The 106,517-nt window shown below is 40.8% G+C and overlaps 2 protein-coding genes across 3 annotated transcripts; one reads left to right on the top strand and one right to left on the bottom strand.

Moving 5' to 3' along the window:
- Nucleotides 1-21,875: 21,875 nt before the first annotated feature.
- On the bottom strand, nucleotides 21,876-27,813 carry olfml1 (olfactomedin-like 1). The gene is made up of 8 exons (XM_076106604.1): nucleotides 27,685-27,813; nucleotides 25,965-26,068; nucleotides 24,996-25,186; nucleotides 24,735-24,838; nucleotides 23,599-23,790; nucleotides 22,478-22,658; nucleotides 22,234-22,393; nucleotides 21,876-22,032 (listed from the first exon to the last, which is right to left on the bottom strand). The coding sequence occupies exons 1-8, from the start codon at nucleotides 27,811-27,813 to the stop codon at nucleotides 21,876-21,878; spliced, it is 1,218 nt and encodes a 405-aa protein (XP_075962719.1).
- Nucleotides 27,814-63,074: 35,261 nt separating this feature from the next.
- On the top strand, nucleotides 63,075-103,510 carry syt9b (synaptotagmin IXb). Of its 2 annotated transcripts, XM_076106582.1 has the most exons (9): nucleotides 63,075-63,222; nucleotides 77,839-78,014; nucleotides 78,702-78,919; nucleotides 79,176-79,716; nucleotides 94,766-94,886; nucleotides 95,052-95,223; nucleotides 95,953-96,082; nucleotides 99,476-99,482; nucleotides 103,449-103,510. In XM_076106582.1, the coding sequence occupies exons 1-9, from the start codon at nucleotides 63,075-63,077 to the stop codon at nucleotides 103,508-103,510; spliced, it is 1,575 nt and encodes a 524-aa protein (XP_075962697.1). The 2 variants fall into 2 exon arrangements, with proteins under 2 accessions (XP_075962697.1, XP_075962696.1); XM_076106581.1 differs by lacking the exon at nucleotides 99,476-99,482 and having other exon boundaries at nucleotides 103,433-103,510.
- The last annotated feature ends 3,007 nt before the right edge of the window (nucleotides 103,511-106,517 follow it).

Here is a 106,517-nt window from a genome sequence, read left to right as displayed (position 1 = left end):
AATCTGCAATAGGTAAGCAGCTTGGTGTGAAGAAATCAACTGTGGGAGCAATTATTAGAAAATGGAAGACATACAAGACCACTGATAGTCTCCCTCGATCTGGGGCTCCACGCAAGATCTCACCCCGTGGGGTCAAAATGATCACAAGAACGGTGAACAAAAATCCCGGAACCACACGGGGGGACCTAGTGAATGACCTGCAGAGAGCTGGGACCAAAGGCTACCATCAGTAACACACTACACCGCCAGGGCCTCAAATCCTGCAGTGCCAGACGTGTCCCCCTGCTTAAGCCAGTACATGTCCAGGCCCGTCTGAAGTTTGCTAGAGAGCATTTGGATGATCCAGAAGAGGATTGGGAGAATGTCATATGGTCAGATGAAACCAAAATAGAACTTTTTGGTAAAAACTCAACTCGTCGTGTTTGGAGGAGAAAGAATGCCGAGTTGCATCCAAAGAACACCATACCTACTGTGAAGCATGGGGGTGGAAACATCATGCTTTGGGGCTGTTTTTCTGCAAGGGGACCAGGACGACTGATCCGTGTAAAGGAAAGAATGAATGGGGCCATGTATCGTGAGATTTTGAGTGGAAACCTCCTTCCATCAGCAAGGGCATTGAAGATGAAACGTGGCTGGGTCTTTCAGCATGACAATGATCCCAAACACACCGCCCGGGCAACGAAGGAGTGGCTTCGTAAGAAGCATTTCAAGGTCCTGGAGTGGCCTAGCCAGTCTCCAGATCTCAACCCCATAGAAAATCTGTGGAGGGAGTTGAAAGTCCGTGTTGCCCAGCGACAGCCCCAAAACATCACTGCTCTAGAGGAGATCTGCATGGAGGAATGGGCCAAAATACCAGCAACAGTGTGTGAAAAGCTTGTGAAGACTTACAGAAAATGTTTGACCTCTGTCATTGCCAACAAAGGGTATATAACAAAGTATTGAGATGAACTTTTGTTATTGACCAAATACTTATTTTCCACCATAATTTGCAAATAAATTCTTTAAAAATCAGACAATGTGATTTTCTGGATTTGTTTTTCTAATTTTGTCTCTTATAGTTGAGGTATACCTATGATGAAAATTACAGGCCTCTCTCATCTTTTTAAGTGGGAGAACTTGCACAATTGGTGGCTGACTAAATACTTTTTCCCCCCACTGTGTATATAAATGCTCAAGTGAAGTCCTGAGTGCTATCAGTCTAAGTTGAATAGTTAAGTCTAAAGTCATCAATTTTGTGACTCAAGTCTGACTCGAGTCCACATCTCTGCTGCATTTGATCTGCAAGGTAAAAAGGTTGTCAGTAGGTTCTTTATTAAGCTTATTACAACAAACGTTTTCTGGTTAGCACTTACAGCTAGCTATATACAGTATACATTTGTTATATATAGACTACACAGTCAAACAACATGTTCTTTAGCTTTGACTCCGGGTCGGACGTCCGTTATAGAGTAGCTGCTGTGAATTCCAGCGGACTACAGCTGCCATCCTCCGTGAAGGAGCAAGGAAACAAGCTTTTGGAGGCAAGTTTAAAACCTACAGAGTTTAAGATTTTAAATAGTAAGATAGGGCAATATGATTATACTGTCGGAAGACAGAAATTTGTCAACCATATGGGAATTTGACAGACCTAAGCACGTCATCTATTCCCTTGATATCTGTGGTTCTGTTAGAACATTGTGGCAATGTTGCAAAACAATGAGCAGGACTGATATATGAAGTGAATTTGAAGAATTTATTTGTGTCAATGCGATGAAGGGCTTGGATTGGTCAGGAATCCCACTGGATTAGCCAAGGACAGGGTTCATACACATTTTGACCAATTGATTTCCATGACTTTTCACCAAATTTCCATGACCAAACATTTTGTGAAATCTCAGTGTATACATGAAAAAGTGAGAAAATGTAGTATTTAAACTAACAATGAGAATTCCAAAGCATACAGTATACCTTAAATGACACAAACGAATGAGAGACAATAGTTTGATTAAAAGAATAAACATTTATAAATATACTCTGGTTGACACTGACACATCAATAAGAGCTTTAGTAGGTAGCAGCATCCAGCTAGTGCACATATTGCTTTCCCTTTTGTAGTGCAAATTTTTCATTGAACCCTGTTACTGTATGGCTTAATATTAACTTCCACTGTTACTGTACAGCCGTTAGAATTGTGGCCTATCTTCTATTTGCAATTAATATGCATTCAATCCAGTTCAATTATTTAAATGAAAATGATAATCTACTCTGGCTATGGTAACTTATCAAGAGTAAAATAATAGCTGTGATCTATACACACCTCTGCATTAGCAACCCGCTGAAATGAAGGTACAGGCACCTTAACCCTCTCATTACTTCAGGGTTCTTGAGAGCAACTGCACGTGGGACTGTTAGTACACTGGCTGTGGTCATTACAGTGAACAGTGTCTGGCAGTGTGATGAGAGGACATGTGAGCCCTTGTTGCTGTAGTTCATCTCCTTGGAGCAGAGGCTGCATTTAGCATACCCTGCCTTATCAATGTACTTAAAACACTGTGACAGCAGGAAGCTGTACTCACGTCTGTTTAGACCTCCACCTTTATCCAGGCCCAGCTCCACTCACAGCTCAGCCCTGCGTCAAGCTGCGCTACACAAACAGCCTCCTCTTCCTGAAGCTCTTTGACCTCATCATCTCATCAGTATCTGGGCCTCATGTTTCGTGGTCATGAAAGTTATTTTGACCACGAAATCATCCTCATTCTACTTTGAGTTAAACAAAACAACCTGCAACCAGATGCGCCGCAGCTCCGTCAACACTCAAAATAACTTCATCTAGACGTAAATACGGCAGCGTCTTTTTCACTGTTTGCACAATATGGTTTACACACACACACATTTATACACAGTTTCGTCCGGTCTCTACTAATATGAGGTATCGTAGAGCTCTGGGTGAACACCTACACCTACCTTCCTGATTCAACAACATCAACGCTGATAGGCTTTAAAGAATTTTGCATTTTTGCGTTAATCGCTTCACACCATTCAGGTATGTAATCTACTCGTGTGAAGAATTCGCGCCGCATTTGGTTTGAACACAGCATTATAATGCAAGTTTTTGGTTTATATTGTTATGCTTTTACTATTTCTGTTTTACCATGTAAAGTGCCTATGAGTACCTTTTAAAGTGCTGTATAAAATAAATGTATTATTACTATTGTTATTATTCTGATAGCCAAAAAAGACAAATTAGCCTCAACCTCTATAGCATTCAACACCGTCTCTCTTTGGAAACAGCCGGCTAAGAGTGCCAGTGACAGAAATGTTGATTCCTCACAATGAACAGCTCTCCAATTGGCCGCTAACAACATGCGTTTGGTTTCAGCAGCAGAGGCCCTAAACTGTCGATGGGAGCGTGGAACACAGCGCAAGATTTGTAACACCATGATGGTGCTCGGTGTCGCTGACACAGGGAATGAGTGAAAGTAAGAGAGAGAAAGAGAGAGAGAAAAAACACAGCATCGTGTCGGAGTGGCAGGCGGCAAATGAATCAGCTTGTTTCCCCCCGCTGCCTTGAGGCTTAGACAGTCTGACAGGCCAGCAAATAAGGATGACTCATCCTGACTCACACACCCACCCATACAGGTGGACATGCACACACACACACACACACACAGGGTTGACGGATTATTCCCACTGTAAAACATGCTTTCGTGGCTTCCAATTGCCCTGAAAGGAAACCTTGCATGCTCCTCTCAGATCTTCTTCCCCTTTCTCTCTCACTCTCACTCTCACTCTCACACACACACAGGCACGCACACGCACCTTCCCGGCTGCATTGACAAACAGCCCTACAGCCACCAACCTGTTACTCATCCTGGTTGTTACCCTTTCTAAGTCTTGTCGCGTTGCATGCACGCACACAAGCATTTGTGCACACTAGCAGCCACGCACACGCACCGCATTCCGATCTTTTGTGAAGATGAGACTGCAGTGGTGAGGGGTTTCCAGATCTTAAGGAGCTGATACGTGAACGACCTTCAAAAGATAAAAAGCTGCTTTGATCTGTCAAAGTTATAGTAGGCACGGACACACGCGCACACAAGCTGCCTGTTACATGAACTTTGTCAGAGGTGCAGGCTGAAGCTGAGATTGTCAACTGATGCCGCAGTTTAGTTGTTTTTAAGGTCCATCTATTGTTGTTGAGCCAGAATAAAACAAGACAAACTCAGCGTGTCTGAACAGAATCACAAAACTATTTGCTTTGTGCTAACTATCGCCAAAGCATCAGCTTCAAAATGTTACAGTTCCTTCTAACATTTAGCTCTTTAGCTTCCAAGATGCTAATAGCATCTAATTATGTGGGAAACGCTGTCCTCCTTTTGTTACGGCCCTCTGAGGAACAAGATGGAGACGCCTTCCCCAAGGTCCACCAATCACCGTGCAGAACAAAACGGTGTGTGTGTGTGTATCTGTGTGTAACAGGATCAGCGTGTGTGCCGAGGGTTAAGTGATGTGAGCCTGAATGAGTTAGCGGAGTTGGAGCGACTGTGTGCCGAGTGGTCCCCGGTGTCCCTTGGTATTGTTAGCTTCTGCTTGAGAATGACGGCTTTGTGAGGGTAATGTGCGTGTGTGTGAGAGAGTGTGTGTGTGTGTGGTACCTGGTCCTTGGAGGCTCTCGTCCAACACCAGACTGTTCATACATTTGAGCTCCCAGTCCTGGACCTCAGTATTCCACAGGGCAGGGATTAAGACGGCGTACTGGGCTCTGCGGGAGGAAGTACAATGAGATTTCACAAAAAAATAAGACAGAATTATTGAACCACCTTTGACCCCGCTTCTGTATTCATCAAAGTGTGGACATTCAGGTGCAGATAATGCAACATTGATGGGAGGGTGATGGAGGAAGAGCAGACAGAGACAGTGGAGGTGATGAAGAAGTGACGTGTAATCCAGATCGATCACACGGTTGAGCTATCCATCCCAGCATATGATGATAAATGGTTGGAGACAGCAATGGATGGAGCGCTTGGGAGTGAGTGAAAATCAAGCGATCGTGGGAGAGGAGGAATGAATGATGTGTGCGAGCTTCCCGTCAGCTCATTTAAAAACGATCCCAGCGAGCATTTCACAGAAGATGGTGACAGTAAACTATTTATATAAGTAGATGCAGGCAACAGTTGGGGAAACTCTAGATGGCGTCCCACTTCTCTCATTTTTTTTTGCAAAAAACTGTATTTACATCAAATAGATTCTCATTGCTTGTGATGGCTGTTGTACCAACCTACTCCAATGATGGCTCAGACATGAATCACACCCTTTATTCCTTAAAAGGTGCTAAATTTGAAATTCAGAGCATATGTAGTGCCTCAACACGACTCTCGACAATATATCTGCTTTTCCACGCAACAGCTTTCTATCCATCTTTATTCATAATTATTTTAGGCTACAAGCAGGTGGCAACCTCTGGTCTTTCTACTGTCCATCAGGGGGCGACTCCTCTGGTTGTATAGAAGTCTATGAGAAAAAGGACTCTACTTCTCTCTTGATTTATTACCTCAGTAAACATCGTAAACATGAGTTCATGGTCTCAATCTCTAGTTTCAAGTATTCTTCAATACAGCATGATGTTCATTTCGTAAATTATGGTCCATTTAGAGTAAAAATGACCATAACGCAGAGTATGCTTTAGGGCGGGGCTAGCTTGTGATTGACAGGTTTGCTACCAGAGCCGTATATGGTGTCTCTATGTCACTCCTCCACATTCCAAATATGGTAACTTACATTCATGGTTTGCAAAAAAGGCAAGATGGTGACGTGATGATGACGTATGATGTATACGTGTATACACTTTAAGGGAAGTCAGTTGCTAGACTGAACGAATGTGCTTTGTAAAACGTAGAGGTAGGTCTACATTATTAAATGTAAAAAATAAATTAAAAAAAAAGAAGGTTCAAACTGACCATCTCAAACCAATTTTCTGGATCGGATCGCAGAGGGAAAGACATGGAGATGGCAAAATCTAAAATGCGTATCGTGTCAAAAAGAGAAAGACCACAAGCAAGCTGGACCCGCTGAGTGTTCCTCAGTCCACATGCATTTGGGAATGTTTGAAAGAGAACGAAAAAAAAAAAAAAAAAAACTAAAGCAGAGACTTGTCAGAGTGAAGTAAACAAATGATGTGTGGACCCCTCTAGCTGAACGAGGGTGTCAGTGTGTCAATGAGGATGAATGAAAGGAGGCATATAGGAGGAGAGGGGGCGCAGAGGAGGAAACACGGAAGGAGGAGGGACAGCCCGGGGGAGGTTTATGGGAATCGACTGCTGCGAAGGAGGGGGGTAAACAAAAGAGAAAGAGGCATGACTGGTGGAGGGCACTGAGAAAAAACTGTGTATATTCCCTATACACACAGTGAGTGGGATGAGGGGGAGACAGAGAGAGACGGGGCTGAGCACAGGAGATACTGACGGGGGAGACAATGGAACATGGGTGGTGAAAGAAGCAACAAGTCAGTAGTGTGGCAGTGGATGCTGGAGGTCGGACAGGGACTCGTGATTAAAAAGGAATTTACCATAATATTAATATCAAATTAAGTTTTAGTCTATATCTTCATTAAAATGTAAGATATGATGAGTATTTCTCAAGATGTATCATCACAATTCTAAACAGCCAACAACATTATCTGGAAAACGATTTCTATTCATTCTTATTAATAGCAAATGCAGAATTATAAGGAATGCATTTTTTTTTACCAATTGTATTCCTTAAGATGGTGCTAGATTCAAAGTTAATGGGTCAACAAAGTAATTACAATTTATTCTGAGGGGGGAAATAAATGTGTGCGACACAATTTAATGGCAGTCCATTCGATAGTTGTCAAGACATAGAACTATTCATCCCCTGGGAGCGGTGGGTTCCTGCAACAAATATAATGGCAAGTCATCCAATAGTTGTTAATAACAATAATAATAATAATTTACATCAGGACCATAGACTGTATGTAAGAAGTGGACGTAGTCGCCCTGACGTCACCCACTGGTTTGTGGACTGCGGTTCTGAAGCCTCGAGATCGGCATTTGGGACGTCGGCGAATTTTTGCAACTAGTGAAAGGAAGTGACCACTTTTGGATTGCGGAGAAGTGGCGCCGTGGCAAAGACTCCATATACGGCTCTGGTAGAGACCCGTCAATCACAAGGTAGCCACGCCCTAAAGGATACTCTGATTTATTGTCCCGTTTCCTCTAAATGGACCATCATTTACTAAATGAACATCATGCAGTATTGAAGAAGACTTGAAACTAGAGCTTGAGACCATAAACTCATATTTACTGAGGTAATAAATCAAGTGAGAAGTATAGTCATTTTCTCATAGACTTCTATACAATCCGACTTCTTTTTGCAACCAGAAGAGTCGCCCCCTGGTGGATATGAGATATAATGCAGGTTTAAGGCACTTCAGCATTGGCTTCACTTTTTAAAACCGGAGGTTGCCACCTGGTCTGGACCAAAATGTTGGACCGACCCACATGAAGCATCCATAGAGCCACACCGATAGGATGGCTCAAAACAGACTAAGGGATGCAGTGCGGGTTCTATCACTGATTAAAGACGGGGGGAGGGAAGTGAAGAAGCAGTGGTAGAAATTCCAGCAAGAAAATCGACTAAATCCATCCACTGTGTGCGAAGCTGCTCTTTGACTGGTGATGCAGGGTATGCTGGGAGCCATCGTTGCAACCTGTAACGGAGGTGACGGCTGACTGACGGCCCGTCGTCGACAGACAGACGGACAGACACACTCCCACACACACACGAGATGGATGAGCCCCTCCACCAACCATTAATCAGAATGGGCTATATGGGTGGATGACAATTACTATTTATACCATTCACACAGAGTAAAAGAGCAGAAAGGTTGAAGATCTCGCCCTCCTTCACTTCTATCTCTTTCTCTCTGACCCAGCATTCATCTCCCTTCCCCTCACTCCTTCAACAGTATCTTCCCAGCGTAAGGGGATCCTGCCTTTGGGAGACGGTCAGACCACTTAGTGCTCTCGTAAGGATGCCAAGCGGGCAACAAGGACTCTTCAATGCGACGCGGTGGCAGGCTGCCCACTGAACGCCAGCACATAAAGGGACTGTCAGCGCTGCCCTTGGTGCATGCATACACAAACAGAGGAAGAGTCTCGCACATTGGATCGCTTCGCTCCTCGCAGCGCAGAAAGCATCGGTTACCGTGGTAACCGGTCCTCGCTATTAAGTGGTTGCAAAAGCAAGCTGTAAAATGTTGCAAATAAAGCAATTAAAAGAAAATGTAATGGTCAGTTTAACAGTTGTTTAGCGGTTCCCCTGCAATAATCCTCAAGATTTGTTCTTCATAATCCACTTTGCAAGTCATTGGTGCGTACCTAGCACACACATCCCCCCCCCTACCACATGATAATGTGCTTTATCACTGCCTGTGACACAGCTACGTTTATGGAAACAACTTGGCTTCAATTCTCTACTGCACACATCTCGGTCCTAAGTAAACAGACTTAGGTCTAAACGGTTGAAACCTTTTCTACAATGTGATCACATAGGAGTGTGAATAGTTGAAAGGAGCTTATCTATGAAAACAAATATGATAAACTGGATAACTGTGCACCAGTCCGTCACTCACACACACACACACACTGGCTGTATACACAGACCCAGTGACCCTGCTGAGTTGCCATAACTACAGCACCATGTCAACAAAACACGTCCGCCGGCATGTGACGTTTTTTTTGTATTCAACGTAGCGAGGGACAGACAGAGGGGTCCCGCTGAAAGCAGCATGGACTGCCATTGAGGAAACAAATTTAGCATAAAGGATGTTTAATCCAAAACATGTAACAAAGACAACCACAGTAAAAAAACAATGATGCTCTACATTTGCCCGGAATGCTTGGTGTCAAAATATGTCCAGTCCTGATGAGCGGATTGATATTCATGACCTGCCTGGGTTTTTGTATTTAGCCGAGTCGAAAAACTGAGTTCTCAGCTCTGAGAACTGTGCTGCACATTCTTAAGAGGGACACATTCATGAGCTGGTCTGGGACATTATAATATGACAACATATCAGGGCTTGAGGGTCCTAAATGAAAAATATAGGCCTCTTAATAAATAAATAAAATCCACAGAGATTGGAACAAGTAGATGAAAAAACTAACTTTGTCAATGTCTTCTATAGTGGTTATTTGCATAAAAACACAATTCAAAGAACAAGGAAATAAATGATTGTAGTTTTCTTTGAATATTTGCTGTAATAAAAAAATGAGTAGTTATAAGCTGCATAGAGCATATTATTGTGTAAAACATTAAATGTGGATTGTGGACAGCCACACAAATGTCAGAGAACTAAATTGTTAAATGTTATAAGCCACTCAGTTGTGTGTGTGTGTGTATATATATATATATATATATATATATATATATTAATCGCATTGTTATGGCAAAAGTTCAATAATGAATTCAAAAGTAGTGTATTGCGCACTTTTATCTTGAAAGTACTGCTATATGAACAAAAGTGCAATAACATTTGGTTTGCAAACACTTTAAACAAATAAGGTTATTTTTAACAGTAGTATTCCCTTTACACAGTAGCAGTTAAAATACAGTTATGATTCTGATAATAGATATTCAGCCGGTGTTCACAACATTATCTTCATGTGTGTAAGAGATGCAATTTAAATATACACCTTGAAAACTGCAAACATATCTACTTCTTTTATTTATGTTTGTTCAATTCTCAGTAGCGATAACTAAGTGATGCTTATTATACATATTACAAACAAAAACACTTTAAAAACTCGACAATATGTATTTTAATATTGTCACTGTTGTAAATTGTTTGATTGCATGATTTACTTTTATTGTGAATAGCATGAAAACGGAAGTGCTTTTACTTTGAAAAGACAGGAAGTAGAATGGTACATGTTCTTGACGCCAACAATGTTGATACTAGAAAACCACATGTCGGGTGCAAGAGCGTGTTCTGTTCACTGTAATACTGCAGTTCAGACAGTAGTGTTCCGTTCAAACAAGACGTGTCTTAGTCCTCACTAGAAGCTCCACTTCACAACAGTCACGTTTGATCTGTAACGAGACGATCGCGCTCGCGTGTGTGTGTGTGTGTGTTTGTGAGACAAGAGTGAAGGACGGTGACGGAGTGTAGGAGGGGTTCCGGACCCGGGGGGAAGAAGGAAGTGACGCCACACGAACACAGCTGTTCACTGCTTGCTGCCTGGTTCTTGTGTTAAAAATGTCGCTTAATAATAAATAAATAAATAAATAACTGCGTTAACGCGCGATAATATAATTGTCGGCGTTAATTAATTAATGCGTTAACGCGATAATATATATATATATATATATATATATATAATCTATCAATAATGCCGTTCCATATTGGGCCTCACTTTACTCACACATCAACAGGCACTCTCAACAGCAGCGATAACACTGCTCCCTCGTCATTCAGGTCCATCAGTTGAGGCTCCAGGAGCTCGACGATGATCAGCGCGGTACGGAACATAGCCGACAGGCCTGGTGAGAAGAGAAGACATCGGGGTTTCCAAAAAACGATCGCTGTACATAAGCAAAGCTTTGTACATAAGCAAAGCTTTGTTTAATACAAAGTAGATGTAAAAGAGATAAGATAGTCGTAGAGAGGATAGAAAACAATGAACGATGTGAGGTATCGAACCATGAAACCGGTTCGAATGGCCTGCTAGTCTTTTCTCTGCCGCTGGACCAAATGCTCACATAATAATAAAAAAGTCACAGTAATAAGATAACTATTGTCTTAGTCGTTAAATACTATGTAATTAAACTATTTTATTGCCCCCTTCCCCACTAAATGAATGTAAGCAAATGATAAATCTACAATTTGCTTATACATTTGTGCGTGTGTGTGTGTGTGTGTGTGCATACCGTGCAGAATGATGAGATCCCAGACAGCCAGGACAGAGTCCCAGCAGGGCAGGGAAGTGAAGAGAGTGAGGAACCATGGCATCACAAAGTGGACTGAAGAGACTCCCACCGACTCCTGCGGGGAGGGTAGATTTGGCATAACCAAAACATGTATAAAAGACTCATTTCACTGCCAATTTCTGTCAACTTTACTTATTTACTGACCACCGAACTGAAACATTCATCCAAGACGTATGCAATTGAGATAGTGTTGAAATTTTAAAAAGGTGCTAAATTCAAAATTCTGAACATTAAGATAGCAGCAAACAACAACCTGAACTGAGATTGAAGTCGCTCTCCCACGCCCACCCTCCGGTTCCCCCTCAGGATAACACTTGTTAGTTCTGTCAGCACTGTTAGCTTCTAGCCACCGGCTCGGCTGTCGCCATCTTGAGAGCAGTGTGGAGTTAACCCAACAATCATAGATGAGCTCTGAATTTCAAATTTAGCACCCTTAATGAATTTCTTAAATGGTGTTACAGACAAACCCTGATGTTTTATATTAACTGCTTGTAATAGCGACACATGTCTCACAAAAGGAGATTATAACATTAGGGGTCCTTCGTGTTTGCTCAGGTCCGGTGGGTACAGCCAAAGCCCAGAAATCTGTGTACAGCTCGCTTGCCCTACCTCTACTGAACAGCTCTATTACAAAAGAAACGCTGACCACTGATCTGTAATAGGACTTTTCTGTAAGGGCGGGCAATTATTGTGCCTACAATAAGCCCCTGTGGTGTGTGTGTGTTTGAGTGTGTTGGCTCCTAAAGGGCAGCTTTTCTCCCAGACCTGCTGAGTCGACCTGAAGTATAGCAGTCTCTTCAAAGACACAAATGGCAGCAGTGATTGATCGGAGGGTGCAAATACACTTCAACTGAAGATTTTAACAGTCCGACTGCAACATGGCAAAGAAGAAGGCTCACTATTTCCACACCTTAACAGGACTAAGGGCATAAACGTTTACTGTGGTCACCCCAGTTTAGCATGTTAGCATGCTAGCATTTGGTAATCAGCATTAGATGCAAAGTACAGCAGAGTGTGATGGTTGTGTCATTAGTTTTGCAGGCATTTGGTCATTTATAAAACTTTTGGACAAATTAAAATGTGAAAAGTTAAAAGATCACTAAAGTTATTGAAATTCATCCTGTGGTGGATATGGATATCGGTACCACATTCTATGGCAATGCATCCAGTCATTTTGTATTTTATAAAAAGTTTCTGAAAACTACAAATGTGAACAAAACTCCAATGCAATCTATCCAGTAGCTGTCAAAATATGTCAGTCCGAATTAAATTGGTGGACCGAATAACTGCTCTTTAGCTCAGCACTTAACACTTCATTGTCAATTTTCCAGAACACATCTTCTGGGCAATCGTCATCACAACATCTTGTTTCCTGTAAAATTCTGAGAATAGTTTTTTGAGCAAAACATTTTTTGGTTGCAAGGGGCTATAAAATCCAGTTAAACATCACCTCTGAACTAGAAAACAAATGGCAAGTTTTAAAAACATCTTTCCATACATTTTTTTTAATCATTTATCATAAACAGTAAAAAAAAGTTCAACTTTGTGACGGTCCTTGAACACATCATGTGGGATGAATATTTTCCTTAGCAAAAGCTTAATATCAAAGTTTAAAATTGTGATATTTCATTGTGTCCTTTAAAATTTCACCCCAAATAAAACGTTTGAACTAACCAGATAAATGTAAAAATAAATAAATGAAGTATTACTGCACTCCTCAGAGCAACTGGGAACCCACTAATGACTCGGCCGAGACAGAAAGTCACATGACAAAAACTAAGTGGAACTTAACTGAACTGCAGGCTGCTGAACACAGAGCAGAGAGGTTGTAAACACGTAGATAGCACATGGAGCATCAATTGTTTATCACAACATTGATATCACTTGGAAAATTGTTGGATATGTAGAATCCATTGTTTTCCAACTTTTGCAAAATACATTATCAAAGGAATTCTACCTGGGTTTTTTCTTTTTCATGATTTATGGCATCATAAGTGTGTAATACTGTTTGACTTCTCTCTACTTCCTGCCAGGATTGAACTGTTTCCACAGCGGTGCAGGACTTTTATTATTGCAATTAAAAACAACAACACAGAGAGTCAAATGTGACGGGAGCAAGAAACGCCCCGACACTGTTCAGAGGGTTCACCTGCTCTGCTTCCCGATATCATTTGGGAGATTATGCTAAAACCAAACGTGCCCTACCTACAAAAAATATGCTTTTAGGATTTTGCCAAAACATAAACTTCTGAGTGCTAAATAGCTTTGCTTAGGCTTTACTAAGCAGACGAGAAACAGGAATAGTTTAGTTTGAAAACACTATTTTCAATAGCTTATATAATGTATCAAAATCACAGTAACTCATCTCATTATGAGGTCTAATAATAGCGCAGGTGTCACCACAGGTACCAGAATAGGCCTCTCAAAATTCTCATACCGCTTATAAAGTATATAGTTTATAGAACACACGCTGTCCTCTTACAAAAAGCAGCTGGATTAACACTGAATGACTGGTTTTATGTTTGTGTCATCTCTCATGGAGTCATTCACAAACTATAAAACAGCAAATCAAATATTCCTGAGTGTAAACCCACTAGCATCTAACAGTGCACTGACCTATTAAAGAAATGAACAACCTACATACTGTATAATTCCCCATGAGATGTCCAGCAATAGAAATGAAATAAATATATACACAGAGTCGCACAAGTAAGCAAACATGACCGAAACAAAACCAACATTTATGCTGAGGATGGCCCGATCAAGTTTTTCTTCTAGCATTTAGGATCCTGATGTGATACTTCCATTCTCCTAGATAACACAGCATACAATTGACAATTGAATAACCTGCATTCAATCTGTTACTTCAGGCTTTATTTTTCCTTTATTTTCTTTAAACTCATTATACTTATACTATACCAATCCGATTTTTTTTTAAATCCTATATTTATACATTAGGTCATGTCAGATGAAGCTTTGTACATCATGAAATAAACAGCCCGTAATCCATCCGTAAAATAAAGGATTAGGATTGTATCCATCGTTAAATATTTCTCTCTTCCTATCTCATGCTTTAGATTTAAATTCAGAAAAAACAAACAAAGACAAAATACACAAAAAACTCTATAAAAATCTATTAAATTTAAGATCCATCCTCAATTCTAAAGAATCGAATTCTGGAAAATGAGCTGCTTGCTGCTTTTTCAAACAATGTTGGTCGCTAAACATGATATATAGGAGAGTAGAGAATAATCTACTAATTCACAATAATCTTCAGACACACCTCTGTACCTTCCAGTTTCAATATGTATTGGCAACATGACGCCACGCCTGTCTGTGGACAGAGATCTCCACTTACTTTTTGACCAATTACAACATTTTGCACTATTGCAAGCTTTCTTAAATCAACAAGTTATCAAATTTGGCATTTTTTTCCAGGTTTCTATTGCTCTCCTGCTTCCATGTTTGTATGCATGTAGGCCTGATGTGGTGTTTCAACCCCACTACTTCTGTTTTTTGTATTTATTTTAGCTAAGACATCTCCTTATCCATAAGATGACATTTCTTCCTTTTTTTCCCCTCCCCGTTAAAGGTTGTTTTTGGGATTTAGTTTTTCCTGTTCCGATGTGAGGGTCCCGGGACAGAGGATGTCGCAATTGTACAGATTGTAAAGCCCTCTGAGGCAAATTTGTGATATTGGGCTTTACAAAATGAATTCAATTCAATTTCTGTTCACGTGCAGCTGTAGGTGTTGCATGTCTGCTGGGAGGTTCACCGAATGCATTTAGTAAAAAATAGATAAATAAGAGTCGGGACGGAGGCAGGAAATCACACAGCCGTACTGCCTCTCCTCTGTGCAGCCAGTAACGCTGCTGAACATGACAAGCCTGGAGCCTAATACAGTGAATGACAGAAGAGGCCCGTTGCTGATGGATACCTTACAGTGGCCTCTGCCTCACAGATGAACTACTCATCACTTGGCCATATCTGGCCTGAAACACACACATGCATTTTCCTTGTCAGTCAACTATAGCATTTCCAGTACAAACAGAAGCACCCTACTTTCCTCACAGTTTTCCGTGACCACTCATGATCAAAACGTGATCAAATTCTCACTTGTTTCTTAGTCAAAGTGGCATTTTACAGAGAAATAAAGTGAAAATTCACAAAGCACTCACCAGGTGCTGAGAGAGCTGTGGTTTCCTGTGTTTCAGGAACTGGTCGAACACCTTCGCCTGATGCTGGACCCTGATTGGACCAAAAATAACAGTTTAGTTTAGTGTCTGCCAGATAGCACCAATCCAAGGAAACTGCAATCAAATTTGGGAATTACATACGGTAATTCGGTTGCAATTGCAAAAAGTCGATATTTTTTGGAATTTCAAACATAAGACATACAGGTATATACCACTGTCATGTGGCCACACAAATGGCACCATCAAAGTGTTTTTTGTCGAGTCCTAAATCCCAGAAATGAGTCAGCAGTTTTGAACTTCAGCTTACCTCGTTGTACAGAGTTCTTTGGTAGGATAAACTTTTTTAATCTAATGTACCTCTGCTCTTTTCTAAACATTACCAACACTAGCTTTACCTATGAAGTGTACTAAATCCATGCTGAATTCCAGATGCATTTAATGCCGTTCATAAAACAAGACAAAAATAAAACAAAAATACTGGAGCCTACCTCACCCTTTTGGCCTTTCATCTATTATGTACTTTAACCCATTCTTACTTTGTGAGGCTGAGGTCAAACAGTTCGGTTAGATATTTGGGTTTATCCAGCAAGGCGGTCAGAGCCCAAAATGCCTCCTCCTCCCCCAACTGCATCAGCAGCACCGCAGCTAAGTAGGACATCCCTGTGGCACACACACAAACACACAATTAAAAACATTTAAGATACAGGTTCAAACATGTTTAATCAGACGGCTGAGACAATAAAATAGCTTGTTAGCAGCAGCAGTAAGGTACACTGCTGCGCATGACCTTAGCAGGCGTACTATAGCCGACTCAGAACTAGCGCAGCTTTCCTCTGAAATACAGAAAGCAGCGCACAGAGCAGGATATATACTGTGATGCAGAGGCATCGCTGGAAAGTGGAAACCATGAATGAGATAATAAGATCAAGAAGTAAATAGAGGAGGTTCATTTGACTTTTCCTCCATGCTATCACAACTGAAGCACTATTTTCTAGGAACAAAAATCTCTCACACACACACACACACACACACACACACACACACACACACACACACACACACACACACACACACACACACACACACACACACACACACACACACACACACACACACACACACACACACACACACACACACACACACACACGTGTGTGTGATGTAAAATATCAAATGTATTGAGGACTTCAGGAATTTCTTATTTGACAACTGTAGTTGACAGTGAACATTATTCCATGGTGAGAACAGCTTAGTACATTTTTCTGAGTTCCAGCAACAACTACAAAAAAAAAAAAAAAAAAAATGATTGTGGTGCTCATAATATTTTCACAATCAGATATTCACTCACATTTTTGTGATTTTATTAATCCAAATTCCCACATTTATTAAATAGTTTAAATAAATCTAAATATCTCATCAAAAATAAATAAATTATAAATCTGAAATATTATTATTGTGTTAAGAGTAATTAATAATGTAAAAAAGAGGTTTTCATTTCACTGAGAGCAGAGAAGATGATGATGAGGTAACTCTTGATACCAGCAGTACTCTGCTTCCACCGAGTGTTAACCTTAAGTACTACAGATATTTTCATTAAATTACTGAAGAAGTATTTATAAAAATAAAAAAAACAAAAAATAAATAAAATAAAAAAAAAAACATGATGAGTGAGAGAACAATTAAACTCAGATAAAAAAATTGCATTTAGAACAAGGGCAACAAACTGATTATAATCACATAAATGCTCTTTGAGGTTCTTTATACTGTTTTAAGACGGTATAATGTTGGATATAAAGGAATACAGTTAAATCACATGATCCGTTACCTTGGCTGTATCCAACCTGCGGGCTGTATTTGGCATAAGCGATGAGGACCCTGAAGAGTTTAGCCTGGCCCTCAATGGCTTCTGGGCTGTCCCCCATCAGAGAGCGGTGGGTCGGGAAGGAACGTTCTGTGGAACAGGTCAAATTAATATGACATGCGTCTACTTTTCCTCTATTCTCTGATGTCACATACTAATACTAAAAGTCAACATTTACTCATTTTTATAACATTTGAAGGACTGAAAAATAGCCAAAACCATGTTTTCCAACAAAAATCGACAGTCATTGTTCTTATAATGAAAATAAAAAGTCTGTTTGAGCTCACGTAGGTCGAGGGCGATCTGTCTCAAGACTGTGATGTCGTCCACAGAGTATCGGGCCTCGGGGGAGCTGGAGGGCTGCCCATGGTTCAAACCCAGGTGGTTTTGGGTGTCGCCGAGTGTGGCGATTGCCGATAGGATGCCGTACTCGCTCACTCCCAAGTCCACCAAGGGCACTCGCACCTCTAACAGACACTTCTGTTGTAGAGAGACCAAAACACCCCGTTGTTACGAATCAATCCGTAACATTTCTGTGAATGATGACCAGGGCCCTGTTTCAGAGAGCACGTTTAACAGTACAGAGCCTAACCCTCAGATAGAACAGCTGATCAGAGTTTGTTCAATCAACTCAGAGTCTATTCACTCGCAATTTGGCTCATGTGCGGTGAATGAAAAGAGCGATCATCAATGGATCTCTGATTCCACAATTCACTATGGAAACAGGTGAACAAAAGGCAGGCCTCCATTTGAATCCAGTGGAAGTAGAGTTATTCATGAATGTAAACTATGTATGGACTGTGCTCATTTATCTTTAAAAAAGAGCCCGAGTCAGAGGGGGGAAAGATTCAATAAGTTTACACAATTCAGCTTTATTCTGACGGGTAAAAAACACGGGAGCCAACAACTGAGGATGAAAAACATAGTTGACAATTAGAAAAATATATCCAGTAATAATGTGTTTGGTGATTAAAACTGTGGATTTTTAAATGTGAGACATCTATTTGGATTATGACTGAACAGCATTCATTGGCTATATTTCAGCTACTTCAACAAATGTTATAGAGTCACAGTCACAGTCACTATACGCAGCCTACCTAAAAAAAATAAAAAAAAATTAAAAAAAACTACATTCTACAGCTGCTCCTCGATCCTGCTCACTTATGCAGAGGTTTTATTTTGAGCCGAGAGTATTGACTATGTAATATTTGAACATGAGGGGGGGAAAGCGCATTAACTTTAGATTTTCCTGTGTAACAAACCAATATCCAACCAGGAGTTACATTCTAACAGACTATAGACCTCCGGCTATTAATACGCTGCAAGACAGGCTTTAGTACGGACTGAATGAAGAAATAAAACAGCATGTCTGGCCCTTTAAGAGAGAAGAGACAGAGAGAACACTAGAGTTTAAGTCATCTCTTTGCCTGGAACTGAAAAACCCAGAGTTTCCCTCATCTCAGGGTTAACTAACTCAGAGTTTTCACTAAGCCTGCCTTCCGAAACAGGGCCCAAGGTTTGGTCAGGCAGCAAATTAATGTACAGCAAGCCTGGATTAGTTAAACTGCAATAAGATCATGGGTAGTGACAAATAAAAACCTTGTAACCTTGTAATTCTACCGAGATCTGGTCTGGTTCTACCCACATCTGGTCTGGTTCTACCCACATCTGGTGTCTTTCTACCCAGATGTAGAAATATTTCTTACCCAGATCTGGTCTTATTCTACATAGATCTTTGACCTCATTTATAACCTTCTGCAGCGATTTTACTCACAAACACTTAATGAAAATTACTTGGTGATATACTGGATGCACAGTATTAGACGATTGTTGCTCTGTTCTGCAGTTGTTTAACGCTATTTGACGTTATCTGCTCCACAGCTGACCACAAGTGTCGGTAGTTCGGTCTCTCCTCTGTGCTTCGGGGTGCAGACAGTGCTGATGAAATGTTAACCGAAATTTGATTTGAGGGTTTTAGTTGGTTTGTATCTTTTACAATTGAAATGTGCTCACTAGAACAAATAACACTGCTGGTTTGACTGTTTATGATGAAGAGAATGTATAAGTGCAAAGCAACGTGTGATGAAGTGAAATGAAATGTGGGAGACATCATTATACCTGCAATGATGCCTCTCACATTTCATTTCTACAACCCTGCTTCAATTCACCACCCGTGACAATAATCCCATAACGCCAACAAGACGTCCTCTCCGGTGCACGTCTCGTACCTGATAGCTGAAGTCACTGGTTTCTCTCAGACCGTCGGTGGCGAGGAGACACTTCCACACTCTGCCACGCAGACTTGGAGGAATACCCATACGGATGAAGCGCTCGATCTGAAAAACACAGAAAGAGTGTAAAGCAAACAAGCCGTCTGATGAAACAATTAACGCATGGTTATGGTTCTGCAAAATGAAGGTACATTTTTTATAATAAACATTTAAAAGTTTTTTGTTAAGTAGTTTGTAGAATCTCACTTGGCTCTTGCAGATGAAGCTGGCTCCATTCCAGTAGCTGAGCAGCTCACCCAGCTCCTTCACCCTCACTGAGCTCAGCTGGGGGAAGCTGACAGAGACAACACCACATGGTGAGTTTGGGCTCATCCAGTACTGTTCTTTTGAAGTGTTCATGAATAGGATTTTAAATTTTGCTTCTCATCATGTGAAAGCATAAATTCCTTTCAGTGTGGTCTGGGGGACTTTGCTTTAAACAGTACATACAACCTACAGTTAAAGTTGTACTTTATGTAAGCAACGTTAGTTACGTACCGTCATCCACATAACATAATTTGTGAGGCAGAGGAAACATTTATACTAACCCTCGTGAGCAGCAAGGGATAAGAAAGCTCCAAATTAATTATCAAATATATAGTATTGCTACTTTATTTGGTAGCCACTTACATTTTTTTAAACTTAATTTTAAATGAAACCTGGAACAATAAAGTTGGCGACATAACGTTACTTTACTGCCGTACTCATATTGGTCCCACGTAATGTTTGTTACGTCAAATATTGCTAACGTTAGCAAGATACGCAAACTTAGCAAGACATCACTTGAGACACATTTCAAACGACACAACAGTCTAATTTAACAGCATAATTAACGTTACTGACGGTCTGTTACGCAAATATATAACATGATATAAATTAACGTCAACAACCGAATGAAAAAGAATAAAATAAAACTAAAGTAAATACAGCTAACTAGCTAGCCTTAGTTAACGTTGACGTTACGCTGTCCCGCACCTGTAATCATGACATCGGTGATGGAGTTTCTGGTCCTTTCGTTTAGTAAGAGCGAAGCCGAATTCATCAAAGCGCAAGTTCTCACTGCGTCTCCTTATTGTTGAGCTTCTCCTGCCAGCGTTACTGCAGTTTCTCCTCCTCATAGTTTTAAAAGACATTTGTTTTGAACACAATTTCGTCCCGTGTTCCCTCAAATCACAAGCAGCCTGTTGGGTGAGTCGCTCCTGTCCTGTCAAACTCAACGGTCACACTCGACCCGCCTCTTTTCCTCGCGTCACCACCAACCGAAAATGGGCGGGATGAATCAGAGTCCATTCAAACAAAGGAGAGTGGATGTCAGCCGCGGAGCCATTAGACAGCGAAAGAGATACATTACAGCATGGACATTACAGGGTCATGTAGTCATATAGAAGAGTAACGCGGACTGACTTATAGATTGGTGATCGAAAAGTGGGTGCATTCCAAACACTTTGACGCTTTCCAGATATCTTTTTTATTCATAGGCTTATTTTAAACGCAGAAGATCAAATAGTATCTACACGTGCCTCTGACTATATACCATTAAAATGACGCCATTATCCTTCTTGCTGGGACATTTAGGAATTGTTTTAACCTTATTAAAGACACCTTCTCTACTGCTGCCTCGTCATCACTTTTGCAGTTGTATGCTTTGTCACCGATGATACATTTCGCACTCATCACCACTCTCTTTGTCATAATATGTGTATAGGAAGGACTCCTGATGTCCATCTACAGTGTAAAGATATTCTGTTAAAGCTTCCAAACTACATCACATCTCTTCTCTCGCTTAAGTCCAGTAACTATTAGATTTCGTTTTTATTCCCCCTTTCAGATTTGAAAGATTCGCTATCTAATGTATTTTTTTTACACTCTTGCTCTTGTTTCTATTGCCTCTATTTTGCTGCTTGATTGAAGGTTGTCTGGCTTATTTTGTATCTGGTTGTCTGACTATGAATGTTTCTAGTTCTCAGGTTTATTTAAAAAAGAAAGAAAAAAAAGAGATCTTTAATGCGACAACCTGATTAAATAAAGTTATAGAAGTAGTCACATTTAATCACAGCTTTGCACAGTCGGCGAATAAGTAACAAACAACAGAGGAGCATCAGTTCCTGTTTTTTCAAAAACAATTACTTTGATATAATCTATTTTTAAACTGTGAATTTACCTCATAGAGATTTATTTTACAGTATGCTAAATGCATTATCAGATAATCCAGTGTGCCACATCTGAACCAGCATATCACAGCCAATTTTACTGTAAATACTTTTAAATCATTCATTGAGGGCAAGTGAAAACACACACGACACTTCAATGTTCTTTATTACGATGATACAAAGTAAAAAATGCCAACAAGATGTATAAAATGCCTTTGGTTGGACATGATCTTTATGTCTAGAAGCACTAATAGTGATGAAGGTATAGCATCCATTGCCAGCAAATGATCACTATACTGAACAACAGTAGATTACAAGATACTCATCAAAAGTATGCTTTTATTGATGATAGTTAGTGCATTATTCTGGTGATAGCACAAGTTTATGAAAGGGTAAACACTGTAGAGCATCGTCACTCTGCAGTGACTTGGTCATTTCTACGCGTCTCCACTTTGTATATCGTCTGGTAGCTGTCGTCCCAGGCGTACAGCTGTTTCTCTACGGGGTGGTAGTGGATGCTGCTGTGGCTGGTGTAGCGCTTCGGGAAGAACATCACGGGACTCTCCTCACTGCAGGCGGGTGGTGCAGAAAAGGGAAAATAAAAGTTGAATCAAATTAGGACGATCGCTTTAGTTGTAAATGTGCTTGAGTGAATCTGGATAAAAGATATTTGGTGTCTGTTTTTCCTGTGTTTATACATGTGGATGGTTTAGGAATGCAAGCTGGCGTGAGTATTTTGGGCTGTTGTTTCCTCCTGTGTGTAATCCAACCTGTGGATGGTGTCATGGATGTCGTAGAGACACTGTATGGTCGAGCGACCTCCATAGCGTGTGTTGTAGACCACATAGAGGGTCCCGCATATCAGGAAGGCTCCTTCAGCATCACGGCTTCTACACTGAGTATCCCAGGTGTACTCTACTGCCAGACTTGCTGAGGTGAGGAACAAACAAAGTGTTAAATTATACCAGGTTACTTAAATATGTATGCACATGCATAGATGTGTGTACTCTCTACCTTTATCCAGTTTGGTGATGACCAGGTTTCCTCCATACTCAGGGTCGGCATGGATGACCCAGAGGCCGAGTTCATCCACAGCCAGGTCCAGGTAGGTGTTGGGGTTCAGACTGTAGACTGGTAGACGACCCGCTCCTGGTAGCAGTGTACTGTCCACTACGGTACCATTCAATAGGTCTACCTTTATATGGGGGGAGCAGATGGAAATAGACAAATTCAGAAATGCTACCATTATGGTTTTGTTTTCTCTTCAGTTGTGTCAGAAATGTTTCCTACCCCAGAGTTGGATGTGTAAACTAACAAGGTTTGGGTAAGCAAAGGGTCCTTATTTTACACCCACCACCAAAAGTCAAAATTGACTGAAAAAAAGTATATTTCTATTTTACGAAATATTCTGCTTCAATCCACTGTTGGCGTTTAGCTTTTCAAAACTAAATTTTCCCTGCAGAAAACTGCTCGCTTTTCCAGTCCGCCATTTAAATGGCAATGCCTCAGGTAAACAACCTAACCCTAACTCAACCACATGGAGGTGCTATAGAAATAGCCCAGAACCACCGAAGTATATAGGATTCATCCTCTGGTAACTACATATAGTAGAACAAAATGTCATGGCAATTCATTCAATAGTTCTTGAGACATTTCAGACAATCCTGATACAATCCTGTTTCAGTATTAAATACTGTAGTTAGGCTTTGTGGATATGGTTCTATAATACGTACTTTCAATAGTTTTCTACTGCATTTCTTTAAAAAACACTTTTCCCCTGTAAACTTTCTGCTCCAAAACACTAAAAGTATCTTGAGAAAAGTCAGCTCCTTTCACCAGAACAGAATTGTTTATTTTGGCATTGTTAGCTCACTGACCTCAGCTAACAGGAAAAAAGAGCAAAAAATAAAAAAGTCCAATGACTAAGTGCCTTTGAAATGATCTGAAGTCAGTCTCCAGCCAAAAGCTGCACAGAAGTTTGCCAAGCAATGTGCTCCTTCAACGTGACCACTGACTGAACACACTGTTTTATTCAATGCCTTTTGTATTTTACAAACATAATGCAAATCAACAGAGCAATGCCTTGATGTGAAACACACATACTCAGTACAGTATAAGGATTTGATTCAACGTACCTTCAGGATCTGGTTGGGAGTGTCTGCCTTGTGGTAGTAGAGGAATCCGTTGTAGACCACTTGACCTGTCCCCTGCCAGTCGGAAGGCAGCTGCACCACCTTAACTGGTGGTGTGGTGGTCCTCTCTGTGAAACTGTGCAGAGAGACGTACTCCAGCACAGTGTTGTTACGAATTCCACTGAGCAGGTAGACCTGAAAGAGAGGAAGAAGAAGAAGAAGAAGAAGAAGAAGAAGAAGAAGAAGAAGAAGAAGAAGAAGTGAGTGGAAATAATTATTGTGGAACTCAGGTTTGACATCCCATTCTTGGTTTAAATGTACTGATATCTATATAACGATATATGTGGTGTTCATGCGATTGGCAGCTTTGCTTTTTTTGCACCCATTTATCACTTCCATTCTGATGCGTTGGAAGTCAAAGTGAAACATAGCAAATGTAGGTTAAGGCAACAAAACGAATTGGTTTGGATTCAAATAAGTATGCTATTTTACGTAACTTGTCGTAAATGAAGTACATAACTTACGTAACAAAAGTACGGTAAATCACATCAACGTTGACTTTTGGTTTCACGCGGGACAGCGGTCTCCAGGGTGCAAAATTTTAAATCCTACTATGGCGAGGACATGACCAGCCCTACTCTGCCTGTGATTGGCTAGTACTTATTGCCTTTGTTGGTTGGATTGCTTAGGTTTAGGCATTTAGGAGTGCAATTGGCGGGGTCGGTGTCGTCATCTTTTATTCGTATCGCTCAATATTGATGACTGAATTGATAATAAGGTACTTCTGAACCTGCTAATAGGCATAGCAGGCCCCTTCTAACCCACTCTGGGCACACACTTTTAAAAAAAATGACAAACCATCCTGACCCAATTTGGCATTAACTAGGCAAACCAGCCATTTCAAAGAGATACGTAGTGCCCTTTCAATCAACTATTAACAGCAGGTGTGTTTTTATACATTACATATCTCCGTTCCTGATGAATCTTATTGGGTGAATTAGCCCCTAAAAAAGTACAATTAATTTACATCCGTCCACCAGCAGCTCTACGCTGAGAAAAAGATAAACACAATTTGCTGGCCAGAAAGAAAATCAGCCATCTCTTACCGTAATCACGTCATCGTTAAAAAAAGAACAGACCTTAGCTGATCCTTCGGTGGGGTCCTTGAACCAGGAACCGTAGGTATCTCCTGCCTTCTTCACAATCTTGAGGGACTTGATTTGACTCAGCGCCGTTCTGCAGTCTGGGGATGTTGGAAAGAAAAGAATAAACTGTAGCACAATGACCTGCATAGTACATTTTGTATCTTGTCTTTTTGCTCTTTCCTTTTCCCTCCTGTAATACATAAGGTAAACAGGTAAATGCCGTAATCGTCATCTGTATACCGGCCCACATCCTACCATTCTCCACTTTGATCTTGGCTTTCTTTTGCAGCTGGTCCAGCTCAGCAGCCTGTATCTGTTGCTCCAGCAGCGCCTCTTCAATCTCGATGTCGGTCTGGGGGGGAATCTTGTTTTCAAGATATTCCAACTCCCTCTCCACCCGCTCGACACGCACAGACACGCTGTCCACCTGGTTCCTGACCTCTGATCTATGGAGCAAACAAAATTAAGATTAGATTCTTACAGTTCTCACGCACCTTAAAGCTGCTGTTGGTAACTTTTATAAAAATCATTTTTTACTGTCACTATAAAGTAGTACGTGAGACAGATGATCTGTAAAAAAAATCAGGTTCCTCTGCCTCCTTATAGTGCTTCTAATGGCATTTTGCAAGAGTCCACCACGCCCCAAAGAAAAACAACCAATCAGGGCCGAGGAGTCACAGCTGTCAATCAATGCTTTAATCAAACGTTTCTGCATTGCGTACTTCTCATAGTTTTCAGAAACATATCTTACTAAACTTAGCTTTAAAATGAAACAATTGTGACGCAGCCGCCATATTGAAAACAGTTGAGCCAAAACCAAGCACCGCCCAGCGGCCCGGAGCAAACCTTCTAATTTTACAGCTAAACACTAACAAATGTTTCTGAAAACATTTGAGGCCAGAAATAGGCAATGCTGTCATTGAGTCATATTAGATCAGCGCTGCCAAGTTTCACAGTTTGATCGGAGTTCAAGCAGGTGCGTTAGAAACTCCTCAGCTCTGATTGGTTGTTTTTCTTTGGGGTGTGGGGGCACCAAAAGAAGTCAGGGGAACCTGATTTATTCACAGATTATCTGTCTCATTTACTACTGCAGTGTATAGTCACAGTTGGAGCAAATAAGATAAAAAGGTATTTTCATTGAAGTTATCAACTGCAGCTTTAAGTAACTACTGTAGTTCCTTCATTGAGTCACATGATGAAGTATTTTTTTTCAGACACGCCTACCTCAGAACACTGAGAGTGGACAGATAACCCCTGATTTCAGAGGAGAGGTCATAGGTCTTCTGGGTGACGCTCACTGTCTTTTGCTCACATTGATTCAGACGCTCCTGACGTTATTGACACAGAGAAAAAACTGTTGTGAATACAGGATTAAAGCAAGAATACATGTCTTTTGAGAGAAAAAAATATTTTTTACTTCGGGATTTATTAACAGAAATGGAATATAATATTCACAACTATGTTTTTATTTGTGTATTATCACCTAAAATTAAGAATTCCTGAGTTATGAGGTTTTAGCTTAGAATGTTTCGACAGTAGCCCAGAGCGGACAAACCAAACACTGGATCTAGCAAGAGCCTTTCACGTTTTAACATTACCTGCAGGCCAACTTGGTTCTCTGACACACTTGTGAAACGGCTGTGCATGAGCCCCAGAGTACAAAACTGGGATACTGCAGGAGTGTTATTATGGTAAGGATGGCTTCTGAGCGAGGCGAAAGGCGTTATCACGGTTTTGCACGTTACCGCACTCTTGGAAAGGGAGTATTTAGTTGGTACCAATCTGCAACCACACAGATGCCACTAAATCCTGCACACTGTGCCTTTAAGTAACAGTAGAGTATTAGCATCAAATTACACTTAAAGTATAACTTCACCCCCAGGTCTGAGCCATAGATATATAAGAAATGTAGGAAAGCCTATTGCCATCGCCAGATAAACACTGATTCACCAGACTTGTAACGGGCTGTTAGCTTAAATTCCAGTACACAGAAAGGCGAAAACAGACTTGTGCTGTGTGATTGTAAAGCTACACAGTGGTTATTATTAAAGGACATTCGTTCTTCTATTTCATGACGTAGATTAGTCCCAAATGGTTGACTCCATCTCAGGCCTTGAAAAATTCAAGCTGATTTAAAACATCAGATGGCATTTTCAACCATGCATTTAAAAAACTTTATTTGGAAAGCAATGTAACTATTAACACTATTAATGATGTGTTCTATCACAGTACAGTCATATAATATAGTATATATAATATATAGTTTACAACTTTAAAAAAAAACGTTTAAGTGGGCAGTTACTCTTTAAAAGTGCCAATAGTCAGATTACTAATGCAAAATTGCCCATTTAAGAATATGTTATATTACTGTATTATAATTAGTGATGAAGTACTACTTTAATGTTGCATAATGTTGTTACTTTGTGTATTACTGGGTAGCTTAATCTATTCAAAAACAATTACATATTAGTTTTGCATTAAAAATCTAAAAGCTGTAAAATAAAAGTAGTAGGGTAAAAATTACATTTGCAAAAAAACTGTAGTGGAGTAGAAGTATAAAGTAGCATGTGAAAATACTCAATTCAAGTACAAGTACCTCAAAAGTGTACTCTACATCAGTATTTGAGTTAATGTACTTAGTTACATTCCAGAACTGGTTACTGTTACACTTTGTTGTGTTCATGCTGGTACCGGACAGCACTGTGAAATGAAGTACATTAAAGTACATTACCTTACTGTGACATTCAGTACCTCTACAGATCTGTCTAACACATGCACACATATTTACTAGACATCTGTCGCCAGATATCCCGTCACAGGAGGACGTTTGGCAGCCAGATGATCTGATCCTTGTGTAACTCATTAATCATTATTATTCATTTTAAGGCCGGATGTCTCTAGAAAGAAATATTATCACCTGACGGATGCGGCACGGGAACCTTACCTCCATCTGAGACAGTCTCCTCTCCAGGTACTGGATTATAAAGGCATCCTGGGACGAGCCCTGGCCCTGGACTGAACCAACAGTCAGACAGAGACACAGGAGAAGGACAAGAACCAGTCTGCCTGACATCGCGAGCACTGCTGTCGACAAGTCACAAGCTAAAACTGCAGCTGCTGCTGTGACAACTCCACTATTTCTGCGTATGAAAAGTCTTGTCAACGACAAAGAGACTGTTTCCTGTATTTCCTTTAAGCACTCGTGCAGAGAACAACTCACTGAAACATTCCTCCACACTGAAAATAAACCCCAAAAAGATCAATTCGTGTTCAGTCACAGTTTAAAATAGTCTTTGTCGTGTTGAAAGAAATCCCCAATGGTCCTTTAAGTCTGTTTTTTCTGTCTTGCTTCTCTAGGTGGGTTTGGATCCAAGTGAACCTCACCCTCGCACAGTCCCTCCCAGCCCCTCTCTCTCTCTCTCTTTCTCTCCCAGTTTCTCTGACTGTCTCTCAACCCACCCTTTTCCCTTCTCTGGAGGTTGTGTACTTGAGTTCTGAGAGAAAAAAACAAAAGAGAAGGGGGAAGAGGGAGAGAGAGAGAGAGAGAGTGGGGAACCAACCGAGACAGTTCAGACCCTGCTGTCCAACCCTGCAGTTTTCTATTGTAATAATCTCCAGATGGCCCACTGACACGTCCCCTAGTCCTCACACGGGAGCAGGAGCTGGTTGATAAAGTTGTAAAGTTGCACCACATTAGTGTGAAGAAATACAAACTGTTGATAATATCTAAATCAGAAAACTTCCACCCTCTTGCAAGACACATAGGGTGTTTCCAGCCGGCAGGATTACAGGCTGTATTTTTGACATTATATTATACAGCAACAAAGCAAATATTACACAGCTGCCTTGTAATTTCTTGCTCCTATAATTCTAGACTACAATGTAAGAGACACGCTATCATCTAATATCACCACAGCCTCCCAAAGCAATGCTTATTTTGACTGAGGAGACTGCAAGTCAGAACAGAAAGAAATTAACAGATATCTGACTTTAAGAGTCTCAAGAGTTTATGGTTTTATTATCTGATCCAGATGATATTTTGAGTGATTTCGGTCCAAAAAGTTGTCACTGCCATTTATGGATAATTCCTGGTTGGCTGCTGTCGGTTGTCCATCTGGTGCTTTTTTGTATTTTGTATTTTTTTTAGAGCCACCTGGGCCTGTTTCCTGTTCTGTTCTGACAGACAACATCTGTCTGTTAGCTTTCAACGCTGTGCTAGAGATCTGGCGCACGTTGAACACAGAGCTTTGCTTTAAGCTGCAGCTTGATGTGAACACAACAAGGTTAAATAGAGGACACGACGCTAACGTGCTAACAAAGCAAAACACAGTAGATCCGTCCTCTTCCTTAATATCTGCTGTTGAGATCTTTAGTCTTTATCTGCTGTCAGGCCTCAGTGTGTTACTGGGTTTCTACCATGAGATGGCGCCACATCACAGCAATACCACCACATACATACTACAGGTCTTTTTAGGGCGCAGGCCTTCATTCAACGTTCATATGCATATGGGCATCCTGACTATTTCTTCAAGACAGACTAAATTTTGAACTCGTCCTTTAAGTAAAAGCAGAAAATTGTCTTTGCATCCCGACAGCAATCAATAAATCAAATGCTCTGACGAAGAAAGAGAATATTAGATTTAGCACCTTTTTGTTTCACCTTTCATTGAAAAAGAAACATTGGGCTGGGTTTACACGGTTGGATCCTTTTTTATTTTCTTTTTTTTATTCAGTGTACTCTTGCTAGTTTCTCAATATCACCAAACCTGGCTTTAATTAAAAATACAGAAGTATTATTCACAAAAAATGTATTGAAAGTATGAAAAAAAGTACTAATTAAAAAAAGTTGGTGGATGTAAGTGTTACTGGCTCAGAGTCTGACAAAAAACTCTTTTAGAGAAAACGGCCTTTAAAGATATGTTTTGTAAAATACATACATTTAAAAGAAAAGTTAAAAAAATGAAGAATAGATATCACAATGGAACTTCTCCAGTTGATTTCTTACATTAAATAGGAGGAAAACAACGCACCCTTGACGTTGGACCACGTTTTTTTTGGCCAATGGCGCAATCACTTGAGCATAGATGAGTGCAAGTTACACAACATGAGCGTGGGGTGTGAAAATGTCAACTGTGTCGGTCTGAAACGAGCAACGGCAGTTGTGCCGCTTTGTTGTGTGTCTTTGCACTGCGGCTTTGCTGCGCTGCTTTTTGCGCCGCTTTGCACCAGCTTTAAGATTGGGCCCAAAGTGTTACTGTTGAGAGACAAATGTCAATGTTCTGGTGCCAGAGTTGATCCCGAGATGTGTATCACATGTTTTGATTGCATTAGTGTATTTTGGATGTTTGATAGACTGGTTTGCTGAGCTGCATGTCGGTAAAGAGAACTGTGGTAAAAAACAACAACTCAGAGTAGAATAGAGTAATGTGGGACTAGCAACTGTAAAAGACAACCGACTAGAAAGCATTTCTTTTCAGCGAGGCGGTAACCGTGGGAAGGTAAAGTAATTTAAGGATTTTGTCTTGTTTTAGGGGATCGTATTACTCGTAAGCACCACTTTGTAATCTTCTGGTTGCGTGCCACACACACATGTTAGCACACAAACGCCCCAACTACACACACCCTCACAATGCGATGTAACCTCATGAAAGATTCATACAGTTTGTGGAAGAGACCTATAAAATATACATAGAGTCTCAGCAAGACATCCGACTGGGTTCACTTTCAGAACTGACGGGAGCAATCCATGGAGCTTTGTGTGTGTGTGTGTGTGTGTGTGTGTGTGTGTGTGTGTGTGTGTGTGCATGTGCATGCAAATGTATATGTGTGCATGACTATTCAAGTGTATAAGTGTGTGTATGATGTGATTGAATGTGCGCGTGTTCGAGTGGTCGAATAAGCGATGTCTACTTCCCACCACACTTTAGAATCTGACATCATCATTGACCTTTCCTGCCAGTCTTTGTTTTTGGCAGATGATGAGGTTTTAATGCCAGTCAATGCAAACAGGTTCCGCCTGGAGACGGCCGACTCTGTAGAGGTTGAACCATCAACCATGGAAGAAATAACCACTATTTCTGCTTAGTACTTGTTGTGGAAGTCCCAGATATCCCAGGAAACTAAACGCTGTCTTGTCTGGGTTTATAAGATCATCCGGAGGAGCTCCGTGGATTTCATCGAGGTGTATTCACTGTGTCTAGCAAGCCACACGTCGGCTGTTTACTACAGCAGTATGAACCCAAAATAAACAGATTTTGCTGGGAATTAACTGCAATAAACGGACAAAAAGGGATGCCGAAATAACTACATAATGATGCCGATTTGTAAAAAGTTTGAATTCATGTTTTGTTAGTTTTTCTCTGAAGACGACAAGCAAATAACTTTTAAAATACTTGTTTTCTCAATGGCGCTTGAATCGATCGGTGCTATTCTATGCTTACATTGCCGAATTTGCGTTACCCACATCTATTCGTGTCTGTGCATTGACTTTGTATGTAATCTACTCTATTTGCACCGCGTTTGGTGTGAATACGCCATTATAGTTAACATACAGATGAGAGTGGTATCTTCTCATCTAGCTCTCTGCAAGAAGGCAAATGACCACATTTACGAAAAACGGCAAACTGCTACTTAACTTTTCCTGCACCGCCACAATGACATTCCCATCAGCCTTAGCTATACTTTGTGTTTAGCATGCTATGGCGCTAAACTAAGATGATGAACATGGTTACCGGCTAATCCTGAGCATGCTACGTATCACCAAGGCATGTTTTAGCTACTGATTGAGACGCACCGGGCTTTCATATAACTCCAATGGAAACCCATTTCCCTCAGTATTTTACCTTACTTTTGTTACGTAATTTACGTCTAACGACGAGTATGTGAATTACGTAATAAGCGTAGGCTAGTTAATTTCAGTCAAATCACAATCTTTCCTAAGCCTATAAGTACTTTTGTTACCTAAACCTAACCAAGTATTCTCAGTTGGAAATTTATTTTTAAAAGACACTGTGTTTTATGAGAGTGACAAGTATGGGAGTGACAACCAGGCAGCAACATCCGGTTCTGCCGAGTGAAGCCAAAACGGAAGTGTCTTAAAACTTGCTTTCTCTCTACTGACCAGCAGGGGGCGACTCCTCCGGTTGCAAAAAGAAGTCTGATTGTATGGAAGTCTATGAGAAAATTACTCTACTTCTCACTTGATTCATTACCTCAGTAAACATTGTAAAAATGAGTTTATGGTCTCAATTGCTAGTTTCAAGTCTTCTTCAATACAGCATGATGTTCATTTAGTAAATGATGGTTCATTTTGAGTCAAATATACCATAAAGTGGAGTATGCTTTAGGGCGGGCTTACTGTGATTGACAGCTCTCTGCCACTACCAAATACGGCGTCTCTACGTCACTCCTCCACATCCCAAATATAGTCACTTCAGTTCATTGGTTGCGAAATAAACAATGTTCTGCTCCGACTCAATGTCGACTCTGTGTCTTGTATTGGGCTTTGCAGTCAGCTAAACTCTTCGTCATAATTTTCCTCCAAGGAACAGACCAGCGTGTTGTATATGGACAGGTTTTAATATGAAGAAGTGTGAAACTACAAAACAGGTAAAAAACATACACTCACATATTAGTTTTGATCAACTTAAATAATGTGTATAATAATAATGGAAACATAAATTGCTGTGCCATCTACGTATATTCAGCAGTTACATGTTGCACATGTCATCAAACTATTTCTAATAATAAACTAACAAAATGAACCCTCAGAAATACCTAAAGCTATAAAAGTAAATTATACTCACTGGCATTGCCACTCAGGGGGCCAGAAAATGCAGGATGGATAAAGATTCTATTGCACAATCACTCCAGTACAACAGAGCCATGTAGTGACAAAACCAGGAAATGGAATACGTTACTTCCTGTCACATGTGCCACACATATAATACACTGGCGAATAACCGTAACACTTTAAGTTAACACCAGGTGGCAGTAATTCCCACAACTAAAATACAAGTCATTACACTCCCTGCCTGGCGTCAATGGTGATGCCAACCAATCATCTAGTCTTCTGGGGACAGAAGGAGTATACACTCTGTGATAGGCCTGAAGAAGGTTTTGATTACTTTGTTTCTGACTACTTTGATCTCTACTTTTCGGACAAGTCTGTCTTCACTTGGTAGAGCCTTCACAATAACGCCCATTGGCCATTCATTCCTTTTTGCTATATTGTCCTTCATCAGAACAACATCTCCCTCCTTAAGGTTTGGCCGGTTGTGAAACCATTTCTGGCAGCTTTGAAGTGTGTTCAGGTACTCTTTCAGCCATCGAGCCCAAAAGATCTCAGCCAAGACCTGAACTCTCTTCCACTGGTGTTGGAACATATCACTCTTGGTGAAATCTCCAGGAGGAACTTCAGGGACCCCTTTTTTCTGAGTGAGAAGAGTAGAAGGGGTCAAAATAAAAGGTGCTTCTGGGTCGCAAGAGACAGGCACGAGTGGTCTTGCATTGAGGATAGCTGAAACCTCTGCCATCAGAGTTGTAAGGACTTCGTGGGTCAACTTTGGATTTCCAGCTTGCAGGAGCATGGAATCTAGGATACGTCGAGCTATCCCAATCATTCTCTCCCACACCCCACCCATATGGGATGAATGGGGTGGATTGAAAACCCACTGACATCGCTGGCTGAGCAGGTAGTCCTCAACACTAGCCTCTCCTGGGTGCAGATGGTCCAACTTCAGCTCCTTGGATGCGCCGACAAAATTTGTTCCACAGTCTGACTTCAGTTGTTTTGCAGGACATCTAATAGCAAAGAATCTGCAGAGGGCATTGATGAAACTGGAGGAATTCATACTCTCTATCACCTCAATGTGGACTGCTCTCGTTGGCAGGCAAGTGAACAGAACAGCCCATCTCTTACTGTAGGCTTGTCCACCTCTGGTGCGACGTGCAGCTACCTCCCAGGGACCAAAAACATCCGGCCCAACATATGAGAATGGGGGATCCATCTGCAAGCGCTGTGAGGGTAGGTCTGCCATCTTGTGCTGCTCCATCCGACCCCGTAATTTCCTGCACAATACACATTTGTGTATAACGCTACTGATACTTCTCTTGCCTCCTACAATCCATAAGCGACTTGATCTCACTGCTCCCTCAGTTATGTGCCTTCCTTGATGCTTCACTGATGCATGGTGGTGACGAATGAGCAACAAGGCCACATGATGTTTGCCCGGAATGAGCAGTGGATTTGCCTCGTGATTCTGCAGCTTAGCCTTTGCAAGGCGTCCTCCCACTCGAAGCAAGCCATCAGAATCTATGATTGGATTCAGTTTTCGAAGAGAACTGTTGGATGGTAAGTCTTGTTTTGCATGCAGACACTTGATTTCCTTTGCATACTCCTCATGTTGTACACATCTGATGACAACATGCTCCGCTTTGATTAGACCCTCCTCTGTGAGCGCCTTCTTACATAAGTGCCATCCAGTGCAACTGCTGTCATCCTTAGACTTTGCATAGCCGTGAGCAATGTGACGAAGGTGAGCTACCACTTTCACTAGAGAATCCCATTTGGAAAAGTGCTGAAAGCGTTGTGTTCCTAAAGTTCTTTTTGACACTGTGGTAGTGAGCGTGGTCACTTTAGGGCGTATTTCAACGTCCGACTCTGGGTTGATGAGAATTGAATTGGGCCCCTTCTTCATCTGTAATGTTCTCATTTTTCAGCAGGAATGCTGGACCAGACAGCCAATTAGTTTTAAATAGGTTACATGCAGCCACTGATCGCGAGCCATGGTCAGCTGGATTGTGCTCGGTGGTAACATGGTTCCACTGCTCTGGCTGTGAAGACTGTTTTATTCTTTGCACACGATTGTTGACGTATACATAGAATTGTCTGTTTTTATTATGAATGTATCCGAGCACAACCTTGCTGTCAGTGTAGAAGGTAACTCTGTCGATATGCATGTCAAGTTCTCGCACAATGATCTCAGACATCTCCACAGCAAGTACTGCAGCACAGAGTTCGAGTCGGGGAACAGTAGGCTCTAGTGCAGGAGCTAGCTTGGCCTTACCTAAAACAAAACCAACATACGACCAGTCTCGTGGGTGACCTTCAGGTAAGCTACAGCAGCTATAGCTTTTACAGAAACATCTGAGAACACACAGAGCTTGCTGTACTTGGCTTGTGAAATGGAGAATGATACATATGTGCGAGGCACAAACTGCTCTTTAAGATCTTGCAGAGAATCTTGCCAACTTCTCCATTCATTGTACATGTTCTGAGGCAAGGGGCTGTCCCACTCAAGGGCACTGCTGCTGAGTTCCCTGAGAAGAAGTCTTCCCTTTATTGTCACAGGGTCCAGGAAATCTAACGGGTCAAACAGGCTATTGATTGCTGAAAGCACTCCACGACGTGTAAAAGGCTTCTGATTCTGTGGAACTTGGAATGTGAAGGTGTCAGAACTGACATTCCAGCTGACTCCCAAGCTACGCTGGACTGGAATCTCATCTTCCAACAGATCCAAGTCTTTAATGTCCTTAGCCCGGTCTTCAACGGGGAAAGCATTCATCACCTCCAGTCTGTTGGATGCGATTTTGTGAAGACGAATGTTGGATTGAGCAAGCATTTTTTGAGCTCTTTGCAAAACATCAACAGCTTCGGTTTCAGTTGGAAAAGACTTCAGAGCATCGTCGACATAGAAGTCCCTTTCAATGAACTGCACTGCATCACTACCATACTTCCCTTCTGTTTCCCTTGCTGCCTTTCTCAGTCCGAAGGTTGCTACAGCTGGAGAAGGTCGGTTACCAAAGACATGTACTCTCATGCGGTAGTCCACCACATCCTTGCTGAGGTCATTGTCTTTGTACCAGAGAAATCGCAACACGTCTCTGTCTTCCTCTTTGATGACAAAACAGTAAAACATTTGTTGTATGTCTGCTGTGATGGCCACTGGTTCCTTTCTGAAACGGAGGAGGACCCCTAAGAGGCTGTTATTAAGGTCCGGTCCTGCAAGTAACACATCGTTCAGCGACACTCCTTCGAACTGAGCACTTGAGTCAAATACCACACGTATCTGTTCAGGTTTCTGTGGGTGGTTGACTCCGAACATCGGAAGGTACCATCTTTCTTTTCCTTCTTCGATCGGTGGTGCCAGCTCTGCCTGGTTATTATGCAACATCTTCTGCATAAACTCAAGAAATTGAGCTCTCATGTCTCCTTTCTTATCCAGCATGCGCCGAAGAGACAGAAGTCGTTTGTGGCCGTAGTCTCTGTTGTTTGGAAGAAGACACCTGGGTACACGAAACGGCAATGGGGCAACCCAGCTATTTGCGTGGTCTTTGATGAAGCCTTCCTCCATCTTCTGCAAGAACATCACGTCTTCAACTGATGGTGCTAACTGGTTGTCCTTGTCAGTCTGGCAAAAGACAGTTTCTCCTAGTTTTTCCAAAATTGACTCTGTAGCAAGAGCTGAGACATTCAGCTGTGAGGGAATAGCTCTTGGAATGTTCTTGAAGCCGAGTTTCTCCTTCACACTGATGTGACTAAAACATGGGGGACAGAGGCTGGGGCTGTTTAATATGTGTGTTTTCATGACACTAACTTCTGTTGGCTTGTGACTGTTGCCAAGACACACGTCACCTACAATGACCCAGCCCAGGTCCAGTTTCTGTGCATATGGGTCATTGTGTTTTCCATTTAACTGCTTCCTGACCTTGTGAACTCTCAGTAGGTCACGGCCAATGAGCAGAAGGATTTCTGCATCTGGATCCAAGGGTGGTATGTGTTCAACTATAGGCCTCAGATGTTGGTGATGCCAAGCCGCTTCAGGAGTAGGTATTTCCTCTCGGTTGTTGGGAATAGCACTGCACTCGGTGAGGGTGGGAAGAGAGAGACTAATTGTCTTATCAATGGCTTCCACAGTGAAGCCGTGTGCTCTTCTGCCAGATATTTCCACAACCCCAGCACAGGTCTTCAGAGTGTATGGTTCAGGTGTGTTATTGACATTGAACATGTCGAAAAACTCAGCTTTCGCGAGTGAAACATTGCTTTGTTCATCCAAGATCGCATACACCCTTTTGATGTTCTGTCGCTGGTGAGAAGCTACTTCCACAGACTTCCGTGCACATGGTTGTCGCATCTGGCTTGTCTTTGTCTTCCTCCTCCCCGCCATACTGTCTAGGGGCGCCAAAGGTGCTGACTGACTGTATTGGTGGACCTGGATGAAGAGCGGATAAGTGCCTGTCACTCCCGCATTCAAGGCACTTGATGGTGACCTCACAGTTTTTCGCCTGGTGAGTAGAAGATGCAAGACAGCGTAGCAGATGTCATTTTCCTTAATAAACTTCTTTCTATCCTCCAGAAGCATGTTTCTGAAACCCTTGCATTTTTTCAGTGGATGCGGCTTGTGATGCATGGGGCACATCTTGTTCAAATCCTCCACTGACTTTTCTGTTTTTGATTTTGCCTCTGCACAGACATCGGTCTTGTGTACAGTGACTGATTGCTTTGTATTGGAAAAGCGTGAGAGACCTTCTTTCTTTGGGATGGAGTAGTGAGAAGCAGTAATGAAGCTTGGATCATTCCTTGCTTTGGCTTCCTTCCTTACAAACTCAGAAAAGAACCAGAATGGTGGAAATGTCACTTTATGTTGTTCTTTAAATTTTGACCCAACCATTGTCCACTTGTCTTGCAGGGGAAAGGGAAGCTTTTCCACAATTGGACCTATTCCTCTGGAAGTATCTAGGTAACTTAAACCTGGTAAGTACCCATCAAACTTTGCAGTCTCCACTTCAAGCAGTAAATCTCCCAGTTCACGGAGCTTGAGGTAGTCTTTGCTGCTTAGTTTTGGGAAATTCTCTAGTTTCGTGAACAGCGACCTCTCTATCGCCTCGGGAGAACCATAGCATTCTTCTAGTCTGGACCAGATCATTTTTAACCCAACAGATGGCTGACGACTGTTGACTCCCTTAATTCTCCGAGCATACTCCACCGACTCTGGGCCCAGCCACTTAATAAGCAGACTCACTTCTTCACCGGCTGTGAGACCCAGTTCTGCTATGACGTTCTGAAAGGTGGACTTCCAGCTGAGATAGTTTTCAGGTTTGTCATCAAACTTAGTAAGTACTTCTGTTACCAATTGGCTCTTTGCCAGAAACCTTGCAAGCTCGATGGTTGCGATGTTATTGGCAGTAAGTTGTGGGTTGTTTATCTGTTTTGGGTGTGGACCATAAGATGAATAACCGTGTTGCTGTTTACTTGTGTCTTCACTCTTAAATCTTGTTTCAACATCCCCTGCTGGTGAGAAGCCAAACTGCCCCTCTAATCCACTAGGGTGAGTTGATGTGAACTGCCTCGTAGGCTTCCAATGCTGGTGTGAAGCTGTGACATCATCATGCAGCACATGCATATCTGTCCTTTTATCAGCAGGCTCCATGTTGGAGTGAAGAGTTACATATTCACTAACCTTCTGCATTGAGTTCGTTTCCATAGGTAAAAGATCGAAACCTTCACTTTTTCCTCCCGTGTCAAACCTAGCAGCAGCAGATTCCATTACCTCTGCTTTTGCATAAGCAGCTTTAGCTTCCCTCTGTAGTTGAAGTGCATCAAGAGTTGCTTCTAGGCGAGCCTTTTCTAATTTAATTTCAATTTCTTTGTGCGCAAATGACGCTCTTGTTTTCGCAGCTTGTGCTTCTGCTCTTGCCTGGGCTGCTGCCATACTAGCCCTGGTTGATGACCTCACTGATGATCTAGTACTCAGCTTTCCTGAAGATCTTGAAGAATTTGTAGAGTGAGCAGCGAGTGACCTGGTCTCCTCTCTGTCTTTTTCTGTAATCTCTGTGCTCTCCATGTTTTCCGTGATGTCGGGTAAACTGACGTGAGGGAAGATGGAGTACCTTACTTTACTTTAAGTTGTTGCTATCCGTTGTTGACTTCTGCTGCCTCGCAGAGTGCTGCCATTTCACTGTTCTGCTCCGACTCAATGTCGACTCTGTGTCTTGTATTGGGCTTTGCAGTCAGCGAAACTCTTCGTCATACTTTTCCTCCAAGGAACAGACCAGCGTGTTGTATATTAACACCAGTTGGCAGTAATTCCCACAAATAAAATACAAGTCATTACAAACAACATGGCACCGGCTGTAATCCAAGATGTCGATGACAAAATCGCCAAACTCGAGACTTCAAAACGGCAGTCCACAAACAAAATGGGTGATGTCACGATGACTACGTCCTTCTTATATACAGTCTATGGTGACAACGTGTTGACTACCCCTCCAACTCACGGCTACTCATCCTATTCTGTCTGAATCACCTAATCTTTCCCATTAAATACGTTCAAATGTACAATATCTGCTGTGTGACAAATTGCCCCCTTGTTCCTAGTATTGTTTCACAATTGCTCTCTGACCTTCTGTCTCTGTTCCCCCCCTCGCTCCTTCACTTCATCTGTCTCTCTCCCACTCTGTGGGTCATCAGACTTCCCGTGGCTCCGCTCTTGAAAATTTAATTACCAGGACGCTCCCTGGGGCAGCAAGCCAAGGTGAATGCCAAGTCAACCCCAGGTATAGAAATTAATTAGGCTTAATTCAAGTGAATTCACTGCAGCGTTAACACTGTGGAACTTCCATTCCTTCGCCTCTTTTTCTCATCCGCTGTTGTATTTGGCAGTGAAGATGTAATTGGAGCAGATATGAGAAGACTTCAACATTGATCCTTTAAACTACTTTTCTAGGCATTAGTGTGCAAGATGTTTTTTAATTTGATGCAGAATTCACAAAAGTATGAAGACATGTTTTTAACCTGTCATCTCTCATATCCTGCTTTTATTAACATTCATTGCAAGCATATTTGAAAACCGATTCTGCTTCATTTCCCAGTGAAATTACTGGAAAATTACACATTTTTTTCTTTGTTATTCACCCTCCTCTTGCTACTTCCATAACGTTTCTGTTGGCCCCTTGTGACATGCACTCTATAGAGACATGCGTTATATCACACTGTTAGAAATCTGAATGAATGCTACAAGTCCGTAATCATTTGTTCGATATTGAATGACTGCATCTTCAACAATAGTTGAAATGTGTGTGTGATGTTGTAGCTCATAACCCAATAATTATCACCAGTGCTTTAGAGTCGTTCAGCTTTGTTTTGATTTTACGTATAACAGGGTGGACAGATCTGGTTCGTTTCGTTCACCCACAACTAGGAAACCGTCTCACACACAACTCTTTTGGTTCTGTATAGATGGTGGTAATACAAACCTTTTTTTTTTACCAGATAAGGCCTAAAGTTTATGCATGTGACATTTCTTTCAAGCATTTTGATTAGCCAACTTACTTCATCTCACATTAACTTTTAATACTGAAAGTAGCTCATTTTTAAAGCTGCGACAGTCAATATTTTATGTCATGGATCGAATATGTAATGTGAAGGGGGGCCACTCATACTGCAGTGACAAACTCACTGGGAGTTGCCACCCAACTCTGCAGTTCCTCTCAGTTTCGGCATCTTTCAGCATTGTTTTTCTTTTGTGGCCCACAAACATAAATGTTTAGGTTCCCTCTCAAAGCTCTTATTTACTTTGTTTCCAGCAGCAACCCACTGTACACTCCCTGCCCGGCACCAAATAACAGAAAGACAAAATTGACAGCTAGCTGGTGAACATAGTGGAGCATTTACCAGCTAAAAGCCAGATATTTCCCACAGGGGACGGTGGAGACCAAAAACAGAGCTAAAAGGAGACATTTAGAATATTTCCATTATATTCATACAGTGTACAGTTGTACAACTTCATACAAATACTAATGTTGCCCAATGTCTGCTGGATGTATAAATTAGAAACCGCTTGCTAACTGTTTGCAAGTTTGATAATATGTCAGTGTGGTCTTAAAAGCTTGGCTAAAGTGATCAAATAATAAATAATGCAGATTTTAAAGGAATGCTTTGCCCCCAAAATGACCATTTGTCTATCAATTACTTACTTTGTCTTACCTTGATTATTTTAAGACAACTTCTTGCATGCCTCCACGGTGAATGACGAATCCAAAAATGGAGAAAAGTCTTGATGTATTGAAGTAAATGGGGGCCGGGTATAAAAACAGCAAAACTATATCAAAACATTGGTCTACAAACTCTTTCATGCAGCTCGTGCAGAATAATCGAAGTCTCAATTATCCAGCCTGATGCTTACTGCTTTACAAACACATGCATCTTCGCTAAAACCTTACTATTTAAAACACATATGCATAAATATAGTCTCACGCTTGGACAGACGCACTACCCATCCGTGTTTTAAAGTGTGGGGTCTTTTTGTGGGTGAAGTATCGCTTTGAAGAAAAGGGTAACATCTCCCAGAAGCTCCTTATCTCCAGAACGATTAGCGCCCAAGGCATTTCAACTAAATCACAAATACACTCTCAGACAGGAAATAAGAGTCGTTTATGACAGGCAGCGGAGAGAGAAGGCACAAACCGTATTTCTGATACGAGTCATTCCGTGTTTAAAAAAAAGAAATCAGTGACTGGATCATTTGTCATTGTAGTTTAATGTTTCCACGCAATCATCAGTTATGCCGGACACAGGCGCAGAGTAAATAATGAAACAGACTAAAATATTTGTCAACTTGCTTTATTATACATTACTCATGCAAAAAAAACCTGTTGCTGTTTGAAAAAGGAGACATCGTATGAACAAAGGCTCAAAGATTTCAGGGATAAGAAAAATAAAGCTCTGGGATTTTGCTGCTTCCAGAGCTGTCTGCGGTGCTGAAATAAAACGACCTGTACCGCTCATTCAAGGGTCATTAATCACCGCGCTATTGTGCTGACCCGTTATTTGCATACTCAAGGCCTGCCTCATGTGAACCTTGGCATTTTCCACATCAACAAGGCCTTTTTTTCTCTTATCGAGACCACCACCGGGTGAGATTTGTTTATGTCGCCATTCTCCCAGACTCGTTACGCCGTGTTGCCGAAATCACAGGGAATTCTGGGACATAACGAGTAGCGCATCTGGGCACTGGCGGTCACATCTTGGCTGTTGCCTGATCATATTTCGTGTCCACTCATGTTTGCTTATTCGTGCCTTTTAAAACTTTTCATTTGAACTTGTCCAGTTTCCGTAAATGAAAAGCTGCACTTGCATTTGACTTTATAAATCAGGAATTACCATCGTGGCTATTTCTGTCGGCGGTTTCTTTTTTTTCCATCGTTCCTTCCTAAGCAATGTTACTATGCCTCACTCCTCCATCCGCACCCTCCGTTTCTCCAAAACACGAAACGTGTTGGTTGCAACACCTCCAGTCGCCGGCTCCGCGGAGAGCGGGCTCTTAAAGCACAGGGGACACCAGACGTGCATTAGTAGCGGACAGGATTATGTCATATGGCTATTAATATTAGAAACCGTCGGCACAGTGCAGTGAGCTGAGAACAAGTAGTGCAGAAGGAAGTGATGTCCCATCACCAAGTGGAACCTTAGACATAGTGTTCCATTAAAAGAACAATTTCTAACCATAAGTGACCTCGAACAGTATATATTTTACTTTTTCAATAGAAAATCAGTAATCTCTCATCATTAATCAATTATTTTATTTACAAACAGCTAATGAACTAAAGAATTATTTTTTTTCCTTTTTTTTTGGAAAGAAACCCAGGTTGAGACTTGTTCAATCACCTTATCATTTACATCAACAATCTGACACACTACATCAGCTGTGTGGTTTTTTTCCTTGAGAAAAACATAATTTTGGTTTGGTCGACATTTAGTGCAAGTCTCAATTCACAACATTTAAAGCAGATTGCACTTCTGCGCTGATGTGAAACAGTCTATGAAACATATTTTTTGTTCGGAAACGTCGACATTCTGCGTATCCAGAAACACACAATGCCAAAAAAAATTCTGCTGACTACATTGAAGTATCAGGTGAGCTTAAATGTTTTTTGTTATTAACTGTATTTATGTGACCTATCCTCATATAACGGTGGGTACAATATCTTACGAAGAGTTATTCCTTGGTTTTTGTGCACTTTGCTTCAAAAGCCAACAACCCGTGTCAATTTCATGCAAGCATACAGTCTTTTCAAAATAAACTTCCGTATTCACACGAAACAACTTAGTTAGGTTTAGGCAAAAATAAACTACTCAGGTTTAGGAAAATATTGTGAATTACTTAGTTAGGTTTAGGCAACAAAACTACTTTGTTAGATTTAGGAAAAGATCGTCGTTTGGGTTGAAATAACTACGGAGTGCTTAAGTACGGAATTTACGTGGCTAATAAATCATCTGACTTCTCGTTTCACAAGCAGCACGAACAGCGGTCTACTGGAGAAAAGACCGGTGTTTGCTTTACCTCCACCTCATTACATACAGTGTGCTTTCATCGAATGACTCCAAATTGCAGCGCATGCATTTTTCGTGGGTATCGCTACAAACGCTACATGAGAACAGCTTGATTTTTGTGCATTAAAATAGACGCAACTCGACAGTAGGAATGGTTTCTGGGGCTGCTGCACACTGGTGTCCATCAGAAAAGAGATTAATGCGATGCTAACTCATCATGTTAGGGGGAGTGTCTACTGTAACAAGTCAAATGCACGGGAGATGTGGGTAATTGCAGGTCACAAAACCAGTATTAATCACTTCTTCTTTACTTTCCTCTGTTTTCTTCATGTGCTATTCCAGTGTGTTCAACAGTATTGAGTTTTGTATAACGAGTGGTGTTCGTGTTCCGGCGGCGGAGGGGCTCTGAAGAACAAAGAGGGTTCACTGGCCGTGATGAAGGACATTAGTTGCTATAGAGCAGAGGTAGCCAACACGGTCCCCGCGGGCACCCTATCGCCCGCAAGGACCATGTGAGTTGCCTGCAAGGCATGCTCTAAAAATAGCACTAGTCACCATGGAGCTCCGTCTAAAATTGTAGTTGCTGTTCATTTTTAATCAAAAACGCTTGCATTAGTGTAGATTTTAAAATGACAATATTTCTTGTCATAGGAGAGTTGGGTACCCGGAGGCGCACGGCGGACAGCCAGGACGAGGCCGCCGCACTAGGTTTTCAGGTTCCGAATGGCGGGCGCTTCCCGTTGGCGCCAGATATGCGCCGCGAGCGCACCCCGTCGTCAGGTCCGTAAATCCTCGGAACAGGCCGCGGGGCAACAACTCAGGGGTGGCGGGGGTAGAGGCGAGGCAACGCAATCCGACCGAAAAGGCCCAGACTAGAGGTTTGAACGCGGGCGCCCGAAGACGCTCGCGCGCCTCGGAGGGTTGGATCCCCCGCTCGGCTATAGACGAGACTTTTTACTGGTTTCTTCGTGGAGAAAAAGGTACGATTGGAAAAGCTGGTGTCGGTGATAACAGACGGGGCTCCCGCGATGACGGGCTGTCATGCAGACTTCATTGCGCAATGCAAAGGTGACCCAGAGTTTTGCAAAATTTCTACATTACCACTGGATCATTCACCAGCAGGCGCTATGTGCAAAAGTTACCGGCTTTGATCATGTGATGATACAAAAATATCAGAGATGTGATACCTCTGACTTTCAAATGTTGAAACAGATTAACAGAAATTAAAGTTGCATGTTTAAATATATATGTGTAGCTATACCATCATTGTTGTAGACATCATTATTAATAGTTATTGTGAGGAATAATTAACTGACATGTGATCAAACAGTCTCTTCACATATCTTATTATTATTAAAAGGTGATCTGTGCAACTTTGTTCAGGAAGTTTGTATCAAATAAGTAGCCCTTCATACTACTCGGTACCCTTGAAGTAGCTCTCAGTTTAAAAAAGGTTGGTGACCCCTGCTATAGAGCCTAGAGTGAGGTGTATAGGTGTACAGGCGAAGGAATGTAATGGTGCGGTCACGACAGACTTCTGCAGGCCGCATAGACAGCGACACACAACGCAGAGCTTTATAGGGTGACCTTTTCAGCGCTTCTAGAGCTTTTTTTCTTTTATGATGCAGACCATTGACTTGCTTTCATTTCACTGATTTTGTTCCGTAAGCCTTAAATAAAGCTCTGTGAATAATGCCGTCTTAAAGGACACTTGCTGGATTTGTCTCTTGTTGTTGTGGAAAGTCAAATCATGTAGAAAATTCAAAGTGCTTTAGATAAACATGAACATAGTAAAAAAATAAATTTAAAAAATGGTCTGAAATTGTATGCACTTCCTGCCTCCTAAGTGGCTAGAAAGCAGATCAGGTTATATTTGCATAACTACATTTTATCTTATTTCGCTAACATTAGATTTTTAATGTCAGACAGTTCGGAAGATATATTTACTTTGGTGACCATGGAGCAAAAGAAGGCTTGTGTTCACGTTCACATCTCCCATTGGAGACTTGCAGTTACAATGTCATATTGTTGTCAATGGTGGCTTCACCAAGGCTGGACGTCACCTATATGTGCATATGTATACATATGTTACGGAAATAATAACATGTTCTTTCACAAATTGCCTGGTAAAAAAAACCCTTTCAACAGGTAGTAAATACTGACTGTCAGCAACACAACACATTTCTCTGCTTCTGTTTCACAATCAAACTTCATTACAGTTGACAAAATAATACAATATTCTCTACAGTATTTTTAAAGGCCAGCAAACAGATGATCTGCATCTTTCATAAACATTCCACTGCATACATTTGGCATTAACTGTCTGAAAACTAAAACAAACTTTAAAAGTTTGAATCCCCACAGTTTAGCTGCTTATACTTTAGTTTGAGTTTTTTAAAGTCTATTCCAGCAAGTAACTGCCTCTTTATGGTGTTACACACAGGGACAGTTTCTTCAGTAAACGCAATACTATTATTTGACAAATGTTTCACATCTTCTCTTTCCACCCCCACATCCTGTGTTTACATTACATACTGGGCTACAAGCTAACACGTGACTTCTGTATCTCTGAACATCAAATTATTTTTCACTGGGCTTTGTCGGTTATTTTTCACAAATGTAGCTGTTAGAACAAACATAAAACAGTGTCTGTTTATGGTTTATGGTCAACGTTGGGGAAATCTTTAATCTTGGTTTCCAAGCACATTCCTGCATACATTTTCATATTAGAAGTGATAATTGTGGTGATTATAACGGTAGAAGTGCAGCTAAAGTTGGTTACAGCAGGCTGCCCGGCTGCAAAGACACCGGTGGAGCAGACCGACCAATCACAGCAGGGCTTTTCAGGAGGAGGGCCTTAGAGACAAGCATAAAAAACAGACCATTTAGATTAGATTAGAAAACTTTATTAATCCCCAGTGGGGAAACTCATTTGTCACCCAAAAACTCATACAGACGACACAGTCCACAGTACACAACACAGTACACAACAGACAGAAACACATTACAAAGGATAAATAACACCAGAAAATGCCATATAAAACATGATCGACATCAGAAAAATAAAAACCTCTAAAGGTGTTCATTAAAAAAATCGGACTGCTGCTGGAACGAAAGACCTTATAATCGTTCAGTAGAACACTGAGGCATCCTGAGTCTCTCACTAAATGAGCTTCGGAGTCCATTGAAGACACCGTGTAGTGGATGGCCTTCAAACAAGACAATTGTTTTTAACTTGGCCCTTGTTCGCTTTTCAACAGTGATTTCTAGTGAGTCTGGGGTAAGGCCAATCACTGAGCCAGCCTTTTTGATCATCTTATTGATCCTGTTTTTATCATCCACAGTGATGCCGCCCCCCCAGCAGAGCACAGCATAAAAAAGAACACTAGCCAAGATCCCCTGATAGAAAACATGAAGAAGCTTCCTGCTGATGTCAAATGATCTAAGCTTCCTCAAGAAGAAGAGTCTTGACTGAGCCTTTTTAAAAACAGCATCAGTGTTCTTCTTCCAGTTTAATTTACTGTCCAGATAGACCCCGAGATATTTATACGACTGGACAATTTCTATCTGCTGACCTGCAATTGTCTCTGGGGAGACCTCCTCCTTCTTCCTTCTAAAATCAATAACCAACTCTTTGGTCTTTCCAATATTTAGTTTAAAAAAATTTTCATCACACCAGCTGACAAAAGACTCAACCTCCCGTTTGTAGGCCAGGTCGTTGCCTCGGGTTAGTAGACCAACCAGAGCAGTGTCATCTGAGAACTTCTGAATGTTACAGGACACATGGCTCTGCCTGTAGTCAGCTGTATAAAGTGAGAATAAAAAGGGGGATAAAACTGTTCCCTGTGGTGCTCCAGTTTTAGTTAGGATAGTGTCAGACCGTTTTTTATCAAGCCTGACAAACTGTGGTCGAGAAAGAAGGTAATCCAAAACCCAAGCAACAGTTGTATTGTGCAGTTTAAAACTTATACGTTTTTTTAGCTAAAAGGTGCGGTTGGATTGTATTAAAAGCACTGGAAAAGTCAAAGAACATGATCCTAACAGAGCTGGCAGTTGTTGCAAGATGACTATAAATACTGTGGAGCATAAAAAGTAGTGCATCATCTACCCCTACACCCTTCCTATATGCAAACTGCAAAGGATCTTGGAAGACTGAAACCTGTCTACTCAGGTGACCCAGGACAACCCTTTCAAAACATTTCATTATGTGCGACGTCAGAGCTATAGGTCTCAGGTTAGTAAGACTATGACTCCTCACACTGTTTTTCTTTGGGATTGGGACTAAACAGGATGTTTTCCACATTACTGGAATTTTTGATGAAGACAGAGACAAGGAAAAGATAAAATGAAGGACTGAGCACAGCTGGTCAGCACAGACCTTAAGGGTGGTTTCAGACGGAGGGTGAATACAGGTGCTGCAGCAATGGACAATATGAGAAAAACAATGTGTTTTATGAACATTACAGTATGTAAACATTTTCTAGTAGACCCCCCCGAGATAAAAAATATGTACCTGGAAATCAGCATAATAAGTGACCTTTAAGATACAATCTAGAAGGGCATATGTTTTTAAAAGATAATGCAGTCATGAATGTATTCATGAGTGCCATTAGTGCCAGAGCAAACATGCACTGTGCCCGTGTACTTGGTTGCACTTGGTTTAAGAGCTTAAATATTACATTAAAATGGAGATAATTAACTTATACAACAGCTTTACATCGGACAAGCTGCAGTTGCTTACGTGGAGGAGAAATTGTGCAGCTAGTCTTTCTGCAGGCTTTCGGCTTAATCAGTATAAACAGCAAACAGAGCCATACCCAGACACTGACATCGGAAGGCGTATGGCTCTGTGAGGGTCTGCTATCTCCCCGCCATCGCAGCACTCCCAGCAAGGTTAGGGAGCCCTTCTCCACAGTGGATATGCAGGAAACCACACCTGGCTAATGAGCAAATGCTCTCATTCGTTCAAGGAAAAACAAACCCACAATCAGCAGGGGATGCGGCTCACTGAAGTGTGCTGCGTGTCCAGGTGTGTCCATCGATCCCTGTTGAGAGTTTCCGAAACAGATGTTTTCTTTTAGCTTTCAGAAGTGAAACGAAAACTGCGGATTTAAAAAATGTGCACCACGATGTGCTGTCTTTTATTTAGTTTGAAGCCAATTGGTAATACACAAGAATAACTGTACTATGAAATAGTACATTGCCTGGAAAAGGGGATGTAGAAAAAAAAGCAGCCTCTCTAAAGAACACTCATTCATTAGAAGCTATGGGATTTCTTGAGCTACATTATTTGATGGGTGAGCTGCTTTTTATTCTCTAATCTGGTCTCAAATGGAAAACTGAAAGTGGCCTAATAATTTCCCTTGTATTCTAATCATCCATTGTTATTCCTTCCAATTCGTTTACGCTTCAACCCCTTCAACCTTTGTACTGGATAGTATACGATATTTACCACTTCCATCTTCTACTTTATTACACCTACTGCATGATGTATATTCGATACTTTCTGGCCTGTAATTCCCTAATTAGAACTGAGACACGAATGTCCAGGGCCTGGCTGAGACATTTTGGAATGTTACATTTTTCAGACAGAAAGCAGGGATTTCTAACTTTCCCCCAGAATACTGAGAATGAGTGTTTATAGGCCATTCTTGCTGTTTTGGCAATATTTCAGTGTCCGTAAATGGAGAGAACTAATCGTAGGATATCACTGGTGTATTAATCATGCTTCTCACTATCAACTTTGTCCATGTTATGATGAACAATCCACGCTGATTCAAGAGATGTTGACTCTAATGGTGGGAAAAAGGTATGGTCAGGGAGGGTAACTCGTTCAAAACACCATACCATTTGGAAAAAGCAGGTGCCCATGAGCAAGGCAGACAGCATATAATGATTTATTACCCTCACTGACTGTACATTTAGAATTCAGGAAGTACTTTCCAAATAACAGAAACAAGTCTTTGTGCTGAAGGTGTACATGCTGTAAGAAAATTCTTGCATGCATGCAAACTCTGTAGGATGTTTGAAAATTAAAATGGTTTTAAAGCACTACTAGCAGGAAATATGGAGTCTTAATGAAACAATGAAATATGCATGTTATAGTAGAGATGAAACAGAGCTTAGTGAGGAACTCAGATAGGGCTGAATATTGTTTATAAAATTACGATGCCGCTACCAATACCAGTACCATTGAAGTGATACAGTTCATTCAATACCCACCAATGGAAGCTCTGAATGTGTTCCACTGGCCGGCTTCAAAGCTCAGACAGCGGTTAATGCTGATGATGCAGTCCCCCAACCCGCGGTGGCAGGACAGTGTAAAGACCCACCCCCTGGCCCCCACTTCAGGTTAACACTGTTAGCGCTGTCAGCAATGTTGCCGTTGCGTGCGCTGTTAGCTGGCTTGTCACTGTTAGCTGGCTGCTTGCCACTGTTAGGGTCGGCTGCTTGCATGTGCAGGCAGGCAATCTCCGCTGTATGGGTTGTAGCTGCTGCAGTAGTGAACCAATTGCGCATCACGTTAATTCGAAGAACGCCTGAGGTGATTGGCTGCGAGCAAAACCATACAGAGTAATTCTTTTCTAGATTTGGGCAAAAAAAAGGATGAAATAGATATCGTTTGACTGGAGAAGTTTTGATACTTTTTGGTATTGGTTTATTTTGGTAGATGCCATGAAAGTATCGATACCCAGACCTAAACTCAGAATATATGTAAGGAAGACAAATGTCTGCAGGACGACAGAGAGACAGTGTAGATTGACACTATTTGCTCCAGGAAATATCAGCCCCATTATTACCCACCAATCAAGTACAGTACATACCAAAATGAGTGCAGTGCATTGTAAAAACCATGTGAAGAAATATACAGACAGCATTAGGAGGAGTGGAATATCATGACGAAGAGCTTGAGAGAGAGAGACAGGACAGGAAGACATCGACTGAACAGACTGAGAGATAATGCTATTGTATTAGGCGAGATTCAAAGCAGATGTCTTGGTTCAGCCAGGGACTGGCTAATAGGAAAATCTAATTCAAATCCTCCCTAGATTACATTAGAAATTCACTCCAGGCCATAAAAAAAAAGAACCTTTCAATTCGCAGGGTGGATATAATGTCCGGATGGGCCAAAGCTTTTCCCAGAAATGCTGAAATTATATTTTGAATTATTGAAGATAATATTAAATTGTAACTGCCAATAAAATGATTGCATATTCACACTACAATTACGCAAGAATACAAAGCTTTTCATGAAGTGTTTTTTTAAGTGCAATTACAGCACTAGTGCTGAGCCTGTTCAGAACGGGCCTGTTCAGATGCTTGGTCTGTGGTGTTGCTGATTGCAACTTTCTCGAGAACCAACTATACCTATCAACACTCAACACTGCTATATTTTTTGTCCTGAGCAATAGATTTGCCATGATAGAGTTGTGTCATACACCCAAGTCACTCAAAGTCAGAGACACCGGTAAAATACACTTTGGTTCAGGAAAAAACACCAGGGGCAGATTTTACCTCAAAGTCGGCAACCTTGGCCCCCGACTAAACGAGCCCCAAACAGCTTATAGATTTATTATGATGTTGAGATATAAAAAATATTGGGTACCCCTTTATAATAACTACACGCTATGAAGCATTAGTATGAGTAACCACTTAATTCATCATTTATAAAGCATTGTTCCTACATTAACACTCAGTCTACAATTCATAACAGTTATAAATGTTTTATTCTTGATTAATAAGCTAATCTATTATGTGTTTCGTGATTGTGTTTTCATACTTTATAAATGATAGATTCCCCATTTGTAAATTAAGTATTATATATATATTAAAAACCAATTATTAAGGAGTTGTAGATGATTAAGAACTTATTTAGATATACATTATTCATGCATTTATATATATATAATGATTTAGATATGCACTAATGGATAGGGACTATGTTAATATATGCTTTATAAACGCGTATTAATACTGCAATTCATGATTAATTCAGGTAGTTACTAGTTGTTAGTAAAGTATTTTGTGTGACCTCATCTAAAGTGAGGACTATCTATGCCTCACAAAGCATTTATAAATGACATTGAAAGGCCATCAGTGCCTCAAAACCCACAAAAGTCTCAGTTATCTTCTCAACAGAAAAGGCAAATAGACACAACACAAAGTGATCAATAACTCATACTAATACTTAACTAATGCTTCATAGCGTGTAGTTATTATAAAGTGTTACCAAATATTGAAATATGTTACCATTCCACATATGTTGCGGTAACTCAGGGTCACAAACATTGGTGAAATACACTTAGCGGATGTAATTTCCAAAAAGGGGTATTAGTCGCTTGCATGGATTTAATAAGTGCAGGTATTTTGCCGGCGGTAACGTTATGAGTTAGTCTGGCCAAAACTTGTTGCAACACACAGACAGAAAATGCTGTATGTTAGATCACACAAACACAAACGCACTCACATGACGTAAGCGTAGAGATGGTTCAATAGCTATTGAATGGATATGCCCTGGCTATGGTCCAATTCAGTCTGCATGCTGAGGGGATAAATGGAGGTATTGATGCCTTATGATTGCACTGAAGGTCATCTCATACAGTCAGGATGGCTTTCCGTCTCTCGGAGAATGGCTAAGATATCTCCGATGTAGACAATGAAGTCAAGTAAAAAAAAAACAAGTTTGTTATTTTTTAGTCTCTTTTAAAATGCATGTCTGTTCCTGAAGAGACTTTTATATATCTCAAATTAACAACATAACATAAACTTAATGTATTTAAGGTAGCTAATATTTAAAACTCAACATTTTTACATTAACAATGGATCAAATGATTATGTGTAAAGGGAGGGGGGAAAGTCGTAGTACAAACCTACAGAAATTATCACACAGGTCTGTTGCTCTACAAATAGTTTTAGTTTTTCTAATTCTTTTGTTTTGGTTTACTGGCCCACAATTCTACTGTTTTGTTACTCTCACCTGTACCTCAACCTATTTTGAACTTCTCAAGTCAGTCACATTAAAGTAGCACCTAGTTGGGGACCGTGTAGCAGCTGAAGGGCCAGATACTTTTTTCTCAGGGAGTGGTGGAGACCAAAACAGAGTGAAAAGGAAAGAAAATATAGCTCCTTGCCCAAAACTTCAAATGAATGCTAAAAAACGACTGTTTGCTAACACCTTCATTTGGTTCATCACGTGGTAACAGACTGTCCTGCTTCCCCTAAGTTGATAAGAAAAAAAGAAGAGACAATTAATGCTTCTATAAAGTAGCTAACAGCAAACTGTTTTTGCAAAAATACTTCATACATCATACAATATGAAAATGAATTAATAAACAACTTGTGCAATCTATCACAGTCAAAATCATATCTGCATTAATTTCAATTTGGTTCTTATGGAAAGCAATGCAGATATGTTTGGCTCCAATCTAATCTGACAAAATTGAAAGCAAATGCAATGTTCACTTTGATGATTACGCAATGTCTACACATGATGCAGGTTAGCACAGCAGCATGGAAAGTGCAAATGAAATGTCCCCCATGTAGATAAGCCTCCACACAACTCAATTTCTTATAATTTTCACACAGTGCAGAAATTAATGGAAACCAATGGCTGAAAGAACAAAATTAAAAACATATAGCTTTTGATCAACTTCAAAGGAAGGAAGGGCCAAGATAAGATGTTCCCAGGTGGGCAAGAATCATCTTGAGGGATATGGTGATGTCTGTACTTTGTCTTCGACGTGAATGATTAAAACAGAATCTCTGTCAGAGGTCAGATGAGGTCAAACATAACTATTTGTTATTTCATCAGAATCCAGCAGAGACCCAAAGTGTCCTTAAGGCTTGCATTGATACAATACAGCTCCCTAGATTGTACTTATTTCATTTAAAGGGGAAACATCATAAGAACAATCAGTTTTTCAGTGCTTGTGTGCATCTGGAGTTCCTACCAAACCACAAACAACCCAGTCAGTTTTTTGTGGGCTGCCTAGAACAGAAAACATGTGATGGAACAAGGTAGATTTGACTCCCCTTCCTATGCAAGGCTGGGCTTTATCTGGAGGGGGGGGGCTTAAAGAGACACGCTCTAAAATAGAGCCTTTCAGACAGGGGCAATACAGACGGCCAATAGTAGAAAAATGTGTCTTTTTTCTTTTTTTTACATTCATCTAAACATATTCTAGTAGAAACTCAAAATACAAATATGAACCAAAAAAATAGCATGATATGTCCCCTTTAAGTAAGGTCTGAGAAGGGTTATGTATACTGTTTTCTGTCTTTGCAGTTTATTTCCAGTTTTCAGTTTAAATTGGATTTTCTTGGATTTTGTCTGTCGCCATCTTGGATTTTTGCAACCAGGGAAAGGAAATTCACAGGAAGACTGTGGAGGAGTGACGGCATGGTAGAGACGCTGTGTACAGCTTTGGTAGTGGTAAAGACCTGTCAATCACAAGGTAGCCCCGCACTAAAACATACCCTGCTTTATGGTCTATTTTACTCTAAATGGAAGCATAATTTACTAAATGAATATCGGGCTGTATGGAAGAAGACTTGAAACTAGAGATTGAGACCATAAATTCATGTTTACAACGTTTACTGAGGTAATAAATCATAATAAAAGGTGAGAAGGATGGTCATTTTCTCATAGACTTCCAAACAATCTGACTTATTTTTGCAACCAGAGAAGTTGCCCCATGATGGCCATTGGAGACAATGCAAGTTTAAGTCACTTCTGCATTGGCTTCAATTTATAGAATAGAAGGTTGCCGCCTGGTTGCAACAACATGCTTAAAAGTCTTGATCCATATAGAGCAGTGCAACAGATTACTCCTGTTTGTGATTTGCTGTTGTATTACCCTTTAATTATTCAACGCCCCATCGCTGACCAAGAGCATTAATGTGATGCACATCACTTTACTGTAATACTAATCCAGGAACCAAAGAGGAGGATGGGACATAACAGCAGTGTATATGAACTGTGTGCATGGACAATGTATTGACTCTCTTTCTCAGGAAGGAGGGCTCACATGCTCAAGGATTTGTACTCTTGAAAGTGTGTTTGGCCACTGCATTGCAAGACACGCAGTGCTGATACATCTATGTGGAAGAGCTGGCTAATTTATGGTGTTGTAAATCCCATCTACAGCCAATAATATTATGAGAGTCACAAAGCTGATACGAACAACTGAAGTGCACACTTAATTCTAGTGTTGAAAGGCCTTTGACTTGTTGAAGTTCTAGAATAATTTATACTGCCGACTGCAATCAGCCACATGTTTAGGTAATCACCCCTTGACGTTTAGATGGCTGCCGGATAAAAGGTCATCTCAGAATGCAAACACACAGCTCAGACATCATTAATTAGGCCAGCAGTTACACTGGGAGGAAAGCTAGCTGTGACAAAGGGGTCCTAACCTGACCCCTGAGACGGCGCCATTGGAATCTGTTCGGAAAAGGGCAAGCACTAAGAAAAATACTTGGAAGGTAATTGAATGAACCATCTATCAATCAAACTTTGTCAGTCAACCATTGTCAGCTTTGACAGCTATATGCTGTGTTTTCATGTCTTTGGGCTCATTGTTTTGGTTTTATTTCCTGCAACTTTACCGTCTTGGTCAGCCCGTTCTCACTCCTAACTCGTAAAATACAGACGCTTCGTCAGTGCCCCTCAACTAACTCCAATGCGAAACCCATCTGCGTCATTATTAGACAGTCAGAGCAACTGACGTAGTATAACAAGGGAGACACTCCACCTAGGTAGGAGTTCGGGATGGATGGGTCAAACAAACACAGGACTCTCACCCATGAGACCACGGTTTGTGTCCCGTGTAAAACAAAGGGAACATCGAGTTTACCGTAATTTTGTTACGTGTGTTATGTACTTAAGTAACGCCCGTTATGCAAGTAACTTAGCAAACACACTTATTTTATGTAACAATTCCAAACCACAATCTTTTCCGAAGTCTAACCAAGTAGTTTTGTTGCCTAAATCTAACTAAGTAAACCTAATCACTAAGTAAATGTATGTTGGAAGTTTATTTTAAAAAGACTGCTTGAATGCAACACGCAAACACAGTACTTTCTTGTCAGCATGGAACTTTATTTTGCGGAGACACTATGCATGTATTAAGCGGGACCTGACACGTTGTCCCTGACACGTTCAAGACTTGGGGAACCTAGAGCAACATAGTTTGAAGCGTCGAGCCACCGACCAAGCTTCACCAGATGGCGGACGGACAAAGACATCGCCTAACTGGTGGACATAGCGGAACATTTAAAGATACTCTATGGAGGTTTTGACCACTAGTAGTGCTATAGAGCAATGTTTTAAGTGTTTGTATAGTGTACATACACAAGAATGGACAAGTGCATGAGCGATGCAATGCACACGCATGTGACCAGCCGCACATTGTTTCTGTAGCAATCCAAAGGCAGGGAGGAAGAAGAAGACCACTAGCTAGTAAATATGGATTTAAGAAATGCATTAAACACATTTGTCAAGCCTCAAGGACACCCACGATGCATTGTGGTGAGTAACACTGAAGGTACACATAACTTTTGCTTGCCTACAGGAAACCACCTTTAACAGCCTAAGTGCCAGATATTTCCCTCATGTGTCATGATTGTGTCCATGATTTTGCTCGTGGTGTGCCGTTGCTGCACATTACGTGCCCTAAATCAGTGGGTGGTAATGCTGGTAAACCACAAGGAGACAGTAAATGGGAGAGAAATGGAGCGATTAAACAAACAGAGCTGATGTGAGCCACCCCATGCCTCTGCTGTCCGTCTTCTGCTGAAGGTGCACAACACAGGAGTTAAAAGCCAATAGTTTCTTTTAAAATCATACATTTTGGCACTTACAGTTTAGCTGTACTTTGATCTAAAAATGACTCCAGTCCAAAAGCTTTATAGCTGCTATGAAGATCAAACCATTTTTTTTAAATAGCCGAACACAATAAAAGGGAGAAAACAAGAGGATCATTAAAAGCTTTATTCTGCTCTATTTCTGTATGCCTGTTTTCATGCTTCTATCCAGGTGCACAGCATCACAACTGGTGCTTTAAGTTATTTAGGTCCTTAAGTTGTTACAGTCGACAAGCAGACACTCCTAGAGATTAAAACAAAAAAAACAAGAGCTTCTCTCTCTGTCTCTCATCGGTTCATATGAGTTCCTCTGAGAAGCTGCCCTGCCAAGTCATGTTTAACAGACGATGACACAGTCTGCCTGTCGGACACGAACCTCTGTCTCTTTATTAATGCAGCCTTTCAAAATTTCTATAGCAATGCGGATGCTGTTGTGAGGAATTACAAATATTCTGCTGTCTCTCTGTGTCTCATCAAAGTGATATAGCTCTCCAATTGACTGCTATGAGTTATGTAATTGCCTTCATTCCTCCATCAAATATTTAAAGTGGCAATCTGGGAGATTTTCATTGAAACAAATGTCTGTTGAGTCCCTATCTATCGCAGAAGGAGGTAACACAATGGTGATTGAGCCTATGGCCCACTGATAAAAGTATTGCAATGTTTATATATTTGCAGAATTACGAACTGGGCGACATTGTCATCTGTTGTGACATTCCCAGAAAAAACTGCTTTGAAAGAGTCCGTTCACATGTCACGTTTTTTTGCACGCGCGGAAAGCGAGAGCCGTTGCGTTCCCAAATGGCCATTTTTAACAACGCAACGGCTGCACCCCCCCATATCTAAATAGTTCAACTTTTGGAACGCTGCACCCATTGTCATGTGATGAGAAACAACCAATCTATCTTTGGAGGTGCAAATGTCCAAATTGTTCAGACCGGACATTAAACAGACTTGCTTGAAATGTTGGAATTAAAACTGTTAATTTCTGTTGCTAGATGGTTTTCACTGCTAAAATGTAAAAACCTCCTTTTAATGATAATATTTAGACATTTTCTACTGTGACACTGGTTTATTTATACTACAAAAATCTCTCCATAACTCCAACCAGTGCTAAGTCGTGCTCCTTTCCCACTGGACAAAAAACCCACTAACATCCAATTTTTCTCTTCAGTTGGGAAGCAATCAGTAATAATTCCTGGGTAATATTGACTCTGCAGTAGTCAGTGTTATTAATCGGCTCCCGCTTGTCAGTGATGGCACCCAGGTGGACACGCTAATTCCCGCACCTTTTCATGTATTTTCTTATGTCAATGCAACCCCCCCATACCAGAATGATAATTTATGGAGCCAAACCTTTCTTTAGCCCTGTGGAGACCGGTATGGCTATGCGAGACTACATCAAACATATCAAACCAGGAAAGGCATATTTGTCTACCGGCAATGGGAAAGGAGTCCTCTTTTTAGCTGTTTTTTTTCCAGGTTTTAAAAAATGAAACTTATATGTGCTAATTTAGTTAGGAAATGGGTATGTGTGTTTGCAGTCCTTGTGTTAACTTCCCATGGTGCAATTGTTATTCTGATATAATAGTTGGTAATATCAAAATGAATATGAAAACGACTCATATTCTAAACAGAAAGGCAAGACCGTGACCCTATGACAAAACCAAACTTGCGATTTCACTTCATGCCGGAAAATATGTGTTGTTGATGTTTGGTCTGGCGCTGATAAAAGCTCCAGACTGATTGATGGTTTGTAAAAGGTCCAGGGGTACGCTCAGACTACTCCATCTCCATTGTAAAAGCCAAATGAACTTTTCCCCCTCACATCTCTTTCCCTCCGATCTCACATCCTGCTGTCAAATGCCAAGGCCTTCAAACACCCGCTTGTTTGTTCACAGAGCACCTCGACTCCTGCCCTCCCCTAAATACTACTTCACTGTTCATCTCTTCAGTTCTTTTTCCTCTCTCCTCTCCCCGCCATCTTCCTTCTCTTCCTGTTTTCTCCTCTCTCTTTGACCTGCATGTAAATGTTCCTTGCGATCCTTGACGGACAGATATCAGATGAACAGATACAATGAAGACAATCACCAAATAAATAAGCAAATGCAGAAAGAAATCACAAGAAAACTCAACTTTCTCATAAAGGATCTGACTGCAGGATGTTTGAGACTACAGTGCTGCCTTGTTCAATTCAATTAATATGCAGATTGGACAGAGTTGGGCCCACAGATCCATGATCATACTATCTGACCAGCAATCTTTACATCTCCTTCAACAGGTCACTGATTAGAGATATAGTCCATACTCTGCTTTAGGTTATTAGGGAAGTGGCGTGGTACCCACAGAAAATTATCATCCAATTCTATGGAGCATTTTCACCTTTTTTGAATGTTTCCAGACGCAGCAGGGACTTGTTTTTCTAGAGACAAAGCTCCAATAAGCCCACTGTTCATTACTTGCCCAGCACCAAGCAGCATACAGACACAATTAGCAACTAGCTGGTGAACATATTGGAGCAGTTAGCAGCAAAAGACAGATATTTCGCCCAGCAGCTGGTGGAGACCAAAACAGAGCTACAAGGAGAGTGAATATCGGACATATATTCTGTTTGAGTGTCCTTTTCAATTATTTGAGCCCAAATAACTAATTATATCCAGCCCAGGCAGACACCCCATTTACAGATCAGTTTTAAGATTTTGGGCTATTTTCTACTACTTTGTCTATTTGCGTTTGTAGATTTCTTTTAAATTCCTCCAAAGTTATCATTAAATAATGCATAATTTGCATATATATTCATATATCCTTTATATCCTCATTTATAGAACATTTTATTCCTAAAACCATGGACAACATTTTTTGTATGGCTGTATGACAGTATTTTCGGATTAATCAAGTGATCAAAAGAGATATTAAAAATGTCCTCCGTAGAAACTTTATAAAATTGGATTTGTATTTGATGTGTTTGCAGATATGCACATAGATAAAAGAGAGTTTGTAGTTTGAACATTCTGTAAGAGAATTTAAAAGCCAAACATGGCTTGTAAATATCCCTCCCCTATTAACACTGTCTCAATGTCAGTATTGACTGAGGAAATTTCATAGTGATATCTATTAGATAAATGGTTTCCTCTTTTCACCTGATGTGTCTCCCATTAAGGCTGGAACTATCTCAGCAGGTATCTTAATCACAGCAAACCCTATCGCTCATGCCATCTATTTATTTGAGCAAAGGGATGACATAATTTCATCAGGTGTGTCCCATTGTGCTCAGAAATCCTTCCTCTACTCATTAACAGTCTTAATGGGCACTTGGGCACAGTCGTTTGTCACACTGCTAGGCACCTGAATTGTGCACCCGCAACTACCACAAAGGTGGGTACAGGGAGAGACCAACAGTCTGTTACCCAAATCTGGATTTTCTGGCTCCCGCAACTGACACAGGTAAACCCAAGTGTTTATGTTAAAGATGAGTTCAGTGATAAGTGAATTCCATTGGCCTCAGTTACAGTTGCAGGTCAACAACACCTCAGTGGCTGTTGACATTCCAATAAAGTGTTGCACGGATGACGTATTTTTGTAGGCCAACCCAGAAGTTAGCATTTCACTTGTACTCTTGACAAAAAGCCAATGGGATCGTTTCCAATGGAGTTTGGATTATTTACGAAAATAAGCTCTGTGGCAATCTCAAGTTTATTATATTTAGAAACTTTGTTCAGCAAGATAATCTTGAACAGCACTTTTTAGATTTTTGAAGCGTGAATGCAATCAATCGAGTTAAATAGCTAACCTTAGGATATTAACAAACTACACCACGGTTTCTAGTCTCACTTCGACACTTGTTAACAACCGTCTATTTTAAGACACGTAAAACCTTAATATCAACAATGTATTTTGTATAGTAGAAAAAACATTAAAATCTTTTAAGTTTGTGTTAACACCATTCAAGCATCTAATCAAAAACACCAAATCCAAAAAATCCGTTGACTTTGAGACAAAGAAACCAGAAATGCAAAAATGTTAACTCATTTCTGGGTTTGAGGCAAAGTGGACGTAGTCGTGGTGACCATAAGTTAAATGTTAAGGATTTGCCACTTTGAATCACAATGAGAACAAAACTTATTTAGAGTACTGTTATAAGAGTACTCGTTTATTCCTTGCCTTCTCAGTCATTAGCTATTGCTTCTCCTAATGCTGAATGGCCAGTACTGTTTTGTTTGTTCCAACTAAATGAGTGTTGCTGCTCCTCTCAAGAATTCTTGAAGCAATGTGAAACAAATCACTTCTCATACAGCAGAGGGATGATCTGCCATTTGAGAGAATGCAAGTTTAAGCCACTTCCAAATTGGTATCACTTTTCAGAACCACAGATTGCCGCCTGGTGTTAGGACTCACTCCTGATTGGAGGCTTGTTGTTCAAAGCACAGCCTACAATGTGAGTACTGAAAGCAAGAAATCTCTAGGCAATAGGGAAGTCAGTGGTATTGAAAAAATAGACCCTACAAAAACCCAGCAAATATATAAAGATTATGCCATTTTTTAGCCACAGGATGGTGAAAATTACAGCGATTAGCCCTTTAACCTCAGTTAGGAGTTTATATGTAGAACGCTGCTCTCGAAGAAGTGTTTAAGAACAGAGCGACCGGTGTGGAGGCTGAACAGATGCCCTCTGTTCCTCCGAGGCAGCTGGGCTGGCTTTGAGCCTGGCCCAAATAATGCAAAATGAAACACAACCCGGGGTGACGCTCACACACCCACACACACACATACACACACACAGACGCTACGATTTGCACACTCAAATGCACAGACTGTCAGTCACACACATTTGGAAATGAACAAATTAACATGCACATGTGTGCAGAGATGCAAACAAACACAAGGGCAGAGTTGCGCCCACACACTCCTACTCACACACACACACACACACACACACACACACACACACACACACACATCAAACTGCCAAACAGAACGTGGTTTTACCAACGTGGTTTCCAGCAGTCCTGCATCATCATGCACAACAATTGGTTTTTGATAATGAAATGGTATTTTATGCCTGATGACCACTGAAGCTGACAGGACTACATCATCTGGCTCATAGACAGATAGCATCTTGAGTGATCACTGCAGTGTAGGAGCAGTTTTATTGCACATTATGTGTGAATGCTCGTTTGTATTAAAAATAAATAACTCCACCACCCCTATTTGTTTGCAAAAAATCAAAGGTTGAGTGGTGTCATGGGAGCGGTTACAACATATATTGGGAAAGAGATGTCTTCAACTCAACGGATAATTTGTATCTGAATTAGAAATAGGCCAAAAATGAAATACCATCCCATCTGCATGAAAGCCTCACAGAAAGTGGACTGTTCAAGTATTTCTTGCCAAATATGATGCTATCTTCTTCAGTCTTTGCTCATGCATGTTAGCATTAGCAAGGTGTGAAGACACCAAGGACACCACATTAATGCTAACTAAATGTGAGTCAGCCATGTGCACTTAGATTCAACTAAAAGCCTGTGGAGCTAACATTAGCAAAGTATGCATCATTAACTCGCGTTAGCATGTCTATGCTATGCTCGCTACTGAAGTATACTGAATGTCTACACATGCTGCTTTTGCTTTTTAAGGATTTTAACAGTGAATAAAGACCTACCCGGCTTTACAGGAACAGTGTTGTTCCTTAATTTCATCATCTTCTGTCTTTATCCCCAGGAGATGTGGTGGTTCACTTTTACACTGAGATCTGTAGTCTTTAGCTTCTATTTTTCTCTTTTGAAACTGTTTTCTCTGCTGAATCAGTCTGACATCCTTAGATTTTTCCTTCAAACGCATATTGTAGATCCGCTTCTCTCTGAAATCTCTTTTAAACTTCTCCAAAAAATGTGATAATATTTCAGTGTGGGCTCAGCTTGATGGACAAGCAGCGAGGGGGGAAGCTTAGCCAAAGGTCAATCCTGGGTCCTTTTCATATAACAAAGTAATTTGATAATATTTTTAAATATCAGGGTTTTTGATGGAAAAATGTGGTGAAAATGCTCCATACTCTCTTCCCATTGGTTCTGATGCAGTTACTTGACATCAGTTTGATAATCAGCCTTATATATGACTGATATATAAATCGGTATGATATATATCAGATAATATACAGTATATATATATATATATATATATATATGTATGCAGCTGAAACACTGGCAATGACATAACAAAGGCTTCACAGTCAAGTTATTTTCATCTCTCTCTCTCTCTCTCTCTCTCTCTCTGGTGTTTGAGCCCCCTTTACTCCGTTGAAAAACTTGCTACCCAGGAGCCCACTGGGGATATTACCTTCATTACTTATGTGCTTACCCAGTGTGAGGATCAACATCTTTGACTTTTGCTCATTAGACAATGGAGAAAAGGAAAGGAACGCTGAGGGAATTCATGACATTTGGAAAGTGTTTAGATAGAGGCAAGGCACACACAGTGATGTCTGTACTGGTTTTGACTTCTCTGTTAGGTGGGACAGCTGCTGCTTGGATGGCAAGGGGATGGTGTTGGAGGTGGTGGAGAAGGGGGGGGGGGGGGGGGGGGGGGGGGGGGGGGGGGGGGTTGATGGAGGCAGAACTTCCTGTCTGTCCCTCTGCATCCCAGTGCTTTGAGAAATAACTGAGCGCGGTGAAAGCCTCGCATTCATTCAAGCTGGTGAAGCCTGGAGGCTCAGTCGGGATTCAGCAGCAGCGGCGGCAGCAGCAGCGCTGTCAGAAGATAAAGGAGGGGAAAAGTGAGACAGAAAGACAGGAGGGAATAGCAGGAAAGAAAAATAAGAGGAGTTGCGCGCCGGATTAGAGCAGTTATTTCATTCAACAACAACAAAACATGCGATGTAGGATTTGTTTTACGCATGAGAACTCCTCTGAACTAAGACCTCCAGCCTTTATTCACAATTCACCTGAACATCATCAAATTTCGCGGATACGTCGAGGGCACCGGACCTACCCAGGGGTGTAGCCGCGGTGCTTCTGGTGCGTCTTTTTGCGCTGGTGGAGACTGTGAGCGAGGGCGCGCGCGCGCGTGTGTGTGTTTGAGAGAGAAGTGGTGGTGGTGGAGGATCAGCCGGAGTGGCCGAACAGCCTGAAGGATGCTGGAGGGCAATGCCTGCAGAAAGAGAGGATGAGATTTGTCGAAAGGCGCTGGAGCTGCTCTCCGACCTGTGCTCCAAGGGGGAGGTGCAGGACGACCACTGCCTGGATTTCATCTACTACTTCAGGGACCTGGCCAGACCGCGCTACACGGACTCAGGTCGGGCTCCTCAATCTTCTCTCTGACAGTTGAAAGTAGAATTATGTTATAGGAACCCGCGACTGTCCTCCAAAAAAAAGAAGCATCTCAAATATGCAGTTTAATGGTCAATTCGAATTCATCACGAGCTCCGCGGGGGCTGATAAAAAAAATAGTTTTTATATTTTTAGAGGAGCATTCAGCACACTTATCTTAAACAGCACAGCTTCTTTTAAACTTTTCAAATTGGGTTAAAGAGAGACAGAACGATGCATAAAAATAATCATTTGTATGCAACTGCCTCGCGCTGACCACGAGATTCCCAGTTCACGAAATGCGAGAAGAGTGCGATCTGAACTTGTTGCTTGCATCCAGCACCGAGCAGTATAATCTAACAATGCATCTCAGTACCATACATATACTGTATGTGTGTATGTTGTGTTTGCAAATCCACTACATCATCCATCTATTCTCCTCGCGCAGACCCAACCGTGTGAGTGTTGGTCTGGTTTCTCTTTTACTGTGGCGGTGAGAAGGGGGGAAAAAAAGAAGCCCCACCCGATAATCCCCCACAGCTGCCGGCACTTTGCAGACGATCTTGCAAAAACAACTAAAACCAGTGGTGTATAATCCAGTTATTTTAGACTCCCAGTATGGAGTTGGCTTGGAATTTCTTTAATATTGACATTAGAAACAATTTTATGATCAGAAAGGAGGAGGCCAGTCTGGAAAAAACTTTAATGGGGCTGAACTTAAATAATTACATTTACGCTGCACATTTGACCACAAAAATCCCTGAGGAAACTGTAGGAATATTACAAGAATACAACACACACATACCACAAATTTGAGTTATTTTCTTTCGAGGATTTTACAAAACCAGCCATCTCTACTCTGATAAAATGTTTAGTGTGTGTGCATGTGTAAGTGGTTTGAGTATATATATATATATGCAATATATATGCATATCAGAGCATGCGGGCTGTTTGATCATCTTTCCTATGCATGCATATGGTATACAGTGTACACACAGTGCAGAAGCACGTCTGTTCATTAATTTCTCCCCGCCTTTGTGTGTATGTGTGAGCGAGTGTTTACATGTATGTTGTTTTCTTCATAGCAGCTGTGGCTGGGCCGCTGATATTTAAACATGTTACAATCCATCATTAAACATGTATGATGAAGAGGAAGTTCAAGCTACCAGAGTGGTTCCCCTGAGGAGCCGTGACCCACTTCCTCTTGTATTAGACTGCTCTAAATGCACACACACACACACAGTTTGATCCACAACAAACAGCTACCCCTCTTAGTGGAGAGGGGGAGAGACTGGAGCTATACTGCTCTCTGATACTGGAAGTTTTGGGAGCTTTTTTGCAACAGTTTCAAAAAGGCACCAATCCAAACAAGTGGTTTCACGCCACAGGAGGAATCAAATTCTTCTTCTTGTGCCAACAGACATAATGAGCCCACAATGTCTAATTTATGATCCTCCGTAAATGTTCAAAATAGTTATTGGTCATTTAAAGGTGCTCAATATGAAATTCCGAGCATATTTATTGCCCTCAACATAGCGACGGCTAGGAGTGTACAGTGCTAACATAGCACAGTGCAGTCCGGGCAACAGTGCAAACAAAGCTAACATTGTCTAAAAGGGTTTAATAACAATATTGACACACTATTGGTGTTAATTAATTAAAACAAAATCTGCCTTTAAAACTTAATACAGATCACATTGCTTTACTTTTTAACACGCTATCAGTTTGGCCTTATTAGCAGGAGGGAAGCCAGTGAGGGATCATGTCCTTATCGCAGTGCTAGCAACTCCGACAGTTGCTAGTAGTGTAGGAGAAACAATCATGAGAGTTACAGGGTGGTGCCTCTTCACAGATAACTTCATCATGAATCTTTATCGAATGCTTACATAAGTAATTTCAAAATAACCATATGCAACATCAACTTTTTCGCCGGAGGAAACATTACCCCTAAATATTAGATCTACACCTTCCACTTCCGGTGAAAAGTGTAGATAGAACAAATAGGAGTTGTTTGAGACATGACAAGGGTCTGATCCCTCACCAGCTTTCCACCACCACCACCCCTTCCAAATGTGTTTGGAAGGGGTGGTGGCTCTGGCAACGACAAACGTTAACCTGAAGTCTAGCTCTCAGCATCAACAGAAATCAATTGAAGACAAGACCAGCTGAACTTCTGAGTCTTCCTGCTTTTATCTTTGGCTCCCCCTCTGCCGATTGGCCAGCCTGCAGTTGGTGCAACCCACCGAGCAGCACGACCGGCCCCCACAGGTGGAACCCAACCAACTGATTGATACCTGTTAGGAACATGAGAGAGAGAGAAAGAAAGAAGGGCAGGAGGGGAGAAAAGACAACACGTAACACAGCTTATCAATTAGGTCTGTATATGTAAGTGCTATGTAAAAGGGAGTAACTATTTCTGACCATGAGGTACCGAGCTGTTGTATTTACTAATGCCTACTGTACACTAGAAGATTTTGAAAAGACTGAAGTCTGATACCTTCTCGCATCTTAAGTCATAAGTCACAGAGCTTTTATTCACAGATTTTGCAAGGACTTAAGCCAAGACTTACGATATCGAACATATTTAATTTTATGGGAACGTCAAGGCGAGAAAAACACAGAGTTGAGACAGCTCAGACTGTATTTTTTGACCACCATACACCAAACGATCATGTCAGCGTGAGCATGCCACAACTCTCAAACTCTCATGATTTTATTGTGACAAGGGATGTCACGAGAACCGATATTTCGATGCCAAAATCCTGAAAATGTGACCATACTGATTTTTCTACAGTACCACAGGTAGCCTAAATACCGGGGGGATCCCTGATTTTATTTGCCAGGATTGGATAACAGTATTTTTTTATAAACCCATCACTAAATTTGCATTTAAAACCCCACCTAAGTTCTTTGTAACTACTAGTGAATCACTTGATGCCATTTGCACCCTTAAAACTTAGCGAATGTCTTAGCAGGTGAAGACTTTATTAGTGTATAAATCAGTTGCTTTTCAATCAAAAGCGATCAAATATATCAACAGGAAGTAAAGCAAACTTAACTACTGATCGATTGTAAAGGTATGCATGTTTTTTTTAAACTCCCGCCCACCGCCATGAAGGAAATGCATCTGGCGAGAGCCATTAAGACCCACCGGTCTGAAGCGCTACATTATGAAACTCTGGCGGGACAAATTAGATTATGGCGGGCCGCCACTGTCTGAAAACACTGACAGTGTTGTAGCAGACACCCTGCAAACGGTGCGCATATGTTACATGCTGCCTGCCTGTTACACAGCAGAAGAGACTGATACAAGTCAACAGCAACAACAATGTCCCACAGAAAGATGAAATACAGAAAATACTTTCATTTCCTGGTCTCCATGATGAGGGATTGATTAAATGTTTGGGGAAATAGGTTAGGTTTCATTACACCCTTGATTGCATTTTTGAGGAATGGTTGCCAGGCAACATAACATTATTGGATATTTGGGTAAGAAATCTTTGAGCCCCTGGTGATATTCTTGAATGAGCTCAATAAAGTTAATGGCTCACGCCTTCTCCTCTCTTCTCTTAATCCGAAATCCACCTACCCACAACACTCATTTGAATCCCCTGCATACAACTACTTTCCTTCTGGTGTTATCCATGCACAGGTATCCCATTTTTTCCCCCACGCGGCATTGTGAAAGTTGTTTCTAGGACATTATCCCCATGCTTCCACTCAGAAACACACTCCCATGCCCTTTCACCTCGCTGTTGACTTGGCTGTTGCAGCTTATTGAGCTGCACTAGTGCTGCGCTCCCCGGAGGACTGCGTATCGTACATCGAAGAGTTTAATGAGATGGCTCTAGCCCAAGGCCCGATGTCTGACTGTAGCAGGCAGTGGAACAATACATTGGTCATAATCACAGGCCTCCATTACTTAATCTACTCTTAATACTTCTATGAACCTGAAGGTTGCATCGTTTTATGGATATTAAAATGTATACTTTCCAGGAATGTGGCGTCAATATGGATGTTGTTTTTTACCCTAATAAAGGGCTGTGTGTGTTGTTTTGATTGTTTAAATGATGCAAATGGTGGTTAATATTGGACCAAGTGGCAAGGTTTTTAGCAGTCTGGCAATGTTAAGCTATATGCTAACATGCTCACATTGACAAAGCTAACATGCTGTTGCTTAGCAGGTTATGTTTACCAGGTAATGTTTACCATCATAGCTTAGCGTGTTAGCATGCTAGCATTAGCTCATTATCATTAAAACACAAGGTACAGCTGATGTTAAATAGAATGTTAGATTGGTCATCAACCAAACCATTGGCCAAATACAATAAAATTGACCTGATGCTAGAACAGTTAGCTGGTCATAGCTTTGATCACCAAAGCTATGACATGACAAAGTTAGGACATGAATGTTTTTCAATAGTTCTTGAATTATTTCAATTTGGACCACAATAGTAGATTCACCAACCTGCAGTTCCCATCCCCAGAGCATTGTAAGTGGGCCTTTCACCTCTCACTTTGGAAGCAGTCATTTAATAAAGTCCAAAATGGAAATACAAAGCGTAATTGTGGAAAATAATGAGAATTTCAGAATGAATCAGCCATTCAACTGTGATGTTTACACCATTACAGTAGTTTAATTGAAGGTTATTATCTGTGTAGGTGTGCTAGATAGTAAACAAGAATAAACTGGCATCATTGTGAGTACTTTGTGTCTCTGATTAGTGTCTGCCCTGCTCAGGGACTTAACAGTGAGTGTGATGGGCCTATAATGAACCTACCTCAGAGCACGGTGACCTCTTGGCCTATATCCACTCATCACCACTAATGCTTGCAACCACAGAGAGAATAAAAATAAAACCAACAATAAAATGGTACATTCCCGAACTGCCCGAAGTCAGTGATGTTCATGGTTATTATTATGATGTATGGAGTTAATAAGAAGAAACAAAGCCAAGTACAGAGAGGTTTTGTGTGGCCGTCTGTGTTTATACAGCCCAGTATACCAAGGAGGTCATATCTGAAAAGCCTGCAGCACATGATGCGCAAAGTTTCAGCGTGGAGGTCTAACGATACTGGATTTTTAAAGGACGACATAATAACGATAGTTAGGAGCAGGAAAAAGCTGGTGGCAGATTAATCGGCCGATATAGGGCATTGAACACGCAGAAATTTCAGCAAAAGTGGCCCCCAAATGATCACATATGGCCAATAGTTAGTGTTAGGCTTGCATTTATGGCTAACAGTTTATTTAGGAAGACATAAAGTAAGGGCGTGGAGTTCCTGGCGGTGAATGGGGAGATTAGCAAATTCAACTTTTACACTGTACACTGCAGTTCATGTCTTGTCACACCAATTTATGCCGCATTTTTTACTTACCAAGTATTTTAGGTGTCGAACCTTAACCATACCTTATCCATAGTTTCCAGTTGTTTTGTCTTTCCAACTTTTGCCAACTTAGATTTTGGTACTGGAAGTGCCCTGGTTTCCAGTTGTAGTCCGAGTACTTTTGATCAAATTACGTTCGAGCTGGCTATGGTTGAATGCAAGTAAAAAGTCTGTGTGGAGAGCAAAAGAGGTGGAACGCATTTGCCGAAATGCAATCTTAAACAATCTATGCCAACAGTCTTACATATGTTCCCATCAGTTAAACATGTGATGTTGACTCTCGCACACTTGTGGACGTGGAAAGTATAATTTCAGCTTTAGAGTTTTCTGAGTCCTCTTTGTTCTTGACTGAACTTGTTCTTGAAGTGAACGAAGCTATCACCTGCATCACTTTATAGGCTTCCTTCCTGGAGTGACCCAGCATTGGGTTCTGTCCTCGTCACTGTTTTTGCTAATCCGCTCGTCCTTTTTTGGTGCAAAATGTCCTTAGACTCCTCCATTCTCTGGAAATCACCCAACCATCTTATAGCCTTCAGCCCCTCAGGTGAAGCTACATGGCATCATTTTCATTACAGGCCTGAACCCATGAATTTTTCCTCTGGTCCTCTGGATTTTGGCCATTTTGGATAACTCTTATCGCTTCTCCGTCAAAGAGGTCTTTCTGGAGTTTAATAGAGGGTCTTCCTTTAGATAAATTGGCTTTTGGGCATCGCATTTGCTGTCCTCCTTTGCTTCAGCATAGCCACATTATAGGTATCCTTCCTCAGCCAAGACTGGAAACACATCTGCAGAATTGCATCATGCCTGTTCCAACATTTCTCCATTGGCAACCGGTAGCTTTAAATTGATTGTAGTGATTGCATTTAGTTCAGCTCCTTGTCACCGCTCACATCTTTTAACCCTTTGTAGGTTGCAGTGGGCCACATTTCCTTGCCAAATCTTTTAACTGGTTTAATCTAATATTGTGTCTTCAGATCTCGCTACTTTGAAAAAAAAGCTCTGAAAACAAGTGAAATTTTTTCACACCTTCTGAAGTTTTGAAAATGGAAAATTAAAGCTAAATCTATGACAAAATGGCTTTCTAAGATGGATATGCAGCATTGTAGAAATCTGAAAGAAATTCTGATTTTTTGTGAGGCTTTGTGTGTGTTTCACATGCCCTTTATGTTGGATTGGAATTCACCAAACATTCCTTGAACAGCAAGAGCTGGGAATGTGTCCCAGGGGAAAAGCGTTTTTCACCCCTAATGATAATGATTCATAGTACAAAATGAAAGAGGCTGAGTTGGGAGGGACAGAAAAAAGCCAATGCTAAATTAGCTTTCGGGCAGTTTTGATGTGCACTGTAACCACAGCTGTACAGATCACAGGATTCATTTTGATATTGGAGATAAATTCAACTTATGGATGTATATTGTTACCAGACAGAAGCTACTCTGTGATTCAGCTCCAGCAGAATGTGTATGATGTCGGTGCCTTTTGATTTGACTGTGTGAGAAGAAAGGCAATCTGTCAGTAGGGTGCTGAGGGTTAAACACTTTGAATACAGAATAAAGATTGCACAGATGGATACACGCACACTCAAAAGGTTAATGAATAAATTCTCATTCCTGCTTGGAAACTCTCCTAGCCCCCGACAGGAGACAAATGTGATGGTGTGTCTGCATGTGTTAGTGTCAGTGCATGTCACACTAACCAACGTGATCTGATGGGAAGTCGTATAAATAGAATGACACTTTTGAGGACATTTTGCGTGGCATGTCGCGCATTTTAAGCGCTTTTTCGCAGACGCACGGTCACTGTTTTGAATATTGAGGTTAACGTTATGAATTGAAACAAAACTGCTTCATTATTTCTAGGCAACAAAACTACTTGGTTAAAAAAAAGGCTATGGTTTGGGTTCAAACAAGGACGTTTGTTGCGTACGTTACATACATGAGCTAAATAGTCAACGGAAATAAGTCCTCGGTTTCGAGTACAACCTCTGACCTGCAAAAAGATACACCAGACCATGCTGCAATATGGCACATGCCAAATTAAACGTGCGGGACTGGCAGGAACATTTAAGTTTCATAGTTGGTGCTGGTGGGTCTCTTTTCTGCTTCTTTCTACAGAATAGCTGGATAATCAGCCACCCTAGAGCGTGTTGTTGATTCTCACAACGCCTCATCAAAGGGAGATTTAGTCCAAATCAATAAAAGCAGCCATCTGTGTGTCTGTTCGCTTTGGGGTTTTCAGCTTGATTCACATCAGAGGCAGGAGAACGCCTCTGCCAAATCAGGAAAATTCAATTTGCAGTGTTGGACAATGAAAATCGGACTGTGATCCCTGCTTCCTGGTGGTGAGACGTTCTCGCTGTTGCTTCAAAATCTTAGATGCGTTGCTTTTATCATGTAATTTTGATGCAACAATTTGCAACCTCGTTCTCATACCTGAACTGCCCTGAACCTGTTATCGTGACAGAATTGACCTTTTTGCTTAATTCTCTTCCCTTAGTTGCTATTGCTGCGCCTTTCCATTCTTGCATGGCACATACGAGGCAGTTCACCAGGATTTACCACTGAAAATTCCTAGCACTTTTATCAGCTAGCAAGTAACTTTAGCTCCATGAGTTAGATAAAACACTGTCTCCAGCTTTTTAATGTTTCCAGCTGATTAGTTTTAAAATGAAAACTGTAAAATATTCTTAAGGGGAGACACAGTTGAATAGGGTAAGAACAAAAAATGACTAACAGATATCACCATGAAACCTCCCTAGTTGATTTCTTACACTAAGATAATTCATCTCAGTTTTCTGAAATGCTATTTTTAAATAAGCATATGAGCATTCTCTTTTTAAATGAGGTTATTTGCATTGGACAAAGCCAGGCGACAAATGTAATTTCATTTTGTGTTTTACAGAGGGAATTATAGATTATCTCTTTTTATCACTCCATAAATTTAGAAAATACAGTCAATAGCCATATAGGAATCTATTTTTGGCATGTTTTCAGTGATAAGATGTAAATCAGGCTGTGGAGGATAGATGAACAAACCCCTCTGTAAAAACCTTCAACATTTAGTTAGGAATAAAAATGAAAAGTTTGGTGGATGTGAGAGCTACTGAAGTGGAGCTTCCTGGCTTAGAGAGGGTAAATAGGTTTAAAAAAATGAACAAATAGATATCACCATGAAACTTAATAGAATGACTTTTTTATATTTCAAATTTTCAAAAATATTTGTTTTTCTTATGCAAATGAGGCGTTAACTAATGCTAACTTTTTGTGAATTTAGGATATATCGCAAATTGGCAAAGTAGTAAAACAAATACCTTTATGTGTACTGTGGATGTTCTCTTTTCCATTAGTCTGAAGGAAGACGTGTATGGAAGCAAAATAGCCCAAAATTCACACATAAGTCTCACTTGATGGCTAAAAGATTGCGGATAAAGTTGTATGTCCTAGGCAAAAAAATCTGTATCCTCACCAGTTAATCAAGAAGAAATGGAAGGAGCAGAATTGTCCTTGCATTGCAGTGTAGGCCAAAAAAAAATAATCTTTCTTTTATTAATATGATGAGGAAATATTAAGCCAGGCTGTTATTTCATTCTAACAACCTTCTTTGGCTACTTAAATTACATACTTAGACAATCAACACCCGAGATTAGTATAAACTTGTGTTCATGTTTGAAAACTGAATGTATTAACAATGTTACAAGAGAAAAGGCTTTGAGGATGAGAACTAGAGCTCTGTACAGACCTAAAACGAAGACCGGATATACTAGACATAGAGTGGGCTAGTTGAGAATGGGGCCTTTTCTTTTAACCTAAACAGTAAATATATAATGCAGCAGGAAATGCTCCTTGACATTGGAAGTACAGTCGTGTTGGGTTACATTAATACTGTAGTAGTTAGCCAGTTAGCTGGACATGCTTATGTTTGCAGCTTTCGTGAAAGCAGACGATTTCACTGTTTAATCCATTCTGTTAAGTTCTTGGTTTTTGAAAATCTTAAAAAAAAAAGTCCAAAGTCTTTGAGTCACAATATTAAAATAGGTCTTCAAAGCATAATAATTACATATTTATTGAATGAATTTGCATGGATGTCCAAGTAGGGCAGCACAATTGATTTTCTCAATTTTCAAAGGTTACATGTATGTAATAAATACCATTTTATATTAAATATTGCACATCATATTCCACAGTTTGGTACAGATCTCTTCAAAAAGCTCACCATTTTAATGTTTTTCAGTGAAAATGAGAGTAATGATGTAGAAAATATCATTCCCATTAATGTAACAAATCATATTACAATTGCAATATCAGTCACAACTATCACAGTTTGATGTTTTTTCAAAAGCATCCAGCCCTATGTACAAGTAAAGAACGCTTTTTTGAATCATGGCTATGATGGACATGTATGTTCTTTGTTCCGAAAGCACCAAATGAGAACTCATCAAGGGATTTTACTGCCCTATTGACTACTTAGACTTTGATGTAAGCTACCTCTAATGCCTACATGCTTTATACTTGCACCAGTTATTCCTTCATACATAAACACAAGCAACCCCAGCACAGATAATTACACTAATCAAAACCTCTCTGATCTTTTTTTTTATTTTTATTATAATTGTCGACTTCCTTTCGCTTATTGATTATTGAAGCTCCTGAATCCAATTAACGGCCACCAGCTGTACAGGGTTTAGGCACCGGGCGCCTTGATTGCATCCTGCAAAAAGGACATGAAAAGCGGGGACACCATGCGGCTTTAGAAAAGGTTCTTACAAAGGTAATCGAATGAAGCCACGGGCCGTATTCTAAAAGCTTATCTAATAAGGAGCAACAGTGTTTTCAATATTGATTTATTTTTGGTCTCAAATATTTCGAAAGGAAGGTGGCTTGAATGGAGATTGGTTAGCCTTGAACGGAAACAAGGTTTATACGAGGAGAAATTACTTATATTGGCTGTAATTTCATTTAGATACAGAAAACCTGAATTCCGGGTGTGAAATAATTCTGATTTTTGCATCAACCTATTAGGCACATCAAAGCCAGGGCACGGCGGGACAAGCTGCACGCTCTCTAGCCGAGTCAGCTTAGAATACGAGCCCTGCACTCAGGGAACACACGCTGTATATCATCTCTCCGCTGCTTTCAATTCCCCCCAGCTGGTGCCCGGTGTATATAGCTACACACACAGGAGGGCTGACTGTGTTCCTGCCCGCCTCATTTCACAGATCTTAGCGCCTACTGTGCTCTGATGGCAGTGCTTTGCAAACATAGATTCCTTTAGGTTTTTGCCCATTTTATTGGGATATTACAGCTGCGGTTGGTGATCTTCTTTAAAAACATCCTTGTTATATTTGTTGTAATTCTCTTGACACCCACATTGAGAGCAATCAGAAAAATTGAATGCTCTGACAAAAGAGAAAACTCAGGTATTTGTTGTATCGTTTCATTTGTCTACCTACCTGCCTATCTACCTGTGTGCACACTGTCAGCACACTCATTGAGCGTCACTTGAGTCTCTTATGAGCTGCTTGCTTAACAGCTGTGAGCGCTAACAATAACCGTTGTTTCATAATGAACATTTTTGGGGGAGTGGCTTTGGAGGGAGGGACGGGCTGTCGGTGTTGCTGCCATTGACTGTATATAAGAAGTGGACGTGGTCATCGTGACGTCACCCGTTGGTTTGTGGACTGCCATGAGTTCGGCGATTTCGCCGTCACCATCTTGGATTACGGCCGTCGCCATGTTGTTGTTTTTTTGCAGCCAATGAACGGAAGTTACAATATTTGGAACACAGAGGAGTGACGTAGAGACGCCGTATACGTCTCTGCTAGCGGCAGCGACCTGTCAATCACAGTGAGCCTGCTCTAAAGCATACTCCACTTTATGGTCTGTTTTGCTCAAAATTGGACCATAATTTACAAAATGAACATCATGGTGTGTTGAAGAAAACTTGAAACTATAGTGATTGAGACCATAAACGCATGTTTATGGTCTCAATCAAAAATATGACTTATTTTTGCAATCAGGAGTTGCCCCCTGCTGGTCAGTAGAGAAAATGCAGGTTTTAAGACACTTCCGCATTGGCTTCACTCTGCAGAACTGGAGGTTGCCACCTTGGCGCCTTTCCCGCTAGTGACTTATTGAGCTAGCGCTTCTGGAGTTAGCAAGACGGGTCTGGGTTGGTTGGTTAATTCTTTAAAATTCAGCATACTCTTGTTGGTTTCTCAAGATTAGCTTTTCAAATCTAACAAAATGTATTAGTATCAAAAATAAAACAACAGTGTTCAGTGTAGTGTAGTGTTCAGTCATGTTAAATGCTCAGGGAACCATATATATATCTATATATATATAGATATATACAGTATATATAAAGCTGAGCATTCACACCAACCAAGGTGTCAGCCCTCGTATTAATGAGCCACTCCCCAGACCAGGAAATTGTGCTGCTGTTCAAGCTCTTTTCTTGAGCTTTGATCTTTGGAAACATTGAGAGAGAGAGACAACTATCATATTTGCATTTTCAGGCGTAGGACGAGCTTTTCTTCAGAAAACTGAGAGGGTAAATCAACACTGAATCACAGAGCGGCAACGTTGCACCGCTGTCTATGGGCTGACATGTTCAGTCATGTTAGTTGTGCCCTAATCGGTGATGTCACAGCAGGTCGCTCGCTTTTGACATCTGATGGATGCTGTGCAATGACATCACTGTGGCCCAATGTGCAACATGAATGCAATCGGCAATTAAATGGACATGAAATAGAATCCCGAGCCCCCCTGCTGTGTCCATGTTTCGCAGCAACCTACTTTGCTGGAGAGGCCAACGGTAATTGTTGCGATGGATACCAATCAACGGTGTAATCTCCACATCATGTGCCATTTAATTACATGTTCTATGCCTTGATTTGATGAAGGTGGCATGTCTGCGGCATATCTTTACACTGCTTGTATAGCATAGATTGTGAGAAGGCAGCTGCAATATTACTGCCTTACTGTGGCTTCATAAAGTATTCAGACTAGAGGGTGACACAGGAGTAGATTTTCGCTCCACTAAATTCCACAAAACCTTCAAATCCCAGAAGAATGACTCCCGTTCAATCCTCTTTTCTGTGTTGTCTATCATAAAAACAAAAAAAAAGATCTATTGTAATCATAATTCCCCTCCCATCTGCTCCCATTGACATTTTTCCCTGGCCCTTATCATTCACCTGATGGATAGTGAAATTGACTCCCATCCATAGACTGTATATAAGAATTGGACATAGTCAACGCGACGTCACCCATTGGTTTGTGGACTACGGTTTTGAAAGATTGGGTTCGGCATATGGGCCGTTGCCATCTTGGTTTTTGGCTGTGGCCATCTTGTTTTTTTGCAACCAGAAGTGACACGAGAGGTTGGAGCTAAATTCAACCAAACGCTGACACTTTTTTAGGCAACCAATATGTTGCAATTAAGTTTTTTGAATTGAAAAAACACAGAGAAATGGTTAAAGCTCTAAGACAAAAACACCACAAGGAGGCCGCTGTTCTTGTCCCATTTTACACCAAAACTCAATGTTGACTTATATTAACTACAATAATCCGGAATTTAAATAACGTGACTAAAGTGCTTATTTAAAGCCGAATCATTATGTTTTTACTAGACATGGCTTGTAGTGTTTTTGTTTTGTTTCAATTTACAACTGTAATCACCATTCAGGAGAAAATATGCTTCTCTCAGTTCAGCACAGTGATGCTTAATGCATCTATAAATGAGTACAGTTGTTTGGAAAAACAGTGATGTTCAGAGAAAATACACAGAAGAAATAGTTGAAATGTGGATGCATATTTTTCTTCTTCAATTAGTTTCTAAGTGAATCTGGGCCTTGTGTAGTTTTATAATAAAGACTGGAAAATGTTTTTCTTTCTAACACAAGGACTGGACTCTAATTGCATCCATTAATGAGCTCATACACATATCTCACATTGTGCCTGAGCACTCTCCGCTGTCCCATTAAGAGATGCTTTCAGCTCTTTTAGTGGGGAAGTCAAAAGGAAAAGACTGTTGAATAGATTTGCAATGCAATTTGAACATGACATCGAACAGTTGTTAAAGCAGGGCATATTTGTTCATAATGTGAAGCTCAGAGTATCACTGATATTGTCAGTATATCATGGAAACTGCAAGGCATTGTACCAAACAAGGACACTCAGTCCGATGGGTTAAAAAGAACTTCAGACATTCTTTCTCAGTGTTGAGTCTGATTCAGAACGACTAGCAACAAAGAAAAAGAGAGATGAAGAAGAAAGCGGCGGTGGAGAAAGATACAGAGAGCACAGTCATCTCTCTCTCTGTGTAACTCTTTCTCTCATCCGGATTGAGAATGAGGTTGTCATCTTACATAGCTAGCTAACTAGAAAAAGTAGTGTCAAAAAATAGCAACAAGCACGCAAATTGACTACTGGTTACAAAACAGTATCAAGTAATATTGATGCCTCTATATAACACAAGTAAAGAGCCTTCAGTGAAAAGGTTGGCTTTTTGTTCTCTCTGGGAGCCAACACAGACACCGCGCTGTTGGAGGCCCAGACCATATTGCCGGGCCCACTGGGGGTAAGGGAGACAAGGGAGAACCAGAACCATGACTTTGCGGAGCAGACTGTCGGACCCTGCTGCAGTAAAATGAGAGGCTTTCTAAAGGGACTCTGGTGCTCGGAAAAAACTACCTCTTTTGTCCACAGGGACTTCCGACATCAACAATAAATGACAGTTCCTGGTGGTAGCTTTAAGACAACATATGTTTGATCAATGTAAAAAAAATCCTAACTGCTTCTAGCTAAAATGACGGCAGCGGAACACTACCACGATGTATGGTTGAATGAATAAGGTGAAACAAAAAGGCTTTGGAGCCCTTTTTATAAAAAGTAATGAAAATAATACGTTTTAGAGCAGTAGAGTAGAAAGCAATTGATAAAGCAGACAGGATGAGACACGTGTTGAGAATTGTTTCAGGTTTTAATGGTTTGGATTCGATCATATACAGTATATATTGTGTATACAACATATTGGGTCTCATGCATGAAATTAATTAAATCACAAGCAAGTTACAGTCTTTCCTTCTCATTTAGCATTCTGAATAAACAGTCTGTCCTCCCTGGGGAGCCAGGTTTGTCTGTGCCAGCGCTTTTCACTGGCAAAGCTGTGTTCACTGTTCATTGAGTCCCCCCCCTCTCTCTTCCATCTCTAGATGTATCGGTGAGCCTGTTGTCCCTGCTGGTGACCACCTGTGGTCTGGCTTTGTTCAGCGTCTCTCTCTTTGTCTCATGGAAGTTATGCTGGGTGCCCCTGAGTGGCCGCTTCCTCCCAGATGTCCTCAAGGGGGCGCACTTTCTGGGAGGGGACCAACAGCCCGTCCTCACAGAGGTAAGGAAGGTGATGTTCACATTCAAAAGTGAAAAGCATTGATATGTCAAGCAACATTTATTTTGTCATATGACTCATTTATATTTTCTTTGTGTAAACAAAGTGTAGATATGAAATATGGACAAAGTCTCCATCTGCATAGTCACCCATAGGTTTCTGAGGAGCAGTTGTTAAGCTCAGAGTGGGTGGCTCCAGCATTTTGAGAAGCTACAGTTTTAGGCACCTCCATGTTGACTATATTTCTTCAGCTCGAGAGGTTGCCATTTTGCGTGGCCACGATGCTTGAAGTTATAATCCTTATGTTTTAAAAGAAAAACATTTTTGTATTTTCCCTCCAAATGGGCACCTTCCCAGCCATGCGATACACACTAATTCAACATCAGCTCCCTCCTGATGCCGCCTCCATCTAATACAAATAAATTGATATAAGAAGGGAGCAAACGACAGTTTCTTTCTGTTTACATGTAGCCATAGTGCAGTAGGTTCATAGCACATACCTACATGTAGCCATTACCACAATGTAAGCCATTACCACAGCTCCACTGGTTCAGTCCAGTGGATGGCCAGTCCTAAAGGAGCGATCAATACCCAAATGGCGTGCTAGGCTTAACTGTACGCTGTTGCCACTATAGCGTATTTGCATTGCTGTAACTATTACACAAGCTGCTGTTGACGTATGCCATACAGGTGGACGGGGACGAAAGGGAGTACAGCGAGGATGGCTGTGTGAAGGAGCCTTCAGGACCCCTCTCGGCTGTGGTTGTCCCAGAGTCAGGCCTAAAGATAAGCCACACGTCGCCTGACATCCCACTGGAGACCCAGACCAAGGTGGAGAAAAACCAGTTCCACACTCTGGCCAGAGACAGGGTCCAGAGACAGATAACTGAGCCTACTTCGTCTGTACGGTCAGTACACATCAAAACCCCAAAGCTACTGTCCATCTTTTGGCTTTGGCAGATTAAACACAGATGGACACACACAGACACCTAGACCTTTGATTTCAGATATACCTTTTCACAAAGTTGACAGCATACAATACATCAGGCTTAAGGACACAAAGTGGCACCAGCAGTGGCCTCACAGCAACAAAGACTTGACAAAGAAGAGTCAATCAAAATTGTTTGAATGTTTTTATTTGTCCACTTTTACATTTTGTTTCAGGCACAACTCCATCCGACGTCAGATGAACTTGTCTAATCCGGACTTCAACCCTGCTCAGTTCCAGCGCCAAGAGTCACTATCTGGTTTGGGCCGAATCAAACCAGAACTCTACAAGCAGCGATCCGTGGACGCAGAAGATGGCCGTCACCCCGACGGCTGTGGGCGTCTCCTCTTCGTCCTGAAGTTTGACTTTGACCTGGAGCAGCTGATCGTGAAGATCCACAAGGCCCAGGACCTTCCCGCCAAGGACTTCTCAGGGACTTCCGATCCTTACGTCAAGATCTACCTGCTGCCCGACCGCAAAACCAAGCACCAGACCAAGGTGCACCGCAAGACACTCAACCCGGTGTTCGATGAGGTGTTTCTCTTTCCTGTGGCGTACGCGGAGCTGTCGAGCCGCAAGCTGCATTTCAGTGTCTACGACTTTGACAGGTTCTCTCGCCATGACTTGATTGGCCAAGTGGTGGTGGACAACTTCCTGGATCTTGCTGACTTTCCACGGGAGACTAAACTGTGCCGGGACGTACAATATGTGACCTCGGTGAGAAAGTAACTTTTATCCATTTCCTTAAATTCTATCACTATGTGGCTATCTCTCTTCCTCTCCTCCTTTGCAACACTGACGCTGCATGTCTTAGTAAAGCTTTCCATTTGTTACTGTCAGTACCAAGGTGGGTTGTTAATAGTGAGCAACTGACTAGAATGTAGCAGCATTATTACAGATGGATACATGTGTACGTCTGTTAGACCAGCAGTATCCATACCAACATAAATCCCATGCCCTTTCTTGAGTTTGGCCAGAATCTGGTCAAACTGCCAAAAAGAGCACAAAACCCTGTAATAACAGCAGGGGGAGGTAGATATATCAATGGACTTGTGTCTCATTTCCCCTTCAAGTGGAACTAATCTGTGGTTTCAGGAGGCAGAAACATTGAAATATACTTAGACACAGTTAATGTTTAATGAAAGCAGTAGGAAACACTTGGGGGTAGTGACCCAGATCCACGCTGACATAAGACTGGTGTTGGTTTGACAGAGATACAGCGACACTGTCTATATTACATTATTCACTTTGATAAATCTACAGAGTTGGTACACTGAGTAACTCAGTAAGAAAGTTGGAGCCTCCTGCAAGGGAATTCCTCATGGTTAGCCAGTGTTATAGAGTGAAGAAGTCAGCCTGGTGTGTCTCAGTTTGGGATAGAAACTCTGGTTTTCCGGTCTATGGGCAAATAGGGCTACAGTTACTTTGCTCATGAACATGATCAGTTTATGGAATGACAATACATAAACATGTGAGATTCCATATTCAATTGATAGTTTATGGTATATATATTTCATAACAACATTTTCAGAAACTACGTGTTAAGACAGCAAGTAATAAGAGAAAATGTGTTATATTTTCACACCTCATTTGACCCAATAGGAGCTTCTATAGCCCGGTCACATTCTGGAACAGCCAACGAGAGTCCGCTTTGAAAGACAATGCCCGCCTCTCTTCTTTGGGTAAAGCTCGAGCCAATTGAAAACAGATCCTGTTCAAACTCAGGCTCCATATAGCCAATGAAATTACGAAGACAAGGATATGCAGATTTATCAGATTGAATCCTGGGAAAGTTTTCAAAACTGAAATTGTAAACCGTGAGTCAGGTACCTGAGACCGATTATCAAGAGCAAAGTCTGGTTCATGAGAATTTTCAAGAATCTGTGAAAGTTGACAATGCTTAAATATGTTATAGTTAACCATACATCAACATAAATAAACTATAGTTCAAATTTCGGACACATAGTTTATCGTAGTATATGCATTTTGATGTGGTGACGCGAGCCTCCAAATGCGTTTTTACGTGGCCGCACTCTTAGTAAACCACGTGTAAAATATTAATTTTCTGTCGTATTGTTATAATTTCTAACTTCTACCAGGTACCATGACCCCATCCTGTCGTAGGAGTGTGTTTTCCGGGTCATAAGTCCCAGCCATAGATAACTGCTGCCATCTGTTGGCCAAAACAAATCCAGGCGGAAATAAAATCCTTCTTTTTCAGTGTGTGGTAAACTCCATAGCTCAATGCCAGTAGCACTTACAGTGATTCTGACTGTTTGTGAAGAAACTTCAGAGTGTTACCGTTCAATAGAGACTAAAACCATACATGTACTCCCAATGGTTCAATAAGAGCTGTCAGTTTACTTTGGGTACACTTTGGATAGGCATTTTAGGCAAATTTTACAGGAGTGATAAGATTAGCTTTGCATAAGACGATTGAGTTCTGGAGGTGTGCAGCACTTGCGCTGTGGTGGTGGGGCCCAAAGTGAAATCTTTTCACGGGGCCAAAAATCCTTGGTGGCGCCCCTGGATTTAACAATCTTAAAAATAGCAGAAATCATACCAAATGTTACAAAACATGCCACTTTCTCAGAACCCATCGACGATCTGTCTGATGATCATTTAACCTCTGGGGGCAACGACCAATATTTTGCTCGTGAAGCTCAGAGACTTGCCATACAAACATCAGTTTGCTGCGGGTGTCCATGGGTTATTTGAATGGGTTTTTGGTTAGATGCCAGAAATAAGGTATCTGTTCAACACAAGCTGAAGAGATTTTAATGTTTTGTTGTGCAACAGAAAATACGTCAGTAAATTTCCAACTGTGAATTTTAGGTATCTTAAAAAAGGCGGTTGCTAACAAAACGTCTTCACGCCGACTCGTCCTCCTTCACAGCCCGTTGTGTATACTCGACTTCGTGCCAACGTGGTGTAGTTCGTTTTATAGTCTAACATTAGCTTTTTACTTCTAACGACTGCATTCACGCTTCAGAAATCATAAAAGTGGTGTTCATTCGTGAAGATTATCTTGATGAACAAAACGTGTAAGTATTACAAATTTGAATTTTCCACAGAGCTTATTCTCTGCAATAATCCAAAAACGAAATATCCCATTGGCTTTTTGTCGATGGAACCAGTGCGATGCTAACTTCTGGGTTGGCCTACGACAATATGTCATCCCTGAGGCACTCTATTAAGTGGCTGCTTTCCAAGGTAAATAGAAGCGAGTCCTACTGGTTATTAATAGAGAGTTAGAACACTAAAATCAACTGTTTTCAAAACATTTACATATGAATAAATACATGTCTTGATATTTTTGTATATTTACGAAACTTTATGCAATTTTATACATATCATTTGCATGAGTTTATGTCACTTGCCTTTTGCTAAGAAACCCATGAAACTTCATATCAGCATATCAGTGTTTTGGGGAAGCTAACCCTGGCGTCTAGAGTGTGGCCTGATTTTTTTGGAGAGACTTTGAACCTTACGCCGACAACATCTGCTCCTCATCAAGTAATTAAGTTCAAAGTTGCAGAAAATGATCGTTAGCTGGGTCAGCACTCAACCAGCTCTGACCTGTTATTGCAGCACTAACAACAGACCCTTGTGGGAGAATGCTGCCAACACACACACACACCCACACTTATCTTATTGGAGCCCAAATATTGTTTTAACACCTTCCAGCTAAATAAGGTCAGTATAAATGGGTCAGAAGCTCCTCTGAGGCATCCGACTTGTGAACTATAGCTACCCTGTCTCCTGTGTCCAAGTCTGAGGCGTCAACTTTCTAAATATAATCCCTTATTAATCATCCATTCACCCAACACAGACTGCAATCAGCAATGCAAACTACTGGGCTTTTCCAACTCAGGGTATAATGTGTTTACTTTGAGCAACTTTGGCATACTTTTGTCTTCCAAAGCAAGAAAATAAGATTTGTTGTATTTCAAGATATATTTATTTTTTTAATTTTACCCAATTCACAAACAAAACTAGACTGAATACTAATCATGCACAAACTACGTATGAACGTAACAAGTAATTAAACCAAACAAATAACTAGCAAAATAAATTACTTTCAAAAATCTAATCCAAATAAAGCAAACAGCTAGAATAATAATGTTAGTAAAATGAAAAGTAAATACTAACAACAGATAAATAGTTCCTAATATTTCTTTTGGCGATCAAATCTGATGAAATGGATTCTTGAGATGGCACATGCTGTTGTAATCATGCTGCATGAAGAGAAGCATGAATTAATTAGGTAATGTACACCATGATAGTGCTGATTGTTCCTGTACATGTTTGACTGTCTTTACAGCCATCTGAAGGAAGCAGGTATCTGCTCCATCTGTATTCTCTAACTGGAGTTATGATGTCACTGTAAAACCACAAGGTTTCAGCGCAACCAGCATCAGACTGTTGTAAAAAATAACCACAGAAACCTCCGTTTTGATGTGAACATCAATGGTGTTGCTTCAATTAATTATTCTACACAGTTTCTTCTGCACGTCAACAGGCGTGTTGGAGACTGACACATTGAAAACAGTTCACACAGCTCCACAAAGAAATTGTGAATCACTATAATTTATTTATAACTCAAGCACACACACGCACGCACACACACACACACACACACACACACACACACACACACACACACAGGTTTCTTAAATTGAAACCTTCCAATCTTCATTTTCTGTCCCCTCCCCCCACTGTGAATATATATAATGGTTTGATTAGGGAATATATATGATGTGATGATTATACATAGAGGAAATAGAAAAGCATATTTGGTGTCTATTGCATTTTTGGCCGTGAAGGTCTGAGCCCCACAACCCGCCGGTGTGTTTGAAAGGCATGTTTTCTTTAAAAAATAATAATTTGAATTGCAAAAAATACAGCATTTATCATCAACAGAAACTGTGAAAACATTAATTATTGTTGGATGTTAAAATTTCTAAAAGTCCTTGTATAAATCACGAATACATGCTTCCGTCAGGAAAAACAACCAAATCCAGCTTAAAATAGTGATTTTTAATTTTAAATTGTTGGCAAAAAACAGCTGTTTACACTAACCACATCCTGTAAAAGACATTGAATTCTGTGCTCCGCGATGCAACTGGGAAGCCACGATTGACTCTACTGAGACCAACAGTCACATGACTAGAATTCAGTGAACCTTTGACTGAACTGCAGGCTGTTTACACTGAGCAGAGTGGAGAGAGAGGTTGTAAGTAAAGGTTGTAAAATAGCAGTGGTGGGCCGCCAGGGCCAGCTAAGCCTTCTCTGCTGGCCTAAACAGAATCACAAAATTATAGCTATTTTATAGCTAGAACTTGGGACGGCACATACCTGTCACTCAAAATGTCCGCGGCCTTAATTATCTATAACATTAAGTCTTGATATAATTTTAACAATTGAGTTATACAACCCCCCCCCCCCCCCCTACAGGTGTCATGAACAAGAATATTAGCTTTAGGGCCCAAAAACATCTTTTGTTTATGTCTGCTCTAAAGTTGGTCATTTTAACAGGGACTGACTTGCTTTTGGAGCCAGCCTTAAGTGGCTATTTGAGTGTTTTCGGCACTTTCGAGTCATTTTTCAGCCCCGGAAGTTGACACTTGGTTAAACCATCTTTTCTTCTTTTCAAAGTATAAACCACCCTACAAAAGATGAATAGTTATCAGACAATTGAGAAATGAGTTGATCTTTTTTTATATTTTTGTAAATTTGTGTTAAATTATGGTCTCATTAGCTATCAAGCTTGCTAATTGCATGGGAAGAGTATCTAATGTATATGTATGAACACGTAATACAAAGAGAAAATAGTGTGAGTCAGAAACAATTAGTTCTCTGATCTCTCATCTATCTTGGCTTGCTTCAGTGTTAGCTTAAGCACTGCGTCACCAAGAGTGTAGAACAGGGTCACTTGACTTACTTTGCCTGGAGAGACATGGGAGCGTAAGTTTCCTCCCCTGGTACTTTTTTTTAGAACATACAAGCTTTATTAGTCCATCTGAATGCTTTTTGATGCACTCTAGCACCTTATTTACATTAAAAAGTACACAAAAATTGACCATTGTGAATCAATTAATTTACATTGTGAATTAGAAAATGATAGGCGGGCCATTTGGCTTGAATAACATTTTGCATTTCGAGGATAAATTGCATGTTGCCAAGTCTTGTGTGACAATTGACTTTTACACTACATTAGCAGCTATATTTTTTCAGGTTATCGGGTTTTTAAAGCGTTATTTTGGTTAATGTCTTTCCTAATAAACAGACCTGCGTGAGAGCTTACCTTTATGAGTCTCTGGAGAGTTTAGTGGTTCATCATTAGAGAAAACTCTCCAGACTCATTGCTTGGTCCTTACCTCATTACGAACCATCCAGTAATCCATTTGGCTCAATTTGCAGTCAATCAGCCGACCGATTGAATACATCGTTTCCTGAGATGTTAACATTTGTATATTGAATAAATGCCAATGGTGAGTTCCCTCATTTCTTGCTCAACTGGTGGAGATGTGTCGTATTTAATGATTTTGAGTGTCAAGAGACTTCCCAGCTTGTTCACTGGATTGATTCAATTTGCTTTGGGACATCATGCTGTTATATGTGCTTGGCTATTTTCTCCTCAGCTGTAGATTATTCTGAGACAAAGACATTAAAGAGCTCAGAGATGCTGCCAGGGCCAGTCAATACTATTGACTGCAGTCTCGTTGGCTTGTAATTCGGACATTGATAAATGGGGTCAGCATGTGCATATGCCGTGTGTGTAAGTATGTGGTTAATTCAGTAAAGGAGGTCCCCATTTCCCAACAATGGCAAATGGTAACATATAACATGCACTTGTCCTCCCATGTGCCCTCAGGGATTAAGTGAGAAATATGATTCCCTAGATCAGGGGTCGCCTACACGCAGCGATACTCTGTAGCATTCATTTCTTTTGCTTGGTCTCAATCTGCGTTGGAGGCTACCTGAACTCTGTGGAGTGAAGGACACGCCATCCTGTCCATTTGTTTTATTCCACTAATCGATACATTCTGGTGATGCCGTCGAAAATCAAAATGTTTGAAGTGTATTCACAGACAAATCCGACTTCAGTTTAATACTGTCGGCATTTAGTTTGACACAAATCGTGAGCGTGATTAACCTGTCTAACTGGGCTAAACCAACCAGTGTGCCACAGCGCCACAACTGGTGCGCTGCCAATGCTTACACTTTTAACTCTCGCTAAGTAACACTTAAATATTTTTCAAGAGAACCAAGCTAGCTGTTTACCTTCATTCCCAGTCTTTATGCTAACCTAAGCTAACTGTGTCCTGGCTCTAGCTTCATATTTAGCACACGGAAATGAGGGTGGTATAGATCTTCTCTTCAAATATCTGTAAAACACTCCCGGTTTACAACAGGCACTACCAAATTGTCCACATTGGTTTAACCACAATGAAAATGTTGAGAATATTGTTATACTTGTTTTCAGCGTTTATTATGCTCCGTCTCATTAACGAACTATAGAAACAGAAACAACACACCCTGCTCCTAAATGTCAATCAGTATGATGTTGCCATGGCTGTTGCTATGATGCTTGCAGCTCTTTTCTGACTGTCAGTATGCAACTATTTTGTGTTTGGTTATTAAAAGGTATCTGACAATCAATAGTTTTATCGCACCTATGCAATCCGTGTGTTTCCTGTGTTAGTAGTGTTTTGGTGGATTTTCGGCGCTGTCTATGGTGTTGATGTGTGGGATATGTGTGTAGGTGTGCTAAAAGCGATGAAACAATAGACCTTTCTCACAGCAGTTTGACTTGTCATAAACAGGAAGAGCACAGGTGTTACTAATTACGCTATATATTATATGCAACTGGCCAAGTTATATTCAAGTGGCCAAGTGACGCAGCGTGAATGAAATCAAAGCAGCTAAACAGATTTCAGCCGTCATTAATTTCATCATTCACACCTGGGCTTCTTCCCTATTGTGACAAGTCTTATTGTCTTCTGTGAAATGGGTCCATTGTCCCCCATCCTGATTCAAACCGGGACCCCTCGTGCGTTTTCAAAATATGGGCTCCCTAAATTACACTGGTATTTCTGAATGAATGTGGTACAGATTTAATGAAATGCTATGTATTGGATCAGAAAGCACCTTTGTTAGAGGGCAACTTTTGATATGCTCTCACACTCTTTTCTTAGATACTTTGATACAAATGTCCATATACAGTATACAAAACAATAGATAGCACATAATTGATGAGACGCCTATTCATGAGACAGACTTTTAAATTTCCTTCGAAAGCTGCAACGTATTCAGTCTCATGGCTTTCCACTGCATTTACTCGTCTACAAATCAGCTACCAGTTCTGTGTGTATCTGTCTCACTATTCTTTACTGAGAGTTATGACGGATATGTAACCCGATTCTGCCAGGGTATATTCATCTATACAGCTCAAGTTCAGCCTCGGCAGTGATTTATTTACTTCCACCATGTTCAGCCAGGCAGATACTGTATATTGTACTGTTGATTGGCCTTCGTGTAACGGGATCTCCGATGTTTAAGTGAGCTGAACAAACTCTCATGCCATGGAATATTAGTACTCAACTCAGTTCAGCTCTTTTGTCATGCGAACGTCATTATTAAAGTATATTATATATAAAAATTATATTGGGAAACGATTACAACTAATTAGATTTGTTGGGGAGAATCTTTAGCAATGAAAAGAAGTATAGAATTTAGTTCTTGCTAACATTAGAATTCAGTAAAATATTTAAAAATATCTTGGATATCGTGTGTTTTTACATCTTATACACTGAGACTTAGCCCCCAAAGGATTTCCATTTTTTTCAATTAAAAGAAGAAAAAAGAAAGAAAACAGTTGCAGTGACAGATGTGGCAGCAGAATAATTATTCTCAACACTAGGAACAGGGAGGTTACTGAGTAGACATGGCTACTACTGGCAATGAGTTAGAGAAAAATGTTCATGGCTTATTGGAGTTTTAAATCAAAAAGATGACCATGTATTCTGCTGTGTAGATAATGTACCTCTACACATTTATGTGCTTTGCATTTGCATTGTGTGACTGGTGACTGAGGTTTTCACAGCTTTGAATAATTGCTGCTTTTATGCTGTAGGAATGCAGGAATTTGAAAATGGGAACACTATAAGCAAGGCAAGGTAACCTATACAACTACTGTAAAGTTTTTCCAACGATTGCTGGTGTCTCATGTCAAATCTAGATTAAATCAAGAGCACCAATTAGTAAATAGTGCACACAAGTTATTTAATTGAGAGCAAGCAAACTGACTACAATCCAGACGCAGTATGTTCTTTTTTTTGGTATGTAAACTGCAAAAGCTTCTGAATATAGTACATACTGTCTGAAGGGAGCGTTTAAAAAAAAATAACCCTGATAATGTTGTAGTGATGTCATCAGGGTTATCTCAGCTTGGTCGTGGAGACTACACATTTCCAACATAAAACCCATTTCTTTCAAAAAAGAGTTTAAAGGATGTGGGTGTTTACCAAGTAAAGGGTTGAATGAAAGATGCTACTGAGTTGCATTATGGGAAATGGAGGATCCAGGTTTTTTTGGAGCTTGGCCTATAATTGGGTAGTTCCATTAATAATAATTGGTATGAGGCTTTCATTTATTTATTTTTTTTATTTAAATGCAATTTAGAAATACTTTTTTATTTTTTAAATTTACTGCTCTTTAATTTGGTACATGTGCACTTTTACCATGTCCCCAGTGCAAAGTAACAAACCTCTACAATAACTATGAGTGTAACAATATAGTAATATTTTTCATCATTTACTGTGTCCCTGAAGTCATTTTCTGCCCTGTTAGTTACTATATTCTCATTTCCCCCCAAAAAAGACAACAATGCCATTGAGACCACTTTCAGGAAGTGACATGATTGTTTTGGATCGAACTCAAACGAGGAAAGTAGGGTAAGAATAACCTTTCACTCATGTGAAACTGTGGTTAAATCATGAAGAAATTTGGTCTGATCAAAATAATTTTGATGAAGTTATTGTTCTGTTTATGTGTAGAAGGTTAGCTAGCTAAATCTGGATCACTCCCAGAGCTATGGCTAACGTAGCTCCAGATTTTCAACCCTGTAATGTTCCACAATAAACCAATACAAACCAGTCCGGCGTTAAAGAATATTATTTATAAAAGTTTAACAAGCCACTATTCTTATATAATAAAAGTAATAATAAAAAATAAATAAATATTTTTTAAAGTTATAAGGCAGAATTGTTGCTGCATAACAGGAATGACTCAATCGCTATAAAAAATATTACATTTCTCGGTGTCAACCCCCTTCTGCCAGATCGTAACAAGATGAAGCTACGATAATGGCGAGAAAAAAAGCCCATATAAACGACAAGCGGACAAAGCTCGTCCCAAAACAAGAGTGAATCTGGGCTTGGCTTTAATTCGCTGGCGAGCACACTGATCTTCGTTGTTTACAAATTGCAACAAGCAAATCCTACTCATTGTGCCTTTAAACATAACACACTTTTAGAGGAGGAGGAAAATAGGACGAAAACATATTGAGAAAGAGCAGAGAGAGATCGAGTTAGGCTACATCCACACTACTCCATTTCCATTTGAAAACGCATATGTTTTGCTACGTTTACACTGAACGTCCACACTACGCCGGCGTTTTCGAGCACCGAAAACGGAGGAGTTTGAAAACGCTCCTGAGGACGGATAAGTTTGAAAACTCCGGGTTGCGTTTTTGTGTGGATGGCCGAAACCGGATAAGATTAGAAACGATGACGCCCACACCTGCGTTCGCTACTTGATTGGTTCTTAGCAGTCATGACGTGTCCTTCCCTGATTCGTCACACACCTATCACGTGACCCTTACCCGGAAGCTCACTAACAACAACATTGATTACCGATCGACTACCAGGTTAATCCAACATGGACAACTGATTGCAGGCGATGCTGACCTTGTTGTCTTTACTAGCAGCTGTTGTTCAGTTAAAGTCTCCATTATTACAGAGGAAGCAGCTGTTATTGGAGCGATTAGCGAGCGGCGTGACCAGCGGCGTTACTAGACCTACGGAGCGGACATCTGAAGTCACGGTTAGCAGCTTTAGGGAGGGTGATGGACACAAAACTGAGGACTTTACTTTTCTTATTAATGCTTATTTTGTTCTGCACAACAATTGTGAAGTCCGCAGATAACATGTAAAAGGAACAAAAGCAGTAAATGCTATTCAGTAGGACAGATAGTTAAGGCACCAGCAGAGCTACGACTCAATGAAACCGAGTAAACGAGTGAGAGACGTGTGTTGACCACATTTATGGACCCATAACCTAGTAAACCTTTACATGTAAGTGTTGATTTTAAAGTAGATTTGATATGTGAGAGAGATATAGAGCAAGACCTGCAGTGTTGTAACCAAGTCTGAAAAATAACAGACACGAAATGTGTCTGTTTGAGTTTAAAGAGGAAGATTTTAGAGAAGATCTTAAGTATCAAACACGACCTTTCATTATTAAAGACGAATTACTCTGTCGTATTTTTTTGAACTAAGCAACCAATCTACTTCCTGTTTACATCGACACTTACGCGCATGCCCAGTGTACGTGAAGAGTCACGTGATATTCGTTTTCAGGCGTTTTAGTCCGGACGGAGATCAATTCGAAAACGATGCTGAAATGTCGTGTGGACGGAGATTGTTTTTGTTTTAAAACTCCTTTTTGTTTGAAAATGGATGTATGGATGTAGCCTTAGACTGAGCCTGTGATCATTAAAGACACAGCAACAGAGAGGCTTGTAGATAAAGCCTCGCTGCCCCTTAGGGAGAGAAGGTGCTAGTATTATAATTGGAGAAGATGGACTGTCCACACTCTCTCTGTGCTTTATTGGAACGCTTTCAAGCACCTTTCTAATTCCATTGGCCGAGCACAAGTAACCATAATCCTGACCACAGGCTTGATTTGAGTGCTCAGAGGAGTAGCGGAAGCGAGCGGCACTGTACAGTCTGAAAACTTAAGTGTGCTTCATGAGTGTGTGTGTTGGGAGGAGGATATCACATTATCTGCTGAAGGGCTAAAGGGTTTTCTGCAGGTTTGTGGGAGTGTCTACCAGTTTGCGTTTGTGGGTGTGTGAGTTCCTGTGCTTGTGCCAGAAATTCATACATGTGTTTCACCTTGGAGACAGCACAAGCTGTAAAGTAACAATGATGATGTAGTGTCAGAGGTGGATTCTGCCTCAGCAACTCGTGTGATGAATCAACTCATCACACAGATCAAAATGTCACAGATCCTGAACAACTCTGCTCCTGTGTGTAAGTGTGTGTTTGTGTGTGCACATGTGTGAGCGCATGTGTGTTTCAATGCTTGCAGGCGTGTCGATGCTGACATCCGTGATGAATCAACTAATTTTGTTCAATTTGATTTTCAGCGATTTTCAGCAGAAGACCCAGAGCAGTAGCATCCTAATGTGTGTGTGTGCGTGTGTGTGCGTGTGTGTGTGTGTGTGTGTGTGTGTGTGTGTGTGTGTGTGTGTGTGTGTGTGTGTGTGTGTGTGGCGGCCCATATAGACTGACTTCAATTAATCCTAATCAGCATCAGAAAGAGTAAATATTGATGTCCAAGGGATACAATGATTTTCCAGTTTCAGCAGTAGTGACCTTTAAGTAGGCTTTCTATCTAATTGGTCGCTTCTGACAAAGACTAAGTACAAAATCACTAACATCCTGTCCAATGTCCATTCCGTCCAATCATTGATTGGACGGAATGCTTTTAGACACATCAGATAGTTGTGTTAACCTGCAAGGTGTCCATTGAAATACAAAGCACATTAATTCAGAGAAGCAAGAGAGAGTTTATGTTATAATAGTAGAGCTATCAGTACATTTATTGACTTTTATTTGCAGATGCTTAAACAACTGGAACCACATCAGCCAGTGGTCATTTTCCTTTTAAAATTCCTTGTAGTGATTAAGTATCCAAAATTGGGGGCATATCTATATTCCCAGGGTCTTATATTTCCAAGGTGCTTTGTCAGTTTCCTATATTACAAAAGTCCTATGTTCCCAGTGTCATACGTATATATCAAAAGTCCTATCTTCCTAGTGTCCTATGTTCCCACAGTCCTATATTTCCAAGGACCTATGTTTCCAGAGTATTACATTTCCAAGATCCGACATTCCCAGGGTCCTATATTAAAAAAGTCCTGTTTTCCCAGGGTCCTATGTTGCCAGGGTCCTATGTTCTCAGGGTCTTATATTTCCAAGGTCCTATGTTCCCAGAGTATATATCCAAGGTCCTACATTCCCAGGGCCCTATGTTCCCATGGTCCTATATTTACAAGTCCTATGTTCCTTGGATGCTATGTTTACAGGGCCTTATGTTCGAAGGGTCCTTTGTTCCCAGTGTCCTATGTTTCCAGGATCCTATTTTTCCCAGTACAATATTCTATGTTTCCCAGTTCAATATTCCAACACAGATTAAGTAGGTCAAACTTTTTCGAAGGTATAATGTTGTCAGGGACTCATTTTCCTCGGGTGCTATTCAACTTCATGCTACGTTCCCTTTGATGAGCAGCTGATAGCACGTCATATTGAGAGAATAGGGCTGGAGAACATCTTTTGCAGGTTTCCATTTTGTGTTATAGATCTGGGGAACAAGCCAGTTCTAATTCCAAGCTTGTCAAAAACATACTTAGTTGAGCCCAAACCACTATCTTTTCCTAAACCTAAAAAATGTGTTCCCTAAACCTAAGTGACACCAAGGGGTACCCAGTGTGTTTTAAAAGGGATGCTAAGGGGTCCTGACCAAGCATTTGTATGTGACAAGTTGGGACTGAGAACAGGTTTGGGGAACATAGGACCTTGGGAACAAAGGACCCTGGGAGAGAACATGTAGAATTTAGGTACATAGGCCTTTGGGAGAGAACATGTAGAACTGGGGATCATAGGACCCCCATTGTTATGTTATGTAATTGTTATGTTCCCATTATGTGACTCATAAATCTGGGGAACATAGGAGCCTGGGAACATAGGAGTGACCCCTCCAAATATGTTGTACTTCTTATTTAAGATTCTGTAACAGGGAGGTCTGTGTCAGCCCAACCTGTGGGAGAAAGCGTAAAACTAGAGATCAGTTTTCTCTGTAAGAAACCTTGTTTAGGCCTTTGCCTCATGAACGCACCACTCGCTCTCACACCATCACACGTTATTTTCAGATGTGTTAATTGGGAAAAGAGCTTGGCATGTGCATGACTGTGGGTAAGTTGTGAAAGCAGGGATATTCTCAAAGGAAGACAGGAGTAATTTCAATCTGATGGCAGACACCACAAGTTTATACAAATACTGACTTAAAGATGCAACAAATATCCAAAACCAGCTTGCATATCATTTAAATGATAAAGACAAGACTTGCTGTGATAGAAAAACATAATGATTAATGATGAGTCATACTGTTGCGGCATGTTGCAGATGTGATTAAAAAGGATTCCATGTTTTTTTGTTTTTTTCTACCGGAGGTGTCACAGGCATGATCCATATCCGAGGTGCAAAGACTTGTATAACATATTATAATGTGCCTTCTGTTGAATCTACCCATTAATGTTTGGGGATTTCACTCAACCGTTACCTTACCCTTATTAAACCTTAACTTACTTTGATTTAATTGACTATCCTAAAGTCGTTTTTCTCAAGCTTAACATTACAAACCCAATGTCTAACACTCTTTGCTTACTTGCAAGCTAAGCAGTTCTCTTTTATTCTAAATGTGACTGTCTGTGTTTGGCATTAGCTGAGATTTTGACAAGCAAGTGAAAACCCTTGCTTTTTCTTGAGCTGTGTAGCCGATATCTGTTTCAGCTTGTATGTTAAGTAAATGAGCTTAATGTAGGGCTGCACGATGCATTGTTCAGCATTGACACTGTGATAAACCTATGCACAATAGCTACATCGGAGTACGTACTATGTCGGCAAATGAACACAAACATAAAAGGAAAACTCCATTTCCCATTAATTACCTACAGTATATCAATGGATGGGGTTTGGTTCTGCCTGGGGGAATCAACTTGGTGAGTAAGGGATGGCCTCTCATTGTGGGGGGATCTTCTCCGCGACGAGTGCATTTCCCCATAGCAGTGCACCGCCACCAGATTTAGTTCGGCTTCAGAAAGGCCGGGGGCTAAAGGTGTCTATGGGCTCCATCCGTGAGCGTTACAGTACCTCTCACCCGGGGCCGTGGACTGTAGTAATCATTGCGCCCTCTCTCCCTGCGTGGATGGACGGGCCTCCTGACGATGTCGGCAATACGGACCCCTTCTCGTTGACCATGCTTTGTGGGTGTGACTTTTTTGCTGTCATCACCATTCATATCTATAAAACTAATGTGTTTGTTTAGTTGTTTACGAGAGCACAAAACGTTGCCTTCAAAGTGCACCAGACTGAAGCATTTATCCTCTTTTTTTCCCAACAATATCCTCCAGCCCTAGTTTAGTGCCTCTGTTTGACCACTTGTAGCGCTATGTGGCAATGCTTTTGCAAGGGCGTTCATTATTTGTTTGTATCTTATGCGCACATGCACATGTATGTCCATGTGAGCACGGCCACGCAATACACTTTGTTGCCGTCAGTTTCAGCCTATTCCAGTGGCCAACTGTGCAAACTATAAAGTCCCCTGCAGCCCAAAAAATATTTTCCCATCACTTCCTGTATTTAAAATATTGATAGTAGGAGAACAAGCAGTATTAATGTATTATATTTCTTTACAGGACAATGTGGACCTAGGAGAGCTGATGTTCTCATTGTGCTATCTCCCCACGGCTGGCAGGCTCACCATCACCATGATCAAAGCCAGAAATCTCAAAGCCATGGACATCACTGGAGCTTCAGGTGAGTGCTGATTGACAAAGCAGTGATTCCACTGAGATCTGGTCTAGTCAGATGTACACACCAGGCATTCAAGTGCTTAGTCAACGTAATATTTTGTTTAATGGCTTTCCGCGCCAAGACGTTTTGGCGTCCATCATGAACTTGCCACATGTTACTTCTCTACAGATCCGTATGTGAAAGTGTCCCTGATGTGTGAAGGCCGGAGGCTAAAAAAGAGGAAGACGTCAACCAAGCGTAACACTCTGAACCCTGTGTACAATGAAGCCATTGTGTTCGATGTTCCTCCTGAGAACATCGACCAGATCAGCCTGCTCATAGCTGTCATGGACTATGATCGGTTAGTGAGTTAACTACGTACAGTGCCTTTTTCAGGTGGAAAAAAAATGGTGGGAAACTTGGATGCATAATTGACAAAAAATTTAATTTAAATGAAAATGTATGCCTTTATTGCACTCCATTGCGGTTTTTTGGGGGGTTAGTTTGTTGGACTTGTTGGATGGCATTCATCATATTTTATCAACCCTAGAGGCATCCAAGAGTGTGTTTTTTTTTACAAACATGGGGAGACCAAACTAAATATATGTCTTCACTTATGAACTCATAAATTAACCATCTTAAGTATTAATTGTTTTGTTTTTGTCAGAATTGCAGTAAAAACAATACATTTGACACCAGTATGATTATGTTTTGTATCATCTTTGAAAAAAAAAATTATACCGTTGACTTTCATTCTTGCAGGAAATTTTTGAGCCAAGTTTCAGTTAGATTTGTGAGAATTTTTTTTTTTTACTCTACATAGCATGACAGGCCCTGTATCAAATTATAGAGAGATAGTTACCTTATTAATCCCACAAGGGTACATTTTTTCGCTATATTGAAAATGAACATGTTTATGACCCATGTTATGCATGTTGTGCATACTAATTTCTAAGTTCCTCAGTATCACTTAAACTTTTTCTGCCCTAAATAACCTGTCGCCTTGACCTACGTATATGTGTTTCATCCACAGTACATTTACTGATGCAACATTTGTGAGTCTCCATGTGTTGTTCTTTCTGTCCTGCAGGGTCGGACATAATGAAGTGATCGGGGTGTGCAGGGTGGGCAACGAGGCGGAGAGCCTGGGGCGAGACCACTGGAACGAGATGCTGTCATACCCACGGAAACCCATTGCACACTGGCACCCACTCATAGAGGTATGGACTGCTTGTGTATACAGCAGGTACAATACAGTCCTATAAATGTTTTAATCTGTGCTTTCAAAGTAAGACTCTAAGCATCACCTACACAGTCTACAGACATGCTAGCACCTGTGTGAGGCTGTACTCTTCAACACTAATGCTTTGAGTTATATGCCAATGCTAACATGCTCACGATAACAATGCTAACATATCAGTATGTTAGCATTGTTAACATTGAACATGTTAACGTTAACATGTTCAATGTGTTAGTTTAGCATGTCAGAATGCTAGCATTTGCTGATTAATAACACAAAGTACAGTTGAGGCTGCTGGGGATGTAACAAGTTTAGCTAGTTATTTGTTCATAAAACAAAGTATTGGCCAAATGAAAACATTAGACCTGGTGATGGCGCTATATAAAAATTTAGAGATTATCAAAATGAAACAATTCATCCGAAGGGAAACCTGAATATCAAGACATTTTACACAAATATCAACCTCATGGTGGAGCCAGAGGATAAAACAGGGGATCCACAAATTCAGGAGGATTTATCCTCTGGTGACCATGACTGTATGTTAAAGATATACTATGCAGCATTTCGTGCTTACTGTTTGTAAACACAACATCTGAAGTTGGCCCCGAGCCTCGGTCAAACAGACACGCAGACCTGAAGCCCTACATTTTTAAAAAAAAGTCCCAAACTCACCTGCCCCTTGTTATTGGCTGGGGGTTACATTACCATTGCCCAAAGGCTGATGCCAAGAAACACCCCGAACACAGCAAAATAACAGTAACAAATAAATACAGGCAGAGGGCAAGTTCTCTCCAGATACAGACACCACCACACACTTCAACTGGGTCATAAGTGATGACTGAAAGAGATCTTTAAAAAAATTCATCTATACATACATTTTTAAGAAATGCTTGCCTTTAAAGGTTTTAGACCAATCCATCCAATAGTACTCAAGAGATGTTACTAAGAAACAAAAATAACAATCCCATGGTGGTCAGTCTTCATCTTTAGTTCATCTTATGGACAACATGAATGTTTAATTTGATGATAAACCATCTTGTAGTTGTTTGCCTGGACCAAAGCGGTGGAGCAAATCGACCAGCGGCCACTGACATGACTTAACAATTGGTATACAGTCAACATTAGGTCAGAATGACTTTCTCGTTGAATGGCCATTCACTGCTGATGAAAAAAACCCATCAGATTACCTAGAGGTAAAGAGCCTTCGATGTATGCTATGCAATGGGTTTGTCTTCATATATCAGTGGGCTGGTCCCTCAGACTCAGGCTAAGTGAGCCAAAATATTCAAGCAAAAACATACTTGTGTAGGAATATTTAAAGAATAAATACACAAAAGGTGAGTAGAGTACAGTAGAGTAGAGATGAAGAGTCTTTATTCAAAACAGAAAAAGACATCAGAAACATGAATGAAGAGACTCCTAAATGAGTCTTGTATTTCATGTTGCCACATTGTGCATTTCGTTTTTTAGGTCCAGTGAGAAAAAAAAAGAAACAATTACATAACAGAAATACTGCATAACCCTCTGTATACTTGACTTGTTTTTCTGGGATTGCCACAACAGAGGCACTTAGCTTACACAGAGAGAGAGAGAGAGAGACACACACGCACACACATGCACACACACAGAGAGAGAGAGGTGGCTACATTCACTGGAGCTGTTTCTATTTCTGAATCCCCTGCCCTCATTCATTATAAAAAAAACTAAAACAGATGCTGGACTGATTCATGTAAATTCATGTCGAGTTGTCAACCCTAAATCTATTTGTATTCAGCTGAACGAGTCAGAAGATAAAATGCTTTAAAATGGATTGCTGTCTGGATAAATGTGAAGCCAATCATCAGCTATGGAACGTCAGCCTACGCCGGCTCATACGTGTCTTCAGCTCTATGAAGAGATGTGTTGGCATGTTTAATATTCCTGAGTAGATGTAATGGACACTAGCTAGCTTGTTAACTGTTTAACATAAGTCGTCATGAGGACCATTGACACAAATCCTCTGTAGACATCATTATTTTCTACCAGAGGAGGTCTGACGATGCTCATTATGAGCAGTATTATTCCACCTCTAATGAACATGTCTGACTTTTCTCAGCCACCCTAATGACATTTCCATCTAAAATCAGGCCAGCTGATGTCTAATGAGTATCTATTTTGATTGCTTTACCATTCAGATCACTTACTTAACCTATGCGTGCTGCTTTTCCCAAGTGATACCGACGCTTTAGAACGATGGCTGCGACACGTATTTCATCTAACAGAGAAATTTGAGCTCAGGCTACGTGAAATCCCTTGTGATAAAATTAATAAATAAAAAAGAAACCCAGTTTCCCAGTCCATTTTCAGAATCCAGAACTTGTACCTTACAACCTCACAAAAACTATACAAAATTATAGACCATTTGACGATGGGATCACACCAGCTGTAACAGCCCGGCATGATTTGGCATGCCGGGGTATGTTACAGTTACAGTTACCATTGGTATGAGCGCATCTTTACATCACAAATAGTTGTTTGCTGCTATATTAATGCTCCTTATAGAGAACCTTTGAACAAATGATACACCATTGCTTTTCTAGGTAGAAAACAAGAACTTGTAAAGAAATTGAGAGCTTTTTTAAAATGATGGATATGAGGATGTTTCAACAACAGCTTGTACTCTTAAGGTATCATACTGTCATGCATGATAACATTCATGAGCAATGTGAACTATGAACTTTACAAATAACTCCTCTGGAAAAAAATAAGCTACAGTTGGAGGATGAAAGTTGGTCTCAACTTTTCTGACCGATAGGTCAGCAGGTTTGTTATTTGTGCAATTCGGTGCTTTATATCAAACAATCCGTTTCCTTTTCATGGAATATAAAGTATTTCAACAACACCAAGGGAACTTTTTTTATGGCAGTTCAAGTCAGAATCTGTCTTCCACATATTTTCACTTAACTTGTGTGTACGTGTGTGTGAGTCAGAGGAGTAACAGGAAACTAACATTTCAATTGGATTTTGTTGTGTTTCAGTAAGCGGTTGTACCGGCAGTTAGATACGTTTTCCACGTTTATCTTGTTAAATTGCATCCTGGTACCGGGATTCTTCCCACGTCTCGTGATATAAGCACATATTCAAATTAGGTAATAAGCATTTAGTGCAAAATGGACACACGCAGTTAAAGTGAAATGGGGAGACGCACTCGATCTCTGCAGATATTTGAAAAAAATTCTCAAATAGAAAGCAGACTTTAATGACGCGCAATTCACGCTGCGACAGTCGGCCACGATCCATCCTTTGTGAATTCACCCACGTGTGTTACTGAGGCGCTGCTTTAAGCCGAGAAGTAAATTAAGTGTTAGCTGTCACACTGCGTTGACTGGAGGAGTTGCACTGTTAGTGGGAGGTCAGTGACCCTGACATCGGCAACGACGGTGAAGCTAGAAGAAGAGCTCTCACGCTGTCTCTAGGGTCACTTGTGTAGCACGAAAACACACACACACACACCCACACACACACACACACACACACACAAATGCAGGTTTTGTCAGACACTCTCCAGTAGCCACGGCTTATCTGAGGCCATTAGCAGCAGCACTGGACTACAGCAGCAGGACCAGAGATCCAGACTAATGGCTTATTTGTGTTTTCTTAAAAGATCCACACAGAAGTCCTGAGGGAACCAGGCCTGCTGGATACGTCACACGCACACACAATTATTACAAATAACGTATTGAGACATAAAGACGAATAGATTATTTCAACATGCAACATCCGTGTCTCTCTGTCTGACACACACGTGCACACTCAGTTTCCTTATGCACTTTAGGTGTAAAGGCTTTTCTGAAGTGTTTGAGTGAGCCTCACTGACCCTCTGACCACAGTCTGAGAGCATTAATAATTCACCGACTCGATCTCTTCGGCCAAGACTGTAAACACACACACGCACGCACGCACGCACACACACACACACACACACACACACACACACACACACACACACACACACACACAAGGCCAGGACCAACAACAAGATGCTCTTAAATTCCCCAGAGTGGTTTCAAGCCAGTTCTGATGTTATTGAGCGGAAAGGAAAGGAAACGAAGAATACAGAAAGCTCATGTTGGCTCCACTTTGTCACAGGAACAAGTGGTTGATTAAGACGTGAGGCACACTGCAGGGGGCGCTCTGGTGAAGCGTGGTTAATGTGTTTGAAAGCCAACGGTGAGCTGATATCTCCGCAATTTTTCAGTCTCACAGTGGCTCGGGCTCAAATGTATCGCCATGGAAACATGTTTGCTCAACCTGCTTCGAGGCAGGTTGAATTCAGATCAGTTGAGAGTCATATCAACTCTGAGAAAATATATTGGTAATATATTGATAGAATCTACAAAAGAATGTATTAATTTCGCAGCCTTTCTTTTCAAATCTTTTTATTGATTTTGCAAATACTTTAGACAGAGGTAGAACAGGACTACCCCCAAAAAGTTGGGATATACAGGATATTACATTCATTTGCAAGTCTCTTGGAGGTAGTGTAACTGTGACAAACTGCCACTGAATACAGAAATTAGAAATTCAACGAACAAACAAACATCACTCTGAGGAGGTGTGGTATAAAGAGTGATTCAACCAGAGACAAAAAATCCCCAGAACAACAACCACCATAACAACAAAAAATAAACAGAAATTAAGACAAAGAAAACAAAAATAAATAAACGATAAAAGGAAAATAAAAAGGGAGGGGGGGGGGGCGTCTGCTAGTTCACTTTTTGGATTGCAGCATCGTTCAAATAGTTTATGAAAGGTTTCCAGGTCTCTTCGAAGGCTTCACTGGAGTCTCTAAGTGAGAATCTGATCTTTTCAAGTTTTATATGATTTAAGATCTCTATTAACCAACTGTTATGTGAAGGCGGGAGGACGTGTTTCCACTTGAATAGTATGAGGCGTCTAGCTAGAAGTGTCGTAAAGGCCAGGATGCGTCGTCCTGTCGATGGCAGATCAAGTACTTCAGACGGCTGAGTTCCAAATAGTGCTGTAAGGGGTTCGGGGTCAAGTTTTATACCTAGTACTGTCCCGAGTGTATTGAATATTTGATCCCAGAAATCTTTTAAATTTGGACACGACCAAAACATATGGGTATGGTTGGCAGGTGACTGTTTGCACCTATTGCAGCTGTCATTCAGATTTGGGTAGATTTTAGCCAGACGGGCATTTGTGTAGTGCACACGAAACAAAACCTTGCATTGCAGCAGCCCGTGTTTCGCAGCCTTTCTGACATTTAAATTATCTGTCTGGCTACACCAGAGATTTCACAGCAAATTTGTTGACCAATAGCGAGTCGTCTTGACAGAGCTGACCTTCAAGGGAGCGAAAGAAAGTCCAATATGGTGGACGTCTTAGCTTATTAGCTAACCTCCTCCGTCCACTTCTCCCCGAAAAAAAGGAGTCTTTTGAATTAACTGTGTGAAATGATTGCCTCATTTTGAGCTAACGAGATTGCTGACTGACAATTAGCATGCACTTAGCAAAATTGTTTGTCCCGCAAGCCTTTTCTCCTTCATCGATGAAAGCGTTGACAAAGCATGTAAGTAAGCTAAGCTTATTTTCTGCAAAAATCAAATGGAAAAATCCCATTGGCTTTTTTGTGGAGGGAACAGTGCGATGCTAATTCCTGTAGTTAGCCTACAAAAATACGTCATTCCTGCAGCACTGTAGAACCTCCTTACATAGCGCTGCATGTTGTTTACCGGTGGACTCACTTTTGGGGATTCAGTTTCCTCCATAGATGTTTAACTGAAAATTTTCAATTTCATAGCAGGTTTTAGCCACAAACGTAGTCATCGTGTTGTCACCCATTGGTTTGTGGACTGCCGTTTTGATTCCTCGAGTTTAGCGATTTCGCCGTAGCCATCTTGGTTTGCGGTCGTCGCCATGTTGTTTGTTTTTCAGGCAATGTAAAGAAGTTACCATATTCGGAATGGTGACTTAAAGACACCGTGCCTTATATGGCTCTGGTAGAAGCAGCGACCTGTCAATCACAGTAAGCCCGCCCGAAAGCATACTCTGCTTTATGGTCTATTTTAATCTAAACTGGACCATAATTTACTAAATGATCATCATGCTGTATTGAAGACGACTTTGAACTAGAGATTGAGACCATAAACTCATGTTCACAATGTTTACTGAGGGAATAAATCAAGTGAGAAGTAGAGTCATTTTCTCATAGACTTCTGTACAATCAGACTTCTTTTTGCAACCAGAAGAGTCGCCCCCTGCTGGTCAGTAGAGAATGCAAGTTTTAAGACACTGAACTCGGCAGAACCGGAGGTTGCCACCTGGTTTTAACAGATAACTTGGTTACTTTGTATCCGTAACAAGTTGCATGTCGGCGGAAGTGATCCCTCGGTGACCGTGTCGCTAAGCAACCATAAAATACATTAGTCTTTTTTTTATCCACTCCGCATCTGATGTCGTAGGAGTGGTAATTATAGTATGGCTGTGAACCAATCGAATTGCTTTAATAGGTTGTCCACAGCTGTTGTCCAGAATATATGAAATTTGATATAGTATTTCGTTGTTTGTATTTGTCCTATGATTATTCTTGTGATTTTGTGACCCCCCTGACTTTTTGTCCAACACCACCATAATGTCAAAATGTCCCCTTGACCCACTTTGTGTCCCCGGATAATGAATTCTCATGTTTTGGATGCCTATTTTGACCTTTCCTCAAGTGCCATCATCAGGCAAAACTTTCACTTGTACGCAAACAAATCTGTCCATTCAATTTAAAGAAGACATTCATAGTATTTCTTAGCATATGAATACATAAGGCATTAGATTTCCATTTTAAAGACATTTTCTAAAGGAGCTTCAGTGTGTTTGTCTCTTAAGAATGGACATATCTAAAATCCAATGGATATCATGGAGCTTCACATTGGCTCCTCTTCCAAGAGCATTTTCACTGCTCTTAAGATACAACTTTGGTGATGAGATCTTTGAAGTGCCTAATTTACGTATTCACATGTGCAAATATAATTGACAATTTCCAGGTTAATTCGGCTTTTCGGTCACGGAGTGCTTTTGGTGAATGATGCAGTGACAAAGCCCCAAAAACTCTCTAAGGTTCTTGCCGGCCTTACACAGAACTTACTATAGATGGTTTCCTGGTTAATGGCATGTGATGGTGCTCTATGAGGTGTGCGTCTCATAGGATAATAAGTTACATACATGATGTAAATACAATTTAGATTCAAAATGAAACCTTTAGTTTTGTTTGGCTTCTGTTTGCATCTAACCAGATCGTCTTTCTCTCCATCCCTCTCTCTTCTCTGTTGCGGTCCAGTGGGTCGGACAGGGAGCGGCGGGGAGTGGAAGCCAAGGAGGATCCACCAATTCCCTCAAGACACCACCATCCCCATGACCGCACACACACACACACACACACACACACACACACACACACACACACACACAGCCTCAGGGTGGTAGAACGATAGATGTCCTGCAGATAGTCGTAGTGAAATGTTAAAAAATATAGTGTGACTAACAAGCGACTGCAGTAGAAGCATCAGCTAAAAGCTATTACTCAAGCTGGCGTGTCATTAGATTGAAAAGCTTTAGTTTGCTAAGACCGCTGTAAAAGCCAATCCCCACTTCTTTCTTTCCTTCATCACAACCAAAAATCACTTTAACTACATTCCAACTGATCTACTACAGTGCTTTCATTTGTCATTTCTGAGCTGTTGCTGGCGGCATTAACAGGTTGAGATTATCTAACAGGTCGAGCTTTTGTAACAAATCTCAGTTTTGCGGACCAAAAATCATTCATTTCTAGGCCGTGATTGTGATTCGTGTGAGTGATGAGCTTTCATAGATGCAGTAAGAGTTAGACAGGTGCGGTTGCAGATTTAGAAGTGACAGACAGGGCATTCCTGTTCAGATCCACAATGTTGTAGCTCTCTTTTAACATTTGTTTCATGCAGACATGAACAAAGCCTTAGTTTTACCTTTACCTGCAACTTTCTCACAGAACACTTCCTGCAAAGATGTAAAGTGAAGAGGATTTGCTCCAAGAATGTGTAATGTAGGTTTTATTTAATGCATGTTAAAATTGTCATACTTTGTTCACAGGGTGTGGTCAAAATGAGGGAAACACGTGTTGGTGGTGACGGTGAAAGGGGCTTGTTCTTTTGGCTAAAGGGCAACTGCTAATGATTCTCAGTGACTGTTCACATGCACAAACGTGTTTTGCCCTTCGGTTGCGATATTTGTGCATATCCAAGTCTTGTTTTAAGTAGTTGTGTTTTTCCGTCTGACCAGAACTTTTGGGCTTTTCTTTTGGGCTTGCATCTCTGCAACCTGTCGGCTAGTTGGTTTGTTTACATCACACCGAGCTGGCCGTAGACCTGCAAGCGGTTGTGTCGCAAACTGACGTAAACACCCCAATTGAAAAGCATATTCCAATTATTCTGTATACATGTAATGCTCCTGAAACCAGATTAAAATTGGCATATCCTACATTTCTTTGTCGGAAAAGCAAACATTGGGAATAAGGCCTATATGTATAGTATGTACAGTATATGTAGTATGTAGTATGCTGTACACATGACCCCTTTCAAAGTGGAATATTATTGTGTATGTAAACCTAGACAGTGATATTCTTTGGTTCTTAAGTTAAAGATAATTCTGGTTTATTACAATTTAAGCATTATATTTGTCGATGATGATACAATATGATAGAACCCTTAAAATTAATGAAAAGACACCTTTACAAATTAAAGTGTATTAAGGGTCGACGTACACACTGGTGGAACAATCATATTGGTATTGTACTCTGGTGAATACAGTGTTACCATAACTGATAGAAATTATGGACAAATCCAAGAAAATAAACCAAGTTTAAAACAATGCTATATTCCCTGATGGTTGCAGATGCTAACAAGGTCTCACTTTCAACTCCAATCGCGACGCTTGGTCAGTCAGTAAATATTGCCATTTTTTCTGGTCAGTTGTGGGTCACATGACTCATGTGCGTCCACATTCAACCCAACCCTCACCCTTGTTTGTCACTCGCTAGCCATATGAGTCGTTAGTACGTTAACGCCAACCACACTCTTTTCCTAAACTTAACTAAGTGGTTTTGTTGCCGGGAGTTTATTTGAAAAAAAAGAGAAATATATTTATTTGGTGAAATACAAACACGCTGTCCCCGCCACATCCAAAACTGTCACTAGAGGGGAACCTGGAGCATCATAGTTTGAAGTGAGAATGTGTTGCAGATGCAGGTCTGCCCTCTTCAGAAAGCCTTGTTTTATGGCTTATATTATCAAACCAGTGGGATTGTTCCTTTTTGATTAGGGCTTTGTCATCATAAAAAAAATAATGACGACTCAGAATCTTTCCTGAATCTACCTGTAACAGGACTTAATGCTATTAGTTTAGACTACACCCTGCTGTTGTTTTAATGGAGCCAGTGTTTGTTTTTTGAAATTCGGACTAATGGCAGTATTGTTTATGTCTTTGTATTGGACACTGTCACAAATAACAATTAGAATTTCTTCTGCGTTTGTAGGGTACAGTGCATGCATCATTTTTCTGTCAGTCATTTTTTGAAATCTCTCTTTTGTTCTGAGATACTAATCAAAGCGTAAACACAAGATGTAGTATGAACTTAAGGCAGACTGTGTAAATTGTCCATTCAGATGTTATTAATAAATATTTCTCTATATATATAAATATATATACTGTATGTATATGTACACAGAATGGTTTATTTTATGGGAAGTGTGAGCGAATGACTCAGAGAGAGTTCGAGAGATTGAATGCGACAGAGAGGTATAAGCACACACACACACACTGTTGTGGAATATTTCTTATGACTAGTCGGGAGAAGAAAGTGAAGGTTTTCTATCAATATAAAGTAAACAGAGTTTTGATGAACGATCAAAGTTTGTAAAGTCAATTTATTTGCTTGCAAGCAAAGAGAACAGTCTCACAGACACATTGCAGTGATCTGGAAGAGTGCTCTGCCTAACAGTCACAATGCATGGACATTTATGCTCAGACAGCTTCCTGTTATCTGCTTAGCTAACAAGAATACACAAAGAACACAATAAAAGGCAGGTCATCCTTCGAGCCTTAGTATACTTCATTTAAGACAGTCAGGAAGATGCTTCATCTCCTGTTTGCAAATCCCTTTCTTCACAGTTTGCCTTACAATAAACAGTTTAAACTCACAGCAGATGCTTCCTTTGAAGCCACTGTGACATTGTTAAAATGACCATTGCAGAGACAGAATAGACATTCTTTACCCTCACACATCATATGTGCATGCAAAGGTTTACGCCTTTACAACTTCAGATAACGCGTCAGCAAAGGAAGTTAAAAGTATTTCAAACAGAGGATCTCTGTTACCCAAGGCCTCTCTG

This window comes from Anarhichas minor, unplaced genomic scaffold, assembly GCF_050575085.1.
Source record: "Anarhichas minor isolate MPS153535 unplaced genomic scaffold, ASM5057508v1 ptg000034l, whole genome shotgun sequence".
NCBI classification, from domain to species: domain Eukaryota; kingdom Metazoa; phylum Chordata; class Actinopteri; order Perciformes; family Anarhichadidae; genus Anarhichas; species Anarhichas minor.
The sequence above is the reverse complement of the archived record's forward strand: the minus strand, read 5'-3'. Positions and strand labels throughout refer to the sequence as shown.

Coding starts and splice junctions, on each gene's coding strand:
- olfml1 (XM_076106604.1), bottom strand. CDS start 27,813: ATGTCAGGCAGACTGGTTCTTGTCCTTCTCCTGTGTCTCTGTCTGACT. Junction 26,069..27,684: donor GGAGACTGTCTCAGATGGAG/GTAAGGTTCCCG, acceptor CAATAACGTCAG/GAGCGTCTGAATCAATGTGA. Junction 22,659..23,598: donor CTCCCAACCAGATCCTGAAG/GTACGTTGAATC, acceptor CCCCATATAAAG/GTAGACCTATTGAATGGTAC.
- syt9b (XM_076106581.1), top strand. CDS start 63,075: ATGCCTGCAGAAAGAGAGGATGAGATTTGTCGAAAGGCGCTGGAGCTG. Junction 63,223..77,838: donor ACCGCGCTACACGGACTCAG/GTCGGGCTCCTC, acceptor TTCCATCTCTAG/ATGTATCGGTGAGCCTGTTG. Junction 96,083..103,432: donor ACTGGCACCCACTCATAGAG/GTATGGACTGCT, acceptor GTTGCGGTCCAG/TGGGTCGGACAGGGAGCGGC.